The sequence below is a fragment of the Maylandia zebra genome, linkage group LG3 (assembly GCF_041146795.1).
Source record: "Maylandia zebra isolate NMK-2024a linkage group LG3, Mzebra_GT3a, whole genome shotgun sequence".
Classification (NCBI taxonomy): Eukaryota; Metazoa; Chordata; class Actinopteri; order Cichliformes; family Cichlidae; genus Maylandia; species Maylandia zebra.
The window spans coordinates 22400919-22545097 of NC_135169.1; the positions used below are offsets into that span (position 1 = coordinate 22400919).

General features: G+C 39.4%; 8 protein-coding genes and 5 pseudogenes across 12 annotated transcripts; 4 read left to right on the forward strand and 9 right to left on the reverse strand.

The window, feature by feature from the left end:
• The first annotated feature begins 9468 nt into the window (after nucleotides 1-9468).
• On the forward strand, nucleotides 9469-9876 carry LOC112433542 (putative protein BRICK1 pseudogene; annotated as a pseudogene).
• Nucleotides 9877-20303: 10427 nt separating this feature from the next.
• Nucleotides 20304-20838, reverse strand: LOC106676094 (histone H4-like). The gene is made up of 2 exons (XM_076882162.1): nucleotides 20792-20838; nucleotides 20304-20624 (listed from the first exon to the last, which is right to left on the reverse strand). Exons 1-2 carry the CDS (start codon nucleotides 20836-20838, stop codon nucleotides 20348-20350), a joined length of 324 nt encoding a protein of 107 aa, XP_076738277.1. The 3' UTR covers nucleotides 20304-20347.
• Nucleotides 20839-22071: 1233 nt separating this feature from the next.
• Nucleotides 22072-22706, reverse strand: LOC112430675 (histone H2A-like; annotated as a pseudogene).
• LOC106676528 (phosphopantothenoylcysteine decarboxylase pseudogene) lies at nucleotides 22623-25351 on the reverse strand (annotated as a pseudogene).
• Nucleotides 25352-25494: 143 nt separating this feature from the next.
• Nucleotides 25495-26632, reverse strand: LOC106676529 (acyltransferase PGAP2). The gene has a single exon (XM_014413321.3). It carries the CDS (start codon nucleotides 26554-26556, stop codon nucleotides 25792-25794), a length of 765 nt encoding a protein of 254 aa, XP_014268807.3. The 5' UTR covers nucleotides 26557-26632; the 3' UTR covers nucleotides 25495-25791.
• Nucleotides 26633-37977: 11345 nt separating this feature from the next.
• Nucleotides 37978-38438, reverse strand: LOC112433525 (histone H3). The gene has a single exon (XM_024801698.2). It carries the CDS (start codon nucleotides 38414-38416, stop codon nucleotides 38006-38008), a length of 411 nt encoding a protein of 136 aa, XP_024657466.2. The 5' UTR covers nucleotides 38417-38438; the 3' UTR covers nucleotides 37978-38005.
• Nucleotides 38439-38733: 295 nt separating this feature from the next.
• LOC112433464 (phosphopantothenoylcysteine decarboxylase pseudogene) lies at nucleotides 38734-39403 on the forward strand (annotated as a pseudogene).
• LOC101477538 (histone H2A) lies at nucleotides 39402-40344 on the forward strand (the record flags this gene model as incomplete). Its single annotated transcript, XM_024801710.2, has 1 exon — nucleotides 39402-40344. A coding segment is annotated over one exon (360 nt), but the record flags the coding sequence as incomplete, so codon positions are not given.
• Nucleotides 40345-41464: 1120 nt separating this feature from the next.
• LOC112433502 (uncharacterized) lies at nucleotides 41465-44156 on the reverse strand (annotated as a pseudogene).
• An 8340-nt stretch (nucleotides 44157-52496) lies between these two features.
• LOC143415650 (programmed cell death 1 ligand 1-like) lies at nucleotides 52497-62604 on the reverse strand. Of its 3 annotated transcripts, XM_076880973.1 has the most exons (5): nucleotides 61769-62074; nucleotides 61234-61310; nucleotides 59729-59844; nucleotides 57812-58171; nucleotides 52497-54385 (listed from the first exon to the last, which is right to left on the reverse strand). In XM_076880973.1, exons 3-5 carry the CDS (start codon nucleotides 59736-59738, stop codon nucleotides 54273-54275), a joined length of 483 nt encoding a protein of 160 aa, XP_076737088.1. In that variant the 5' UTR covers nucleotides 59739-59844; nucleotides 61234-61310; nucleotides 61769-62074; the 3' UTR covers nucleotides 52497-54272. The 3 variants fall into 3 exon arrangements, 1 of the variants encoding a protein (XP_076737088.1); XR_013096072.1 differs by lacking the exons at nucleotides 59729-59844; nucleotides 61769-62074 and adding an exon at nucleotides 62485-62604 and having other exon boundaries at nucleotides 52502-54385; XR_013096068.1 differs by lacking the exon at nucleotides 59729-59844 and having other exon boundaries at nucleotides 52502-54385; nucleotides 61769-62069.
• Nucleotides 62605-71083: 8479 nt separating this feature from the next.
• LOC143417034 (uncharacterized) lies at nucleotides 71084-77366 on the reverse strand. The gene is made up of 4 exons (XM_076882671.1): nucleotides 77226-77366; nucleotides 76665-76741; nucleotides 75297-75656; nucleotides 71084-74037 (listed from the first exon to the last, which is right to left on the reverse strand). Exons 2-4 carry the CDS (start codon nucleotides 76726-76728, stop codon nucleotides 73907-73909), a joined length of 555 nt encoding a protein of 184 aa, XP_076738786.1. The 5' UTR covers nucleotides 76729-76741; nucleotides 77226-77366; the 3' UTR covers nucleotides 71084-73906.
• Nucleotides 77367-86354: 8988 nt separating this feature from the next.
• On the forward strand, nucleotides 86355-91355 carry LOC101470381 (uncharacterized). Of its 3 annotated transcripts, none has more exons than XM_076882673.1 (7): nucleotides 86355-86458; nucleotides 88222-88273; nucleotides 88381-88740; nucleotides 89170-89308; nucleotides 89430-89487; nucleotides 90440-90499; nucleotides 91217-91355. In XM_076882673.1, the coding sequence occupies exons 2-6, from the start codon at nucleotides 88225-88227 to the stop codon at nucleotides 90485-90487; spliced, it is 654 nt and encodes a 217-aa protein (XP_076738788.1). In that variant the 5' UTR covers nucleotides 86355-86458; nucleotides 88222-88224; the 3' UTR covers nucleotides 90488-90499; nucleotides 91217-91355. The 3 variants fall into 3 exon arrangements, with proteins under 3 accessions (XP_076738788.1, XP_076738787.1, XP_004570161.3); XM_076882672.1 differs by having other exon boundaries at nucleotides 86358-86458; nucleotides 88225-88273; XM_004570104.4 differs by lacking the exon at nucleotides 86355-86458 and having other exon boundaries at nucleotides 88215-88273.
• Nucleotides 91356-103477: 12122 nt separating this feature from the next.
• LOC112431596 (polymeric immunoglobulin receptor) lies at nucleotides 103478-106629 on the reverse strand. The gene is made up of 5 exons (XM_076882674.1): nucleotides 106526-106629; nucleotides 106066-106401; nucleotides 104921-105241; nucleotides 104124-104389; nucleotides 103478-103909 (listed from the first exon to the last, which is right to left on the reverse strand). The coding sequence occupies exons 1-5, from the start codon at nucleotides 106563-106565 to the stop codon at nucleotides 103808-103810; spliced, it is 1065 nt and encodes a 354-aa protein (XP_076738789.1). The 5' UTR covers nucleotides 106566-106629; the 3' UTR covers nucleotides 103478-103807.
• Nucleotides 106630-144179: the final 37550 nt, after the last annotated feature.

Consider the following 144179-nt stretch of genomic DNA (forward strand, 5'->3'; position numbering starts at 1 on the left):
TTGTTACTGCTAATGCAAATTAGTGCAAATCGAGAATGCAAACCACTATTTATTTAGTTGTGTAGATGTTTTCGTATTCCAGCCGATTCTGCTTCAGAAATTATTTAGTGCGTTTGAAGTCTAATATTGATTTAATTCGGCGGAATGTTGTCGATGTGTTTCTGTTTTTATGCAGCAGCCCGGACCAAAACTAAAAAAATGTGAACAAACATGTCGGACCTATTTCTGATCTGAAGATGAGTGCGGGGAAAATAAGGAGATCGCATAACACTGAATGATGCAACAAACCTCTGCACAAATGTACTTACTATCGTGTCTTTCTTTCCGCAGAACCAACGCGGTATCAAATACAAAAACAAAACTTTGATCTCTCTCCCAAAGGTTTTAACCGGATATCTGCGGTACAATCCACATTCCTGCTTCTCCAGAGCTCAGACTGCACGTCAAGTTGCACATGGCTCCAAACGCGGAAGAAACCAAAAGAACAAAAATACGCGGGTTATGGATGAGAATCGAATGACGCAAAGGACACCGCTTCCTCGTTTCTCTATTGTCAAGTCAAGTCATTTTTATAGCACAGTTAAAAGACATCAAGTGTCGTTCAAAGTGCTGGACAGAGGGATAATATAATAAAAACAATATAGATAAGATGAAAACATTGTAGAAAAATTGTAAGACATCCATATGTGTACATGCAAATATGCACTCTGCCTTCAAAGAGGGAGATAAGGTGGCGCTTAGAAGAGCGAGGGCTGAACTTTCTCGGGCCATCAGAGAGGCGAAGCGCGCACACGCCCAGAGAATCCACAACCACTTTAAGGACAGCGGCGACACACGACGCATGTGGCAGGGCTTACAAGCCATCGCTAACTACAGGACGACACCACCTGCCTGTGACAGTGACGGCTCCCTCCCAGATGTGCTTAACAACTTCTATGCTCGGTTCGACAGGCAGAACGACGTGGCGGCGAGGAAGACCACCCCTCCTCCGAACGACCAGGTCCTGTGTCTCACTACAGCTGAGGTGAGGAAAACTCTACGCAGAGTCAATCCACGTAAAGCTGCTGGACCAGACAACATCCCAGGCAGAGTGCTCAGAGAATGTGCTGATCAGCTGGCAAATGTTCTCACCGACATCTTCAACATCTCTCTGAGCAGTGCCGTTGTCCCCACGTGCTTCAAGGCCACCACCATCGTCCCCGTGCCCAAGAAGTCTTCTGTGTCCTGTCTCAATGACTACCGCCCTATCGCACTTACACCCACCATCATGAAGTGCTTCGAACGGCTCGTCATGAGACACATCAAGACCCTGCTGCCCCCCTCACTGGACCCAATGCAATTTGCATACCGCCATAACCGCTCAACGGACGACGCCATCTCCACTGCACTCCATCTTGCCCTGACACACTTGGACAAGAAGGACTCACACGTCCGAATGCTGTACATAGATTTCAGCTCAGCATTTAACACGATCATCCCCCAACAACTGATCGGAAAGCTGAGCCTGTTAGGCCTGAACACCTCCCTCTGCAACTGGATCCTGGACTTTCTGACCGGAAGGCCTCAGTCAGTACGGATCGGGAACTGCACCTCCAGCACCACCACACTGAGCACTGGGGCCCCACAAGGCTGTGTGCTCAGTCCTCTGCTGTTCACACTGCTGACTCATGACTGTGTAGCAACACACAGTTCAAATCACATCATTAAATTCGCTGATGACACGACCGTGGTGGGTCTCATTAGCAAGAACGACGAGTCAGCGTACAGAGAGGAAGTGCAGAGACTAACGGACTGGTGTAAGGACAACAACCTGTCTCTGAATGTTGACAAGACAAAAGAGATGGTTGTTGACTTTAGGAGGACACGAGGCGACCACTCACCGCTGAGCATCAACGGCTCCTCTGTGGAGATCGTTGACAGCACCAAATTCCTGGGTGTACACCTGGAGAAGGACCTCGGCTGGTCCCTCAACACCAGCTCCCTGCACAAGAAAGCCCAACAGCGTCTCTTCTTTCTGAGAAGACTGAGAAAGGCCCGGCTTCCACCACCGATCCTGACCACCTTCTATAGAGGAACTATTGAGAGCATCCTGAGCGGCTGCATCACTGTCTGGTTTGGGAGCTGTGCCATATCAGACCGCAAGACCCTACAGCGGATAGTGGGAACAGCAGAGAAGATCATCGGGGTCTCTCTACCCTCTATTGAGGACATCTACACCACACGCTGCATTCGCAAAGCCACCAGCATTGTGGCTGATCGGACACACCCCTCTCACACACTCTTTACACTCCTGCCATCTGGAAAAAGGTACCGAAGCATTCGGGCACGCACATCCAGACTGTGCAACAGCTTTTTTCCACAAGCCATCCGTCTCCTCAGCAAAAAGGGACTGACTGATAAACACGCACACACACACATACACTAACATTATCACTCAGCTTAACTCAAATACCTCAAAACATTGAGACTGGACTGACTAACCAACACAAAGCGCAAACACACTGACCTACACCACCAAACCATCGCACACACCAACCTGTAAATGCTCTTTTGCACAATATTATTACTAGATATATTATATATATATATATTTTTTTTTTTTTTTTTGCACTAACTTGTCTTGTAGCACCTTGGTTCCTGGAGGAACGTTGTTTCGCCTCACTGTGTATTTTTAAACTGTATATGGTTGAAGTGACAATAAAGTTGAACTTGGACTTGGACTTGTTATCTTTTGCAAGTAAAGCAACCGTCTCATGAAAACTTTTCGTCGTTGCTTCCTTAAAAAAGGTTTATATTTGTGACAAAAGTGTGCAAAATGCCCAACACACACAATCAAACACGATCTGTACAGCGTGATGAACGTCATCTGTTTTAAATGTATTAACTGAACAATCTGCAACAGAGTTTGACAATATTTTAAATAATTCTTTATTTTTTGAAAAGTGTTTTATGTGCTACATTTCCTGGGAGCTTTGCCGCCAGTAGACTTGCGAGCAGTCTGCTTGGTTCGTGCCATTCTTCCTCACGTTCCTTTCCCTGTGATAAGAGCAGAAAATGTAGCGAACAGAGAAGACTTGTCACTACCCGATCCGTACCGGAAACCCGATCGGTACCCCGCATGCGCGAAAGGTGTCTACTTCCGGTCGAAGCGTTTTACGATAGTTACAGGTCAGAGTATCTGTTAAGATGTTAAGAATAACAAGTATCTCTTAACATGTTTCCGATAATGAAGCATTTCAGTACAATGTAGACAAAAACGAAAAATAAAAAGATAGTTACGGATCAGGACTCCCCGATCCTTACTGCGCATGTGTAAAGTCTGACCGTACAAATCGAGTCTACCCGATCCGTACCGCGCATGTGCACGTTTTCTTCTTCTTCTGTTCTTTTAATGGCAGTGTACTCCCCAGTGTACGAGGATACTGCCACCTGCTGACCGAGCGAATAAACCCTATTATAAACTGAATTAGCGTCATTACAAACGTGTGTTAAATTTGATTTAGCGATAGTCGAGTGTGTTTATGCTTGTCTGTGAGGAGAGGATTGTTGGAATAGTGATGATGATGTGCGCTATCACTGTCAATTGTCAGTAAACACTTCATCTGGCTGATGAATCTACACCTGAGATATTACAAAGTCTGCATTATTAACTCTGTAATTAGGCGCCATTCTCCTTATTTTACGGCGCTGTTGCTCAATCGGGGGACGCTCTCTGTTGAGGAGAAAAGCATGAATTTCTTTGTATACGGATTATCCATTGTTTAAATGTCCCGGGCAGTCGAAAAGGAGGCAGAGCTGTTGAGAAATGCTAGGAGCTAACTGGGCGCTAACTGTATCATTCAAATATATTGAATGTCGCAATATTGGCAACGAGAGGAAGTGACGTAAGATTTGCGCATGCGGGGTACCGATCGGGTTTCCGGTACGGATCGGGTAGTGACAAGACTCTTTTTTTTTTTTTTTTTCCAAAATCTTTATTTAAACATCAGTACAATACAAAATGGAATTAAGCAGTATTACAATAATGGTGATGTACTTACAGAAGAATTGTATGCATAGATAAACAAATACAAGAACAGCATTCAAAAACAACAATAGAAACATGCTAGGGGGAAGTAACTAATCAAGCCAAAGAACAAAGTGATTGAAAGATCTTGATTTTTTCACAAACACCAATAGTTTTTATAGCTTTTGGGTTAGTGGAGTTCTTAATAGAGTTAAGATACTCTACAAGTTCAAAGGAGAATACATAGAAAGAGGGATGTCTTCCTAAATATTTGGACTTGTGAATATGAAATTTAGCCATTAAAAGTAACAAGTTAATCATATATCTGTTATCAAAATTGAATTGTTTTTGATTTTTGTGCAGACCAAACAAAACATATTTCCAAAACAGTACAAATCCTTTAAATATATTTTCTGAAATAAAAACACATAAGCTCTGCCAAAAATCTTTTACAAGGTTACAAAACCAAAAAAGATGTGTAGTAGATTCCTTGGAAGTTTTACAAAAGCTACAGCTTGTATCAATGTCTAATTTGAATTTGCTTTGAAGATAATCTTTAGAAGGATAAATTCTGTGTATTAATTTATAAGAAATATCTTTAATTTTGTTGGTAATTAAAAACTGATTAGGGAGCTTCCAAACTTCGTTCCACATAATACCATCTGACAGCCGGTTCCAGAAAAAAATAACATATGGTAGCGTGGTTATGGTACTCTGAAATAAAGCTCTAATCGATTTATTGTTGTTTTTAGATTGCTTAGAAAAGCAAATCTTGCCAACAAAAGTTTGTATGGGAGATGTCAACGGCCCGTGGAATGAAGTGATATTAGGTTGATTTTTAAACAGCATACAAACCCCTGATGGTATTGAGCCAAATACTTTGGTATAATCATGACGATTTATAGCTAAATTGAAGTGTAAACAAAATTCTTCATAGGAGAAAAGCATACCATTTGAGTCACATAATTGGTTGACTAAAACAATGTCATTCCTAAACCAACTATCTAAGAAGAGAGATTTTCTTTTAAATAAAACATCCTTATTATTCCAGATATAATAACTGTGTGGACTAAAGTTATGCTTGTAAATAAGGGTCCAAGCTAAAAAAGCTTGACGATGAAAAGCAGAGATCTTTAACGGGATTTTATCAATATCAAAATTACAAGTAAGGAAAAATTCAGTGCCACCTAACTTAGAAAACATGAACACAGGTATAGCATTCCAAATGGACGTAGGATTAGTAATTAGATTCTTCAACCAATTTATTTTGAATGTGTTATTTAAAGTGTTAAAATCTAACACATTAAGTCCTCCGTTGACATAGGAGTTCATAAGAACTGTTTTTTTAATGTAGTGTGTCCTATTTTTCCAGATAAAGTTGAAAATTAACTTATCAACCTCTTTTATAAGCTTTTTATCAAGGTGCAATGCCAATGCAGCGTATGTAAGACGAGAGATGCCTTCTGCTTTAGTTATTAATACTCTGCCTTTTAACGACAAATCTCTTAAGAGCCACTGATTAAATCTGTGTTTGAGTTTCTCTAGAATAGGATAAAAATTTTGAGTTATTCTACTTTCCTGGTTCTTGGTTATTATGACACCTAAATAACGAACTTCTTGTTTAAGTGGAATGTTACACAAAGCTGTTTTCGAGCAGTCTTTTATCGCCATAAGTTCACATTTAGGAATATTCAAGTATAATCCAGAAGCTTTGGAAAATATAGAGATTGAGTCAATAGCAATAGAGATTTGATGTTCATCTTTTAGGAATAATGTAGTGTCATCCGCTAACTGTGTTATGAGTAAATCTTTGCCAATTAGCGATATACCTTTTACATTGCTTGATTTCATATGGTTAGACAATAGTTGGGCAATTAACAAAAACAGGTATGGAGAAATGGGACAGCCTTGTCTTATCCCTCTTTGTATGTTAAATCTGGGTGAAGTACCGTTTGTTAATTTAATACTGCTGTTACTGTTATGGTATAATGTTTTAATCGCTGTAGAGAAGTAAGAGCCAAAACCATACTTATCCAGAGCTTGAAATATAAATTCATGCTCCACCGTATCGAAGGCCTTGTAGAAGTCTAAAAATAATATGAAACCATTGCAATCTATGAGGTCAGAATAATCCAGAACATCTAAAACCAATCTGATATTGTTAGTTATGTGTCTTTTGGGCATAAAGCCAGATTGTGTTTCATCAATAACAGAGTCAAGAACCATCTTAAGTCTGTTAGCTATAATTAGAGCAAATACTTTATAGTCATTATTTAGCAAGCTAATCAGTCTCCAATTATCAATCATTAATAGGTCCTTATTAGGCTTCGGGATCAATGTAGTCAAACCTTGATTCATCGTAGTGGGAAGCTGTTGGTTTCCTATGCTTTCTGCAAATACCTCAAGAAGAAAGGGAGACAACTCTTCAGAGAAAGTTTTATATAATTCAGCAGTAAGACCATCCATACCTGGAGATTTATTATTTTTCAATAGCCCAATTGCAACTTTGACTTCTTCTAATGAGATGGGTTGATCACATAATATAGATTCTTCTTGGCTGATAGATTTAACATTCAGCGATCCTAAGAGATGATTTGCATCTTCCTGAGAAAATGTAGAACTATAAAGTTCCTTATAGAAATGACTACAATATTTAGAGATTAATCTGTAATCCTCTGTTATAACTCCATTTATCATTAATTTGCTAATATTATTTATACTTGAGTGTTTCTTTTCTAAACTGAAGAAGTAATGGGAGTTACGCTCACCTTCTTCAAGCCATTTAGATCTTGATCTGATAAAAGCGCCTTTTGCTTTGTCTGTGTATAAACGATCTAATTTATCTTGTAATTTAGCAAGGTTCATTTTATCCTCTTCAGTTAAAGTGTCAATTCGTTTATTAGATAACTGTGTGATTTGAGAAATTATATTTTCTTCCTCCAATCTTTTGGATTTTGCATTAAGGCTGCCAATCTTTCTTAAATATTTGCCAATTTCAAATTTTAATAATTCCCAGTTATTACCATATTTTAAATCTTCTTGAGCTATAGACCAAAAGTTTGAGATCAGTTCTTTAAGATCCTTTTTCACATCGTCTTTTTGTAATAATGAGCTGTTGAGTTTCCAGTATGTAAATTTAACAACAGAAGAATTAGGTAGAGAAGTTAGATTTATTTTAATATATATGGCTTTATGATCTGTTGCTGGAGAAGGCCAAGCACCTACATCTATGCTATTGCTGTCAAAGCTCTCTGAGACTAACCAAAAGTCTATCCTTGAATGTCTCGAGTTAGAATTGTTGCACCAAGTAAACATTTTGGACTGAGGAAATTTGAATCTCCAAATGTCTGTAAGTTTCAGGCGTACCATAACAGCCTTCAATGTGGTATTAATTCTTTTCGAATGTCCTGGAGGAAATTTATCTAATTCAGCATCCATAATACAGTTAAAGTCTCCACCTAGTAATAATTTTGCATTTGGAAATTTATTTAACCAGCTAGATATTTTTTTTTCAATCGTCAAAAATAAATGATCATTTTCTAGCTTCGTGTTAAACCCATATATGTTAGTAACAATTAAGACTAAATCATTATATCTTATGACTTGACATATGTAATGACCTGCAGAATCACATTCTGTATGTAAAACATCCCCATTATATCTGTTTTTTAGGATTGATACCCCAGCTGATCGCTCAGTTCCATGAGATAACCAAATAGAATTTCCCCATTGAGATCGCCAAAAACTAACATCGTCGATAGTAGAGTGAGATTCTTGCAAAAACACAAAGTCAGATTTAAGTTGCTTTGCATAAAGAAAAGTGGCTTTACGTTTTAAGTTGTTACGAAGACCCCTAGCATTAATAGAAACAAAAAACAAAGAACACAAGTTGACAAAGAAAAGATATGTATTAAAAAGTAAATCGAAGATAAACTTTTTAACCTAACACTGAGATCAGCACTAGAATATGAGAATGTTCACAGTATAGAGTAAATATATATATATATAAAAAAAAAAAACTTTAGACGCCTAATAAAAGCATAACAAAAAAGGTTTTACCTATTTAACAGTAATTTGGCTTTTTGCTAACACCAAAGAGCAATTTAGACAGCCAACTATTAATATCTACAAATATCAGGCACATCAATATAAAGAACACCTTGTAAACAAACCTGAGAAGAACTAAGGGTCAGGGAATATTGAAGAGTTTATGTGTGAACTTCAGCACCATTTACAAAGCCTCGACCTCCAATAAAGTAAGCAGACTTCCCTTCTTCACGTGCTTTCTTTATAATGGGCCACAGCTTCAGTCTGTTTTCTTTGTCCTCTCTCGTCAGGTCTTCAGTAAACCTCAGATGATTATTTTGAAGGAAAGTATTATTCTTGGCAGCTTTCCACACCGCATCACGAATTCTTCTTGAGATGAACCGGATGATGATCCCTCTGGGTCTCGGGTCATTTTGTTTTGGTTTCCCCACTCGATGAGCGATGTCTAAGACCTCTGAAAACTTTTCCTTCTCCGCAGGTAGAACCGTTTGGCATATCCCAATCGCCTTTGCGCGCACATCTTCCTTCTCCAACTCCGGTACCCCATACAGTCTCAGATTCCAACGGCGGTTGTAGCGTTCAACTTCAGAGATGCGTTCGTCACATTTCTGTGTAAGCGTTTCGTTTTTCTCAACCCTTTTCTCAATGACCATAATCTTATCACTTATGTCCTTTAAGTCCGTACGAACTGTTCCTACCATTTCTTCAATTGCGTCACTTCTGGTGTTGATCAGATTAATCAAAGTGTTGACCGCATCAGCTTTCAGGGAATCGTCATCAGAGTGACTGGTAGACAGTGTTGGTTTTTTAGCCACTGGAGGCTTGGAAGGCGTAACTGGTAGGGGTGGAAATTCTTCTTCAACCATCTGCTGACACTCCATTTCTCTTATGTAGCTATGGTCGCTAGCTAGCATGCTAGTTGCATGTGGTTTGCCCGAGTTACTCAGCCTTTTCTGAGCAGATTTCGACATGTTGTTGTTGCAGAATTTGGTTTCAGGTTTAGCAGGTTTAGTGTGTTGATCTTCAAAAAAGTCTTGAAAGTTACAAAGACGTCAAATAAGCGTTGTAAAAATGCTTTATATCTTTCTAGTGCTGAGAGCTCGAAAAGACACTCCTCATCACGCCGCCATCTTGCTCGGCCCCCCGGTAGTGACAAGACTCGCTGCTCTCATAGTGTGTGACTGGCTGTGACGCGGTGCCGCTCCGTGATTGGTGACGGGCTCCACGTGGAACATCGCCCCGCCTCGGTGTGTGCTGCTCATTGGAGAAAAGTGCAATTGATGTTGAGCGCTGCCGCAAGCCTCTCTGCGATTGGTGCGTGACGAAGCTGCGCGCGCTCTGCGGAAATATAAGCGAGACTTTGAGCTGATCAGGACACATTTACTCTTAGGTTCTTTTCTTCGTAGCATCGAGACTATCAAAACGAGTGGCCGCGGCATGCTGCAACTCGTCCAACATGGCTGGCCAGGAAGATCAAGTGCAAAGAGAGATTCACCAAGACTGGGCGAATCGAGAGTACATAGAAGTAATTACGAGCAGCATCAAGAAGATCGCCGACTTTCTTAACTCGTTTGACATGTCGTGTCGATCTCGTTTGGCAAAAATCAACGAGAAGCTGACAGCGCTGGAGAGGAGGATTGAATACATTGAGGCAAGGGTGACAAAAGGAGAAACCTTGACCTAGAAGTGGCCATTGAAACTCATATCCAGCTGGCTCGCCGCATCCGCGGAGAGAGAGCTTAAGCTGCACGCTCTCCTACCAACAACGGCTCTTTTCAGAACCACCTCACTCACACCAAGAGCTCGCTCCTTTATTCTTATTGTTAGTAGTGTCTTTAAAATTGAATCTTATGCTCACACTTCAATCTTCATGCTGTTTCTATTCCTGAAATTACAGTTGGCATCAACATGGAATTCACTGACTTCAGTTACGAAATTTATATTTAATAAAGTATTTTTCAAAGAAACCTGTTAGTCACTTGAACTCAAGTTCACTCATAAAATGTGTCCTTCATAATAACGTTATAGGCTATGCTAGGCTTTGGCCCACATCAGTCTGAAATTGTATGTAACCATGAATAACGTGTTTTGGAAACTAACTGCACAACAGGCAGCACTATTAGTTCTCTCAGTCTCCCACAGTAGCATTTCCAATTTTGATTGAAACTGTCAGAGAAAACGGCAGCCTCGAGCAGGCCAGGATATTAGTTTACAGAGGCTGTTAAAAGTATGTGTCTAACGTTAAAATGTTGGTGCCACAATAATTTCATCCTAATGGTACTGACATATTCATAGGGTTAATTTTTGAGACAAAATATCATGAGGTAGTCATGATTTTGCAAATATTCCACCTTGGAGTGCACTTTGCACAAATTGTTTTAATAATGGTGTAGTGGTGGAGTAATGGAGATACAAGAATCACAGGTGAAGTTGGATGATGACTTGGTGGTTCATGACTGTATTTGAAGCACATGTGTGACTGCATGTATGTGGAATGGCTCACTGTTATTCATCAGGTGACAGAGGCAGCTCTGCCATGTTGTAGCTCGGACAGAGGTGATGATGATTTGGTGCGATAGATTAACTAGTATTTATTATCATGACAATTGTTAGGCTGCTGATGTAAATTGCTTCATTAGTGTATATTTGACAAAGAATCTGAATTGACATGTCTCACTTTTTATATGGCACGAATCCATGTGTTATTTTATCAGGTAGCAATATGTCCTAGTGCAGTCAGAGCGGAAGAGCCAGGGCCAAAGGTGAGGCACATCAAGCACACAATAATTTTAATCTGAGGATAAAACGCATGTACTGAGGCTGAAAGAAGCTTCAGTGCTCTCACAAGACTAAAAAGATGGCTAAGGTCAACAATGACTCAAATGAGATTAATTTCCTTTCACTGCTCAGCTCTTGGCTCAGCTGTGCTCCAATCCCTCCATATTGTGGCCAATCACATGCGAGGATATAGGATAATATCATTGTGTGAAAAACAGAGAGGGTGAGAGACGCAACAGTCAAGTGGAGCGTGCGTCTGTCCTCTCAGTAAGTGAGTGAAACAGTAGACAGCAGTGAGGAGGGCTGTGTGAAAGCAAGAACACATAAATATGCCTGAAACCCGTAAACAAAGCAGCATCTGGCTGCAGTTTAAAGACTTTTTTGTCTCGGTGTCATCTCGACTTTGTCTTGGTCTTGGTTTAGGCGGTCTTGACTACAAGTCTACAGTCTATAAGGGGAAAAAGCGAGGAGCAGAAGACTCGTTCCAACTTTCATTCTGCCAGTTTCTTCTCTCATCACATAAATACCTGAGCAGTGACAGAGACCGTGGGTGCAGCGTGTTTCAGAAACACGCTGCACCCACGGTCTAACACTAACACTAACACTGTTTCTCATCATGGCACAAAATACTGAGAAGCATCCAAGCTTTTGTAGGCCTTCAGATCCTATCCAGGATAACTTGAGGCCTTGTTGATAACATAATGATATAAATCATGTGGTGTGAAGTTGGGGAGAGTGCCAGAGTTGCAGGTCATAGAACCAGTAAACACACTGGAGACAATAAGTAAACATCCATATTCAGCCCTCTGTTACACAATTTTTCCAAAACGAGCAATTTACACTGTACACTTGTTTGTTTTCTCATAATTACCATCGTTTATTTCTTTCATTGGATTGGAAAACAAAACTGTGATTTTGGGGTTTGTTTAATTTAATGTTTGGTGTGATAATCACTGTAATATGTTTACATCCTTTGTAAAGTTTTCGTGTATTTCAAGGGTAAAGCTTTCATCCGCATCAATCTTATGTTTCAGGAGAGAGACCTGACTGTTACCCCAACTTTGATTACATGAACTGTCACACACTCACCTTGATTGCTGACCAATCAGAAGAAAACTTCCTGATGGCGTGAACCCCAGTCCTCAGAGCTTGTTTCCCAGCTCTGTGGAGTGATCGATCTTCATGATGAGTCTTAAGCTCCCCATGGTGTTATTTTAACTTTGAAATATTTAATTTATGATTTCACTTTATTTGACTTATTTTTACTTACTTTGTTTATATTTCCAATGTTTACATTTTTTAGCTTTCATAATTCAACCGATCATCTAAAACAGAACTATTTCCCACCTCGGATTAATAAAGTATTCAAGATTCAAGAAGTTTATTGTCATGTACACCGCAAAACACAAATGGTTACGCAGAGCAATGAAATTCTTACTTTGCAGGTTCCCTTCACACGACCAAAAGAAAGTAATAATAAGCAAAAGCAGTGTTTTGTAGATCTTGTAGCTTACATGCGGGTGGAAACTGAATTGAAAGTGCAAGTAGTTATAACACTGTCAACAGTCATTGTCAACACTGTATCTATCCACATATGTATATAACTTCCCCTATATGTGGCTTCATTACCTTGTATATAATTTATTTTCTGGCAATAAAACAGACGTAACAGTAAGAGATGTTTTTCCTTTGTAAAACAAAAATAATGACAGCAGACAAACAGAGCTGCTGCTGTCAGTCCCAGGACCATGTGGACTTTAACTCATGATGTTTATTGCCATGTACAAGATAATACAGTTCTTAACACCTGTCATTCACTTCTTGTTTATTTAAATAAAGATAAAAATAGCAATTATAATCATCTTACCAGTGACATTGAGTTGACATCTTCCAACACTGAAGCCATAATCAGTGTTCACCTCACACAGGTAAAGACCCGAGTCATCAGTCCTGAGCCTGGATTTATCACTGATAAAGAGTTCACAGCGGATGTTGAGAGTTTTGGAGATCTGTCTGGTTTGGTGGTGAACGTCCACTCCAGTGTGATGTTGTGGTTCTCCTCTGCCTGCCTGGAACAAATCTGTTGTTGAGCTTTATTTGGAGTTCATAAAGTGAAGCTGTAAACTAACCAGAGACACATGAGGTGAGGATGATGAGCAGCAGGATCCTGCAGATCATCTTCTCCCTGTGAGAGGAGACAGAGGCGAAGAGTCATCAACACATGAGGTCAAAGGTCAGTCAGTACAGCCAGAAGAAGGAAAATGTCAGTCAGATAATAACACTGACTGATCAAAACTACAAGACCTACAACCACTGCAGTAGAAACAACCAGAGGAAAAACCTGCACTTTAATTTGTTCTGAAAATATTTCACATTTTAAAGTCTTCAGAGCTTCAGAAATGATTTTTATCCACAAGGTGGCGCCATGTTTCAACTCATAAAGAAAATGAAACTATAAAAGTCTTTTTCTCTGGCTTTCAGTCCTTCACTGACTGATGATTAAGTACAGAAAAGATTATCACTTTCACTGATATTAGTCTATATTATCTGAAAATGTTTCAATTTGACCTAAGCAGTGTAACAGCAATACAGAGGGCACCTGATAATTAGAAGCATGACTGTGGCTACAGATAAAATGAGTACTTTCATAATAATCACTTTCAGACATGTATGTAGACTATTTATCCTTTAAAAAACTGCACACAGTTAGGTATTTTTGTTTAAATCATTTTTCTCCAAGCGCTTCTTAAACTGTCTGAATGTGTCAGTGTGACTCTTTTCTGCACAAAGGTATAGTACGCTACCAAAGCTGACAGCAACCACACTTAGTACCTGTCAGTAGGTGTCACTCACTGCACTACAGCCTGAGAGTGAAGATTCTGAATTGAAAACTCCAGAAACATGAGCCACAGCCACAGCTTAAGTTTATATATTTTATATATGTATAAGTTTATATATTTAAAGTAAAAGAAAAGATATGAAAAAAATTAATTTTTTTTGTCATCAACAATTTTTATTTCATTTTAAACTTTGATAGCAGAACTGAAAAATAAATACATAAATAAGTAATTCAAAAACAAACAAACAAACAAACAAACAAACAAACAAACAAACAAACAACAACAAAAAAAACAAAGACAAAGGGAGGTTTCCTATTCTTTCTTCGCACACCAATCCCCACACCACCACTCTGTCCTTACTCCTCTGTTCTTCAAGTTACAGAAAGCCAGCTTCTAAAGGGGGACCAATGAAAGGGAAAAAAACCCAAAAAAATACTTGGACACTGCTAGCACGGGGAGCACAAAGAAACGCAAAGCAGGAGATGAAGCATAGCTGAATATGTTTCCAAACCAACTTCATTCTAAGCCAAAGACTAGAAAATATGGTGAAGCATATCTTCCCTTTGGCTTTACCTGCACAAATGCCAAGGTAGGTCTCCCCTGCGTAATTGCTTTTCCCTTCGTCCGGAGCACGCGCTGGGCTCTTCAAATCACGGACAAACAGTAAGATAAGATAACCTTTATTAGTCCCACACGTGGGAAATTTGTTTTGTCACAGCAGGAAGTGGACAGTGCAAAAGTTATGACGCAAAAATTAGAATACAATAAGAATAAATACAGTACACAGCTGTACAGAATAGAATAAAATAATATACTATATACAGTAGAATAAAATAAAATAAATATATACAATAAGATAAAAATAGAATACGAATGCTATATACAACTGAGTAAAAATACAACGATGCCAGAAAAGATTATTGCACTTAGTGTTATTGCACATGTGTGGATGTGTGTGTTTGTTCAGTTAAAGTATCCCACATTCTTGATTTTTAGTTCACAAACACTTGTTGTAATGACTAACTACTCCTGACATTTTGGAGATGTTAGCTCTTTATACAGTAAAGTTACAGTGGGATACAAATAACATCAGGCTGATCCTGCCACAATTTGTTCCCGGGTTCAAATCACAGACAAACAGTATCCCACAGCTGTTTATGTTTTTGAACCCATTTTGCACAGAGAGGCATTTTTTGAAAAATGTATTGATAGCAATGTTGAATATTATTACACAGGGAAAAAACAACTACATGTAAAATAATCACACTGTGATGCCTCTGCCTTTCTAAATGGAGGGACAGTAACTGCGTGTGTGTATATGTAAGCATGTAAAAACTGCAGATAGTCAGAGTAACAGTAACAGTATTTTGTCTCTATCTGCCATTCTGCAATTCATCTCATGTAAACAATAACGTGGCGCACAGCGTGACGTGAAAAAAGGCACATCCCTTTGATGTTGCGTGATAAACTCTGTATTCATCGTCCATGCATAAACGGTTGGAGGATGCGTTTGTGCGTGTGTGTGCGTGGGGGGGGTTCTTAATGAATTTTGAAGCCTCCTCAGGTGAAGAAAATCTGTGCCTTGCTCCATTATGTTTTATTTCTAGAGTGGCAGGGTAGAGCAGGGAGTATTCCACTCCTCTTTCCCTCAACTCCAACTTGATTTGTTTAAAGGACACACGCCGGTCCATGGTTAGTCGGGAGTAATCTGAAAAAAAACATTATCTTCGCCCCACGCCATAGAATCTGGCCTTTCTCTCTGGCCACCCGAAGAATGCATTCTTAAGCACATAATTACTTCAGTAACTTGAGAGAGCTGATCTAGATACAATATTGATGTCGAGCTTGTAGTTTTGGGGTCCCATGTTGGCTGAGAGAGTCCTGTGCCTCTACCTAGTCCACAAATAGAAAAAAAAATCTCTGGTGTTTGTTCACTGAGTCCTGAAAAATCTGTGGAGGGTCTCGTAGGCTGACAGATGTTGAGGTTTCCTTTTACTATGAAAAATAAACTGAGACCTGCTTTACAGTTAGGGTTTCCAGAGAGGATCTGCACACTCTGATACAGACATGCTCTGTTGAATAAGGGGTGACACCTTGCAGTGTGGTCAGAGTCAAAGACCAGCCATCGGTGATAAATGTCTGCTAACAGAATAGTTCTGGTGACTAACTTTGCTTCTGCAGATTTGTTGTTTGTTTGTATTGTTTGCTGCCCTGATTGGGGAGTCTCTTCTAACTGAGCTGGTCACACACTAAACCAACACATCACATAATGATGGTGACTGTGAAGTTCACCATGCAAGAAACGACAGAGTTTATATGTTCATACACAAATTTGTAGTAACCAAATCAGTTTACAATTAAATGTTTTAATTTTTTCTAACAGAAAATAATTGCAATAAGTTAAAAAGCCATAAATATTTCTTTATTCCACTAATCTGATCAGACACGTTGGTGAAGAATTACAGAATTTCCCCATGTTGTTCTTTACGTGTGAAAACACTGCACTGAAACTGATGGGAAATACAAAAGGTTTCTTCGACCTGATAGTAAAGTGTCAGACACAACAGTGTCTATGAATTCTAACACTGAAATGACATCAGGAGCTCACAAAGCTTTTAAATTAGAGTAACACTTAAGGTCAGTGGATTAGATTGAGGAGAGGAAATAATTCCACTGATCTCTGTTAGTTTCTGATCTTTCTTCTTTTTAAACTTTTTGAAAGTAGATGGTGCAAACAAACTGTATCAGGCCTACCTCATAAGAATAAGAACATGTTACCTAATTATAGCCTTACTAGATCTCGTATTGTCCTTTTAAAGCCACACTTACAAACACAAAGTAAAAGAAGGTGAAGGAATTTATAAAAACAGAATTACAGATAAACTACTTACTGTTTTGGGCTCTTTGTCCTTCCCCTGGATGATAGGTTTGTGGTAGTGAAGCATGCATCTCTCTGGGGACTTTGTGTTTGAGTAAAAATTTGCCTGTTGCTCTTATGAACCCTGTGTCACATGTGTTTAGCTGGTTTCAGCTTCATGTTTGTTTTCTTTTTTGTCCCTGTCAAGTTTGTGCATCTTAGTCTCTGTCTCAGTGTTTGTTTCCTGTTTTATTTCTGTCTTATTTTGGCCCTTTGTGCATTTAAACCCTTAGTTGGGAATAAATGTGGACTTTCTGCTTCAGAAGATAAAGGTCAGTTTTGCGATTTATGAAGTTTGCCCTTTAATCTGGATTTTGGCTCAGCTTCCAGCTACACTGTGACATAACTATGGCAATGATGAGATACAGATCTCCAGTGAAGGTGTCACCATGATGAGCAAAGCAAGGCTTCATGAAAGATTTGAAGTGTTTGTGATTCAAAACAATCTGAAACCATCTCCACAGTGGCACCTGCTGGACAATTTGGCTATTGTCATCTCTTGATCATATTCTCTGAAATGGTGACACAGACAAGTTCTGCACATCCGCATCCGCAGAGAGAGAGCTTAAGCTACACGCTCTCCTACAAACAACGGCTCTTTTCAGAGCCACCTCACTCACTTGCACCAAGAGCTCGCTCCTTTACTGTTTTTATTAGTATTGTTTTTATAATATAAGTCTTATGCTCACACTTAAATCTTCATGCTGTTTCTATACCAGAAGTTACAGTTGGGATCAACGTGGAATTCACTGACTTTATTTTCAGAATTGCCTCATTCACTATGGTCAATGTGATTGGCTGTGCCTTTCAGGGAGCTGTTTACGTCTTGATGCATTCTCAGTCACCCAGGAAAGTAAATCTCCAGAAAGTTGATTCTGTTCATAGATGCAAAACAAACATGTAAACATATCCTGACATATTCATAGGGTTAATTTTTGAGACAAAATATCATGAGGTAGTCATGATTTTGCAAATATTCCACCTTGGAGTGCACTTTGCACAAATTGTTTTAATAATGGTGTAGTGGTGGAGTAATGGTGATACAAGAATCACAGGTGAAGTTGGATGATGACTTGGTGGTTCATGACTGTATTTGAAGCACATGTGTGACTGCATGTATGTGGAATGGCTCACTGTTATTCATCAGGTGACAGAGGCAGCTCTGCCATGTTGTAGCTCGGACAGAGGTGAAGAGGCGAGGTCACAGGTGACTGACTGATGATTTGGTGCTATAGATTAACTAGTATTTATTATCATGACAATTGTTAGGCTGCTGATGTAAATTGTTTCATTAGTGTATATTTGACAAAGAATCTGAATCGACATGTCTCACTTTTTATATGGCACGAATCCATGTGTTATTTTATCAGGTAGCAATATGTCCTAGTGCAGTCAGAGCGGAAGAGCCAGGGCCAAAGCTGAGGCACATCAAGCACACAATAATTTTAATCTGAGGATAAAACGCATGTACTGAGGCTGAAAGAAGCTTCAGTGCTCTCACAAGACTAAAAAGATGGCTAAGGTCAACAATGACTCAAATGAGATTAAACAATCCTGATGTATGCCATGTCCACCAGGAGAGACTGGACAGTATAGATGTAAAACAAATATGCCAGCAGTTTATCTCAGTTAATGAGAGGAGCAGGCATGTGTTTGGCTCCTTCACATGGACATTGAGTTGTTGTGTGGGACACCAGTAGTCCATGTCTTTTGCTGTAACAGTAGTTCATGTTGAGAATAAAACATCCCAGCTCACTGATTTGATCGGGGCAATATCGTGCCTAAAATGTTGCATCGTTTTGCTGAGAGATCTTTTACTTTGTGGTAATCGTAGTTGGACAAAAACCACCAGGTCAATAAGTGTTCCCTTAGTGCTAATGTATAAGAGATGTTGGTGTACTATAACTGAAGTAATGTTATTAAGTCCTTAAAGTCATATTCTTTTATTGTCATGACTGTATTTCAAGCTTCTTTTTTTTTTTTTTTTTGGTATGATACCTGATTTATATGGAATATGACTGAAGCAAACAAAAGTCTAAAATACTTACTCAGTCATTTGTTTAATGGTAATTTAACATTAAGTAATTCACATATAAAACTATGAACTGTAATTTTAAATTGTTTAAACGCATGTAGAATAGCAAATGTAGGCAAGTATATTTCTCCTTTTTTTTTTTTATCAAGAAACAAAGACAAAAGCAGGGCAGGGTTCGGTGGTTGAATCATCCGTCCCCACCACTGCCAAAACACGCCCTTGTCAGGATCATCCCCCACCACCTGCAGCTGGCCGTCCACAACGACGAAGAGCTGAACAAGCTGCTTGGCTGAGTGACGATCGCTCAGGGTGGTGTGCTGCACAACATCCAGGCCAAGAAGACTGAGAAAGCTAAATAAAATCCAGCCACTTTCCTCAACCGACTAACGGCTCTTGTAAGAGCCACTCACCTCTGAGAGTACACTTGGTTAAAGTAATGACACTAAATCTTTAATCCATAGGTGTCAAACTCATGTTCACACTAGAACTGAAGTGGGACAGCCCTGTTAGTCTATCAGTATGTGCAACACATTTAGTTGTTTTAGTACATGAATAAAAATCTGACTGACTTAAATTGTGAAGTTATTACCCAGACTTTTCTTTTTAAAAACTTGCTTTGAAACCAGAGATCTGTGTCGTAAGTGCATACGATAAGATTAGATGACCTTTATTAGTCCCACAGGTGGGAAATTTATTTTGTTACAGCAAAAGTGCAAAGTTATGTAGCGGAAATTAGAAAACATTGGTATGCAATAGAATAAAATAGAATACAAATGCTATATACAACTGAGTAAGAAAATAGAAAAGTACAACTTTGTCAGAAAAAAAGAACTGCACATATAGCAGTCTTATTGCACTTGTGTGGATGTGTGTGTTTGATCAGCTGCAAGTCTTTGTTGTAGAGTCTGACAGCAGTGGGGAGGAAAGACCTGAGTAATCTCTCTGTCCCACATCGTGGGTGCTGCAGCCTGCCACTAAAGGAGCTGCTCAGTGCTGTCAGAGTTTATGCTGTCAGAAGCATAAACATTGTCTCTAACTTCTGAAGTTCAGTTTGTGGTCATGTCAGTTATTGTAACGTTGTGAAGAAAAGCACGCATTACAGCTGAATCTTATAGCAAAACGAAGAGTCAATATAATATTGTAGCGTCCCTCGACAGAAGACAGACGATCAGCGTTCCGGTTACCGGTGTTTATTCAGAATAGTAACACGGGCTACTGTGGGCCGTAGCCAACGCCAAAACAGGGGAAAAAAGTGCGCTCTACAGCAACAGCACAACCACCGACACTCTTCTCTCTTCCGCCAACCACACACACACACACACACACCTGCTCTCCTCCAGACTTTGTCATTGGTAGCTGATCTGATTGACAGGCTAACCGGCCTCTAGACTACTGCACATTCAAGGACACTCAGTAAATCACCATGCTGCGGGTGTGGTCCAACTATGCCATAAGTAATTTGCAATTCTCAACACAGAACACTGATAACACAACAGTCAACTAACTTGTAACCCAGTCCGTTACAATATGTAGGCAATGTCAGTCGGTAATCGTTCGTGAAGTTCTAACACACTACATCAGCAGTCGGTATGGAAATACTGGCAGGTATTTCACTAATATTTTCAAGACTTCAGAAAAAAAAATATAACACCATAACAGAACAGCTCTGAAAGTGAAGTGTGTGGCTCTTAAAAGAGCCGTTTGATGGATTAGGGCGAATGAGTTTAACCGCCGAAGCCGTACAGAGTGCGGCCCTGCCTCTTCAGAGCGTACACCACATCCATGGCGGTCACAGTCTTCCTCTTGGCGTGCTCAGTGTAGGTGACGGCATCACGGATGACGTTCTCCAGGAACACCTTGAGCACACCACGAGTCTCCTCGTAGATCAGGCCGGAGATACGCTTCACTCCGCCACGGCGAGCCAGACGACGGATAGCGGGTTTGGTGATACCCTGGATGTTATCACGGAGAACTTTACGGTGATGCTTGGCGCCTCCTTTACTTTATTTTTTAAACACTTTATTTAAAGTATACAAAATTACATATAAAATGTACACACACATACAATTACATATACAAAACCGTGATCACACACCACTCACCAAAGAAAAAGTCAAACAAGGAGGAAAATCGAGCATCTGAGTCCACAAACCACTTTTAAAACTTACAATTTCAATACATTCCAGGGGAAAACTTTACCAAGTTTCAGGTCCATTGTTCGTCTTCTCCGCAGATCTGTAATGATATGTTTACTCACCACATCACTACTTATCATTTTTTGTTCAAACACTCCTTTGGCACGGGTTTTCCAAATATGTGTGTTTATTACACACATTACTAACCAAAAGAGTCTCCTTTTGTCGTCACACATTTTTTCTTTAAACAAACCATATTTAACTGCTTTAATATTAACATCCACATCATAGCCAATCTCTGTCATTTTCTGCCTGATCTCAGTTGTCCTATAACAATCCAATAGAAGATGTTCTAGGGTCTCATCTTTATCACAGTTGGTCATGGGACATTTCATGGTGGTAACGAAACAACTCCACTGTACCACCGCTCTCACAGGGAGGCGCCCGAGCGAGATGAGCCATACCACGTCTCTCATGCTTTCGGATAATATTTTGTCTTGTATATTTTTAACTATTAATAGATTTTCATCTTGATTTGCATACTTATATTGAATTACACCTTCATTTTTGGTTTCATTAATTTTTTTATAGATATTACAGAGTTACACACCAAAGTTTATAGCTAAACCAACTAATTTGCAACGTCAGAGGTCAGGGTTCAGCAACTTAATGGAATTCTTGAGAGCTTTAAGGTCGCATGATATGCTCTGAGAACACAATGGGATGAATAGCCGCCTTGAGACCAGGAGGCCCAGGTTCGAATCCTGCTCAAACCCACTACTGTCCTTAAAACAGGGGTTAACTAAGCGTAGATGTAAGTGACTTTGCAAAATGTCCCATATTTAGCAGCAGTGGTGCTGAACATGTTGCTAACAGCTCCACATTTTCCTCCCTCTGTACCTGGGTAGTTTCTGCAGCACCAAAGAAGTCCACCTGTCCCTCTCCTCACGTTGTTATGATTTCCTATTGTGTTTGACAAGGTTTGTGATCTTGCCACATGTGTCATGTACCACGTGTTGTCTGTTTCCATGAGCGTAGAAACTGCTTTAATTATCAAGCGAGTGAACCATGATGAGTGTCTACAGTGGTAGTTATGAAGCTAATAATTAGTGACATCCTATTTATTCTAAATTAGTAAGATGAGCAATGAGGTTGAACAAGGCACAAGCCTCAACCACTCAGCAGGAGAGACTGAGAGCTTTTTGCTTTAGTTTTAATTTGACTTTATATTAAGACCCTCTATTCTTGTCTTGTGAATAAAAGAAACACACTGCTTAAGCACTCATGATAGTATATTTTGAAGGTGGATTTCAGTCCCTGACTATGTAAGATGACATGAATGAACATACATTTCAAAATAAATCAAGATACATAATCTACATTTCCCAATACACAAAATGTTACAGACACAGTCACAGCAAGAAGGATGTTTGCTCAGAGAGAATTGTGTGGCTCTTAAAAGAGGCTTTGTTTTTTTGTGAAGCCGAGCGCTTTGCGTTTACTTGGCCTTGGCGGGCTTCTCGGTCTTCTTGGGCAGCAGCACAGCCTGGATGTTGGGCAGCACACCACCCTGAGCGATGGTGACTCCCCCCAGGAGCTTGTTGAGCTCCTCGTCATTGCGCACAGCCAGCTGCAAGTGACGCGGGATGATACGAGTCTTCTTGTTGTCGCGGGCTGCGTTGCCAGCCAGCTCCAGGATCTCAGCGGTCAGGTACTCGAGCACAGCTGCCAGGGGCGCCGGCTCCTACACGCTCGGCATAGTTGCCTTTATGCAGCAGTCTGTGGACACGACCCACGGGGAACTGAAGCCCGGCACGGGATGAGCGGGTCTTGGCCTTAGCTCTGGCTTTGCCTCCAGTCTTGCATATTTTATCATTTATTTTATATACACACACATATGAACAACCAAGCTTACATATACACACCATGGGCATGAATGTCATGGTAATTTTGGGCTTTTTATTATTTTAAAACTTTCCCAGAGTGGAATGATTGTTCACCATTCATCTTCAGTGACTTTAAAAAACAAAAAAAACAAGAATTCATTTTGGATTGTCTCTTATCCACACAGGGTCAAAATATAAATGCAGGCTCAAATATATACATGCACTTACTTACATTTTTTAATAATTGGTGCTGAAGGTTCTACAGTGTCTTAGGTCGACAAAGCCAAGGTCTAATAACTCGTCGTTAGCGACTGATTACAACTTTTAGTGACTGAGAGGTTGCCAACCAAGAAAGAAGCTCCTCCTCCAAAAGCAAACCCTTTAAGCTCGACTGAAATTTGCAGCTGTCCACATGTGAACAAGCCTTCTGGAAAAATGTTTTATGGTCAAAGATGTGACAAAGATTGAGACAATAAAGAGGTATGTTTAGGAGGAGCACAGGTGAGGCTTTCAAATGGAAAAACACTGTAGCAACTGTCAAGCATGGTGGTGGTAGCAGCATGCTCTGGGGCTGTTTTGCTTCCAGCAATACTGGCAGAATATTAAAGGAGGAGGACTACCTCCAAATTCGTCAACTTTTTCTCAAATCAAGAGCTGGACAGGACAACAATCCAAAAACTAAACCTGGTTTTGGAATAGATAAGGCAAGCTTCAGGAATCACCTTCCCCGACCCTAATGAAAATGTGTGGACTATGCTTAAAAGGAAAACAACCAGAGTTAGAAATTCTCATGCACCCAATTCTTGTTTTTTTAAGTCATTAAAGGCACATCCTGTATGTCTGATATGATTGATTATGCTCAATAATCGATCCTGGAAAAAGGACACTTCAAATAACTAATTAAAACCCACAGAAAACCCCAAATTACAACGGCTTTCATGAATCTGATGGGAATACATGACTGAAATTTTAACTTGTTGCACTTTTGTCTCTTTCCCTTTGATAATGACAAAAATTTTAGTTCCTTTAGCAAATAAACAAAATGTATAATCACACATTTTACAGCTTGGAGTATAAATATGGCCTTTTTAACAGGTATATTATTAGATGTTCATTTAGGGTGGTACTTAGCAAACAGTAATGTGGCATGTCGCAGTTTTCATTATCCTTATATCTATATCTGAATACGTCAGCTAACATTAAACAAAAAGAATAAACAAAGGTAAATTCAGAGGAAAGCCTTTCCAGGAAAAACAAGTCGAGCACATCGTAAACAGGCTCAAACTGTCTGTTCAAGTCAGGAAAAAATGTATAATACAAAACGCACTTTCATGTCATCTCTGAGAGATGCAGCTGTTGCTACCTTATCTTTTATGTTACTTGGAATACCAAATAATGTGTTACTATCTAAACAAAATAAATATACAAAAAAAACAACACAAAACTGTTTAAAATGTACCTCAAAAAACTGATGGTGACAGCTAAAAATTAACGTCTCACACTACCAACTTTTTTGTTTTTAACCTCTGGGCTGATCAGGCTCCAGAGGTGATATGATGGGAATTAATGTTGAAAAAGTCAATGCACGTCTTTGAAATGTAAAGCCGCTGTGCCCCAACAGGTTTAACAATACCAAAAGAGGATTTAGAGAGATCTCAGTCATGATGTTCTGGACACACCCACACATTCTAAGAAGTGAATTTATGAAGTAAAACAGGTGAAAGCAAGTAAATGTGTTTACCATGAGTGTGTTGAACCGTGGCAGTTTGACAAATCCAACAACAAGGCATAGTGTTTCTTTTGCTTTGGCCTTTGCTTGGATGTACAATATGACGTTCATGCCTCCAAAGATGACTCATCTGGTTTCTGAAGATACTCTTTGACAAGACTGACAATTGTCGATACTTCTGCCATGGCACCTTTACCTTCATCTCCACACACTAGCTTTTTGGCAACGCAGGGGATTTCCACATATCCAAACTCTTTCAGTCTGGATACCTGCTGGGCTGTAATAGGATGCAGCCACATAGCTGTGTTCATTGCAGGGCAGAAGAGAAGAGGACGACTGGTATCCCAGGCTCTTACCACACACGTCAGCAGATTATCACAAATACCACTAGCAATCTTTCCAAGACTGTTGGCATCAAGAGGGGCAATGACAAGTAGATCTGCCCAACGCCTTAGCTCAATGTGTAGCACAGGGTCAGATCTCTGTTTCCACAGCTCCCATTCATCCTCGTCACTGTAGATTTTGACTGACACCTCAGCAGAATTATAGAAGTGCTTGGCATGCTCTGTAGTGACTACTCGTACATCCACCCCAGAGAGTTCAAGAAGCTGGGAGACCAAAAGAGGCAGTTTCAAGGCTGCAACACTCCCTGTCACTCCAACAAGGACATTAAATGTCCCGGAAGTTTTCAACAAATCAGTTTTTAAACTTGACATGTGGTCGTCTTGCTGCCTGTCAGCAAAAAGAGCAAAAAGAGTCTTGCTTTTTTTTTTTTCTTCTTTAAAGTCTGTGAGCCGCCAACCGGCGCGCAATGTTTCACGTCCTGTGTAACTAAAACGATTTCCTGTGTGCTCTCAGTAACGTGCTGCAGGATTGTTTAAGATACAAACACTGCAGGCCGGCAGCTCCGCCTCCGTCCTCTTCACATGCTCAGACCGTCTGAGCCTCTCTGATTTCTGTCAAAACATTTTGTTCTTTACTCAAAGGTTCATTTGTATTTCTTTACATTTCCAACACTTTCTCCTTCAGCGTTTATTCATCGGCCACTTTGGAAAAGCTTTTCTTGTTTTTAATAAACTAAACGTCTGGTGACGACGAGGATGAAGAACACCACCATGAAATCATCATCACCATCACATTTATTTAGTCTCTGATGGTTTTTATCTGTGTGGAAATAAAACCATTAAAACCCTGATCAGCTGTTTCTGTAAACAAGTGTGACATCATCAATACGCATCATTTCTGATGATTCAACGACACAGGCACACTAGAGAAACAACAACAGAAGAAGAACTCTGGTCCACGTCTCCATCACGCCGTCCTGCTCCGAAGGTCAGGGTGTCGTTGGAATGATGTCATCAGACTCCTCTCTCTGCTCTTGAGTTCAGAAATGGCATTAACGCCCCGCCCCCTCCTGCTCAGTATCGTTTGTCCTCCAGCGGCGTGGCCACGGTCACCTCTTTGCTCCCGAAGTCCCAGAAGGCCGTCATGTGGAAGGCCATGTTGGAGAAGACCACCAGGTACTCGAAGGCGGCGAACAGAGAGTAGATTCCTGCTTCACAGTATTTGTTGTGGCGTCTGAAGAAGTAGGCGGCGATCACACAGCAGCTGATGTTGAACAGGAAGAGACGCAGCTTCCAGTGATATGATGTCATTTCCTCTGAGCTCATGTAGTGTCTCTTGATGACGTACCACAGCCAGCACGTAATGAGCATGTGCACCAGCGAGCTCCCTATGAACGTGATGAACCCGTACTTATGAACACTGTAGGTTTCCGTGGACGACACGTACGTGAGCATCACCAGGCCAGTGTTCTCGGCGAGGCTGCAGAGGAGCGCCAGCCCGCTCAGCAGCAGCTCCGGCAGCCTGTCGGCGAAGCGGCTGCGGTAGAAGCTGAAGTAGGCGAAGGCCACCAGGTACCGCGGCGCCGAGTGGAGCCCGATGCAGCCGCTCCAGATGTAGCGCTCGGGCGCACCGCTGATGGCGGAGCTGATGGACGGGAGGTAGTTGGACACCTTACAGTGCGTGTACGTCGCTTCCTCATAGTGGTACCAGAGGGAGATGAAGATACAGGCGATGAAGCCGGTCACCGGCAGCAGAAACGTCCCCACGGAGAAGCTTTTGAAAGGCAGCCGGATGAGGAGCCGGTCCCGGTCCAGGTTGCTGTACGGCCCCTGAAGCATCCTTCACGGCTCCCGAGGCTAGCTCCGATCAACTCAAAGCCTCGCTTATATTTCCGCAGATCGCGCGCAGCTTCGTCACGCACCAATCGCAGAGAGGCTTGCGGCAGCGCGCAACATCAATGCACTTTTATCCAATGAGCAGCACACACCGAGGCGGGGCGATGCTCCACGTGGAGCCCGTCACCAATCACGAGCCGGAGCGGCACCGCGTCACAGCCAGTCACACACTTTAAGAGCAGCGAGTCTCCTCTGTTCGCTACATTTTATGCTCTTATCACAGGGAAAGGAACGTGAGGAAGAATGGCACGAACCAAGTAGTGTTTCTACAAGGCTTCGGGAAAATGAGTGGACGCATACAAGAGTAGGAAGCACGGGGGGTTTGGGAGCCCCAGACTTAGAGCTTGTTTTGCGAATTCCTTTTATAAAAATTACTCAAAGCGCAAGTTCTCGGGGTGCCCCGTGGGTTCGAGGGAAAGAGCAACTGTGGCAAAAGAAAAGAGGCAGGGCCAGAGCGGGTGTTCCATACCACAGACTTATGTTTGGTGACTTATCAAGTCAATGGGAACATTATGGTTTAAATATTCTCCAAGATAATACGAAAAATATCTATCTCAGCTGACCCTTCTCACCCTGGACACAGTCTGTTTGACCTGCTCCCCTCAGGCAGGAGGCTCCGGTCCATTCGCACCAGAACCTCTCGCCACAAGAACAGTTTCTTCCCCTCTGCTGTTGGACACATGAACAATAACCACATGATTGTCCCCGCCACTAACACATGACCCTACGCTGTGACACTGCATCATTTCATGTTTGGCACTGATCACCACCTGCACTCATGTATATATCTTTCTACGTAGCACTCATAATTCTTATTCTCATGTATATATCTCATGTATATCTCATGCACATATCTTTCCTTCTACATAGCACTTTAATTCTTATTGTCTGCACTGAAGCACCGCAGCAATTTCCTAATGTTGTAAACCTCAACATCTGGCAATAAACCCCATTCTGATTCTGATTCTGATTCTAAAAAAATTAATGAAACCAAAAATAACGGTTTAATTCAATATAAGTATGCAAATCAAGATGAAAATCTATTAATAGTTAAAAATATACAAGACAAACTATTACCCGAAAGCATGAGAGACGTGGTATGGCTCATCTCGCTCGGGCGCCTCCCTGTGAGGGCGGTGGTACAATGGAGTTGCTTTGTTACCACCATGAAATGTCCTATGACAGGCTGTGATGAAGATGTATGTGAATTAAATAAAATGTGGAACACTGCCCATTCAATAATATCGATAGGGGAAGACAGCTCTGACGGAGTGGGTATTTTCTTTAAAAAAGATGCGGTGAATATAATCAAAAGAAGAGACATAATACCGGGACGACTCCTCCTTGTTGATTGCTGTTATTACGGGCAAAGGTTGCGTATTATTAATGTTTATAATGCACCCGAACGAACGAAAAAGATACAATTATTGAAAAAATTGAAGTATTTATTAGAGATTGGTTTTAATATAATTTTGTGTGGAGATTTTAACATCGTTACTGAAGCAACTGACAGAATATCCAAGGTTGAATTTAGAGAACTGCGGGAAAGCAAATTGTTGGTTAAAGTTTGTAAGGAAGCAGCACTCCGTGATTTATACAGGCACTTGCATCCACATACAGTCCATTACACTAGATTTGATTCGTTAACTAAAACAAGGATTGATAGATTCTACATATCACATAATGTTCAAGGTCTGAAATATGACACTCTTTTAACAGACTTTTCTGATCATACGGTGGTTATGGCAACAGTATCGTGTTGCCCCCATGAATTTTTGAACTATTGGAAATTGAATACATCCTTGTTAGCAAACGAGTTACTTAGGTTCGAAGTTAAATCTGAAATTAAGAAAATATTAGATCTTAAGATTTTTACTACTTCTTTCTCGGAACTTTGGGAGCTTCTTAAACGACGTATGTGTCAATTTTTTAAATTTAAAGCGATTTAAAATACGATTTTACGCAAGATTGTGTCAGTGTGTCTGTATCTACCTGGTCGGTGTCGCCGGGTCTGGTCCACCTCGATCGGGCCCCACCACCGTGGGTCGCTTTCTAAGACGTTGGCCAAGACCCGAATTTAACGCTCTTGGTCTTTTTCCACACACCTGGTGTGTGGGCTGTCGACAGGCGAACAACGTGGACTGGTCACGGAGATGGGACACGATGGAGGTGATCCGGCTGTCGAAGGACCAAGAAATGTTGGGGGAAAACTCTGTAAAAAAACCCAGGAGAAATAAAGACACAATGAGACAAAGTTACCTTCTTTATCAAACGTGTACACGGGTGAGCTGCTAAGAACAACTCACACCATGCACAGTGGCTTGGTAATTTTTATAGGAAAGACAGTGAGAACAGGATAAGAAAATACAAAACAAATAAAATAAACAACTCCATATGTGGCGCTAGTCTCGTCAGCAGAGAGCTGGGAGAAGGCTGTGAGAGATAAAACAATCTAAAACAATATGTCCCAAAACAGTATGTCTTTGCTGAGAAAGTCTAAAAAGATAATTCTAAACTAATCTAACCATAGGCAGAGGGCAGACAAAAGGCATCTTTGTACATTTAAAAGAAGGTAAAGAAACATAGAATCATTTTTCCTGTAACATTCCCTCCTGTCTTAACTTATTTTAAATGTATACAACAATTGTCTGTGAAGGTTATTTATTAAGTATCTTAAACAATTTTTAATTTTTCAAAATGGTCAGCATAGCAGAAATGGCAGTCATTTGGTCTAAAGAATAAAACAAAAGAAAATAATAGAAAGAAAAACATAGTAAATGAAAATCATAGTAAATGAAATAACAAGTGGAATAAACAAGAAAAAATAATAAAACTAAAACTACAAAAAATAAAAGATAAAAACCTTATATTTTAAAACGAAAACTACAAAAAATAAAAGGGTGAAAACTAAAATGAAAACTTTGTATTTAAAAATGATGAAAACTTCATATGTAAAATGAAAACCTCAAAAAATACAAGGATGAAAACCTTATACTTAAAATGATGCAAACCTTAAATTGAAAACTTTATATGTAAAATAATGAAAACTTCATATTTAAAATGAAAACTTCAAAAAATAAAGGATGAGAACTTCAAAAAATAAAAGGGTGAAAACCTTATATTGTACCTGCATAAACTACTAATGTGTTAATCAGTGCATGATCACTTGAAAAAGGCAGAAGTCATTTTTAATCACCACGTCATTCATTAGCAGTTATTACAAGTTCTCTTCTAACAGAATTGCAACGGGATGCTGTTCTTCTTTAGGCACGGCAACATAAGCAGTCATTGTAGTTGTTATCATCTTTGAAATCATTACTCTTAGACATGGCGGTGTAGCTGCTCCAGATGTGTGGTCAGTGACATATTTTTGCAGAATGGACAAATTCTGCAAAGTTTCATAAATGTCTCCTCCAGTTTCGTATCCATCAGGGATAAAAGTGCAACATGTTTCCCCGATCAGCTTGCAAACTCCTCCTTGTGATGCTGTTAGCAGGTCTAGTGTCAGTCTGTTCTGCAGCACCATCGTTCTGATGGCCTGCTGTTCTCCTGCTAAGGCGGTTCCAGGGCCTTAGTTAAGTTGATGTGTCGTAGCAGAGCATATCGGTTGATTTCCACATGATCCCGCACCTCGGCAACTCCAATGCCGGGGATCAAGCTCTGTAAGAATTTCACTCCTCCTCAGATGCGAAACTCTGGTTCCTTTGCTGCTTGGTGCCGTCCGTGCACATCCTGTCTGGTAATGAGTCTTTGTTTGTAGTATCATTCGGTAGCTGTAGTTGGAGCGACAGTTGAGGCTCATCAGTGTCGCATTACTGGCACAGGTTTCGTTGAGTGAACAGTCCATACACTTCCTCTCGTTCCTTGGTGGGCAGAAAGTGTATATGTATTTGCATAGCAGTCAGTTTTATTATTCAAGTAAGCTGTAGTGTTCATAAACTGCCACCAGAAATTAGTGGCATAGCCATGGGGAAACTTGGTGTACTTTCCTTTGTCATACAGTGTCTGCCTTTTCTCCATATAACGTGACTTGTTGTCCCTCACGGAAGCAAAGGTGAGGAGCCCGGCCATGGTCAGGGCCGCTGCAGTTGTTAAGAGCCACCACCTCATGACGACGGGACACACCCTCCTGTCGCGAGTAGACCCCCCGGCCAGGAAAGCTGACCCCTCCACCGGGCGAGATCACAACAAGTGGGCGAGCCTGCCGTCAGCTGTGTTTAGATGGCTTCACTTACTGGCTCTGATGGATGCAAGATGGTCGTTCCGCTATTTTGCAAGCTCCAGTTTTTCCTTTGGAGCACTTTGATCAGAACCCAGTCACCGGGCTGTGATCTGCAAGACACTTGATAGACATCATTACATTCTTCGTCATTTACAATCATCTCTTTATTTTCCTACAACTTAGACATACATTTTGCTACTGAAATTGTATCTGCCTTTTTCACTGGGTAGATTTCTGGCCACTTTGAGAATACATCTATAACCACTAGGGTGTATTTTTACCCTTGGCATTCATTTAGCTCAATAAAGTCCATATGGATTGTGTGGTCTCAGGTTTCCCTGAGCATTATATTTTTGACACGTCATGCATGTTCTGACAAATTGTTTTGCTGAGGTTTCAAAATTTACAGTGTAGAATTTACAGTGTAGAAATGAGAGTTGACAATACTGGTCAGTCCCCCCGTTGACAAATGCGTACAGCCATGAGTCACTAATGCCGCCATTTTGTGGAGGAATTTTGGCAACACTGGCTTGCCATAACACATCATTAAGTCGTTTGTCAGAACTGCACCGTGTTTTAGCCATTTTGCCTGCTCTGCTGTGCTTGCTGCTTTTTGTTCATTTTTCAACACATCCAGTGGAATCTGATGTGTGGTTACTGCCATCAATGTGATGTTTGCCTGTTGTGCCGCCTATTTTGCTGCTCTGTCAGCAAAATTGTTGCCTGTAGTAATGAAAGAGTCAGTAGGCGTTGTAAGAGGTTGGCATGGTGAACTGGTTTGCCAGTTGGTGTAATCATTCCTCTGGTTTTCCAGATTTTTTGCAAAATGATGCACAGCAGAGAAAACATACTGGCTGTCTATATAAATGGTTATTTGTTTATCTTTGTGTATTTGACATGCGCAACAATCTCGTGTGAAGTGACCTTCCTCTCCACGGTTCTAGCAGGCGTTGTCTCTATGTTATCTGCTGTTTCTGCGTGGCTGTCTGCGGCCTTGGTGTTTGTGACTTTGCTCGCCTCTCTGTTCCTGATAGCCACCTGCGAATTAGTGTTTTAGTCTGTTGTCAACAGTCAGCCTTATTTTTAAGTTACAGAATGCTTCTCCCTTTTTTTGTTTTTTTGTTTTTTTTGTTTGGGAGAATAGATGCAACTCTACATTTTCACTTAAGGCAGTTTAAGATAATTTCTAGTTCTTCAAACAATGCATGGATCTCACACATTTCAAACTTTCAAGTTAGGGTTGTTTCCCATTTATACAAATATGTATATTTAACTTTGCATTGCTCACAGCTCATAGCTCACAGCTCTAAACCTAGGCATTTTTCAATCATATGCCTAATCACTATGTGTCACTGTGATTCTCAAGTATTGTCACAAGTTTGTTTAAATTCGTTTCCAAAACCAACAAAATAATCAAACAAAACCAAAAAACATAAACGTGTCAGGACACAAAAGAAAAAGAAAAATGCTGCCACCCGAACAAGGCAGAAGTCTGCATATGTTGGCTTGTAATAGCATGCAGCTTGTAACATGGTAGACTAATGTGCCTGTGTTAATTCAGCTCCATATTATTGTGTGAAGTTGCACTGGGTTGGGAGTGGTTTTGGGTGTGTCACATTTTTGGTGAGCCAATGGCTGGAATGGGGTTGGACTAATTAGAGGCAGGTGTACTTGATTGCACTGATACACTGGTCTACATATAGCCCACACTACAAACACTGCTGTGTTGTTTTGTCTCTCTGTGCAGTCCCGGGCCTATTATATGCCACAGCCTAAAGGCAGCAGAGTTCCAGAGGCTTGAGTGACCACTGACTATATGCTTGCAGGGTGGTGGGTCTCCAAGGACAACTTCTAACCCTGTTAAAGGCAACATGTGGGGTGCAACTTGGCCGTGTGGCATAGCTGGCTCTGGCCTTGGGACTGTGTGTTTTTATACAATTCTTAAGTGGGACACTGGACTGTTTTATCTTTTATCTCTTGATATATTTTTTGTCAATAAATTATCTTTTAGAATTTTATTGACTGTCATCTTTTTGCCCACGACTGAGACGGTTGGTCAGACCTAGAGTCTTTCTTTGGGTGTGTTACAGCAGCTTCTGCTCTAAAAGAAACAAATAAATAAAAAGAAAAGAAAATGTGGAACATGCTCATCAGCTTAGCAGTGTCTACATATTTAATTCAGCTTCTCAATCCTGTAGTTTTAGCTGTTGTCTACAGGGTTTTGCTTATTGGTTGTTATTATAGGTGTGCTCTATCTCAGCAATGTGTCATTCTAGAATGATAGGTTTCAAGCTGGTCAAGTGCCTCTATGCACTTCATTAGTTTAGTTATTCTCTGTATTGTCTTCATCTCACATGTCATTACACTGAGTTTTAGCAAACCTTAAGCTTGATGCAGACTACTGCTTAACAATTATCCACCTCACATCATAACCGATTAAGGTGCCTCTTCATATTAATATTGTCATTGTTAATATTATCCTCTTTGTCTTATATAACAGCAATAGCATATTATAATATTTTATCAGTGTGTACCATTATACTACTCCTGAGCCAATTTGTTAGTTAGGATCATCTTATTCAGCAAACAGATAATTTAGAATTCATCCAATCTGCGGTCACATTTGTTCTCTCTGTTGCATGGCGGACCAGGCAGTTCTATTATAATATATTATTTATATTTTATTTTGTATCCATCAAGGGCTTCAGATGACCTGCAGAATCATCCTTTTCCCAGGGTGGAGACAGTTACCTTTTCACACACTGTCCTTGGCTGAACAGTGACACAGCCTTAATATACTTTATTGATGTTATTAAAATATTTTCGTGTGAATTATTTGCTTTATATTCATTTTATACATGCTGGGCATGGTCATCATGCCAACTGTGTTTCATTGTTAATATCACTTTACAGGTTGTTATCCTTGCTATTATTAATTTCAAATACTCTAAAGATAATTTCTACTGTAATTTTCCCTTTGTTCATCTTTATTTCGTACTTTTTATATTTATATCTACTCAGTGGGGTCTGTTTTCAACCCTTTTAAACTACTACAAACTACTTTGATCTCTAGTTTTCACTTAATAAGGGATTATTAAGTTCTTCCTGATATGGGTGGTGCTGCACATGCGGCTGCAGGAATGAGTGATGGCTTTCTAAAAGGGTTGTGGGAACTGCACAGTGTCTCGTCTTCTGGTTTTACTAAACTGGCAGTTGAGTTCTGTTCTTCTGACTGTTTATATTTTGTTTTCTTAAATCTCTCAGTTTACAGACACTGTTTTTGTCCGGCGTCTGGACTTTTCTTTTCTCACCACTGCTCGTCAGCAGGAGTGAGTTTTAATTTCACTTGCTTGATTACCCATCTTATTTATGTATTTACTTATTTTTGTTTAAGTAATATATACACAATACAGCTGCTATCACCTTCGCTGGTATTAGAGACGAGAGTGGTTGCTCACACGCCCTTCTACTTTCGGACTATTTCCAAAAGCGGTGTGAACTTTACGAGACGGAACTCGACCGTTCTCTCAACTCACCAGCACGTCAGTGAATAGCAGTAAAAGAAAAACACAGTAGGAGCAGCTCAGTCTCTTATTGGACCGTGAAAATTCAGCTTGCTCCGTTAATTAAAACAATACACACACACACATACATTCACATTCACACTTATTCGCGCGATCGGAACCCTTATCATAAGGGGAGCTGCCAGTCTTTCTGTAGACGAGCTACTTATTCCCTTGACCCAGCTGGGGGAGCTACCCAGAGCTCCAAACCTAACCCACAAGAGTGGGGAGCTTCCAGTCGACGAGCTCCAAGCTACCAGCCGACGAGCTACTTTAAACCCACAGAAGTGGGGAGCTTCCAGTCTCGACGAGCTACTTTCGCTATTTTAAATTCCCTGAATTTAAAATACGATTTTACGCAAGATTGTGTCAGTGTGTCTGTATCTACCTGGTCGGTGTCGCCGGGTCTGGTCCACCTCGATCGGGCCCCACCACCGTGGGTCGCTTTCTAAGACGTTGGCCAAGACCCGAATTTAACGCTCTTGGTCTTTTTCCACACACCTGGTGTGTGGGCTGTCGACAGGCGAACAACGTGGACTGGTCACGGAGATGGGACACGATGGAGGTGATCCGGCTGTCGAAGGACCAAGAAATGTTGGGGGAAAACTCTGTAAAAAAACCCAGGAGAAATAAAGACACAATGAGACAAAGTTACCTTCTTTATCAAACGTGTACACGGGTGAGCTGCTAAGAACAACTCACACCATGCACAGTGGCTTGGTAATTTTTATAGGAAAGACAGTGAGAACAGGATAAGAAAATACAAAACAAATAAAATAAACAACTCCATATGTGGCGCTAGTCTCGTCAGCAGAGAGCTGGGAGAAGGCTGTGAGAGATAAAACAATCTAAAACAATATGTCCCAAAACAGTATGTCTTTGCTGAGAAAGTCTAAAAAGATAATTCTAAACTAATCTAACCATAGGCAGAGGGCAGACAAAAGGCATCTTTGTACATTTAAAAGAAGGTAAAGAAACATAGAATCATTTTTCCTGTAACAGAATTAAACCATGCAAAGAATGTAAAATATAATGAAGATGTGAGTAGATATATATATTTAAGAAATAAGAAGGAGAAGGAAGAGAAGGAGGAAAATCAAATGATGTCTCTTAAAGAGGACATTGATCGAGTCAATAGAGAAGTTTTATTTAATATGTTGCGACGTACTGACTTTTACGGGAACAGCGATTATATGATTCTTAATAATCAAAAGAAATGTCGAAATGATTTTATCGTCTCAATTAAGGATAAACATGGAAAGTCAGTTTTTAAAGAAGAGGGAAAAAGACAAGTAATTAGAGACTATTGTTCGGAGATGTTTTCATCCATAGCTACAAACAGCGACGCTATTAACAATTTTTTGAGTGAGGTTGAACCATTAGATCCTGTCATTTATGAAACTTTGATTGGAAAAATTAAAAGAGAGGAAGTGGAGTCAGTAATTAACCAACTTAGTACCGATAAAACACCTGGTCTGGATGGACTCCCCTCTGAATTTTACAAAATTGTGAGTAAAGAACTGTCTGAATTGTTAACTCAGTATTTTAATGAAGGAATAGAAAGAGAAACAATGGGTAAATCGTTTTATGAAGGAGTTATGTGTTTATTATATAAGAAAGGTGATAGAGAAGACATTAACAATTATAGGCAACTGACAATAATGAATGTAGATTATAAAAATTTTTTCTAAAATAATTATGTCCAGACTAGAGGATGTATTAGATATTATCATTGAAAAAGAACAAACATGCGCAATTAAGGGACGACTGATGTGGGATAACTTAAGTATGTTAAGAGAAATTATTTATAATGGAAAGGATTCAGAACTCTGCATTTTAGGATTAGATCAAAGGAGAGCTTTTGATTCTGTTTCCCACTCCTATTTATGGAAAGTAATGAAAGCTTATAATTTCCCGGACCAATTTATTTCCATTATTCAATTGAGTTATAAAAAGTCCCTAGTGCAAGTTAAGGTAAATGGAAAGCTCTCACCCCCTTTTAGTGCTGAGTGCGGGGTTAAACAAGGATGTCCTTTGAGTGCTGCGTTATATGTCCTTGCAATTAACCCCTTATTGAAAAGGATAAATGATGATAAACGGATCAAGGGATACGTCCTTGACAAATCCCATAAAATCGCAGCTTTGGCATATGCAGATGATGTGTCGGTGATAATTAGAAATCAAAACGAACTGTCTTCAGTTATGGAGATATTACACCACTACGAACAGGCATCAGGTGCCAAGCTTAACCAAGAAAAAACTGAAGGGGTGTGGCTTGGACATCCGACCAGACAACCTAAAATGATGATCTCTCTTTGTAGGGAGATTAAGATTTTGGGTATATGGATTGATAATACTGACTCTAGTTTACTAAATTGGAATAAGAAAGAAAATGAAATTAAAATGGAAATTATGAAATGGGAAAATAAAGATACAAATTATAAAACGCGTATTAATATTGTAAAAACACACATAATTTCGAAACTCCTGTTCCTTGCCGCAATTTTTCCTCCTCCGAGAACAACTGTAATGAAAATAACTAAGATGTGCATTAAATTTATCTGGGGATCCAATCGAGAAGTGACTAAGAGAAAATTTATGTACAAGACTAGGAAACACGGGGGTTTGGGAGCCCCAGACTTAGAGATTGTTTTGCGAATTCCTTTTATAAAAATTACTCAAAGCGGAATTTCTCGGGGTGCCCCGTGGGTTCGAGGGAAGGAGCAATTGTGGCAAAAGAAAAGGGGCAGGGCCAGAGCGGGTGTTCCATACCACAGACTTATGTTCGGTGACTTATCAAGTCAATGGGAACATTATGGTTTAAATATTCTCCAAGATAATACGAAAAATATCTATAAAAAAATTAATGAAACCAAAAATGAAGGTGTAATTCAATATAAGTATGCAAATGAAGATGAAAACCTTTCAATAGTTAAAAATATACAAGACAAATTATTATCTGAAAGCATGAGAGACGTGGTATGGCTCATCTCGCTCGGGCGCCTCCCTGTGAGGGCGGTGGTACAATGGAGTTGTTTTGTTACCACCATGAAATGTCCTATGACAGGCTGTGATGAAGATGAGACCCTAGAACATCTTCTATTGGATTGTTATAGGACAACTGAGATCAGGCAGAAAATGACAGAAATTGGCTATGATGTGGATGTTAATATTAAAGCAGTTAAATATGGTTTGTTTAAAGAAAAAATGTGTGACGACAAAAGGAGACTCTTTTGGTTAGTAATGTGTGTAATAAACACACATATTTGGAAAACTCGTGCCAAAGGAGTGTTAGAACAAAAGATAAGTAGTGATGTGGTGAGTAAACATATCATTACAGATCTGCGGAGAAGACGAACAATGGACCTGAAACTTGGGAAAGTTTTCCCCTGGAACGAATTAAAACTGTAAGTCTTGTGAGCGTTGTGTGGACTCAAATGCTAGATTTTCCTCCTTGTTTCTCCCTTTTGTATGTGCTCATGGTTTTGTATATGTAATTGTATGTGTATGTGCATTTTATATGTAAACTTGTTTACTTTAAATAAAGTTTAAAAAAAAAAAAAAAAAAAAAAAGAAAAGAGCAGTTGTTGGTAGGAGAGCGTGCAGCTTAAGCTCTCTCTCCGCGGATGCGGCGAGCCAGCTGGATGTCTTTGGGCATGATGGTGACCCTTTTGGCGTGGATGGCGCACAGGTTTGTGTCCTCGAAGAGTCCGACCAGATAAGCCTCGCTGGCCTCCTGCAGAGCCATAACAGCAGAGCTCTGGAAGCGCAGGTCGGTCTTGAAGTCCTGAGCGATATCGCGGACCAGGCGCTGGAAGGGCAGCTTACGGATTAGCAGCTCGGTGGATTTCTGGTAACGGTGGATCTCACGCAGAGCCACGGTACCAGGCCTATAACGGTGGGGCTTCTTGACGCCTCCGGTGGCCGGGGCGCTCTTACGAGCGGCCTTGGTGGCCAGCTGCTTCCTGGGGGCTTTGCCGCCAGTAGACTTGCGAGCGGTCTGCTTGGTTCGTGCCATTCTTCCTCACTTTTCTTTTCTTGTGATACGAGCAGAAAATGTAGCGAACAAAGGAGACTCGCTGCTCTTAAAGTGTGTGACTGGCTGTGACGCGGTGCCGCTCCGGCTCGTGATTGGTGACGGGCTCCACGTGGAGCATCGCCCCGCCTCGGTGTGTGCTGCTCATTGGAGAAAAGTGCATTGATGTTGCGCGCTGCCGCAAGCCTCTCTGCGATTGGTGCGTGACGAATCCGCCCGCGCTCTGCGGAAATATAAGCGAGGCTTTGAGCTGATCGGACCACATTTTCTCTTAGTCTCGATACTACGAAGAAAAGAACCTGTCAAAATGAGTGGACGCGGAAAGACTCTTTTTGCTGACAGGCAGCAAGACGACCACATGTCAAGTTTAAAAACTGATTTGTTGAAAACTTCTGGGACATTTAATGTCCTTGTTGGAGTGACAGGGAGTGTTGCAGCCTTGAAACTGCCTCTTTTGGTCTCCCAGCTTCTTGAACTCTCTGGGGTGGATGTACGAGTAGTCACTACAGAGCATGCCAAGCACTTCTATAATTCTGCTGAGGTGTCAGTCAAAATCTACAGTGACGAGGATGAATGGGAGCTGTGGAAACAGAGATCTGACCCTGTGCTACACATTGAGCTAAGGCGTTGGGCAGATCTACTTGTCATTGCCCCTCTTGATGCCAACAGTCTTGGAAAGATTGCTAGTGGTATTTGTGATAATCTGCTGACGTGTGTGGTAAGAGCCTGGGATACCAGTCGTCCTCTTCTCTTCTGCCCTGCAATGAACACAGCTATGTGGCTGCATCCTATTACAGCCCAGCAGGTATCCAGACTGAAAGAGTTTGGATATGTGGAAATCCCCTGCGTTGCCAAAAAGCTAGTGTGTGGAGATGAAGGTAAAGGTGCCATGGCAGAAGTATCGACAATTGTCAGTCTTGTCAAAGAGTATCTTCAGAAACCAGATGAGTCATCTTTGGAGGCATGAACGTCAGGCAGAGCTAAGGCCAAGACCCGCTCTTCCCGTGCCGGGCTTCAGTTCCCCGTGGGTGGTGTCCACAGACTGCTGCGCAAAGGCAACTATGCTGAGCGTGTGGGAGCCGGTGCCCCTGTTTACCTGGCAGCTGTGCTCAAGTACCTGACCGCTGAGATCCTGGAGCTGGCAGGCAACACAGCCCGCGACAAGAAGACTCGTATCATCCCATGTCACTTGCAGCTGGCTGTGAGCAACGACGAGGAGCTCAACAAGCTCCTGGGGGGAGTCACCATCGCTCAGGGTGGTGTGCTGCCCAACATCCAGGCTGTGCTGCTGCCCAAGAAGACCGAAAAGCCCGCCAAGGCCAAGTAAACGCAAAGCGCTCGGCTTCACCAAAAACAAAGCCTCTTTTAAGAGCCACACACTTCTCTCTGAGCAAACATCCTTCTTGCTGTTATGGTGTTTGTAACAAGTTGTGTACTGGGAAATGTAGATTATGCATCTTGATTTACTTTGAAATGTACGTTCATTCATGTCATCTTACATAATCAGGGACTGAAATCCACTTTCAAAGAAAAACTACTTTCATTAACTCCAAAGCTCTGTGTGTTTAGTTTTATTCACAAAAGAATAGACTAACTTTAGGTCTTGATATAAAACTAAAGCAAAAAGCTCTGCCTCCTGCGTTGTGGTTAGGGGTCGTGTTCAACCTCATTGCTCATCTTACTAATTAAGAGTAAATTGGATGTCACTAATTATTAGCTTCATAACTGACTGTGGACACTCATCATGGTTCACTCGCTTTATAATTAAAACAGTTTCTAAGCTCATGGAAACGGACAACACACAGTTCATGATGTGGCAAGACCACAAACGCAACAGGAAATCATAACACCAAACAGGTGGAGAGGGACAGGTGGACTTGTTTGGTACAGAGGGAGGAAAATGTGCAGCTGTTTGCAATGTGTTCAGCACTGCTGCTGAATTTGGGACATTTTGCAAAGTCACTTACATCTACGCTTAGGTTTTTGTGTCTATTGTGAGTAGAATAAAACTATTACAATAGAGTTTGCTTGGATAATAGGGGGCAGCTGGTGATCAGAAGAACAGGAAATGATTCCTAAGTGTGGCTTTTGTTAGAATGTCTTTGTCAACCCCTGTTTTAAGGACAATAGTGGATTTGTGTTCTCAAAGCATTTCATGCGACCTTAAAGCTCCCAAGAATGACATTAAGTTGCTGACCTCTGACGTGCCAAATCAGTTGGTTCAGCGATAAACTTTGGTGTGTAACTGTATAGTATGAAAAATGCATTGACAGTGGGGGTCTGCCTGTTATAAAGTGAGTGAAAGCGGCCTCAGCCAAGAACAAGAAGCCACAGTTACTAGTCTGGTTAGAGGACAGCCCCCCCAGACTGAACAATAGAATTAGTGGAAAACTGCTGTGGAGGGGGACACAGGGCAGCCCCGGACTCTTCTTCAGCTGGGATATCCAAAGAATCGGTGAGGTCAAGAAGTAAACCTCAAGACTATTTTGAAATAATTTAATTCCCCTCATCCTTCACGCTACAGAGCTCCATGGTAAAAATAAATAGCAGTACGGGCTCAGCTTGGAGTAAAATGTGTCCTTGAAATCACACAATATCAATTCAACTGGACTAGATTTAGTCAGGTAAGGTTGTAGATTAGAGCATTTCAAGTGGATTATATTAGCTAGGTATCATTAAAATATACAGTGTACTTCCAGTACAACAGCCAGTGTAGGCTTTTAAAAAATAGAACTCAGTATTTCATACGTGAATAATAACATGCATCTATGAATGTATTATGTGTTGTTTAATAGAATATTTTAAAATGTAGTTGCTAACTTTTAACAGTTTATGACTTGTATTACGAAGGTGTGATTATAAATATTAAGTCGTTAATATTTGTATTCCTCTGGAGTTGTAGACTTGCTTAAACAGCACTAATGTGCACCATGATAGTAATCCAAGTTGTAATTGTAATGAGGACAATGGAGAAAAAAAAAACCGTGTTTTAATAACATGGACATTATTGTGAATGACAGAGTGGTGAGTGAGTGAGAGGAAGGAGCTCTTGTGTGTTGCTGTGGTGGCTCTGAGAAGAGCCGTTGTTGAGTGTGAGAGCGGTGTCAGCTCACTTCTTCTTGGCTGCTGTGGCCGCCTTCTTGACTTTGGGCTTGGCGGCCTTCTTGGCGGGGGATTTCTTTGGTGCAGGAGCCTTCTTGAGCACCTTCTTGGGGCTCTTTGCCGCCTTCTTGGGGCTTTTGGGCGCTTTCTTGGCCGCCGCTTCTTGGTCTTCTTGGGCGACTTCTTAGCGGCTGCTGCCGGTTTCTTGGCTTTGGCTGCGGCGGGCTTCTTGGCTTTAGGAGCGGCTTTCTTTGCGGGCTTCTTGGCTTTGCTCTCAGTAACCTTCTTGTTCATCTTGAAGGATCCGGAGGCCCCGGTGCCCTTGGTCTGCACCACAGTGCCCTTCGCCACCAGGCTCTTGATGGCGGTCTTTTTTTTTTTTTTTTTTTTTTTTGCCTGTCCCGTTTGGCTCTTTTGCCATCAGAATTGTTGTCTAAAGGCAAAGAAAGATGCCCAACGGATTTACTTTACCAAATTGACCATCCCAGCCTTGCCGTAATGGTCCATTTGATTCACCTTTTATTGTTTATTTTATTTTCACTTGCTGAATACGAGACAGACTTGACTGGAGGAAAGAAGGGGAGAAAGAAAGAGGGAAAGAGAAACAGCTGAGAAGAGGGACGGGGGAGAAGGGCAAAAAACAAAAACCAACAGAATGAGCAGAAAAAAAATGCATATATCAATCACCTGGATCACCTGCTGAGAAAGAAAAAAGAAAACAAGCAGAAGAAAACAAGAGTAATAGAATAAACAACATCACAATGATATATGGGAATATGACAGTAAATACTAAATATTAAACATTATTGTGCAGCACATAAGATCAACAGAACACAGTGTGCTTTGAGGTAGGAGCCAAAAAGGGTGTAGTTTGTGGGTGTGATCACCCGTGTGTACACCTGTGAGCATGGACGCGCTTGTTTTTAAAAGGTTCCTTCATGTAATGATCTGCTAGAGGGTGTGGGGGGGCCACAGCCCCGTCCTCCAGGGCATGAAGCAGGTATGGAGGAGATCAAAACTCCAGACATCCAGAGGCCCCCAGAACACAAGAGACCAAGGAAGACCAACAGAGGGGCAGCCGCGCCACTGTCCCAGAAAGAGCTGAGGAGAGTCCCAGATGAGGGCTCACTCAGCAGCCGCGGAGCAGAAGCCAGGGGGGGTTGCAGTGACGCGCCCGTGAGCTCCGCCGGCAGCCAGCTGTGCCTGAGTGACTGAGCCCCAGGCCGAGAGGTCGGGGGCACCCCACCTCCGAAGTGGCCCGAGCGAGCCCCAGGCTCCAGGCCCCGATAAGCGGCCGCCAAGGAGTGAGCCGGTGTGTACCTGGACGCCCACCCCCAGACACAAAGAACCACCAACGCACCGATGTCTGAGGGAGTCCGCCACTGGCAGGGGAAGTGGTGGTGGTGGTGGGGGAGATAGGCCTCCAAACCTTGGAGGGCCTGAGATGTCCCCAGAGAGGTGGCGTCTGATACCCAACCTGACATATAGACACAGACATACAGGCACACACAGATACAAACATCCATTCCCACCCTCATGCTCTCATATGCACTTATTCCACACTCAACCAATGTGGAGACAAACATAAAGAGACGCTGTGTACACACGATCACACTCGTTGATGGCGGTTTTAACGCGGGCCTTGTTCTTGTCCACATCGTAGCCTCCGGCAGCCAGAGCCTTCTTGAGTGCGGCTGCGGACACGCCGCTGCGCTCCTTGGAAGCGGCCACGGCTTTCACAATCAGCTCGCCCATGCTGGGGCCGGCCTTCTTGGGCTTGGAAGTCGTTGTCTTCTTCCTGTTGGCCGCCTTGGGACGGCAGCAGGTGCGGGAGCTTCCTCGGACATTTTCCTCTTTCGCGTCTGATCGAGATTCACGGTACAGCGATGGCAAGTCGGAAGCGCCACGCTGCACTTAAACGCATCATGAGAACCGTTGAGAGTGAAGGCAGCGCGCGCAGCTCTCGCGCGTGCCTCGCAATGCTTCATTTTGTGTTTCGTGTCTCGGGATCAAAGAGCTTAAAGTGAGTGTGTGAGCAGCACTGCAGGTCGACAGTGGAGCCGTCCACAGCGGGCTTGTGTCTCCTCGTACAGGCCTCGTGTCGGACTCTCGTGCTCTCGGTTCGTGGCGCTAACCCAAAGCTCAGTGACTCGGTGCGGAGCTCAGCGCTGCTCGGCGGCTTCTTTGACTCTTTTCTCTGCTAAAACCGGTGGAGCCGCAGCAGAGCTCCGTAAAAAGCCTTTTCCAGCTGATACACATGTTTGTTCACACACTCAGAGTTAAAAGCAGCATCTGGTGAGCGCAGCTTTGGGACAAAGTGACGCTGCGAGCTCCCAGCAAACACACCGATGCTGCTGGAGGCCCACGGAGCAGCGAGACTTGTGTGACAGCTGCTCGCTTCTAACCAAAGCACAGTTTCACTCACATTGTTGTACATCAGAAGCTTCATTAGTGACCTTACAGCAGCTCGCTTCCACACTTTGGCTCTGATCTCTTAGTCTGCATTGACTCAGTTTCCTTCTACAGTTACTGACTCTACAATAAACAACAGCAGTGAATGAACACGTGACTACACACATCCACAAACTGATCACTGCGTATCTCAATGTGTAATACTCAATACCTGCTAAACACATCCAGCTTATCTCCCAGTTAAACCTCGTCTTGTTGACTCTACTAGTCAAACATATTTAATCATTTTATTCATAGTAATATTGTTGTAATTGTTTATTTTATCCTGCTCTGCCCATGTTGGTGAATTTCCCAGCTGTGGGACTAATAAAGCTCATCTCATGTCCTGGATAGCGACCTCAGTTTAATCTAGTGTCTTTAGTTATGCCCAGTATATCTCTGCTCTTCTTTCTGGAGGATTCTGTGATTCTTCCACCTACTGAAAAATGTGTAACCACAATTTTCTGTCCAAGATAAGTAAAATGCTGACCAGTCACAGGAGTGAGAGACTGAGAACCAAAATTCACCTCTGAACACCACAGGAAATCATTCCTACCGACATCCTGTACAACTCCTCCATCTTATGCACAGCACTTACTACAATAGTTGCATTATATAAAGGCAGATAAAAAAGGTGGCTATGGAGCCATCAAATTAGGAGTTAGATTGAAGACAGCTTTGATGGAAATTCCTCTTTGGTTATAGCTAGAAAAGCTGGATGTGAAGGACACAGCAGGGCCTGTGGCATAGGCAGTAAAGGCAAATGCTAAAGGTGTCATCCATCCAAGGTTGCCAAGGGGGGATTACAAAAAACAAACTAATACGAATTTCTCTTAGTTTAGATTTTGGCATGTAGTTGCCAATTTTTGCCCGTTGATAGTCCAACAAATCAGCCCTTTATGTATCAAAGTAGTTAGTCTAGTTTTGTTTGTAAGGTTAGTGAGCAAGTGGGTTTGTCATTTCAACCATGTGCAGTGCTACAGTACACAGTGAAGCGAGACAGCATTCCTCCAAAGACCATGGTGCTCCATATAACAGACACATGACCACATAAATGTGCATGTGTGGGAAAAAAAAAACAACAAAAAAAACAAAAAACAACCCTGCAACAAAACAAAGACAGACAACCAAAAACGATACAGACACAAGACCGTGCAATAAAAAGGCGCGAGTGGCAAAGTCATATCAATGCTGGATTTTTAGTGAGTTTCTTTCTACAGTCTAAAAAGTAAGGAAGATGTCGTTGACAAACGAGTTCATGATGCTCATGGCCTTGGAGGAGATCCCGGTGTCGGGGTGGACCTGCTTCAGCACCTTGTACACGTAGATGGCGTAGCTCTCCTTCCTGGTCTTTCTCTTCTTCTTGCCGCCCTTGCCGGCAGTCTTGGTCACAGCTTTCTTGGAGCCCTTCTTGGGAGCGGACTTGGCGGGTTCAGGTATTTTCTCTCTTCGATACTTTGAAGTAACGAATGAGCTCCGTGACTGAGAGCAGTGCTTTTTATACAGGCTGTATGCTAATACCACTGCGCGGGCCCTCGGATCTCATTGGTGGAGCCGCACAGTGGGCCGGACGTTGTGTTGGAGGGAGTTTGTGAACTGTGCTGAAACAGGCGCGCATCTAACAAAGACAGTGGGCTGTGTGATTGTGTCCTCGTTTGCTGAGACAGTCATTTGTTCTAAATGAGCAGTAAATGCAGAGCTCTGTGTGGCAGATATGGATGTGTTAGTATCTGTATTATCTTCAGCCAACAATGAAATCATTTTAATTACAATTCCACCTGGTTTCGTGTCTCTGTGTCCATTTAACCTGGTGATAATCACAGTTTACTGCTCACCAGCACACAGCTTTAAAACCTTGCTGAGTTTTTATTCTCAGTGGAGGTTAAACACTGGGCATTACGGAGCCCCCCAGGGGACATGGGAGAAAAAAAATTAGGGAGGAAAAAAAAAATTAGGGAGGAAAAAAAAAAATTAGGGAGGAAAAAAAAAATTAAGACGGACTTTTGCGAGATCTCGCAAAAGTATTGCGAGCGCTCGCAAAAGTATTGCGAGATCTCGCAATAAGTATTGCGAGCGCTCGCAAAAGTATTGCGAGATCTCGCAAAACTCCAACAATGGCGGCAGCTACTTAGTTGTAATATTACTCCTTCTGGGTCACAAAATACACTTTTAAGATATTTTGAGGCGTGAATGTAGTTGTGTAAACGTCAGATACCTGCTCAGTTTACAAGACATCACATATTTGCAAAAGAGCTCCGACGTTTTTGGAGATCTGACACCCACTAGCTCGAAGCTAACGGGAGGTCGAGACCTACTACAGCCGGGAGGAACACCGCTTTCCCGGCACATCGTGCCTCGACCTCCCGGTCGGCTTCGAGCTGACGGCCACTAGCTCGAAGCTAACGGAAAGTCGAGACCTACTACAGCCGGGAGGAACACCGCTTTCCCGGCACATCGTGCCTCGACCTCCCGGTCGGCTTCGAGCTGGCGGCCTCCGAAGAATGCGGCTAAAACTTTTGCGAGATCTCGCAATACTTTTGCGAGCGCTTGCAATACTTATTGCGAGATCTCGCAAAAGTCCGTCTTAATTTTTTTTTTCCTCCCTAATTTTTTTTTTTTCCTCCGTAATTTTTTTTTCTCCCATGTCCCCTGGGGGGCTCCGTAGGGCATAATTAGCTTCTGTCTGTCAGGTCACGTTTACTGCACTCTTTTATTTACAACTAAGCAAATCGATTTGGCTCAGATTAAAGTTACGTTTCATAACTGCATAGTTTTAGTGAAATTTAATGTCTTACTAGAGAACACATGAGACTGAACCATTCACTTTTTTTAATTACAGGAGTTGGCCTCTCCAGGCCTCGAGAGCCGATGTCCTGCAGGTTTCAGATCTCACCCTGGGTCAACACACCTGAATCAAATGATTACTTCATTACCAGGCCTCTGGAGAACTTCAAGACATGTTGAAGTTGTAATTTAGCCATTTAAATCAGCTGTGTTGGATCAAGGACACATCTAAAACCTGCAGGTCACCGGCTCACGAGGCCTGGAGTTCCCCACTCCTGCTTTATTATCTAGTGTTCATATATATTTTTAACCGTGTATTTTGAATTTAAACTAACATTAAAAGTCTGTTTTATACAAGGATGAAAGAGAAGGTGCATTTCCACCGGGAGGATCAGTGTCTGAAGCAGCTTGTTGTTTGTGTATACTGAAAACTCCAGCCTCCAGAAATGATTACACCATCCAATTTTTTTATATGTATTCACCTCGGGGTGTATATCCAGATTTCCGAGGACACAGCCACATCAGACAATTCTTTTGTAATGAAAAACATAAGCAATCATATCGCCAGTAAGTCATCGCAGTGCCAGCTGTTTAATTCACTGTACCTTCCACAGTAGCTATGGTAACCGCGGCCCTGAGCAGATGGAGACGTAAAGAGTGATTCACAGGCAGAACCTAGTTTATTTCCCACAGTTTCTTTTTTAATCTGCTGCCTTATAAACACTGTCACCAATCTTTGCATTTTATTGTTATCTCATAACACTTGTTTAATCAGCTCCCATCACTCCTATGGACCTTTTACAGTCTACAGCCTCAGATCAACACAGCCCTTCCCCCCAGCACCATCAGCAGCAGGAGCAGCAGCAACTCCTCAACAGTAACATTGTACCCATCAGGTAAAACACAGGCTACGTTTTCTTTGCATTTTCTCCACCTGATGACAGTGATATAGTGTGATACGATATTAGATTCTTGATGAATGTGTGTTGTTGTTCTTCAGCCTGCAGAAAAAAGAAATGTTTACGTCACACGATGGCGCCACTTCATCAGATAAACTAAAGGGAAAACCCTGATGTTGGTTAAACCACATTGTTTTAAAAGCATTTATAACTATTATCATGTTTACAGCGTGTAGAAGATTAGTTAGTTAAAATGCTATGATAATATTTCATAACTTTATTAATATATTAACGTAACAAAACTCTCAGCAACATAAGAATAGATTTCAGAAACCACTCCACATTTGAGCTTCACTCAGATAAAAAACGAGACACTCACAGTCAGTGTTTGTAGGTTTTCAGGCACAGTCTACAGCTTTCAATAAAAATCAGCTCTTCCACTGACTCTGGCAACTGTTCTCACAACTATTATCTTCGAGAGGACAACTAAGCAAAACAACAACATTTATCAAAAAAAGTTATTTTGTTTGTCACTCTCTGCAGGTCACACAGTCTTTAGCATCCTCTAGAACTCTAAAACAGACATAAAAAAACAGCATTAATAATTTGAACTTCATAAATCCCCTCGTGTGGATTCGAACACAAAGGGATCATATCATTAGGCACACTTGTGGATTGATGTGTTTTGTGCCCCCCTCCCTCTTGTTTCATACGCCTTCTTGTATGTCTTCTTTCTGATTCACAACTTTCAATAATCACGAGCTTCAAAGCACGAGGGCGGAAGGAAGCAGTGACACTTCCTTTCACTGCTGGTTTAAGGTGTCCCAATTACAGCTGGGATATTAGCAGAATATATTAATGGTCCTGTCCTTTAGTTATTTTATATTAAAGGTCCTGTTCTTTAGTTATCTTATATTTTATGATATATTGACACCTGCTACATTTGTGTTTCACAACTATGATATTCTGGAATTACATAAATAAACAGACAACAGTCTCTCTCACTGTAGTCTAATGCTGTGCAACTACCAAAGGGAGCTCCCATTTAATGGGAGTACCCTGCACGTTGATTAAATATGTCATCTTTTCATTTGGTTTTCAATTAAATAAAACAACAAAACATCTTCTGTCTGTTTACCTCCTGGATTTTAGTCCAGATTACGTTAGACAACAAGAGAACATCTTCATGTAAGTCTGCATTACAGCTGTTGATATGATAAAAAAAAAAATCAAATTTGAATATGATTCAAAAGTTAAATTTAGGTCTGAGTTTACAAACAACAGTTACCCCTCCAAGCTGCCCCATGCTTCACAGTGAGAACCATGCTTGTAGAGATCTGTTCATCTTTTCTTTGTTTCACAAAGACACGGCGGGTGGAGCCAAAGATCTCAAACATGGACTCATCAGACCAAAGCACAGATTTCCACTGGTCTGATCTTTATTTCTTGTGGGTCTGATCTTTATCCCTTGTGTTTCTTGGTACAAACAAATCTCTTTTGCTTGTTGCTTTGCCTAATAGTGGTTTCTTAGCAGCTATTTGACCATAAAGGCCTGAATCACTCAGTCTCCTCTGGACAGCTGATGTAGAGATGTGTCTGCTACTGAAACTCTGTGTGGCATTTATCTGGGCTCTAATCTGAGGTACTGTTAACCTCTGAGGCTGAGGTGATTTCTGAGGCTGGTGACTCAGATGAATTTATCCTCAGCAGCAGAGGTGACTCTTGGTCTTCCTTTCCTGGGGCGGTCCTCATGTGAGCCAGTTTCATCATAGTGCTTGATGCTTTTTGCAACTGTACATAGGGACACATTCAAAGTTTTAGCAGTTTTCTGAACTGACTATTCTTAAAATAATGATGGACTGCTGTTTAGCTTTACTTAGGTGATTGGTTCTTACAATTATATGGTTTCTAACAGTTGTCAAATAAAGCCGACTTCTGCACAACACAGCTGATAATCCCAACCTCACAAAGAAGCCAAACATTAAAAAGCATTGAATAATCTGTACAATCGTTTCCACCAACAATAGTCTATACAGAAATTGTCTCCTATGTTCTTACGTGTACATATCCTAGATTCTTTTTTTTCTACTACCTTTATATTTGTATTTATTTTTATTTATACCGTGCAGTCTGATGGCAAGTAAATGCACTGAAATTCCGTTCTGATGACAACTAACTGGTGTGTGTTCTGAATTACAATACAGTCTCTATTCTATTCTATTCTATTCTATTCTATTCTAAAAAGCTGATTGTGTCAAAACTGTAAAATAAAAATTGTCAGTCGCATCATTGAAGTTCTACTATCACCCAGTAAAATTGGTAAGGCACACTTTGAACTGTTTGACAAACAATCACATTTTGTATTTCTAACAAAGTTGGAAAGGGTTTTTTGTAGTTATATGTTTGGATTTAGAAATGATTAATGAAAATTGCCACTGTACGCAACGCCTCAGCTCTGAGTAATAATGCAATGAATAATCTGTTGTAAAAAAACAGACAGCCACTGAAAAAGACACATTCATAACTGTATAACTCTGTCAAATAGGTATAAACAGGTGTTTGCTTTGAAGAATGGGCACCTGTTTATTGGATAAAAACTTATTCTGTTTCAGTGCAGAATGAAAACAAATCTGGAACAAGACTCAATCTTGTTTCAGATTATGGAAAACACAGAAAACAACAAATGAGCCTAAAAAAATTCAATTTAAATTATTGTGTGTGTTCATAGTGAATTTGAGATTCATCCGTAATAGAGACACTATTACTCAATTTTACACACAAACAGTTTAAACTTTGTTCCAGTCATGTGATCTGTATTTCTTCTTCAGCTTCCGTGAGAAGACAAAAACGTGGCTGTTGTTCGTCCTTTCTATAAAGATTTGAAAATAACGCGGACTATTAAACTATAATAATATATAACTAATATAATAATAATAATAATAATAATAATAATAATAATAATAATAATAATAATAATATAAGAGCAGTTATAATAATATTTTATAACCTGTCTTCTGTTGCATTGTTTCACTTGGACTCTTGTTACTTCTCATCCCGAAAAGGAGATCTAGACATGTCTCTTTATTTTTATACAGTTTTTATTAGCAGAGTTTTACAGTTGATCATGTACTGTACTTCTACAAACTCCTAAAATCAGTGCCCTTGAGTCTGCCCACTTTGCAGTGCATTCCCCCAATCTCCACATCCCAATAAAGTTGGTGAGAGATCAGCTTTCTCTCAGTAGGTTTGAGGTATTTTATTTTTAAAAAAATAATAAAGACATCTTAGGCTGAGATGTGTTTGAGTAAACCTCCACAAATTGTGGATACTTTCCCATTTAGTGCATTGTTCTCAAACCCTGTCTCCAGTTTTGCTGATAAACAAATAGCTGAAGCTGTGGTATGTGTGAGCGTCGATCTCGTTGTCAACCTCTGCTAATGATGATGGTCCAGTTTCGAAGGTTTATAAAACAGGACACTATGACACTAGAGTTCAAGCAGACATGCCACAGATTAATCTGAATGTTTTACTCAGTGAAACTTTCCTGCTGTTCTGCTGCTTTTCTCTGAAATTTCTGAAAAACAATGTGTCATCATGTTTTTTTTTTAAATCAGTGTTCATTCAGTTGATTACAAAGAGGAGATGGAATAAAGACCTCGAGGATCTAACTCTGGAATTAAGACCAGAGGGATATACTATGGTTCAACAAAATGCTCAGAAAAAGCTAACACCCCAGTCAGAGACCAAAAAAGCTTATTAGAAAGTATAACAGCAACAAATAAGGTGAGAGAGCCTCTCATTGGTTAATCTTATCAGGGCCGTGCAGAGAGGTTTAAAGGGGCGGGTGCTCAAAGTTAAAAAGGGGCACATTGAACCAGGCTGAATAACAACAACACACATTCATCAAGAATCTAATATGGGAAGGGCAGGGCTGTGTTGATCTGAGACTGTAGACATTAAAAAGTCCATAGGAGAGATGGTAGCTGATTAAACAAGGGTCATGAGATAATAACAAAATGCAAAGATTGGTGACAGCGCTTGGAACCATAAGGCAACAAAAAACTGTGAGAAATAATTTAGGCTCTGCCTGTGAATCACTCTTTGCTTCTCTTCTTCCTTTCATCCCATCATTTCATATATCACTCTCCACTTGCTGTCTATCTGAGAACAAGGCACAACTTGTTATTGCAATAAGCTATAATCTAATTATCCACACCTAACAACTCTTGCACTTAATCTATAATAAAATGATGACAGAAAAATGTTATAGCACTGCCTTTAGTAGCCTCACACAGCTCTACTGTTTCCTCCTCATGTCCTTACCAGGCATGTCTGGACAATGTTATATCATGAGTAATATTTTTTTTTAAATCCATATACATAAAACACACACATGCACACACAGTGACATTTTAGACCTTCTTCAGAATACTGTATATACTATGGGCATCATGGTGCTGATCCAGAATCCTTACATTATTATGTATTACTAGAGCTACAATAATAAAGCAATGAGGAGGGGGAAGTAATAAATATGAAATAATGTATTTATGATGATTCCATTTGTTTCACTATCCACTCTGTGCAGGGGCAAAGCTTATTACATTTTTAAACTGTAGAGATACAATAATTTTACTGCTGTAAAATCCAAATTTTGTCTTATTTAAAATATAAATGTAATATAATCTGCTTCTTAATGTATGTTCTTTAAAATACAGCGTGTGTTTTTTAATATATTATAATTATAATTATTATTATGTGGACATGCATATTAGATCGTTTTTTAGTGAAATATAATCCCTCCAGAAAGGCAGGAAAAGCCCTGTAACTTACTTTAAAACGAAATATGTTTCTAAATACTTTAAAACTAAATATGTTCCCTAAAACGGTGACAGAGCTACAGACCCATGACAGCCTTACACAGGTAGCCAGCAGCTATGACCAGCACTACTTGTGCAGTTAATAAAAGGACAGGTAATGTTTGTCGCGCTGTTGCACACACAGCACGCTCGTTTGTTTCAGTTCGTCAGCTGCAACAAGACAACTTACCAACGTGTACGTAATAAGCTAATACTCCTGTGTGCTACACACTACAGTGTACGCTGTACACCTACTTACTGGTTTTGTCGCATCAGTCTGTGTTTCTCCTACAGCTCCGGACCGCAAAAAATGCGCGTGCTCTTTGTGAGCTCGTTCCCGGCTCGTAACCAGCGCGTTCTGCCGTCAAGGGCGATCATTGGTTAAATGTGATCATGTGACTGATGCAAGCCAGAGCCTTTTATTTAGCAAAACTGTGATTAATAGTTAAATATTATTGTTGAGGGGCACAGACAGGACTCCGCACGCACACACACATAAAAATAATAATAATTTTTTTTTTTTTTTAAAGTTGCCTTATCAAAAGGGCACTTTGGGCACCCATCAGGAAAGGGGCGGGTGCTATAGCCCCCCCCCCCTCTGCACGTGCCTGAATCTTATGAATTAATGAAGCTCCCTTTGATAAAACATGAGTTAGAACATATTCCACTAAGTAATTAATCTCACTCATTGCCAACCTCCCTGGTCACACCAACAACTTGAAAAAAATGTCCAGCAGACATTACAGTGTCTGGTGGATGATTCAAATCTGGCCAGGAAATCCCAGTGAATATTAACATTCCATTACAGAAAGAGGTTAACTGAGAGGTAATCTGTAATGGACGACTCCTCTGGACCAATGTAAAGTGGATAATATGAGGTAGAAACGTCAAGGAAATAAAAAAAAAAAAAAAAACATTCATCAAATTACTGATTCCAATCAAGTCTTGAGCTGCTGAGCAAAGCGCATTAAGGTCAACAATGGATAAACACTGATCAGTGAACTTCATAACTCTAGCTTGTGTTAATGACCAACAGCAAACTATTTTGACCATGTTGAGGTTTAAAACGTAGCTGCACGTAAAACTTTATCAAGTCTAAACTGCTCCATAGAAGAAGATGGTTTGCAAACAGAAGCCGATACAAAAACACTTATATGTAAACTGAAGGAGCTCCATTAGGACCAGAGTTAATTAACAGCATATTTTTTAACTCCTTCAGAACTTATAAAGCTGAGGTAGCATTAAAACTGTAAGAACTATAACAAAGCAGCTGCTAACCCTTTTACTTTCAGTTTATGGTTAGCATTTGTGCTAGTCACACATTGTACCAATGAAAAATAAATACATTGTGTGAATAATGACAATGTTGTGATGTGAATAACAATCCAGCTAGGATGAACTAACATGTTTCAGATTTGGGATAAATAGTATTTTTGGGTGAAGTGATGATTAAACTTCTCTTTTCCACATGTTTTAGCCTAAACATATCAACATGGGATGCAGCAGGTCAGAGAGGAAAAAAAAATGGAAAAATCACTGAAAAAACAAACAAACTTGGGAATAAAAGTGCATAAGTTTGTGTTAAATATGGGACAGTGGAGGATGATGTAATTTTGCACTGCTCTGTGGTTCAGCTCTGAGGAATTTTGACAATACTTCAAAAAACTGTCAGCAGCCTCATTACAGTCTCAGGAGTGATCTGTAATGGGCTGCTACTTCACATAAATAGACAGTAGTTATTTACTAAAGGAAAAGTACAAAAATCGCCACTATAAACAAAGCTGGCACTGCATATAGGCTGTTCCTTCCACTCTTCACTGGTGTTGATGTCTCTGCCACAGGTGTTTTGAAGGCAGCTGGGAAGACATTGAACAAGCATGAGTGACAGGATCAATAAATATGAACTTCTGAGAAAACCTAGTCACTAGTTAAAAAAATGGAGAAGCTGGTACAGACTAAGCACTAGGATTACACAACACAACTTCTTTATTACGTTTCCTCGGTGTGTGAAAACAATTTCCAAAAACCACAAACTGGCCATTTCACTCATTACATCTTGCTGCCAGGCTGAACCCTCGTTTGCCTTTAGAGTTGCCTCAGTTCTTCATGGCATAGATTCAACAAGGTCCTGGAAACATTTCTATGAGAATTGGGTCCATTTTGACATTATGACATCACACAGTTATGTTAGCTGCACATAAATTATGTGAATTTTTTTTTTTTTAATCCAACGTGTCTGACCTCACAAATGTGCTTCTGGAAGAATAGTCAAAAATTCCCATAAACACTCTTAAACCTCGTGATAAGCCTTTCCAGAAGAGTTGAAGCTGTTACAGCTGCAAAGGACATCATACATGACATCATATTAAACCCTGTGGTTTAAGAATGGGATGTCATTCAAGTTTATATGTATGTGAAGGCAGATGAGCAAATACTTTTGGCGATATAGTGTACAGCCCACTTTGATCTTGAGTGGGCGGGGCTAGTGAAACTATAAAGTGGTTTAACCAGACATGGCAGGAGTTACCCTCTCCATCAGCAAAGCTTTCATTAATCATGTGCTAAACAAGGTATTAAAAGTTTCTAACATAATACATACTCATGAGTTATGATGATAAATGAAGGTGCTTCTATACTTGCAAATGCTACCTGTTTCCACAATAAGTGCAGACTGATCACTGATCTCAGAGCAGTGAAACTGGAGCCAGCAGTAGCTTGGCTAGTACAGTAATCTCCAGTTGTTTCTCTCTTTGATAGAGATTGCACCTTACCATTGTGCTCTTGTTCTGCCGTGCATTAAAAAAAATGTATGTGCACATCTGTCAGGGTACCTCAGTGTTTGACCTAGTGTTTTCCATTTGGACTTTTGTCACTAAGTTTCCCATGTATGTTTCCAGTTTTATTGTGATAACCTCTTGTCTTTGTGCATTATGTTTAGTTCTACTTTGTCTGGGTCATTAGGGTCACTAGTTAGATTTATTCCAGCTGTGTTCTCACCTATTTCCAACTGTTACGGCTGTGGCCATGAGGACCCTGTGTGGGCTGTTTTCTTTCTATGTTTCTGTACTGTGCTTAAGACTCTTTCCAGGTCCCTCCCCTAATGAAGAGTAGTGAGCGGCTGATTGGACCATGGAGCGGGTGACTACCTTCAAAAAGCCGCTCTGACAGATCCACAGGGAGAGGGAGAGAGAGTGGAGCGAGCGAGTAGCTTGACAGCCGACGCGGCCCTGACCCTGGTTTTCCCAGCCTGTATTTTTATTGTGTATTTGTGTGAGCGTGAATTGTGAAAGCCGCTCCTAGTGCATTAGCTGAGAGCGTAGGCACTCTTGGGCTGAAGCGGAAGGGGTGAGCCGCCTTTTCTTTTGGAACCGTTTTCTCCTGTTTTCCGGGTAGGGAGTGAGGGATAGCTCTGTCATTTGTTTGTTCTGTTTCTTTCCTAGGGTTTAGTTAGTTTTTCTCTGGTGGGACTTAGTTGGTTTTGTTTATTATTTTGGCCTGGGCTCACCCTGGAGCTATGCTTCTTTTCCTTAAATAAAATCACCTTTTTACTCACAACTGGTTTGGATGTTTGGCTTGGGAACCAGGGCGGGGATTTGTCTCTCTCTCCTCCAACCTTATGTGCGTCCCTACACGCCTAGACTAGGGGCGTAACACCAACCCTCCTCATTATCCAGTTCTTTTAAGCCCTCAATGCCCCTGCATTTGGGTCCTCTCTCCATTTTCCACCCACTGAACATGACAGAATGACGAGACCTGTGACTCGAACACGGAATGGACCCAGCGGATTCTGAAAAATATGAGCTGCAGTAGTCAGCGCTTTCCTTTTTGGAAAGGAAACTGAGGTGGAAACCATGGTTCATGCCAGCTTTTCCTCCTTGACATGGCTCAGCAACTCTGCCTCCTGTCTGGGCTCTCCAGAGACTAATCACCCAGTTTCTCTGCTCCCTCCGCCAAGGGGAGGCAAGGCTCCCGCTGCTATTGCTCTTCTCATGCAGAGCACTTCCCTTGGGTGAGTGATGTAGACATCCTCCTGCTCACCCCAAGTCAAAGATTCTGTTCACTCTGCTAAAGCGCTAGTGACTGTTCAGTACTCAGCTACATCCATAAAGACTGTTCCGCCCTCTGAGGCTTTCACGAAGGACATTTACGACTTTGAACCTGATCATTTTTCTCCTCCTGTGGTCACGCCAGAACCTCTCTCACTGCCTGTTTCTGCTTGCAGAGTGGTTCAGACCCAACCTACTACTACTACTTTAGTTTCCTGGCTTATGGTGGCTAGGGCACAGCCAGTCCCTGTCCTGGTTCCTAGAGGGGCTAGGGCTCAGCATGTCTGTGCCAGTTCCTCAGGTGGGGGCAACTAGTGTCCAGCCATCGCCTGCTCCCAGAGCGAGGGCAGCTGAGACACAGTCCACTCCTTCACCCGTACCTGTTCCTCGGGTGGGGAGGGCTGGTGTCCAGGGAGTTCCTACGCCTGTTCCTGCTCCTAGGGTTAGGGAGGCCAGGACCCAAACCATCCCTGCACATTTACCTGTTCCTCATATCGCTGTAATAAAACCTTCTTAGCCAGCCTGGAGTCCTGCATTTGGGTCATCTCTCCATATATTGTGAGTGTAGTTGATGGGCATTAGCCAAGATGGCATGTGAAACTGCTTACTTGTTGAATTCAGTTGTGTAAACCCGCAAAGAGCAGCAGGTCAGCTGAACACATCATGTACACTAAGAAAACCTACTGAAGCTCATATTAATTATGTAAGTTGTGATTATTTTCCCCATGCTGAGACACTACACAGGTCTTAGGGTCCCCCCACCTGCTGAATCCCACTGTAATACCATACTAATTTCTCTTTTTAGGAGTGGAGGTAAAGTTACTCTCTACAATGTAGGTAGCACGAAAAAAAAATCTATAAAATTTACTGTATGTATCCTACATAAGCAGATTCAAACAGAGTACATTCATTGCAATTCTAATATTATATTTTGATAATATAGCATGGGGTTTAGTTACCGTTTCATTCAAGGAGATACCTTTAAAGTATTAAGTAGTATTAAGTTGGCTATGTAGATATTTTAATATACAGTTTGTGAATTTTCCCAACCTGAAATGACACATTTGTTTATTCTTTTTATTCATTTATTTTTTGACTGTGATAAAGCTGGAAAAATGTCCCTTAGTGTAAGAAACACACTAATTGGGTATCCCTTGATTATTCAGGTCAAAATATTTCTTTCCTGTCTAGTTATTGTCCTGGATACCAACAAAGGAGATGGTGATGTCGTCTTACCTTTAACATTGAGGTCACATGTTTTGTAGCTACTTTCTCTGTTAAGGACAATCACACAGTCGTATGTCCCCGTATCGTTGAGCCTCACATCAGTTAAAAGACATTCAAGCCGTCCTTTCCTGGCTAGCCGTGGATTACAATGTAGTCGCCCTCTGTAGTTCTCATCTGGGTACACTTCAGTGTCACTCTCACTGTCATAGAAGAAAATCTGTGTCGTCCTTCTCACATTCATTAGGTCTATTAGCAGGGAGTCAGGAGGCCTGTTCGTGTCAAAATGGAGCAGCCAGATCATCGTGACGTTAGTGTTTTCTTCTGCACGGTAGACCTCCTGTTTTGCACTCACAGTGAATTTAGTCTGACCTTCAGGGGTTAAAAAGAAACCAACACAGAATAATTAGGAGTAATTAAAAAAAATGCTCAAAACTAAATGAGTATATAAGCAAATAGCGGACAAATCAAGCCGTTAGACTGGGCGTTCAAATTCATTAAGCACACTGACAAGCTCAGAAGTTAGACTGCTCTAAAGAAAATAAATCTAAATACATTTTTTTAAAGGTTTAAAGTATGTACATGTCTGTATGTGTACATGTACACACCCTAAAAACAATTCATCAAACCTGTTACCACCACTTGATTAAATGCATGGCTGTAACAGAAAAACTCAAATTTATTATTGAGATACATCTTCTGAGCTTTTGGGTTCTGTTGACTTAATAATTTTGGTAATTACATCAACCTAATATTGCACTACCACATGTAAGTAATGCTACTATTTAGCAATGTTATTTAGCCATTTTGAACTTTAGCATATGAATGGATAAGACTTATATACATATATTATAAATTTTGCTATCTAATTTCAATCACTTTCTTTTTTTTAAACCAGAGTTAGAAGCCTTTAAACTGTGAATACGTCTGTGAGAAGGGGTCCTGTAGAGTTGGTCTGTTTGCCTCACACGTTCTGTCTTTATAAAACTTGCCTAACACATTATATTATATTGTAAACTATTTCGGTTACGCTTGTGATAAAGCTTAACTGAAGTATCGCTCTTGATCTTAAGACCAGTATCTATCACTATTACCTTTCTTGGAATAGTTGCGTTTTTGGAAATACTATGTTAATATGACAATATTAATGATATCAGAATCCTTTATTAATTCCTAACAAAATTATGTAAACAGTTCCCAGGAGTCAAACCCAGGCCGCCTAGGTGGAAACCAGAAGGCTTAACCACCAGACTATATGGGAATATGTTAATAAGCTTTCAGTAGTATGATCCTGGCAAAGACTATGTGACTCTACTTGCCATTAAAACTTTACATAAGCAATGTGTGCTTTGAAAAGAAAATATTTGTGAAGCCTGACATTTTTTTGTAAAAATGGTCGAAGTTTCTCGGGGAAATAACCACTGCAAGCCTTGAATCTACTTTTATGGATAAACTTGACCACTGGACCCCAAAACTGATGGATGTAGTTTCATCAAGGGAAGTGAGAATCGGGCAGATCAATGACATGCGTCTTGAAGTATGATAATTATTAAAACTTTGGCTTCAAAATTCAATTTGTTGGTTTATACTTATTTTAATACTTAGAGTTTTTTCTTAAATGGCACAATCGAAGTACCCACTGAACCTGGAAGAGAACCTTTTCATGGAGTTTGGTGGGCTTGATGGTTATCACTATTGTCTCACATCATGAATGGCCTGGGTTCAATTCCACCAATTTCTGTGTGGGTTTTACATGTTTGTTTGGGTTCTCCCCAGGTACTCCCGCTTCCTCTCACAGTTCAAAGACAGGCAGTTAGTGGTGGGGACAGGTTAATTGGAAACAATAAATTGCCCATAGGAATGAATGTGAGTCACTCTCTCACAACTTTGAAATCATGTTGCAAAACCCATTTATTCAGAACTGCATACCCTTCATCATGATTCCGTCTTAGTCACTTTAGGTCACATCTTGATCAATAATCGCCCCATATCACACACATGTCAGTGGCCCATTCAGCATAGGTGTTGGCCATTGCAAAAGGCTCCTTAAAATTTTTAAATAAGGAAATTAGGGCTTCACTTAATCATTTCAGTGTCTGCATGACAAAATAGAAGTAGAAGTGGAAGAGGGAAACAAATTTAATAACAAACTGGAAATTTCTAATTAATTATTATAACTTGAGTTAGATATATTAACCAAACATCTGCTTTGGGAGGAATATAAAACAAAAAAATAGTGAATCTGTTTTTATTGACTTGTATTATGATATCGTAATTTTAAAAAATAAATAAGAACTAAACTGATGATCTAAATTAATTAAGATTTAGTTAGGATAACAGTGTATGATATAATCCACTAACCTTTTTTTAGATTTTCTTTAACATACTGAAGAGTTTAAGGCTAACCTTGAAAAGCAGGTGTTTAAAAAAATTGGTGTGCTGATTGGTGACCAGTACACGCCCGGATCTGACAATAAGACTACAATCAGTGTGGTGGAGGGAACAAAAATCCTTGAGGGACAGGACATGCCAAGGTGCTGTGCTCTACACATGTGCATAATATCACATAATAGAACTCTGTTACGCATTGCACAATACTGTTAATTATGTTGTTATGAAAACTGAGTCTTGTATGTGTAAAACTGATTTTAAACGTTTTTTACTGCATTATATAAAAGAAAGATGCAAGACTTTAAGAGGTTCAGAGTGCATAGAAAGTTAACATGTATTTAACAATTGGTTGAAGGTAGTCCTTTTGCTAAATGTTTTTTTTGTAAGTGGAGTTACAGATTCAACACATTTGTTACTGTGGCGTTAAACACATAAAGGCTGATTGTGTAAATTTACTTTGATGTTACAAACGATTTACTGAAGGCTAATGTGTTTATACATTTTGGGGAAAAAACATTTCAAGTTTATTTTCAATGTTTAAACATAAAGTGTTGAAATATCTACAGTTACATATAAAATCATTAGTTGCTTAGACAATGTTGACTTAATTTATTTAAGATTAATTTATTTAATAACCTATTACAAATGCAAAAACAAGAAAACGCTAAAATAAATGATGATGAAGAAAATCAGCAAGTTAATTTTTTTAAATGATTAATGATTAACTTTTGTAATGACTGTGATTAACTGCATAACAGATTAAATACTTTTAAATAATGTAGAAAAATTGTTAAGGAACATATTAATTGGTTGACTTAAAAACATTTTAAGGTGTTTACTCAAAAGTAAGTAAGGGTTCATTAGAATGACTTTTGATTGTAGAGACAAAATTCCCTTAACTTTATATAGTTTGTGGGTTCAATATAATTTTGAAATAAATTGTCGTAACTCAAAAAATTAATTTAAACTGACATTTTTTTAGCTTACACATTTATTTTTAGAATGTGTATGCATTAGAAACAGAAACATTAGGAGCTACTCACCGACTACAGCACAGAAGAGAGTCGCTGTTAATGCTGAGAAGAAGAGAGCTGTGCAGCCTGACATTCTTCATTGAGCCCTAAAGAGTGAAACCGCAGAACGAGAACATTTAACTACATCATTATTTACAACATTTATTAAATAACTCATATCACAGCTCCAGTAGACAATCAAGTATTTTATTATATAATGCATCTTAGATTATCAGCTGTTATGTAATACATTTATTCTGACACGTTTTTTTGTTGTTTTGGGGTTGTTGTTTTTTTTTTTTTTTTAAATCTTTTCTGGACATCTGGCAGGATCACAGGCAAGCAACACATGGAAGGAGCAGAAAATAATTTAGGCCCTGTCAATGCAAGGCGGAGAAATGCAAACGACTTTTTTTTTTCAATTAGTTGTGGTGATGTTTTCGTGGGTTTCAATTTCAGGCCACTGTTGTTATAACATTCCATTTTAAAGCATACAGATGTCAGGAAAATCGGGAGATTTCATTACACTGTATGATGCAGCAGGCCTCAACACAAATGTACTTACTGTCGTGTCTTTGTTTCCCGACTCGGACGCAGAAGCAGCCTCAATAAAAAGAAACCCAAACTTTGATCGTTCTCTCAAACGTTCTGCGGTAGAATCCACATTTCTGCTCATCCAGAGCTCCGACTGTTCATCCAGCTGCACATGGCTCCCAACATGGGGAATAAATAAATGACGCAGCTTTTCAAGCAGAAAAAACTTTCAGGACTTCCTCGTTAGTTCAGCCGAAAAGCCCTGCCCACCCTTTCAAATTTGCACACGTCTCAAGCCCGTTTCATAATTACAGCTGTCCAACACAGTCAAACGCGGTCTAGTATAAACTTCATCTTTATTAACCGAACAATCTGTAACAGCGTTTGACAATATTTCAAAATAATCACTGAAATATCCTTTACATTTAAAGCATTCGGTCCCTACAGCTGTCTGTTGTTACATCTGCTTCGCATGTTTTGCTGTGGTTCCCCATTATGTAGCAGGCGCGCGGGGGGTGACTCACGGCATTTCCCTACACACTTGTTAAATAGCGGAGTGGTAGAAGTCTGTTGTCAGAGTATTGTCTGAGCAAATGGTAATGACTCAGTCGTGTTTCGTGTGGAAATCCTCCAGTAATCAAAGTCTTTTTGGGATTATTTTCGCCTGTTTTACTGCCACCTTGCTTCGCTGTCACCCCAGCCGTCCACAACCTGAGGGTCACATCAGCGCTCGCCAGTCTGCATTACCTTTCCTTCGTTTGTCACCTTTGGATGTCAGTCACCCTGCCCGCCTACACTATCATGGCCAACCCCGCCACGAGGTCCACGCACCTCGTCCGAGTCCTCAGTAAATGTGTGACAAGTAAGCGCTCCAATTTTTAGATTGAAAAAAAGAAGACTGACCACCTTCTTGGGTTTATGTGTTTTGAATTTAAGTGTTAATTTGACTCAGTTGTTTAAGTTGCTGCCAAAGTAAAACATCTGTGTGCAACCAATGTCCACCATTGAAGTATCTCACCTTTCCCTGTTTACTAACGCTTGAGTGTCTCCGTGTGCGCGCTCCCTCGCCTCCTTAATGTTTTTGTGTTTTTCATTCTAAATAAATCTGTTTCACTACTACCAAGCGTGTCTGAGTGATCTGCTACCGGGGTCCACTTGTGTTATTTTTAACAACCGTTTGATGCATGGTTACAGGACACATTATTCAAAAATACTTTGTACTCCTCATCCAGCGTGGACGGACAGGAAGTTCATACAGACTGGGAGATGAAATAAATGTAGCTGCAGACAGAGCATAGAAATAACGTAAAGTGACAAAACGTGTTAGTTGTTTGAGGAGTCACATGAGTATATATGTCACTAGTTTAATGTTTAATCAGAATCAGAAATAATAATGATGCTTTACTGCTTTGAATGGTTTCTGTTTTGAGATGTTGGGCCGCAATTTAGCAGAACAAACAACAAACACATAAAACAATATTAAAAGCTCATATTTCACATTTCCTCTTTTACCACAGTGAGAAGGGCCTTGAACTGTGTGGGTTGTGGGGAAGGGGAACTATGTGTTCTAACCAATGACCATAATTTAACTGCAAAGTCTGTCAGTCTTGTCAGACACAAACAGAGTTCAGGGAATTTATCCAAATTCAGTTCATTCAGGTTTTCAAAGACTTGGGTTTACTGTATATTGCCGCTATTATCAGTGCCGGCTTTTGATATGGGCGACATGGGCCGTAGCCCAGGGCTGCATCGTGGTGCATCATGTATTAAAAAGAAAAAAAGGTTGCTTGCACCCTTACTGCCCTGACATCATGCCAGTGCATTCTTGCGATCGCAAAGGCCGTTTTCTATTGCCCATTTGCGTACTGGGTGCCCTCCATCCATGAGGTGCGCCTGCTGCTTGCTGCACAGGGAGGAGAGGGGCGGGACGGCGGGGATGCTCTGGCTGGCTGCGGCATCTAATAACCAACTCGCAATATAAAAAAAAAAAAAAAAAAAAAAAAACTAGGGCTATCAAGGTTAACGCCGTTATCGCTATTAAGGCAATTAAAATTTTTAACACAAGCAACCCATCTGCAGCGCAGAATGGGCAAACTTTGAGGGAGGGAGTGCACCAAAACAGGCTAGGACCAGGGGTGGTCCTAGCCTGTTTTGGTGCTATTATCTACAGCTGACCCGAATTCATCAAATTTTGCAAACACAAAATGTTGTTGTGGCGATTAGGAGGTTGAAGGTTTCACAGTCACGGGGTAAACCCCACAACGCTGCCCTGGGGAATTCCACCCATATTCTCTGGGTGAAATTCCCCAGGGCGGCATCGTGGTGGGGGCGTTTGAAACACTGCAAATTACTAAGAAGGCACCCAGGTCTGCAACACCTGAGACACGGGCGTGGTTCAGAGTGTAAAATAAATAATTTATTAACAGAAATGTAAAACAGACATCAGAAGAGCCAATAATTTATTTGCGTGTGCTGTTAGCTGTTTCAGAGCTGTGGCTTACCAGTGGGCGATGCATAAATAATCACAAACCACGGATGATCTTACCACCAGGGCAAGTAGTCACCTCCACTTTAGGCCTTTAGATCGTGAGTAAAAACATAACTTATTAATAGACTCAAAATCTGAAATCAAATATGTCCTCTGTGATTAACACTACTGCACAAACATATTGGTGACCTGCAGCTAATAAAAGGGCATCATTCCAGTGATTTAGCAAAATTAAGCATTTATAAATCCATCTTTCAGAAACCAAACACTCAAACTACCAAATAAATTTAATCTTCAGTTTAGAGCAGATGACCTATCGATTAGTACTGTGAAGATGTTACAGAAACAAACTTCACTAATTAGATAACTTACATTAAAAAAAAACATTAATAGCTTCCATAGATCCCACATGTGGTTTAAACACTGTTATAAAAAGGAGACTTCAAAACCCAAGTAAAACACACAGATCAAATGTTCTGGGTCACCACAAAAATCTAACACAAAAAGCTGACTCTAAAGCAAATTACTGCCCAGTTACTGAAAGGACAGGAGGAAACCCAAACAAAATGGAAAAAAGGCAGCAAAGGCCAATAGTAAGCTTCTGCAGCACCAACCCTTGAACACAACTCTTAACTTAACTGAGTGCAATGACTGAATGTACAGCACAAAATAAAAACATACTCGTAATCCACGGGGGGAAGACTTCAGAGGAAACAATCCCCAGGTGATCTCTACAAAAGCAATCAACCAAAAATAAGTATAAATAAAATAAAACAAAATAACACCTACTACTGATAGTAGGACCATGTCACATGACTGGCCACTAACCAGTCATTAGCAATTAGCAAATATAATATTCATTCTGCTTTGCATATTTCACCCAGCCCAAAAGTGACATTTACACAGCATACAACAAAGTCAAGTACACTTATTAAGGCAGGATTGTATTACTGCAGCTCGTAATGGGCCAACGTGTTGGTGTCATCTGCAAGCAAAGAAGTCCAAATGTGACTTAATGGCGCTCAAAAATTTAGGCGATACATTTCCACATGGGGCTGAGAGGTCATTCATCAGGGACACATGTGTGAGTCATTGTACTTCAAAACCATGTTTTAAATCAAAGTTGGGGAATGGTACTGCGATGAGGCCCACACAGGGACTATTGTAAGATTGTTCAGGGGTATGAAGGTCATTCATCTCATGCTCCAAGTTTGTTCTCTTCTTTATAACATGGTAGTTAAAAATAAATAAAGAATGTTCTTGTGCCACTGTGATAGCTTTTGATAGGTATTCATGGCTCATTTTCAAAAATGCACTCCTGCACCAAATTTTTGGAAAATTTATGTTTAATTGATATTGGGCATTTTATTTTACATCTTAGTGTTCTGTAACATTTTTGGGGTTGTCCAAAGGATCCAAGGGAGTGGCTGCTTTTTGTCTCATTTTAGTTTTATTCATTTTAGTTTCTTTTGCAAGGACAGGAGGGACACTGGAGTGAAGAAGCAGCCAATGTTTGACTGCCATCATGGAAGGAGATGAGCAACAAGCAATGATCCAATGCATACAGGAGTTGGAGAATGAACTTGGAGACTTGAAAACAGCATCTGTGGGTACTAGGTTTGTCAGCTGTCCCGTTTTAGCTGCGACATAATGAGCAAAATTGGTTCATCCCTTATTCTACCTTAAATGTCACGTATATTGACTGTTACTTACGATATCACATACAGTTCATATTTACACTATGTCCAGCTGGTTGTGCATTGTGCTTCGGCACACCACTTATTTGATAGTTAAAAAGTTGGCAGACCTAATGGGTTCAACAGGAGCTACAGGAAGTGAGTCAGAGACTGAGATACAACCCTGTATGACAACATGCTCACTGACTCTAGATGACTGGATTGAACAGATAAGAGACCTTGTGCACACAAGAGGCCCAACAGAAGAGGAGCAAGCTCAAATTGTTTGTAATGTTTTAGAGGGTAATGCCATGGATTGAGATACAGTGGGGCAAAAAAGTATTTAGTCAGCCACCGATTGTGCCTGTTTAAACTGTTTAACGAACACTCACATTTTATATTTCTAACTAAGTTTTTTTTTTGGACAAATGTTTGGTTTTAGAAATGATTTCAAAAGAATTCATATCTATAAAAGATGAAAAGACTTGGGGAGAAAATTGCCACTTTATGTAACGCCTCAGCTCTGAGTCATAATGGAATGAATGATGTGTTGTCAAAAAACAGACGGCCACTAAAAAAGACTCATAACTGTATAACTCTGTCAAATAGGTACAAATACAGATAGCTGGTGTTTGCTTTGAAGAATTGGCACCCGTTTAGTGGTTAGAAAGTCCCCTCACATTATCGAGTTATGCAGTTTCAGTGCAGAATAAAACAAACCAGCGGAGACTGAATTTTGTTTCAGATTATGCTAAACACAGAAAACAACAAATTATCCTAAAATTTGTTAATGTAAATTATTATGTGCAGTCATAGTGAATTTGAGATTCATCAGTAATAGAAACACATTTAATTAATTTTACACAAAAACAGTTTAAACTTTATTCCAGTCATGTGATCTGTATTTCTTCTTCAGCTCCTGTGAGAAGACAAAAAACATCCAGTGGCTGTTGTTTGTCCTTTCTATAACAATTTGAAAACAGTTCCGAATATTAAAATATAATAACACTAATAATGATTTACTTATAATAAATTATAGCAGTTATAATAATAATATATATCCCCTCTGCTGTTGCCTCATTTTACATGAACTTTTCATCCTGAAAAGGAGACCTAGTCTCTTTATTTTTATACAGCTTTTGTTAGTACAGTTTTGCAGTATTATATTAGTATATACACATATATATAAATATGCAAGGCCACCTGGGTTGGCTGGTAGACTGTTTACTTAGCCTGAAGGGCGAAGGACACTGTCTCAGCTGAACTATGGACACGCACACACATACACTTACACTGATAAGCACTCACACATCCCCCCTCCCCTTCCAATGCCTTCGATGCTTGTTGCCTCCTGGGAACACGAGGCGGGTCTGGGCCCGCGCTGGAGAGTCGGCGCAGTGGCAGGATGGCTGCTGTGTTGCCTGGAATTACTCCTTATCCCCTACCCAACCCTGTTGCTGGTCAAGTGCTCTATAATGTTGTACTGTGGACATTTATGTGCTTTCTGTGTAGAGGAGTTTTTTTTTGTTTCCTGTTCTCATGCTGTCCTCCTGTAGCCCAGCATGAGTAGAGGTCTCTTTTTTTCCCTCTTGTACTTTCCCATTGTACATTTCAGTGGTTTTTGCGTAATGCAACCGTTCTCTGACTTGTATCCCCATGTGATGTCTGTGTTGTGTGTGTAAGGTCGGGGGGCGGGTTCATTCCACTGCAGGGCAACCTGCCACTGCATGTGGTGAATAAAATTTGAACTTGAACTTGAATTGTACTTCTCACATTTATCCTTTTTTTCCCCCCAACTATTATTTGGCATAAATAACATTTCACTTTATTTTGCTGTGTCATTCTGTGCCAGATGTGTCTGATGCAAAACTTAACTTCCTGTGCATGTGGATGAGGAGAAGCTTGCATGCATATCATTATAGGAAGATGGTTATGTTTCAGTTCAGTTTAAAGGTTTGGTCTCTTCATCAGAATACTCTCTTGTTACCATTTTGTCACTTCTCTCTTTTTTACAGACTTATTGTGTCCTGAGTTGTTCTTAATCTTCAGTCAGCATTTTCCGGGTTCACCACAACCACATCGTCACAAACCTCATTGTTTATCTAGCAGTGCTCTCCTGAACTAGTTTCATTCTTGCTAATCTAAATGAGACTGTCACTGCATTATTAAGTGCTGTCAGGCAGCATGCAGTCTTACTAGGTCTAACTAGATGACAGTGTTTCTTTTTAAGTTGCAATCTCTTTGCCTTTTATCCCAGTTTAGTTATGTTTAAAAATAAAATGTAGAGTAGATTTCGATAGATATCAATTTCATCAGTTTCCACACTGACACATTCATATTCCAAGCACTCATTTAAAATGGTGGCTCCTCCCTTTCTGTAACCGTTGACACGATGATTTGTAGTATCAGAGTTTCATTCATGGCTTTCTTTCTCATGCATGAGGTTAACTCAGGGTGAAGACATTCAGAATAGATTAAACCGAACTTGATCACCTTTTCTGAAACCAAAAACATACTGCAGGCCTTTAAGGTGGCTGTAATTTAAAACAAAAAATCTCATCATTAATAGCTTATTATAAGATAATCTTCAACCTTCCTTTTATCTCAAAAATGCTTAAAAGATTAGTTGTAAAACAGCTTATTGATCATCAAATGATCTTCTGATGGCCTCTGACAGTGGACTCATATCTGTGGTCGTCCTATTATATTGTATTGTGTTATATTGTATGTACACGCTTGCAAAATAGTTTTCAGTGTGGACAAATTGCTTTGTATTGTATGGTATTTTATTTATTTATGTAGCACTAAATCACAACAACAGTTGGCTGAAGGTGTGTTATATTGTAAGGTAAAGACCCTACAATAATACAGTCCATGTTTCTAAAGTAGAATCAGAATGGCGATCACTTTAAAATCTCTTTGTGCTGGTATTCATTTTTCTTTGTGTTTATACCTAAATGCTAGTGATGTGTCGGTCGCGAACAAAATGGCTCTTAGAGCCGGGTCTTTGACGTGAATGACGCGAGCCGGCTCCTTATCGCGAGCCCTGGGTTTGTTTTTTCTTTCTCTCACCCTCTCTCTCGCACTTTTGCTTCACTCCGCACGCGAGCCTTGTGCTTTGTGCTGGGAAGAGGGGGGAGGGGCGGTAGTTACACATGCTAGGTAACTACAGGAGGGAGAGAGAGAGAAACAGAGACAGGGACAACAACGTCACATTAGAAAGGTATAGTAATCATCCACAACTATTTTCAGTTGCGGATGATAAAGGATTCAGAAAGTTTATTCATGCAGGTCCATATGACAGAGAATATGCATGTTCTTTTTGTTTTCATATTTTAATTTATATTTAATTGTATTGTGGTTTGCAGTGTTTTGTGTTGTTTCACTTTAAAGATGTTTAAAAGGAAAAAGCTGAAAATTTAAATAGTTAAAAGTTGAACCGCTAATAGTTGGCTTTTGTATTATATGATTTATTTATTACATTTTATGTGGAGTGAATAAATAAAAGTATATTAATAAAAATAAAAATACAAGTCAGCCGCACAGGAGCACCACAGGGAACTGTGAGTACAGCAGGAAAATTCACAAACAATACCGCTCAGCAAATTAATAATGAAACTATTAGTTGGCAGCATTGGTTTTGAAAAACAGTGGGAGACAGTGAGTCAGGTAAAAAATTACTTTTCCAATTTCTCAGACTAAATGTCCCTCCTGCTGAAGCGGCCTTGAAAACCGCATCTCTGCCAGTTTCATGTTTGAATCTGACTAATGTCTTCTCGTCAGTCTCTCCCAGTAGACAGAAAAGCAGTCGCTTTTGTTCAGATGCTTTGAAAATAGGTCAAATTTTTATCTAATGTCATCAAGTGCAATTATAGGTTGTGTTTGGGACATGCACACTTTAGAAATATGTTGTTTTTCTTTGACACTGTTGGATGAGCAGTGTTAAGTTTATTTACAATCAAACTGTTTTCAGTGGTAAAAGAGTAAATTTCCTCTTTTATTTTTTTACTGTACGCATATAATTAAAATGCATTTACATTTATAATATTAAAGCATTAAGCACAAAGTATATAATATTAAAACAATAACAAATGAATAAATCTACACAGAACAGTCATTCAGTTCAGTTCAATTCAGTCAACTCAAGACATTTCACACTATACGGTAAAGACCCTAAAATACTGGAGACAAAACTTCAACAATCAGATGAGCCCCTATGAGCAAGCACTTGGTGACAGTGGGAAGGAAAACTCCTCTTTTAACAGGAAGAAAATTTGGATGGAACCAAGCTCAAGGAGGGGCAACCATCTGCCATGACTGGTTGGGCATGGGGGCAAGAAGAGAACAAAGGAGAGCATAGAGAGACACATTAATGACACGCAGCAGTGGTGAGTAAAGAAAACAAAGAAAAGCGTTAATGATAAGAAATGATCAGTGCATTATGGGAGGTCCCTCAGCATCCTGAGGCTATTACACCAGGACCAAGGCTCAGGGTCAGCTGATCTAATGAAATGTATGTATATAGAACTTCTTCAATCCCTTTGCAGCCAGAATGGAAGAAGAGCAGCTGAGAAAGGTCTGTTCACATCTGATGTAACAGATCAACCAGTTAATCCAAAGACACAAAAGGCACATATGAATTAGTCAGGCATCAGATATTTTGTTTTCTTTATGTTCATCCTCACTGTAAATCTGTTTCACACTTACCAATGCACCAAATTCAACTTTCGGAAACATATTAACTTATTACTTATTATTCTCCCTCACAGTGAACTTGTTAATTATTTTGTGCATATTTTCAGAGTTTTTGATCTCTGATAAAAATAATTATATGCAGAAAAGTAAAAGTTCTTTGAAACAGATATAAATATATACACATTATAAACAGTAGGAAACTCTTCAGAAGGCCAATTTGGGCAGGCAGGTTTGTGTGTGTGTGTGTGTGTGTGTGTGTGTGTGTGTGTGTGTGTGTGTCTGTCTTTGTTGGGGGGAAATGTAAAAATTACACAAACTGTTTTAGAAAATGTAAAACATATTTTTTTAAGAGTTTAAGAGTTGTATTTAGTGCGTTTAAAAACATCTGTGTGGCTTGTTCACTATGTCAGCTTTGTGTGGTTTTAAGGATTTTGTAAAAAACAAAACAAACAACTTTAAAGGAGATGTATTCTGCTCATTTCCAGCTTCATGATGTTAATTTTAATTTCAATTCAATTTTATTTGTATTGCACCAAATCAAAGGTCATTTCAAGGTGCTTTATATTGTAAGGTAATAACCCTACAATACTACAAATAACTGGGTGTTAATGCATGATTTACAATCCAAAATAATCTTTATCTTAGACCAGATCATGGTGCAGCCCCTTAGCTCATCCTGTGTTGGAAACCAGATGTTTTAGGTCCTCCCCTTTGAGTCCAATTTAATTTAAGCAGCTGCCCCTTATAAACAGAACATTTCAACAGTGGGTGGGTGGGTCAGTCTGAAGCCTGTATTTTTGGCTTCTGAAACTTTGGCCAAGTCTAACATGAACGTCAATCACTAGAACATTACATAAGGAAAAGCAGAATAGATCCACTTTAAAACTACAAGATGAAGAACAAACAAAAAAAATTGTTTGAAAGCATACGAGCTAACTACATTAGTTTAATAATCTCAGTGTATCATTATACAAGAAGGAAACTGTTACAAGACAAATGTAAATCAGAGAATAACTCTTCTGTCACACAGACTTTGACCTCTGATATTGATAGTGTTTTTGAAAAGGTATCACAATGGTCAAGTTAGTCTGTAATATTTAACACATAACCATCATTTAAGTTAGTGTCAGTGCTCAGTGCGGACCTTCTCAGTTCACAGATGAAAACAGCACCATGATGAGGTCTACTGACTAACATCTATTTGAGGTAGCTGATATAATTAATTTGTAAAAGCATCCGATTTTTCACATTTAGTGCTTTGTAACATATTCATGAAAATGATATGTGTTAATACGCACCAAAAGAGTTTTTCCCTTCTTCATTAGTAAATAACAGAGTTGCTTCTGGCTGAGATTTTACATTTAGATGGTGACTACATGCATAAGGAGACAGTCTTATCCAACCAAAGTGAAAGGAACCAATTCTCACTATTTGGTAAACAGAATTTATACTGTACTAAAAACTGTTTCCACATAGTTTGAATACAATTTGTATTTTTTTTCTTGGCTCTGAGAAGAGAGAAAAAAAAGTGCAAAAGCCAGCACCAACACAAATATTAATAAAAATCAGTGCCCTCAGAGTTTATCCACTTTACAGTGCACCAACAACATCTCCACACCCCAACAAAATTGGTGACAGAGCAGGTGTCAGTCAGTAACGTTGATGCATTTTATTTAAAAATAATAATAAGGCAAATTAGGCTAAGGTATGTTTGAGTAAACCTCCACAAATTGTGGATTTTTCATTTCCCATGTAGTGCATTGCTGTTAAACCTTGCCTCCAATTTTGCTGGTAAACATACATCAGTGAGTTAATGAGAGGTGATGGAATAAAGGCCTAAAAGTGAAACAACAAACAGATCTAACACTGGAATTAAGACCTGAGCGATATAATATGGACCAGGTTCAACATAGCCTGAATTTCTTTATGTTAGCTTGTTTAACGAAATCTAAAACCCCAGTCAGAGATGAAAATTTTTATTTTAAGTTATTAACGGCAACATTTGAAACATTTAAGAAGAAATTATTTTTCTGATTCAGTGTCCTGAGTAATAACCCACAAAAAGAAGAAGCTGTACTTCCTGTAGGGAAAATGATTTTGTGTTTAACTTAGCTCCCTTTGATAAAACATATTCTACTAACTCAGTCTCACTTCATTGGACCTCTCTGGTCACAAAAAACAACTTAAAAAAACCTTCATTTGACAGAGTCTGGTGTAGCTTTGACTGCTGGCCAGGAAATCCCAGTTAATATTAACACCAGCCTCATTACAGAAAGAGATGAACTGAGAGGTAATCTGTAATGGACGACTGTTTTAAACGAATGTAAACTGAATAATATGAGGTAGAAGGAGGGAAAAAAGAAGAAAAGAATATTCATTAAATTACTGATTCCAATCAAGTCTTTGTCATCAGCTGTGAACAAAGTGCATTCTTCTTAAGGTCAATGATGGATAAATGCTGATCGGTGAACTTTATAACACTAGTTTGCATTAATGACAAACAACAAACTATTTTGATCATATTAAGTCTAAACTGCTCCATAGAAGAAGATGCTTTGGAAACAGAAGCTGATACAAAAACACTTCTATGTAAACTGAAGGAACTCCATTAGCTCCAGAGTTAATTAGAAGCATATTATTAACTCCTTCAGTACAAAACCTCTCCTGAATTTGTTGATATGAAATCCTACAAAATGAATAATTGTTGATTACTAAATAAGAAATGACCAATTAATTGGTCCTCACTTTTCTCTTTTCCATGTGTCTTCAGTCTAAACCTGACAACATGGGATGCAACTGATCAGGGTGGACTGAAGTCATTAAAAAACAAAAAACCTTGGACAAAAAAGTGCAATTTGTGTTTGTACAGCTCTGAGGAATTGTGACAATATTTTAAAAACAGTAAGCAGCCTCACTACAGTCAGAGTTGACCTCAGGAGTGATCTGTAATAAGGCTACTACTTTACATAAATACAAATTATATTAATTATTTACAACACGTTAAAATTATGTGATGGCCTGTATTTGTATAAATGGCCTGTATTTGTATAGCGCTTTACTAGTCCCTAAGGACCCCAAAGCGCTTTACACATCCAGTCATCCACCCATTCACACACTGGTGAAGCTACATTGTAGCCACAGCCACCCTGGGGCGCACTGACAGAGGTGAGGCTGCCGGACACTGGTGCCACCGGGCCCTCTGACCACCACTAGTAGGCAACGGGTGAAGTGTCTTGCCCAAGGACACAACGACCGAGACTGTCCAAGCCGGGGCCGATTACAAGGCGAACTCCAAACTCTTGAGCCACGATCACCCATAATCGTCGTAATGCAGGGAAAGTGCAAAAATCACCACTACAAACAAACCCAGAGCTAAATAGAGACTGATCCTCTCACGGCTCTCTGGTTTCAGTGTTTCTGTCTTCTTCTTTTCAACAGCAGCTGCAAAGATATTGGACAAGTATGAGTGACAGGATCATTAAATGCAAACTTCTGTGGGCAAGAAAGTGTAAGTAATGAAGGTGAAGTGTTTAGTAGCTTAAAATTTTTGGTTTGGAGAAGCTGATGCAGAGCAAGCACTGGAGTTACACAACTCCAAGTGAATTTTAGCTTTACTCTATTTCCTCGTTTTGTGAAAACAATTTTCCAAAACCACCAACTGGTCGCTTTGTTCATTACATCTTGTTACCAGGCTGGACCCTCATTTAGCTTCAGAGCTGCCTTGTTCTGATGGACGAGTCTGGGTTGTCCGGAGAACTGTGCTTGTCTGACTGCATTGACCCAAGAGTCAAGTTTGGTGGAGGGGAGCTTATGGTGTGAGGTTGTTTTTTCAAGATTGCGCTCGGCCCCTTAGTTGCAGTGAACGGGACTTTTAATGCTTCAGACAGACATTTTGGAAAATTTAACGGTCTCAAGTTTGCGGGAATAGTTTGGGGATGGCCCCTTCCTGTTCCAATATGACTGCACACCAGTAAACAGAACAAGGTCCATAAACACATGGATGAGGAAGTTACTGATCTTACGGCCACTGATCTTAAGTGGGCGGGGCGAGCGAAATTACACTTTTACTAAAAAGCCATTTAACCACACAAGGCACGAGTTATCCCTCTCTATCATCAAAGCTTTCATTACTAATGTGTTAAACAAGTTATTAAAAGTTTCTCACATCACACACACTCAACTTTATAAAGATAAATGAAAGTGCTTGTGTACTTGCGAATGCTACCTCTGTTTCCACAGTAAGCACAGACTGAAACTGATCTCAGAGCAGTGAAAGTGGAGCCAGCAGTAGCTTGGCTAGTGCAGTAATCTCCAATTGGCTCTGTCCTTGATAAAGTTTGCACCTTACTTGAATTGACATAATTGTAACTGTAATGTGACTACTAAACGTGCTACACTAATATATTTATGAAAAATAATATCCCAGTATCACGCTACTTTGTGTTTTAGCCAACACTGGATGACTTGATAATACAAGATGGTGACAATTGTAAATTGTCACCAAACTGAACTAAAAAAATGTTGTTTTCTTTGTTGTTGTTTTTTGTCATTTATTTATTTATTTTTTACAGTGATATAGATAGAAAAATGTCCCTGACTGAAAAGACACACACTGATTTAGTATCCCTTAATTATCCAAGACTAAATATTTGTTTACTATTTAGTTATTGTCCAGGATACCAACAGTGATGTCATCTTACCTGTAACAATGAGGTCACAGGTTTTGAAACTAACTTCTTCGTTAAGGACAACGATGCAGTGATACGTCCCCGTGTCGTTGAGCCTGAGATCAGTTAAGAGACATTCAAGCCATCCTTTCCTGGCGAGCTGTGGATCACACTGCAGTCGTCCTCTGTAGTTCTCATCTGGATACACCTCAGTGCCAGTTTTGCTGTTATAGAAGAAAACCCGTGTCTTCTTTTCCACATTTATTATCTCTATTTGTAGGAAGTCAGGAGGCCTGTTGGTGTCGAAACGGAGCAGCCAGGTCAACGTGATGTTACTGTTACCTTCTGCATGATAGACCTCCTGTTCTGCACTCATAGTGAATTTAGTCTGACCTGCAAGAGGAAACAGACACAGAGTAAGTGAGGAACTATAAAAAAAATGCAGAAAGAACTCAAAAAATGAGTAAAGAAACAAATAATGAACAACTTAAGGCAAATTGGTTATTTAAACTTAGAAAGTTTTTTGTTTTTTTTGTCTAATCTTCAGTCTGTGTGAAAGACATGACATCCCTGATAGGGAAATCTCTGACACGCTCATATGAATGTGACCCCCACCCACCTACTCATTGAACACAATGCTATTAGGTTAAGATTAGCATAGAAATTAAGCCTAAATGGAGAAAAGTCACAACTTCTTGCTTCAGACAAACAAATCTTTAGTTTTCTGTGTTCAAAAATATGCAATGGTCTTTTGTCAGTGTTCATCTTTACAAGGTGAGTGGGAGGCCCAGTCCAACACAAATTCAGTTCCAAAAGAAGAAAAATTGGAAATGCAAAAAGCTTAACATAATCTTTCTTTATTTCTCTCTCTCTCTCTCTCTCTCTCTCTCTCTCTCTATATATATATATATATATATATATATATATATATATATATATATATATATATATATATATATATGTGTGTGTGTGTGTGTGTGTGTGTGTGTGTGTGTGTGAAGCTACAATGGAACCACCAGAAGATGCTTCATGGAGAAGGGAAAAGCAGGATGGTAGTTAGCAGCTTACAGAAAAACCCAGTATCAAAAAATACAAATGAAGAGCTGAAAGTCAGAATTGCTCTACTTTCGCTACTCAAGCTGTAATAATTTATTTTAAACATGAAGAATGGTGCAAGAATAAATCCTCTGTAATAAATAAATGAAAGAATATAAGAATTCTTCTAATTATTCTTAGAAGTATAAAAATATTTCTGTTGACATAAAATACAAAATGCACAGTTGTGATATCACATCTCATATTTTCTGTAGAAGCAAACCTTTCAAATTCTGTGTAATTACTGTATTAAATGCCGTTCTTTTAATATATATATTAGAAACAGAAACATTAGCAGCTACTCACCGACTACAGCACAGAAGAGAGTCGCTGTTATTGCTGAGAGGAAGAGAGCTGTGCAGCCTGGCATTCTTCATTGAGCCCTAAAGTGTGAAACCGCAGAACGAGAACATTTAACTACATCATTATTTACAACATTTATTAACTGAGACAATTAATTCATATCACAGCTCCAGTAGATAATCAAGCATTATATTATGTACTGCAGCTCAGATTATCAGCTGTTATCTGATAAATCTGATAAATTAATCATGACAGGTGTATCCTTTGGAGAAACACGATAAATTAAATCCAGTTTCTTTATTCTTTTTTTTAATAGTAACTGCAAATGCAAATAAATGCACAGCGGAGTGAAGTCTAATGTGGATTTAAGACGTTGTGTATTTATGCAGCAGCCCGACTCAAAACTAAATACAGTGAACAAGCATGCCTGACATGTTTATGATCTTAAGAGGAGGGCGCTGTTTTTATAATATTTCATTTAAAGCACACAAATGTCAGGAAAATCAGGAGTCTTCATAACACTGTATGATGCCGGAGGTTTTTGTACAAATGTAGCCTACTCACTGCCGTGTCTTTCTTTCCAGTTTCGGACGCAGAAGCAGCGCATTCTCAACTTAAAAAAAAGCCCAAAAAACGTTGTTTTCTCCGGATATCTTTGGTAGAATCCACATTCCTGCTCATCCAGAGCTCAGACTTTACGTTAAGTTGCACATGGCTCCAAACACGGAAGGAACCCCCCCCCTCAAAAAAAAAAAAAAAAACCGGACGCGGGTTACTGATGAGAATAGAATGCCACTTCCTCGTTTCTCTATTGTTAGCTCAGCTGAACAGCAGTGCCCACGCTTTTACGAGTAAAGCAAACGTACGTTTAAGGAAACAACGAGGAGACATTTCATCGTTGTTTCCTTAAAAATGTTTATATTTGTGACAATATGTGAAAAATGTCCAACACACAAAATCAAACACGATCTTCACAGCTTTATAAACTTTATCTATTTAAACTGTATTAACTGAACAATCTGGAACAGAATTTTTCAAATATTTATTTAAATACGTTTAAGGTGCTACATTTACAGCATCCCTACATCAGCTCACCGTTATGCACTGCTACAGATTAACGGACCAACACATTATTTAAATCACCTTGTTCTCCTCATCCATTTCGCACACTTTCGGTTAAATACCCGGAACAGATGAGCGAACATATTGGAGCTGCAGACAGAGCAGCCCGATAATTTAGAGCAGCGGAGAGAAAAGCGAAATAACAGAAATAAAAGTCAGTTGTTCTAAATTGCTGCAGTAAGATCAGAATTACGTGGAGATCAATTGCTTTCTTTATGCGTTTTTCAAATACGTGGGCTGTATTATTATTATTGTTGTTAATAATAATAATAATAATAATAATAATAATAATAATAATAATAATAATAATAATTGTGTGTGGGTCGCAGGGGGAGGGGTAGCTACTGTTACCTGATTCAGAGCCTGGATTACCAGTGGGCGGAATGCATAAATAATCACGAACCACGGAATATCCCACCACCAGGGCACCTCTACTTTAGGCCTTCAGATTCGTAGTAAAAACATAACTCATTAATAGACTTGAAACGGGAAATCAAATACGTCATCTGTGGTTAACCCTATACTGCACAAACACACCAGTAGCACGAACAGCCTCAATCAACCAAAAATAAATATGAATAAATACAATAAATACAATAAAATAGCGGCTACTGTTAAGCATATAATGTGAATGGCCACAACCAGTGTTAAAATAAAATATTCATTCTGCCTCACAGATTTCACCCGGCCTAAAAGTCACATTTACACAGCATACAGCAGAGTCAAGTACACTTTGTAGCAAAGGCAGGACTGTGGATTTACTGCATAGTGGTAATATTAAACAGCTCAGGGGTAGTTCATAACAGGCCAAAGCGTTGGTGTCATGTGTGTGCTAGTTAAATACTCCAAATGTGACTTACTGGCACTCAAAAGTTTAGGTGCTACGTTTCCCCACTTTGGGCACTGATGTTCAAAGTGTAGAAAAATATTACGCCTCAGGAGTGAGAACGTGCTGGTCTGAGAGGTCATTCATCAGGGACATGTGTGTGAGTCATCATGGTTCAAAATGTTTTTAATCCAAGTTGGGGAATGGCACAGGGATGAGGCCCACACAGGGACACTTGTAAGAATTTTCAGGGATATGAAGCTCATTAATCTGGTGCTGTTCTGGTTGTGTTCTTTATTATAACGTGGTAGTTAAAAATAAATTAAAAAATGTGTAGGCCTAATAGCTTTTGATAGGTATTGGCTTACAGCTCATTTTAAAAAATGCAACGTTGCACCAAGTTCATAAATCACACTTTTATTTCAAAAACGAAAGCCAGGGATAGTATTTAATTCACTTTGAGACCTTTGTATATGTTTGAATTTGGCAGTGGGTGTTGTGAAGCCCACCTTTTGCAACAGCACACTTAGCCTTTCATTTCACTGTGTCAATTCCACTGGAAACGTTGGTGCTTCTCTTTGTCAGAATAACTGTTCAGGCCAACAAGCAGAACAAGTCAAACAAGTTTCTCCTTGTGTGAGAGAGGAGACAGTTTCACTAATAAAATGGGTCATGCTGAGAAAGGATGTTGTTGAAGGAGTCCGTGTGGGATTAAAGGTTTCAGAGGAAGAAAAGAAAAACTCACACAACCTAAGTAACTTTAAGTGTTTTTTTTAAATGTGTGTGTTCACATGATGCTGGTTTATGTTGCTGATTTTCATTTTTGTGTTGGTTTGTAGTTTTGTAGTCAGCCATCAGTGAGGTGTGAGCTGACAGGAGCTGTGTTTGTCACTGTGAGGAAGGGCGAGTCTGCTCTAACTGCTGCAACAGAAGAGTTTTAATAGAAATGCTGTTCTACTCTGAGTCTGAGTCACAGTTTAACTTGAACTGTTGATCAATGAAGTGTCTCTGGTTACAGTCGAGGGCCACCATCAGCCTGCAGGCTGCACTTAGAGAGCTTTAACTGTTAGAAATGTACAAAGAAAAAATAAATGTTGGTTTTAAATTTAGTTTTAAAATGGGTACGACCAATTTATTAAAAGTGCATAACTCAGCATTTTTTTAAATTCTTTTTTTATTAACATTTATTTATTGGTTTTAACCGGTTTTACATGGTGCACCGTGAAAATAGAAAAAATAAAAACAAAGTAATAGTAATAATAATAATAATATTAAGATAGTCCACACGTTTTTTGATTTTTCCAACAGATAGCAATACAGCGCTTGGCTTCCAAAAATCCAATCGTTAACAGAGCTCTATTGTTTGCAACAGGTACAAAATTATCCAGGTATATATTTAAAATACATATTTTAGGATGAAGTGTCACAGGCTGGGTCTCTGACCCAGCGCTCTGAGTTCATGTTTGTATTTGTCTCATTTTGTTATGTGATTTAGTTTGTGTTATTTCCTATCTGCCTTTAGTTTAGGCAGTTATTGTTCCTGGGTTTTCTATGTTTTGGGGTTTTGTATTTATTCATCACATATTAGGTCTGTTAAGTTGTGTTGTCATGTTTTAGTATTTCCTGTTTTATTCTGACAATGTCATGTGTTCTTTGTTTATTGTATTTAGCTTTCCTCTCCTGGTCCTGTCATTAGGTTTATGTCTGTCAGCTGTTTCCCCCATGTGTCTCCACCTCCCCTGATCACCTCATGTATGTATGTATGTATGTATTTAAGCCCTTTGTTTTCTGCATGCCATTGTCAGGTCGTCTGCTCATCCATGTCTCATCCCCAGGTACCCATGTCAGTTCACTATGGTTAAGCTTTTTCATGTTTTGTTATTAGTTCACCCAGTTTAGGTTATTGTTTAGTTTTCACCGATGCCCGATTATTTTTACCCTCATTGCTAGCCTCAATAAACGGCTTGTTTTGTTTATCCACACTACGTTTTGGTCTGCGTTTGAGTCCTCCTCTGCAACACTTACGGTCTGCCCCAGTCAGACCGCGACATGAAGTGGAATCACATCACCAATAATTTGACTCAACAGATTTATTACGTACTGTACCTGAGGAACAAAAAGGGACAAACACTTGCCTTCATTTAAGAAGTACATTCATACAGAGGTAATCTATGGAAACACACTAGTTCACCCTTTGGGAGGAATCAGTTCCTGTGAAACATTTCTGTAAGTCAACGTTGTGGAGAATGAATGAAACGAGTTCTTCAGGTGACTCAGCAGATCCACACCAACAAATGAAACTTCTGTGGTAGAAGAATCTGGAATTTTTTGATTTCCAATCCAGTTAAACTATTAAGGATTAAGCAACAGTGCCCATCTTTGCTCTTCTGAAATCTGTGTTAAACAACAAACATAAATTAGTAACAAAAATACAGCTGAGTAGAGGCTTTACAAACCACCAGCAGCCATAATGCTAAATTTTAATCTTCAAATGTTTCTGAGCCGTCTTCAACCTGCTTTTAACACAGAAAAGTCCCACAATCAATGCAGCCTGACTCAATCCTAGATGTTCAGCACACAGAGACACAGAGGTGCCGTTTAAAGTTTAGTGTTAACCTGAGTCACTGATCATTTACAGTATTACAGAGTCTGGCAGTCTTTGCATGATGTCCACATAACTGTAAGTTTCTAGCTGACTCACAGGTGTGCCAGCAGGAAAGAGTAATAATAACCTGCATCCTGAGGTTTGTCATGCAGGATTAAAGGAGCCAGGCTTTGTTCACACAGCTGGGATTGTATTTTACACTGACCCTGGGTCAGTATAAGTATCATACAGTTTAAACGAAGCACTGAAACTTGCACATATTTATTACAGATGCATTGAAGCTAATCGAGATATTTACTGTCAATCTGTGGCTGCGATTAATCACTTTACTGAAAACTTTATTAACTAGTAACTTCATCAGTCATGACAGAAGCTAATATTTTTGTGCTAACATCGTTTAAACAGTAACAGCTTTGCTAATATAAGCTAACGTTTAAACTGTAGCTTTAAGCTAGCACCATAAAGACAGTAAAACACGTAATAATATCTACAAATGCATCTTAAAGCTGTTATATTAGCACTCGGTGTATTACTAAGATAACCAAGTTAACATTACTGACACTCGCTGACTTTTAATAGTCATTCTATAAATGCTGTCCGTTTAAACGGTCTCACCTGTACACACTGCATATTCACAGGATTCCAGCCAGAGTGGATTCTGGAGTCTTCCACACTCCTGTTAGTGATCCTCCATCTGGATGGATGAGAACAACCTTCTGAACAATCTAGCAGGAGATGGCCCATATCTATGGGACTGATTTGTGCTAATAACGCCCATTGGACTGATAACAGCCGAAGCGGGTGAATAAAGTCACCCAGTCTAGCTGTGCCATACATCACTCCCTCCATAAATGCAATAAACAATACAAAAGTAATAGCCTATAATTAATTTATCTGCTGTATCTGCTGTTTCTCAGGTAGTTGCTTATATTATATAATATATTGTGTTCAGTATACGTCACTACAATGTGATTTTTGGAAATATATAAATATACGGACAACAGGCTCTTCCGCGGAAATCTCTTGTCGTGAATAAACAACATTTAGGGAGCTCTATAGTATTCACTGAGAGGACCCACTACCTCGACGCGAGGGGGGTACCCTGCGTGTCGATAGGTGAAGCAGAGGGAGCCTGACCATGTGTCACACATTTGACGAGTTGGGAGTGAGGACGTGTTGGTCTATCTCTCACAAACATTCTCATACAGTAAGTGAAAAATAATCAGTAGTATATAGAATCATTCCGGCTTTTGATCAGCATCATGATGCATCTGACTGAGGTCGGGGATGGACAAATTTATCGAAGCTCATACTATGAACTCACACCGTCTTCTTCAGCGAGGCTGCAACAAAACAGACTGAGCATTTGCAGAAGTAACATAAAGAAAAGTGTAATGTCTCTAACAAAAAAGTAAAGCCCATTAAATACAGCTCCTCACACACTCACTGATGGCTCACTGTATAACAAGTGGTCCAGCTTCTACAGAGTGCCAGATAAACTACTTACCCACCAAAACTTTCCGGTTTACACCCGGAAACGTCACTGACAGCACTGGTCAAATCCAAAGTTTCTCACTTTCTATTGAAACTAATGAAAGTCTGCACAGTCATTTCTTTTCATGCTGCTTCTTTTCTCTTTATCAAAGACGGAAACCAGGACGGAGACAACTTCCCCTTTTGGTAAACATATTTGGGTTGCGGGTTCTAAGATTACAGAAACACTTGAGCTGCCATGTTAGTGAGTGTTGACTCCCAGGTTTGTCAACACTCACTAGCAGTTGTAAGGTTTCCTACAACTGCTTTGACTGCACAGACTAGTTTGCAAAAACACCTTTGTTTTGTTTTATGTTGTAAGCATTAATTAATGTTGAATTAATGGTGATAATCAAAGATGAGAATTGTTAAAGGTTATACATAGATAATACATCTATATGCATCAGATAATAATTTTACTGCTGGAAAGTTTGAGCTTCACAATAAACACTCTAAAGCTTCATGTGCAACAGTTAAAGCTGGCAAAGTGCAGAAGGTGGTGACCTTCGACTTTAAGGGAAGACATTTCATTTATCAAGAGCTCATGTCAGCTGAGCAGTCTAGGAATTGCTCTGCTCTACTTGTTCATCATCTGTTGATCAGCTTGCCTCTACTTATACTGAGAGCAAACCTTCAGTCTTCACCTGAGCATTGCATGAACTGCTGTACTGAAAACTTTGAGCTGAAAGTCTGCTTCTTTGTTTCTTTCTTCAATTCAAATCGAATCGAATTGTGAATCAGAATCGAATCGATTCTAGAAATCAGTGACAACACCCAGCCCTACAGTGAAAGGTTATGCTCAAGCTAAGGCTTTTCTGCAGGAACACTTTGGAAATTATTGCAGCTGCCTACAAGGAAAAGGCATTGTCATGGGCCCCAGTTAAATCAGAGATTGCCACTTCAGGATTACGGTTTATTTCTTAGAGGACGCTGTAACACTATGAATAAAGTGCAGTACTTATATGATTTGGATACACCAGCTAATATGTTACAATAATTAATAAGTCTTTGCTTAGGCTGCTGCCCCCGCGACCCGGCCTCGGATAAAGCGGATGAAGATGGATGGATGGATGGATGGATGGATGGATGGATAATTAATAAGTTGCTATAAGGGACCAGTGGAGGACTACAACCAGTGAAATAGAGAGATTCAATCAAACATTCAGAATCAGTGACAATGTTCAATTTGTAGAGAGACAAGAAAAGATTCTAGCAGATCATATATTTGGAAGTATCCATCCATCTTCAGTCTCAAATAATAGTGTAAAACTAGCTACTTTGAGGTCTAGAACAAAGCAGTTTTTTTGTCATGGTCTGGGTGTGTAGCTGCAAAATTCCACTGGATGTCTGAGCTTCCCTGGTATCTGCCCATGAGCAGGGCCTACAGCCTCCCTCACCTGGAGCTGATGAAGGCAATTTGGCTGGAGATTTAAGGTCCTCGCTGACACTGCTTCCTCGCCAGTTCATCAACAACCCTATTTGCTCCCAGATATTCCACCGCGCTGACAACTCATCCTGGAAATCTGGTTCAACTGCCTGCTTTTTGGAATTATTTCCTTGCCTCACCTGCCTGCCCTCCTGCCCTCACATTACCACAGAACCTTCAATGCTCAGGACAGCCGACACATGCTACCAAACCCACCTGAACCACACCACCTCTCCTTCAACGGTTCTATCTCCCACCTGCACAGTAAGACAAAGAAATTCATAGCCTCCACTCTCTCCAGAAAACCTCACTGACTACCATTTTAACACCGCTCTCCTCTCTTCTAGTGCGTGCTCCTGTTGCTTTCTTGGACCTGTCACTCTGCTTTTCCTACTCTCTACATGCCCCGTTTATCAAGCCTTAAGTCGAGTGCCATAGTAAATGTTATTCTTATCCTGATTAATAAAATGCTGTTAAAACCTTTCCTTAGCCTCTGCTTTGGGTTCTCTGCACGTGGGTTTTGTTTTGGTACTCTCACTATGACAGTGACAGTTTTGGTATTGATGTAACTGCTGTGTATTGGGCACATCAGCAAGGATTGTAGAAAATGTCTCTCATGCAAAGTGTGTCATTTGACACACTTGAAGCATTCATTTGTATGAATGCTTCATATTCATACAAAGGGGTGAAGAAACATAAATTAAGGGAAAAAATACTGTTCAGGAAATACTGTTCCTGAACGTAGTCATGATGAACAACTTGCTTTGGCCAGAGAAAACCAACATTTTATGAAGGTGGTCACAGATTCAATAACTCTTGTAAAAAGTCACTATCAGGTTGCATTGCCACTGAACAGGAGTCAGCAAAATATGTGAAAGAATCGAAAGATTGTTGAGCAACGTACTCAAAACCTAAAGAGCAGGGTTAAGAAAGATCCTTTATTTCAACAACAGTACACAGACCTTATGAATGAGATAATTTCCAAAGCATTTGCAGAAGTGCCTTTAGAAGAACTCACACATAGTGATGGGAGATCAGGATTTACTCCACACTTTGATGTGTATCACCCTCAGAAGGGTAAGATTTGTGTTGTGTTTGACTGTGAAGCATGATACATAGAATCCTTTGAAAGAGATGATGGTACTTCGAATGGGATTGACAGCCATTACTATGGTAAATTGTATGGATTACATTTGGAAACAGGAGTTGCATATGGAGTTTCTGGAGACCTGGCTCTCACGACTCTTACCTTCTACAACCTGAACAGGAATGGTACTACTGCCAAGGCAGGGGAGCATGGCAGTTGGGCCATACTGTCGACACCAGAAAACCTGCTCTCCCTCAGTCTTACGGGACACAAGGGAGTGAGATTCCACTCCATCCTCCAACCAACAAATTTCATGTGTTCAGATGTTGTATTAACAGTGTCAAAACTATTATTCCTAAATTTTAAAAACCACATTTAAGATCTCACCATTCCCTTTGAAAATCATTAAAACCCATCTTCTAAAGCAGACGACATGTTTTAGGTGAGGAGACTTGCTACCAAGGAGGATCATGTAAGGAGAACAGGAGCTGTCTGATAACTCCTATGTCAAAAATGTGTTCATGATGAAGGGTGGAACATTGGAGATGATGACTTTCTTTGTAGGATTTCCCAGCGAGAGAACAGTAGTTGGAGTGCTCTTAGTCACTACTCACTGAGCTGATGCACCTTATGCTGTTTACAAAGATGTACTAGCATGGTTCACAACCATGCTGGTAGAGGTTAGTTAACCCCCACTTTTAACAGAAACCCTAATACCAAACAGAAAACAGTTTGAAACTATTCATTCATTCATCCACCACAAACGCTCAGACAGAGAGTTTGTGCAAATATTATTGGTCATCGTTGCTGTCATGAAACAGCTGGATGAAGAAAGTCAGTCATCTGCCAACTAAGTAAGAAGAGACAATAGCAGTATGTATTTGATCTTTCTTATATTTTCTCCATTATAAAAATGGGCCATCCACAGAGTTAAAGTCAGCTCTAACATTTCAGACACAGTCTCTGTCTGAAAGTTGTTTGGTAAACACTTCTAGCTGCCCTGTCAGAGGACATGACCTATCTTCTCACTTGAATACCGAGAAAGCCCTGGCATGCCAGTGACTGGGACTTCCTGGAATCACTAAGAGGAGGGACGTGCCACAGAGAAGGTGACTGGGTTTCTACGAGTTTTGAATCAAAATGAAAACCCCTCCGTTTCTAGCCTGATGTCTGCCAGTTAAAAGAAGAAATAACAGCAGTAAGTATTTTAACAGTTTTTATGGCTTACTGCATGCATGTGTTGCTTTGCATTTTTAAGTAAACGGTAAATGGTCTGAGTGTTTTTCAAAATAAAATATATGGCTGAATTATCATTAGCTGTGATATTTTTATTTAATAATTGTACCAGATAATGTTAATGTTCAATCCAGACTGTTGGCTTTGTTTGATTTCAGAGAGATAGTCCTACTCCTTTTCTCTTGTCTTTTTACTGTTATTTTATACAAAGCTGAACAAGTGATTATGTCATTTCTGATTTCACTGGAATGTGAGAACTCAGAGGCACATTTTATGAGTTACACTTTATATTTTGCTGTCACCAATGGAGAAAACTTGTGTTTCCCTTTGTCAGTCTCTGCATCCCTGAAATGAAACTTCTGCAGCAGAAAAGTGGCATGAAAAAAAATTTTTTTTACTCCATTAACAAATCACAAGGTTATTATAACAACTGTACCGTCTGAAGACTTTGTTTACAATACAAAACACCAACACATTAGCATGAAGGAACTGACTGGGGAGCAGCACTCTGTTGAGTTGGTCACCATAAACTCTGTAAACACTCAATGCCCAGAACTAAAAATCTAACTAAATACAAGTTAATGTCCGGTTATTCTTCAAAGACTGTTTTATTCATTGCTCTGTTTAATGATTTGTAAGAAACAAAGGGGTGTCATAGTTTATGGGATGATCTGACCAAGTCCTGATGTGGAGGACCCAAATGAAGACACTTGGAGACAGTTTTATGTTCTTGGAGATAATTTTAAGCATGAAATATAAAAAGAACCACAAACAAAACTGTAAAAGGCACAAGAAGCTTTATAACACTGGGGACATGAGATGGAAAGAAAAAAGACAAAGCAACACTGGCACAATATTTACACAGGAGGGAGATTTAGGGGAGTGGAGACAGCTGGGAAACAGAGCATGAATCAATTAAACATGATGAGACAGGGGAAGGCAAACCAACCATATTCCATGAGACAAAGGGCTATCAAAATAAAACAGTAAGCTATTAACACAGAGAGTAAGTAATAGGCTAAACAGACATGGGCCCAAGACAGAGTGGGAAGAGAAAACGATGAAACAGATGAACATATTGACAGGAAGAGAGACAACACATAGAGCAAGTAGTACAAACATATTAACTTCAATCAGACAGCCACAGAGACAAAATTCAGACAGACTGGACACGAAGGGAGCCAACATAAATAGAAAGGAACAAAGAACCATAAATAAAAAACTCAGGAAACAGACCATAAATCTTCTTATCATTTTACTTTTAAAGAAATATATAAACTCCAATGTCACGGGTTACATGTATCCCACCTAGTTAACTGTACATAAATGTATACTTCTTCCTCTTCCTCTCGCTATGTACAGAAGCCAGATACATATGCTGACTCTGACTATATGTCTATAGCTGGGAATGTGTCTTTTTATGTGTGTGTAGGCATGTGGATTTGGATGTGTTTGTGTGTGTGTTTCTGTTTGAAAAGAAAAGCCTTCAAACACATACAAAAACATCACTGTTTCCCTCTGGTGGACAAACTCTGTAACTACAACATGTTTCTAAAAGACTTCAAGCCTCCATTGATATTTTTGCAGTTCCTCATTATGTCTGTGCGTAGATGCTGTGATGAGCGAATGAAGTCAGACTGTAGATTTTCCTTCTTCTAGCTGTATTGACTGACCTTTGACCTCATGTGTTTATGACTCTTCACCTCTGTCTCCTCTCACATGGAGAAGATGATCTGCAGGATCCTGCTGCTCATCATCCTCACCTCATGTGTCTCTGGTTAGTTTACAGCTTCACTTTATGAACTCCAAATAAAGCTCAACAACAGATTTGTTCCAGTTCTCAGTGTGTCTGCTCCTCTCTTTCCCTCTCTGTCTCCTCAACAGGATCATTTGTAGTCAATGTGACACAGACCTGCTATCAGGCAGAGGAGAACCACAACATCACACTGGAGTGGACGTTCACCACCAAACCTGACAGATCCACCAACATGCTCAACATCTTTTGTGAACTCTTTATCAGTGATGAAGTCTCAGTCCTGTATCATGTTCATGAAGGTGTTGAGGTGTCAGAGTCTCAGAATGAAAAGTTTTCAGGACGAGTCCAGAGTGACAAAGACGCCCTCAGAGAAGGACGAATCAGACTGCAGCTGTGCAGACTCAGGACTGATGACTCGGGTCTGTACCTGTGTGAGGTCAACACTGATTATGGCTTCAGTGTTGGAAGATGTCAACTCAACGTCACTGGTCAGTTATAGAATCCAGATTTTTTTAAGGTATTATTATCACTGTGAGTCTGACAAAATTTCATGGAGTTCAGATCCAGAGAAGGCCATTATTTTTCTGATGATCATTTTCTTTTTGTGTTAGAGTATGTTACAAAACATTTTCTCTGCAAACAATTCGCTTACAAAGTTGATTTACTGTTGTTCTTCCTTTTTGTTCCTGGCTCAAAATTAGTTCCCACGTTAGAGTGTTGTGGTCTCTTTTCTTAAGGTTTTGTTTAGTCTTCCTTCTCCGGCCTTTCACAGTTTATGACTGAAAGTTGTGTTGTATAGCCTGTTACACTATAGCAAGAGAGAGTTTGTGCTCAGAAACTGTTTTATATTTGTTAGTAGTTTAAAAAAAACATAAAGAAAAATGTAAAGTTCAGTTTGAGTTTTGGTCATTTTGCAGGAGCCAAAAATTCAAAGGAAAACTACTGGAAGACAGTTAAAACTGCTTTGGCAGGTGGACAGATTGCAGTTATAATACTTGCTGGTTTGATTGTCGGAATAGGTGAAATAGTTGACCCTAAATTCTTCATTAGCAAAGGGTAAGTTAGTGTTTCCTGTCATTTTAAAAAACAAACTACATTTTTAAAACCCTGTTTTCTGATTTTTGTCATTGTTTTATGTTTATTTTTTTGGTTTACTTTACTTTTGCTTACTCTACAGAGTAAGAGAAGAGACCGCATCAGATGCAGATGAAACAACAGTTCCTCCTCAACTATTGGTGTGAAGTATTTTCTTACACTTTACTGATTACACTGAATAAAACTTGCTGATACTTAAAATTTACTCAAGGAGATCTCCCTCACAATTAGATAACTTTTTCATGTTACTTGTCAAGGAAAATTGTTTTATTTTTATTAAAATGATAGCTTGGTAAAATCAACCAGACCAGTGCACCAATTATCATTCAAGTTCTTCAATCTGATTTTTAAAAGATTTATAAAAGTGTTAAAATAATTTTGGCTTACAGATATGCAAACAAACCATGCTACACATCATGTTTAGTGACTGAGAATGTGATAAGGATTTGTATGAGTTTGGCAAATTGTGTCTAAGTACATGAACAGTGTTAAAAGGTTTGGCCCTAAGAGTGCTTGATTCAAAAACTAAGTTAAAGACACAGAATTTGGCTTAAAAAACTGGAGTTTATTTTTTCAGCAATTTAGAAAAACTCTAACATCCACTCTTTCGAGTAGTAGACTCCTATACTAAATCCAGCTATATTCCACATGCACAGATCTAGAGGAGAGCTGCTGAAACAGGTGTGACTGGTAAGATAAGTTCTGCGAAGCTACTCAGGTCCCCTTGTATTTATCATGCAAAGACTGATCAAATGATCACTGACTTAGGTTAACTAATGTATATATATATATATATATATATATATATATATATATATATATATATATATATATATATATATATATATATATATACACACACATATATATATATACACACACATATATATATATATATATATATATATATATATACATACATATATATATACATTATATTATATTATTATAGTATTATTATAGTATTATATATATATATATATATATATATATATATATATATAATACTATAATAATATAATCAGGTATAATATATAATCAGGTTTTGGATCAGGTTACATTGAGTCTGTGACTTTTCTCTGTTGAAAACAGGCAAACGATGGCTCAGAGGGCTGTGAAGTTACACATTTAGAAGCATAAGGCCTGCTGATGGTGTGTAAAGCCTCTACTTACCTTCTACACTGTTTTGTTACTAATTTATTAATCGGTTTTACATTGTTTGCTGTTGTTTATCAGTGAACACAGATTACAGAGGAGCAAAGAGACACATGTTGCTTCATCGACTTACAGTTGTCACATAATTGTCATTTATATAGTGGTCTTGAACTCGTTAGACATTTTACACAATGATATTTGGCATTTTCATAATGAAATTCATTTATCAGCGTGGGACTGCTGTGTCACCTGAAAAACTCGTTTCATTCATCCTCTAAACCAGTTGTTCTTAACCTTTTTGGAGGTACCGAACCCCACCAGCTTTATATGCGCATTCACTGAACCCCTCTTTAGTGAAAAATAAAATGTGATTTTTTTACTGGTGCACAAAATGAGCCATGCATGTCATGGCGGAGGCTCTGCCGAACCCCTGAGACCGACTCGACCCCTAGGGTTCGATCGAACCCAGGTTAAGAACCACTGCTCTAAACAATGTTCATTTGCACAAATGTTTCAGGGAAACTGATTTCTCTATCAAGGATGAATTAGTATGTTTCCATAGGTTGCCTTTGTATAAATGAAGTGTTTGTCATTTTTTGTTCCTTAAGTACAGTATATGATATTAAAGGCAGGTGCTTAACATTAGAAGAAGACAGGAAGTGTGTTTTCCCATGGTTTCTCCAAAGGTTGCTAATCTGTCATCTCCCCATGCAGTAGCCAGGATGTTCTGCAGCAAGAGGGTTTGTGTGTGAAAGAAAGCCGGTGAGGAGAATCTGGATTTACTAATGGATCAACTTCCCTTAAGGCTCTTTTTAAATAGAGGCAGTAAATCATCCCCTACTTGCAAAGCCTGTAAATAAACTCTCTAAACCTGCTTTACTGAGTCCAGCCTGCCTTTTGACCATGACAGATTTTGATCTCATAAGAAAAGAATACAGTCAATGTTTTTACTTTGCTGTTTCCACTTTTGCTCAGTTGTCATCTTAGTTAATTATATGTAAAAAAAAAAAAACAACAAAAAAAAACTTCTTTTCAATCATACTTCTTTGCAAAAAGACATCTGTAAATTCTACCTAAGAAATCTTGCATTAGTCAATTATTTTATTTTGTTATAATAAATTTAATTTAGATATAAACATGTATCCTTCATTCTGTTAGCACTTTAGCTGGGTATGGAAACAGGGTCATTACTCATTTGGTGTCCAGGTGCCAGAATAAATGAATGTCTCTGTCCACACTCTTTATCCTATGTATTAAAATAAAAAATGTCATGGTCAGTGCTGTGTGGCAGGTAGGGTGTAGGACCCAAACACAGAACACTCAGAGGAATAAACTCAAAACGTAGCTTTAATGCTCAACAAACTTTTCATAATAAAGTAAACTTCACGAAAAGCAAACCAAAAACTAAACCAGGACCACACAGAGAAACCAACAGCACAGTAAGAGTACTGCAGGAGATACAGCTAAGAAAACAAAGGGTTTATATGCACATGGGAGTGATCAGGGAAGGGGAGACAGGAGGGGAACACAGCTGGGATTAATTAGACATAACAAGACAAAGGAAGCAAATAGGAATAAGAACTTAAATAGGAAGTATAACACAGAGACCTGACTGACCGGGGAGACAGAGGGAACAAGGAGACAAGACATGCCACGACGAGGAACATGAGAATAAGCAAAATGAGAGACAGGAGAGTCAGTGTAACAAATTGATCAGTCGTCTTATTGTTTCATGTGATACAACGTACATCATCTTTATTGCACAAGGGTGTAACCATCGGTTTCCTTGCTTCTGTCCATTTTCAGTTATTTCACTTTGTGCAAATCAAGCCAACTCTTACAAGTTTATTTTTTATTTTGTCTGAGATCACGGGGTTGGCAGCCTTAGCAGAGAAACTCAGACCTTTAAAACAAAATAACTGATGAGACTCTGACACTCAAATAAAACTGTGCACAGTTTTGTCAGCTGATACAAGTTTTTCTGAGTGTTGGACGTTTACCTCAAAATTAAAAGTGAAAGAAAAAATGAACCATAAACAAAGAAAGACATGAATGAATCATCCTGTGTGCAGAATATGTTATTGTGTTTTAAAACTGAAGCCAAACACAGCCGTCTGCTAGAGTCGACGTGTTAAAGAGGATAAAAAGCTACCAACTGAAAGAAGAACAGACAACAGCAGTGTGTATTTCTCTTAAAGAAATTTACTTGTTTTATGTGTAGTGTTTATTTGTGAAGCTGAGTGTGAATGGGACTAATGATTAAACACTTTGTATATTGTGTGAGTTATGAGTTATGAGTCTTAACAGACATGTTGAACAGTGAGCTGGCGCTTTTTTTTCATTAAAAATATTCAGGCTGTTGTTTGTTCTTCCAGCTGATTATTAAATCAATCAGACAGTGACACAAAGCTTGCAGCTCTCTCTCCAACAAACAAGTAAGTAGACTTTAACCATCCTGTATGACTCTTTGTGTTGCTGTACTGCAAAAGATGGAATTACAGAAATTACAAGCAGACACCTTTTACGTATTGCAAGGACTCTTTAAAAGCTGAGCGCCACTCAGCCAATAAAATCACTCTGCCTGTAACTTCATGACTGCAGAATGTCAGAGAAAAGATGAGGAAACAACTGTATCTTTAACTCTTTTTTTATGGACTCCTGCGTTCTACCTCTTTACTGTTATTGTCAAGTTACAAGATCTTGCAGCTAACTAAAATTTTCTTTGCATGATGATGTCATTTCTGATATGTTAGAACTCAGAGGCACATCTTATGAGTTACATTTTAGATTTTGCTGTCAGCTTTGAGAAACCTTGTGTTTCTTTCATCAGTCTCTGCATTCCAGATGAGAAGCTTCTTCAGCAGAAAAGCAGCATGACAAAAAAGACAATTTACTCCATAAAAACTAGTTCTTATCACAAGATTATTAAAATACTGGATACCTCAGCATCCTACTACTCCTTAGCATGAGAAAATGAGGTGTTCAGGTGCAGTGGGGCTGTTGGGGACCGTGAACTTTGCAAGAAGTCAGAACCCAGAAGTAAACATGATCATTTCTATGAGTCAAAGGACTATCAAAGAGTTATGTAAGTGTATGTTATCTGATTGTTCAGTCTGACGTCACTAGCCGTGTCTGGGCCTAAACTCCGCTGCAGGTCCATATATCAAACGATCACTATGGCATTACTGAGAGTTGAAAAACTGTCTAAAGTCTTTCATCTTTAATAAAATGATCAGTGTTCTGCTCTACCAGGTGTAACAATTGAGTTTAACATCCAGGCATCCATGAAAACGGAATTTATGACATTTAACGGAGTTAGAAGTTAGCAGGAAGTTAGCTCGCTAGCTTCTATCTAAATACAATATAGCATGTCCTGACTGCGGGGTTTTGGAAACAAAGTAAAACGTACAGCTCTGTTATCACTTCCAACATAAATGAAGACAGAAAACTAAACAGCAGTGACGTTTGTAGGGTTACTGAAGTTTGGCTAGCTGGTATATAATGATGTGCTACGTGACCGCTAGCGACACAGCTATGTGCATAATATAAACAAGCTAACTTTTTTTCCACTCGATAAAAGTTAGCGTGAGTGTTCTCGGTGGTCAGGAACAAATGTAATCGCATGGCAGGATGCTGTAAAAGGACCAAACTTCAGCCAGGAGAACAACTGAGATAATCCATCCACAATACGAGGTTAGTCATTCATATACTGCTGCGTGGGCTGGGCTGTAGTTGCATCCTAAGGTTTTAAAAACTGAGCTTAAATAAATGATTAGCGGTAATAAAAGCCAAGGGAGGTCAACAGTGATCACTGACTGTTTTAGGAGCTTTTTGAGATTAAATAGAAGAAAATACATAACATTAAACATGTTAACAACACAAAAGCCATATTAAACGCAGACTACGTTAGGCCCGGAAGTAGGATTTGTCATGTCATCACTGAACAACCGGATTACATGAAGGGTTTAGGAGTTTCAGCTCCTTAACCTGTGCCACATTTTTTAGAGGGACCAAAAGCATTGCAAAATGTATTCAAAGGCTATTTCCTGGGCAGGTGTGGCAGTCCCTTTTTTATGCCATTATCAATTAAGCAGATAAAAGGCTTGGAGTTGATTTGTGGTGTGGTGCTGGCATTTGGCATGTTTTGCTGTGAAAAGACAACATGGAGATGCAGAAGAAAAAGCCATCGTTAAGTTCTAAAAACAAATAAAACCCATCAAAGAAATTTCTTGATGCATTCTCAATCATCCAGGAAAGTTAATCTCCAAAAAGTTGATTCTGTTCATCTGGACGTAGCGTTTTGTGGGAGAAACGTTTCGTCACGCATCCAAGTGACTTTATCAGTCTCAGCTGACTGCAGGTTTCCCCAATCTTATAAACAGAACATTGTACATGACTGAAACCAGCCCACTGAAGGAACAAAAGGCTGGGAGGTCAGTTCCTTAATCTTAATTATGCAAATTCTCATGACCATTGATCATTAATTATGATACTGTGGAAAAATCAGGTAACATCAAGTTGAACAGTATGGCAAAGCCATGAAGATCCACTTGGAAAAATAAATCTGTTGGACATTTTTCTTGGCCTTCCAACAGCAATTCTGATTGCTACAGTGTCGAAAGGGACAGGCAACCCCCCCCCCCCCAAAAAACAAAAAAAAAAAAAACTGAGATGCAAAACAGATTTTCAATAAGCTCATGAAAAATTGCAGTTTCATGCAAACTGAACTTTAAAAATAAGAAGCACAAAGTTGTTTTTTTTTCCAGAGATAGAATTATTAGGAAAGCTTTCTGTCTGTTATAAAATTTGTTCATCTTATCTTCACTTCCCTCTGGTGGTGAAGATGGTATGGTTAAAGAACTTTGATAATCCCCTCTTTTCACTAAATGTCACTGAGAAAGTCACACTGACAGCATGAATCAACAACACTCACTGAGACCTGCAACAACAGACAGAAAATAAGTGACACAAACTCACCTCCATGTTTGTGTCATTTTCAGTCCAAAGTTCCTCCTTGTCTTACTAATGTAGAAGACCATGAGGAAAACAGCCATCAGCAAAACACCATCCAAGGACGCACGCACAACCAGAAGCCAGGAGGAGTCAGGACAATGTGTAGAGGACAATGCTTCCCTCTGTAGAGTGAAAGCAGGTGGGTTTGAAGACATTTGTGTTGCTGTTTGTAGTGGGGAGGCAGTTGTGTTTGAAGCTGTGAACAATAAACACAAAACATTTAATAATAAATCAATACTAATGCATCATAACAAGAGTACTGTTATACAGGTAAATACAAACATTTATCAAACACAAAATTCATAATTTTGTTCATAACATAAAATATAAAGCACACTAAAATTGTTTACACCTGCCTGCAGTCACAGTGAGTCTGTGTATCTTGTGGGGAAATGGTAGATGAAATCCATTTCAGCCCCGCCATCATAATTGAAAAATAAATGCATTCAGAGAGGAGAAAGCACTTTTAAAACACACACTTGTATTGCTTTTTTAAATTTTTTTTGGCGGCGGCGGCGCGGGGGGCGGGGGGGGGGGGGGGGGGGGGGGGGGTATATAATATGTGCAGTCATTAAAAGGAAACATTAATACATGACAACATCTTCATTTTTTTTAAATTAAAGCATCATAATACGGTTTTGCAGATGAACAGATGATTAAATTTACCTGCACAAAAACAAAATAATACTCTGAGATTGGTCATCCAACCTTTTTTTAAATGTCAAACCTCTATTTCAATTTAGACAGTTTTAGGACAGTTTAATGATGTCTCAGCCAGTGTATCAGCTGATCTCGGGCAGTAACATCAATCTCACTGTGATTGTCTTTAATCTTATACTTATAGTTATAATTAGTTTACTTTATTTTTATTTTTGGTTCCTGTTTGAGTTGTGATCTTAATAATAATAATAATAATGTCTTTACTATTTTGAAAAGAAACTTACCATGAATAACAAGAACATTTAGACTGTAGTATGAATCTACAGTCTAAATGTAGACAGGGGGTTTCCATAACCACAGCTGTACTCTCCTGTGTCTGACTTGGTCAGCTGTGTGATGGTCACATACAGTCCAAATGTAGATACTGGTCTGTATTCAATGCTGTATCTGCTGCTCTCAGCTTTATCATTAGTTGTGTCAATGAGGATTTCCCCTTCATTCTTACACTGATTCTTACAAAAGAACTTCCTGTGTCCATGCACAGTATTGGAACATCCCAATGTGATGTTTTCTCCCTCAGTTTGTGTGCGATAAAAACCAATGTTTCAATCAAGATCTGTGAAATAGAAGAACATTAATTAGTCTGAACTGAAACTGTAAGCTTTTATATCATAATTATATGTCCCGGTTCAAATAAACAAAGTTGTCATCAACTTATGAAAGTACAGTTGTTACATGCTGTATAAAATGTACACCTATATGGTGTATAATGTTAAAGTTACATTTATTAATTAATTACAGCTTGATCTAAACATGGTCTATAATGCTAAATTAGAGCTAGTGAGGGCTCTCCATAGTTTTATTTCAAGGAATTTTAGTACAAACTCACCATTTGAAACTCTGACCTCAAAGTCATAGTTTGAATATGGAACAGAAGGTCTTCCTAAAGCACACCTGTACATTCCTGAGTCAGACTTGATCATGTGTGTGAAGGTCGCAGACACAATTCCTCTTCCTGGAGATCCATCTTTATAATTAATGCTGTATCTCCCACTCTGAGCTGTGCTTCCATCTGTTTTAATGAGGATATCTTCTGCTCGCTCACATTTTTCCTTACAGAAGAACTTTGTGCTTCCAGACAAATATAAGCTGCAGTTAAGCGTGCCATTTAATCCTTCAACTGCAGACAAAATATTGTGTTTTGCCTTGACTAGCACAGCTGGACCTGTCAGATGAAAAGAAATGATAGCAAAATTAAAAACACAAAAAAGATAGATATTCACAACATAAAATAATGTATGAAAATATGTGTATTTTATGAAATGATTCATAAAGATGACTTCCATTTCTTTTTATTAAAGAGAAACATTAAGATCATCAGTCCCCACCTGATAAGAAGCAGAAGAAAAGAAAATGGAGGATTTTCATTCTGACTTCGATCCTGATGCAGAAAAGTTGTTAAACTTCAGAAGAACAGCGTCTGACACTTAACTCTGTCTGTGTCTGTCAGATCATCAGAAAACTGAAGTTACTCAGTAAGTTGTTTCCTTTTTATCACTTCCTTCAATTTTTTTAGATGCATTCATCACATGCTAATGAGGATGATGATGTGATAATGAAACGTATGTGTGTACAAAACATCGTATATCTAACATTATGAATCTGCCTGTTTGCAGATCAGTAGTGTGAAGCTTCTCTGATGTTCTAAATGTGAATAAAAGAGTTTCAGACTAAATTTGACTTTGAAATGCTGACGACAGGTGGTTCAGGCCAGGGGCGGAGCGTGGGGGTGGCTTACGGGGCTTAAGCCCGGGTTGTTTTGTCAGAAGCCCGGGGTATTTTGGAGTGTAATTTTTTCATAGTTAGATGCCTGGCTGACAACTGTATAAAACAAAAAGTACACACAATATGACTTGAAATCCTGATGGCAGGTGGTTCACATGAAACAGATTTTTCCTTTGTTTTGTAGCCATGTAACCATTTTATAATTAATACAATGTTCTTCTTGTCAGTGAGGGCAGCAGCCAATAGTATACCATAAAAATATAAAATTAAAAATATCTGATCAAATCATTTCATGCAGGAATCTTACAAATAAAATTCATAAGTAACAACAACAACCACTCACCAGCTTGGGAGATGGAAGAAATTACATTGAAGGTAAAAATAAATACTTCTGTTGTCTCCTTCCTGGTAGTTTGGGAGTTGTTTTGGACTTCTGTGAAATTTACCAGTTATTAAAGTAGGAACAAGCTGCCAGTTATGCTCGCTTTTAGACAGTTTGTCAACTCCAGAGAAGCATGCACAAAGCCTCTCTTTAGCCCATCATAGTTGGAGGAGGGAGTGGGTTTGTCTTACTGTCACTAACTCACTGTCAGACTTAGTTTACAGTATTGATATAATTAACCTGGTTAAACAGGCGACCCATATACTGAAGGTTTGAGTTCTCAATGCAGGACATGGATTTCCTGTGTGTCATTTCCCCTCTCACCCTCCCCACCCTCCTGTCTCCTATCTGTATGTACATAACTTAAAAACTTAGATCAAACAGATAAGAAACACTTTACTTGGATTGAGACTGTTTTGTGTGGTTTTTGTAGCTTTTACACATCCTCTGCATTTTTGAAATACTAAATATTCATAACAGTCTCATTTAGATAATCAACAGCAGAGCTAGTTCAAATTTACAATTTTGATTTTGTTATTTTTTATGATAAACCAAAGAAGTCTGTACAAGAAAAAGACACTGGACAGTTTCCACTGCCTAGAAAGCTCCATCCCTGAGAGTGATTTTGTAATTTTTAGTAAAACATAAAGCTGTTGTTTTCAGATTAAGAACTCAAATCTATCAGGACTTCACAGCATACCACATTTACTTCTAAACTACGTCAGAGAAATGATAAGATGCTAACAAGATAGTAATTTGCTCAAGACACCAAACATTTTGGGTTTCACTGACACGTAATCTATGATGTTGTGCAACCACGTATTGTATCTTCATACAAGCTGCTTCGTTTACTTGGAAACAGTAAACACGGCTGTTAGAGGCTGTAAGAATAGTCTGGTGGAGAGAAAACAGTCAGTGTTTTGCGTCAGTCAGTATGATACAGGAAAAAATAACCTGAAATGTTTCTTACTCAAAGGTGTGAGTGATGTATGAGTGTTGTGTGGTTAGTTGCTTGTAGTACAGTAATTTCAATCTCAAAGTGACAAAACAATTCTGAAAAAATAAAAAATATTTTACATTAAATTGCAGTTTTGTGTTTTCTGGATTATTCTGTTCTCTGAGGTAATGATGTGATACTAAGTTCTTCAAAATAACATGCTTTTTTTTAATGAACACAGAAGTAGGTTGTCAGATTTGTAACATTAGTTCCACTTTCTGTTTGAGGAATGCAAGAATTTTCCAATTTCTCATTAATACTATAAAACATCACAGTTTGTTTATTGTCAAGGTGCAAATTTATTGCATGAGTTATCTGAGCTTTTGTTTACAACGTGCTCGTGTAAAATTAACTATTTAAAAGAGAAATATGCAGACTGCATTTCAATTCAGTTTAATTCAATTATATTTATATAGCGCCAAATCATAACAACAGTCACCCCCTTTATATTGTAAGCTAGACCCTACTATAATACATACAGAGAAAACCAGATAATCAAATGAGCCCCATGAGCCAAGATGGGCAGTAATGCGTTACAAGTAACACGTTAGTGTAATCCGATTACTATTTTCAAATAATGAGTAAAGTAAGGGATTACTATTGCAAAAAAGTTAATTACATTACTGTTACTTCCCCGTAAGCACGCTGTGTTACTGCGTTACGAAACTGTGATTTTGTTTGCGAGAGTGTCTGATGACAATGATGTAAGCGAGTGCGATGTACACTTCACATGAAGACCAAAATAGTTCCAAAGGCCAGATCTGAATGAGGGTGGGGGAGGTTCAATTTGCCATGTTGCAATGAGAGCTTAACTTCTGTCTTGCTAGCTTGTGCTGCGCTCAGTCGATCTGCGCTCAACAGTGCAGCCTACACGGAATAGTCGAACGCAGATCCACTGAGCTCTCAACACAGAGCACAGACAGCATCGTCAGAAGAAAAGTTGATAAAATAAATAAAAAATGTTGTATTGTTCAATACATATGCATACCGAACCGAAAGCACTGTATCGAATGGTTCAATATCGATACGAGTATCGTTGCAACGATACTCGTATCGATATTGAACCATTCAATATCGATACCCCTAATATATATATAGGGGTATATATACATTAGTATCGAGCAATACAACATTTTTTATTTATTTTATCAACTTTCCTTCTGATGATGCTGTCTGTGTTGAGCACTCAGTGGATCTGCGCTCGACAGTGCAGCCTAGGCAGAGTAGTCGAACGCAGATTCACTGAGCGCAGGGCAAGCTAGCGAGACAGAAGTTAAGTTCTCGTTGCAACATGGCAAATTGAACCTCCCCCACCCTCATTCAGATCTGGCATTTGGAACTATTTTGGTTTTCATGTGATGTATGACCCTGAAGGTAAGCGCGTCATGGACAAAAGTAAAACAGTATGTTGGATGTGCCACGCAATGCTCAATTACATGGGTGGGAACTACTGCGTTAGCGCAGTTTGCTCGTTAACGTGTTGGCCGTCCAGCCCCATGCACGGGGCGATCCGCGGTAGCTCGTTAACGGAGATTTGCTGTGTTGTGGCGTTAACGTCATTTCAACGAGATTAACGCTGACAGCACTAGTGGGAACACAACGAATATGACTGCACATTTACTCCGACATCATCCTAGTGCAAAGACAAGTGGAAGCAGACAAAAACAACAAGCATGCATGCTACAAACTTTACCCGAGTCATTTAGACAGCCGTTAGCACATGATTCTCCTTATGGGGACCTGATATGTTTAATATACTGCTGAGAATATAGCCCAGAAGAAGCGTATAGTATAGCTTTTATTTTGGAAAGAGCCATTTCTCTGTAATAAACTCTCTTTTCCAAAGGTGAGTGATTCCTCAATCAGATATATTTACTTTTTTATTACTTTGTTGTTTCAGCAACATTAAATTTAAAAACTGTACTTTTGAGTTAAAATATATATTTATAATTTTAATAAATGACAAATTAAAAAGGCATGAACATTTTTGTTTGTATCGAAAAAATATCGAACTGTAACACCAAAGTATTGAGCCGAACTGAACCGTGAATTTTGTGTATCGTTGCACCCCTAATATATATATATATAAAAGCATATATTACAGTAGTGAGCTTGAACTCTGGGTCAAAGATTCAAGTTGCAGTTATTTATATTGCCTATCAGCTTAAATCACTTAAAGACAAGTACCTTTGACAGTGTATATACAGATGTATTATACATGAGAGACAAATATTGTCCGTTTAATATGTTGGCATTACATTACATTTGGCTCAATACTCACATATACATGTAAAAACCAAATGTATGAGCAGTGAAAACTGTTTCTGATAGAATGAAGAGTAGACTGATATATGAAATATTCCTTTATTGGGTAATAAAATCAGACCATGTCATAACTGCTTTAAGTCATACAGAATAGATATCAGAGCCTTAAACAGGCTGACTTCTGCTAAATGGGTCAAACTGGGCAGAAAGTCTACAAACACATAACATCCTTATAAAATATGATGTAACACTATAGATCAACTTACCTCAGGATATATAAAGCATATAAACAATTACAGCAATATGATGCAACAAACACAGCAGTACTACTAATCCAAAATACTCAAAGCTTCATAGAACTAAAACAAACATTTATTTTAGCTCCATTCTGCTGCTGATACATACTTTAGGTTTCTGAATGTTAAACTTGTTGCTGCCTTTCATAGTGTGTAACCTGAAGGCCCTGAGTACTTTCTCCCACACTGCAAACACTGGGATGATAAAATTATTTGAACATTACCTAATAAGACTGATTCAGGACAGACAGTTAGTGATTTTAAACTTTTCTAGCAGTCCTTCACAAACAGGGAACAGTCTGTCTATTCTCTCCATCTGTCAGCTGCTGCTGGCTCTTCCTCCTCCTCTTCCTCACACACTGCTGAGTTTGTCCTGGTGGATCATCAGGGGTGCAAAGCCTCACAGATGATGTGCAGCAGTGGGTCCCTCAGTCTGTCCTCACTCTGGACACTTGCAGTTGTTACACATGGAAATCAAATGTGTGATAAGGTGCAGGATTCAAACACAAGTGTAACTTATAAATACATGTTCATACTTTTATTACACAATCAGAGAGAAAGAAACAGAGAGAGTGCAGGACAGACAGACAGGTGACAGTCTCAGGTGTATACACTGCTACAAACAGGAGGATTTAATGTTTGTGTTATTACGAGTGCTAAACAAGAAGAGTTCCCAGATGGTACAGTGGACACATGTGTGACTCCTGTGATTAAAGCATCTTTCTTTCAGCTTAACGAGTGAACCATCAGCTCGTTCAAACACACGTTAAAGTCTGTTTGGCTCGACACCACCGAGCAGAGGCAGCAATATAATATAGTTAACATTAACGGTGCAGTGGATCCTGCTGGTGCCGTGATATTCAGGACTGCAAACCGAGCAGCATCACTGACTTTCAGCTTGTTGTGTTTGTGGATATATGACTGACTTTAATTATCCATAAAATCATCACATTCTCTGTAAGATTAAGCTCAGCTATTGAACGGCGTATATTTTAAAGTAAAGGCTTTAAAACCAAGTTAGTACAAACATCACTAATGTCACATAACTTTGCCGACATGTGGCCAACAGCAATGTTTTAATGTTCTTCATTATTAAACATTCGCACATAAATAAGTGACATCATATTCACTACTTACTTTTGACAGTTCACTCTTCGGCCGCTCCCTTCTGCCATACTTTGCGGCAAAATTATCCACACCCACCGGTGCGCTATGGATTGTGGGATATATGGGACCACGAAGCGTGCACCGGACCACGCTTGATATTTGGGGAAATCGACTGTGCATTTGGAGTATGCATTTGAAGTACACTTCGAATTGGGACAGCCGACGTCGCGTGGCGGTGACGTAATCGCACTCAAAATGCGTACTTCAAGCGTGCGGTCTCTGAATTGGGACACAGCCTCATTATTGTAGAGCACTCTGTATATTTCTAATTCATTTAAGGAAACATCACATTATTTTGCAGATGTTTATTTTTTTTGTATAAGTGATTAAAAGAAAACATGGCTGTGCAACTTAATACGTATGACAATATCTTCATTTTTCTTTGATTGTATATACCTTGTAAGAAAAGCTAGTAGTTTCAAACACATTGCATAAGTAAGCACATAAATTTCTAAATCACAGAGTACACAAATACATAAAGTAAAACCAAATGTGCACAACCTCTCCAAGTTAAAAGTTACAATGTTGCTTGATTACATGATTAGGCAGCCAAGCTTTGAACTTCCTCCAAAGTCTCCTTATTAATTATGCTGATACAGATATAGAACAACAGAACAACAATAAAACATAGTGAAGCAGATTGTATCATCAAATCTCAGAAACATGCTCAAAAACATCAAAACTAAACAGATATGAGAGAGAAGACAACCAAATTTTAAATCATGGGAATTTTTTACTTTTTAGATTTTGGTCTTTAATAATGCAGGTTTGGTCCCGCTGCGTTTGGGCTCTTTATGTTCTGAGGTTGGGTCCAAGCTGTCATGCGCAGCAAATAACTGAAACTAAAACAAACAAATAAAGCAAACAACATAAAACATGAGAAGTACAACAGATTTTCAACAACCATATTACCACATTACCATTTCATGGACATTGAAGTTTAAAAATAAGAAGCACAAAGTGTTTTTTTTTTCAGAGACAGGAAAAAAAATGCTGCAACATTCAAAATATCAAAAGAAGTTCACCAGATGAGTGACACAAGTGACACAAACTCACCTCCATGTTTGTGTCATTTTCTCTGGTGTTCAGTCCAAAGTTCCTCCTTGTCTTATTAATGTAGCAGAGCATGAGGAAAACAGCCATCAGCAAAACACCATCCAAGGACGCACGCACAACCAGAAGCCAGGAGGAGTCAGGACAATGTGTAGAGACTCTTGCAGTGACACTTTCACTCTGTGTTGCTTTCGTCTGTAGAGTGAAAGCAGGTGGGTTTGAAGCCATTTGTGTTGCTGTTTGTAGTGGGGAGGCAGTTGTGTTTAAAGCTGTGAATGATATACAAAAACAATTAATAAAAAATCAATAGTAATACACACTAATACACCATAATAATAATACTGTCATACAGGTAAATACAAACATGTATCAAACACAAAAGAAAATGAATTTTGGAGATATGTGCAGTGATTAAAAGAAAACATGGCTGTGAAACTTAATACGTATGACAATATCTTCATTTTTTTTTAAATTAAAGCATCATAAGAGATATGGTTTTGCAGTTGAACAGATGATTAAATTTACCTGCACAAAAACAAAATAATACTCTGAGATTGGTCATCCAACCTTTTTTTAAATGTCAAACCTCTATTTCAATTTAGACAGTTTTAGGACAGTTTAATGATGTCTCAGCCAGTGTATCAGCTGATCTCGGGCAGTAACATCAATCTCACTGTGATTGTCTTTAATCTTATACTTATAGTTATAATTAGTTTACTTTGTTTTTGTTTTTGGTTCCTGTTTAAGTTGTGATCTTAATAATAATAATAATGTCTTTACTATTTTGAAAAGAAACTTACCATGAATAACAAGAACATTTACACTGCTGTATGAATCTGGAGACAGAGGGTTTCCATAACCACAGCTGTACTCTCCTGTGTCTGACTTGGTCAGCTGTGTGATGGTCGCATACAGTCCAAATGTAGATCCTGCTGTGTATTCAATGCTGTATCTGCCACTCACAGATTTATCATTGCTTGTGTCAATGAGGATCTCCCCTTCATTCTTACACTGATTCTTGCAAAAAAACTTCCTCTGTCCGTACACAGTATTAGAACATCCCAATGTGATGTTGTCTCCCTCAGTTTGTGTGCGATAAAAACCAACCCTTTTGCCCAGATCTGTGAAATACAAGAACATTCAGTTGGATTGGAGTAAGAACTGAAACTGTAAGCTATTATATCATAATTATATTTCCTGGTTAAAATAAACAAAGTTATCTTTTCATATTAGATCAGAAAACAACACATGCTTACCTGATCCTCTCAGAATCAACACTTTTTGTTGTACAGTATTTAATGAAGCCACGCAAAATGTTACCTTCATACTATGAAGTTGAAGGGCAGATATACGGACCCTTGAAGTTATTTTTTTCTTTCATTTGGCTTATTTTGTGAAGCATTTTTCAGGACTTGCAGCTAGAAGATCCTGGTATCAAAACTTATAATAAAAGGTGACTAACTTGTTTTTAGCATGAGACTTTTGGAAGATATTCATCTTTTTTGAGGTTTCTCAAATGACACAAAATTGGCTTCTGTTACTTATAAATAATACATTAATAGAATCTTTCTATTAAAATCATGATACAAGCCATCATACTTACACTCAAAATCAGTCAAATATGTGAACAAGAGACAGATTTGGCTTTAGACTGTGATAGTTTAATTTGTTGTAAAACTGTGTTGGTTTTAGCAGAGCTGAAATTTGACTCCAAAATCATTTTATATTGTTTTGGCTTTACACTGAGGTGCTAGAATTTCAATTCAACTGATGACACTACAGTTTTTACATGCTGTGTAAAATGTACACCTACATAGTATATCACATTAAAGTTACATTTATTGATTAATTAAACACCTTGATATAAACATGCTCTGTATTGCTAAATACGAGTTAGTGGGGTCCTTTACATTTTTTATTTCAGGGAATTTTTGTAAAAACTCACCATTTGAAACTCTGACCTCAAAGTCATAGTTTGAATCTGGAACAGAAGGTCTTCCTAAAGCACACCTGTACATTCCTGAGTCAGACTTGATCATGTGTGTGAAGGTCGCAGACACAATTCCTCTTCCTGGAGATCCATCTTTATAATTAATGCTGTATCTCCCACTCTGAGCTGTGCTTCCATCTGTTTTAATGAGGATATCTTCTGCTCGCTCACATTTTTCCTTACAGAAGAACTTTGTGCTTCCAGATAAAGTTAAGTAGCAGACAAATGATGCATTTCCTCCTTCAGCTGCAGACCAAATATTGTGTTTTGCCTCGACTTGCACAGCTGCACCTGTCAGATGAAAAAAAACTATAAATATCACAAGATGAAAATATGTGTATTTTATGAAATGATTCATAAAGATGACTTCCATTTCTTTTTATTAAAGAGAAACATTAAGATCATCAGCCCTCACCTGATAAGAAGCAGAAGAAAAGAAAATGAAAGATTTTCATTCTGACTTCGATCCTGATGCAGAAAAGTTGTTAAACTTCAGAAGAACAGCGTCTGACTCTTCACTCTGTCTGTGTCTGTCAGATCATCAGAAAACTGAAGTTACTCAGTAAGTTGTTTCCTTTTTATCACTTCCTTCAATTTTTTTAGATGCATTCATCACATGCTAATGAGGATGATGATGTGATAATGAAACGTATGTGTGTACAAAGCATCGTATATCTAACATTATGAATCTGCCTGTTTGCAGATCAGTAGTGTGAAGCTTCTCTGATGTTCTAAATGTGAATAAAAGAGTTTCAGACTAAATTTGACTTTGAAATGCTGACGACAGGTGGTTCAGGCCAGGGGCGGAGCGTGGGGGTGGCTTACGGGGCTTAAGCCCGGGTTGTTTTGTCAGAAGCCCGGGGTATTTTGGAGTGTAATTTTTTCATAGTTAGATGCCTGGCTGACAACTGTATAAAACAAAAAGTACACACAATATTCGAAGCACATAGTGCACACTGTGGGAATTTACGACTGTACGTGAATCCCCCCCTGATATTGGTATGATCCAAGCTCAGGCACTAAGCGACTGAGCGAGGGGGCGGGGCAGCTGCTGCCCGTGAGTGCGCTGTTGGAGAGACGGAGCCAGCCATACTAAGGAGAGCTTAAGTTTGAGCAGGTACCAAAGCAAATCATTCTTACTGTACAAATAATGTAAATATGACGGTGCATCACGAAAGATTGATATGAAACTGATCACTTGACCAATATTATTTTACTTGCTCTTCAAGTGAATCAACAAATGGCGAAATGAAAAGCCGAACAAATGCTATTTTTTAGAGAGTCTTAGCTTATGTGTGTTTATTTCATATTTTCAGTTCTTACCCTCCCCGACTAAATCGGTTTCAGTTATGTACTGAAATATAAGAATGGACATTAGAGGCTTCTTTCAAAGAAAAAACTCAGGTAAATGTTATTTTATATATTATGCTTTGTATGTTGTTCAGTATATTTCTATGCAAAACAAGAGGGATTTCAGTACACAGCAGGATATTCACATTTGTAACCAGATATTTACATACAGTTTAGGGAGAAAACATAAAACATTTTTACTGTACAACATTAATTTAGAGTAAACTTTTGTTTTAGATAAATATTGAAATATCTTTTGAATGAGTTAAATGTCAGAATAAAGAGAGACAGAGCTGTCTATTTTTTATCACTTTGATCAAATTTAGGAGTACATATACACTAAGTTTATTGTTAATTGATAAGAAAACTCCAGACGATTCCATTCTGAGCTGAAGAAGCTTCTGATAGGTTAGTACAGTCCATGTGAGTAAATTGGTGGCACAGCTGTGGATGCATATAAGGCAAAACACAGAGCCTGTTTCTTTGACATGGGAAAATCCAGAGATGTCAACAAAACACCAGGAAAAGAACTGTGGAGCTCCATAAGTGTGGCTCAGTTTGAATACAATTTGGTGCCATTTGCAATTAAGAAATACAGATAGTTTCTCTCTTTACTCTTAAAGTTAACAAATATGTTTTTTATATTTAGCAATCTAAAAAAATAAACATTTAGTCTGATTTGATGTTACAATTAAAAAGTGTTTGTGTTTTGATCTGAAGAGTGTGTAAATATCTGGTTTCAACTGTATATTTGATGATTGTCAGCACAAAGAGGGAGAGAGAGGAACAGAGAGGGAGATGGAGAATGAGGACAGAACAGAGATGAACAAGAGCAGGTGAGACACACATGTTAGTCAAATGGTTGTTTACTAAAAGTATCACCGTATCATAGGTCCTCATGTATCTCGTACCTAGTGTTTCTTTTTAGGTTTGCTATTTTTCAAATTCTATATTTATTAAGTTATGCAGGCTTGTTTGCACAACAAGGCTAAATAATTATATAAACTTTTCTCAATCTAAATAGTGTACTTTGGTAGAATTAAATAAATAAGTGTAGTGCAGGTCTATGATGATTTTTAGTGCTACTATCATCTAGTTCTGATTGTGGTTATGTCTTGGTTAAGTCCTCAGTAGTCCTGATTTTGAACTGTTGTAGTCCTGTTTTAATTCTGGATCAGTTCTGGGTCTGGTTGAATTGGGGTTTAGTCCCTGTGTCTTGATACAGCCCCGACTTCGTTCTGTCTTGCTGCTCAATTAAAAAACTAGTTTAAGGTGTCCTGCATGTGTGATATATATATTTCCCTATATGAAGTCATTCTTTTTTGAACAAAACTCAAAACAGAGCCTATTAATCTTTCAGTCATTTCTACACCCCCCCCCCCCTCAAAAAAAAAAAAAAATCCCACATGCATACTACCCTTTAGGGCTAAGCCCCGGGTGTTTCAAATGTCTGGCTCCTCCTCTGGTTCAGGCTCTTAGAGAAACACATGAAACAGATTTTTTCTTTGTTTTGCAGCCATGTAACCATTTTATAATTAATGCAATGTTCTTGTTGTGAACAGTAAAATGAAATGCAAAAAACATAGGAGTAAGGAAGAATATTAATGTATTTATTTATAAATCACCATGTTCTTTTGATTTTGCATTTTGAAATTATTCAACATCAAATAATTAAAATTAATGGCACAGTGCGCCAAATGGTGCCAAGTGTAAAATGAATTTAAAGAATTTCTTGAATGTGAATCAGTTTGTAATGTCTAACAAGGAAAACACATATCATGTGTGTCATTGTGTTGGGAAGGTTACTTTTAAAATGTATTCCACTACAGATTACAGAATACATGCCACAAAGTGTATTTTGTAACGTATTCCGTTACGTTACTCAATGAGAGTAACATATTTTACAACTACATGAATGTACTATTGCTGTGTGATTTATTACGTTTACTGGAGGTTATTCGCAATACCAATACCAACTAGATGGCTGCAGTGGTTATTATTATATTTGCATGCTTCTGTCTCCAATTTCTGGTTGGTGACAACTCGTACTTTTCGAATCTCCTTTCTCCCAGTCCATTCTCCCTGCAGCACGGACTACACTGTCCATGATGCTACATTCATTAGGGCTATGCCTGTAACTCTCTGCCTGTTGCTTTGATATTAAAAAAGTTTTTGAATAATAACTTTAAAAAATATTTCTTCACATCATTATGCGGCCGCAAGTAGGGGTGACATGGGGCGCAAGATTGAGACATAGACATTAGAGCCTCTTAATGCGTGTTTTGCTTGGGTTTCCACCGGCATGGAATTACCAAAAATAGAGAGGGCATAACCTAATATATGAAACAGGAAAAAAACAAAGTCTAATCCATTTATTTCAACAAAGTAACTGTATTCTAAAAATCACCTTTTTAAACAGTAACTGTAACAGAATACAGTTACTCATATTTTGTATTTTAAATACGTGGTACATGTATTCTTTTACTCCTAAACACTGTCTGTCAGTGAGGGCAGCAGCCAATAGTATACCATAAAAATATAAAATAAAAAATATCTGATCAAATCATTTAATGTAGGATTCTTACAAAACAGGTTCATAAGTAACAACAACAACCACTCACCAGCTTGGAAGATGGAACAAATTACAGTGGAGGTAAAAATAGACGCTTCTGTTGTCTCCTTCCTGGTAGTTTGGGAGTTGTTTTGGACTTCTGTGAAATTTACCAGTTATTAAAGTAGGAACAAGCTGCCAGTTATGCTCGCTTTTGGACAGTTTGTCAACTCCAGAGAAGCATGCACAAAGCCTCTCTTTAGCCCATCATAGTTGGAGGAGGGAGTGGGTTTGTCTTACTGTCACTAACTCACTGTCAGACTTAGTTTACAGTATTGATATAATTAACCTGGTTAAACAGGCGACCCATATACTGAAGGTTTGAGTTCTCAATGCAGGACATGGATTTCCTGTGTGTCATTTCCCCTCTCACCCTCCCCACCCTCCTGTCTCCTATCTGTATGTACATAACTTAAAAACTTAGATCAAACAGATAAGAAACACTTTACTTGGATTGAGACTGTTTTGTGTGGTTTTTGTAGCTTTTACACATCCTCTGCATTTTTGAAATACTAAATATTCATAACAGTCTCATTTAGATAATCAACAGCAGAGCTAGTTCAAATTTACAATCTTGATTTTGTTATTTTTTATGATAAACCAAAGAAGTCTGTACAAGAAAAAGACACTGGACAGTTTCCACTGCCTAGAAAGCTCCATCCCTGAGAGTGATTTTGTAATTTTTAGTAAAACATAAAGCTGTTGTTTTCAGATTAAGAACTCAAATCTATCAGGACTTCACAGCATACCACATTTACTTCTAAACTACGTCAGAGAAATGATAAGATGCTAACAAGATAGTAATTTGCTCAAGACACCAAACATTTTGGGTTTCACTGACACGTAATCTATGATGTTGTGCAACCACATATTGTATCTTCATACAAGCTGCTTCGTTTACTTGGAAACAGTAAACACGGCTGTTAGAGGCTGTAAGAATAGTCTGGTGGAGAGAAAACAGTCAGTGTTTTGCGTCAGTCAGTATGATACAGGAAAAAATAACCTGAAATGTTTCTTACTCAAAGGTGTGAGTGATGTATGAGTGTTGTGTGGTTAGTTGCTTGTAGTACAGTAATTTCAATCTCAAAGTGACAAAACAATTCTGAAAAAATAAAAAATATTTTACATTAAATTGCAGTTTTGTGTTTTCTGGATTATTCTGTTCTCTGAGGTAATGATGTGATACTAAGTTCTTCAAAATAACATGCTTTTTTTTAATGAACACAGAAGTAGGTTGTCAGATTTGTAACATTAGTTCCACTTTCTGTTTGAGGAATGCAAGAATTTTCCAATTTCTCATTAATACTATAAAACATCACAGTTTGTTTATTGTCAAGGTGCAAATTTATTGCATGAGTTATCTGAGCTTTTGTTTACAACGTGCTCGTGTAAAATTAACTATTTAAAAGAGAAATATGCAGACTGCATTTCAATTCAGTTTAATTCAATTATATTTATATAGCGCCAAATCATAACAACAGTCACCCCCTTTATATTGTAAGCTAGACCCTACTATAATACATACAGAGAAAACCAGATAATCAAATGAGCCCCATGAGCCAAGATGGGCAGTAATGCGTTACAAGTAACACGTTAGTGTAATCCGATTACTATTTTCAAATAATGAGTAAAGTAAGGGATTACTATTGCAAAAAAGTTAATTACATTACTGTTACTTCCCCGTAAGCACGCTGTGTTACTGCGTTACGAAACTGTGATTTTGTTTGCGAGAGTGTCTGATGACAATGATGTAAGCGAGTGCGATGTACACTTCACATGAAGACCAAAATAGTTCCAAAGGCCAGATCTGAATGAGGGTGGGGGAGGTTCAATTTGCCATGTTGCAATGAGAGCTTAACTTCTGCCTTGCTAGCTTGTGCTGCGCTCAGTCGATCTGCGCTCAACAGTGCAGTGCAGAAAAAGACACTGGACAGTTTCCACTGCCTAGAAAGCTCCATCCCTGAGAGTGATTTTGTGATTTTTAGTAAAACGTAAAGCTGTTGTTTGCAGATTAAGAACTCGAATCTATCAGGACTTCACAGCATACCATTTATTTCTAAATGCTAACAAGATAGTAATTTGCCCAAGACACCAAACATTTTGGGTTGCACTCACATGCAATCTATGATGTTGTGCAACCACGTATTTTATCTTCATACAAGCTGCTTTGTTTACTTGGGAACAGGAAATTAAGTAAGCACGGCTGTTAGAAGCTGTAAGAAAAGTCTGGTGGAGAGAAAACAGTCAGTGTTTTGCGTCAGTCAGTGTGTTACAGGAAAAAATAACCTGAAATGCTTCTTACTCAAAGGTGTGAGTGATGTATGAGTGTTGTGTGGTTAGTTGCTTGTAGTACAGTAATTTCATTCTCAAAGTGAAAAAAACAATTCTGAAAATATATATATATATATTACGTTGAGATTGACTTGAGTACCCATGGCAGAGCAAAAAGATCTCCAGACCTGAAAGGTGAACTGGGGTCCTTTGTCTGATGTGATTTCTGCAGGGATTCCATGGAGCCGGAAAACATGATCAACCATTAGCTTAGCAGTTTCTGTGGTGGTGGGAAGTTTGTCCAGAGAAATGAAGTGCGCGGCTTACCTTTGCCAAGCACCGGAGCCAGTTCAAGATGTTTCTCATCCTGACTGTATTGCCGGGAGAGGGCGTCGGCCTTTTATTTTCTTAGAGCCTGGACGGAAAGAGATCGAGAATCTGAATCGATCAAAAAACAAGGACCACCTGGCTTGGCAGGCATTCAGTCACTTTGCTGTCCTAAGGTAGGTAAGGTTCTTGTGATTGGTGAAGATAGTGAATGGGTGCTCCACTCCCTCTAATAGGTGGCGCCATTGTTCCAGAGCAAGTTTGATGGCTACCTGACTGTAGTTCCTTATGAAACGCCAATAGAAGAAAGCGTTGTAGCTGCTTGCAAGTCGTGTGTGTGAGCCATTCCTGAACTGCCCGGATCTTGGCTGTATCCGTCTTCACCTGCCCTCCAGCTAGAACTTATCCCAGTAATGTGACAGATTGTGCATGAAAGTCGCACTTCTCGGCCTTAACGTACAGTCTATTTTCCAACAGGCGATGTAGCACGGCCCAAACATGGACCTTGTGTTCCTGGAGGTTCCTGGAAAAGATTAGAATGTCATCTAGGTAGACGTAGACAAAGCGGTTCAGAAAGTCCCAAGCTTTGGAACACGGCTGGAGCGTTGGTTAACCCAAAGGGCATGACCAGGTATTCAAAATGGCCTAGCGGGGTGTTTAAAGCTGTTTTCCATTCATCACCCTCCCTGATGCGGACCAAATGGTAAGCATTGCGGAGATCTAGTTTAGTGAAAATAGTGGCCCCCTGCAGGGGCTCCAATGCAGCACTGATGAGTGGCAGGGGGTATTTATTTTTGACGGTGATAGTGTTGAGACCTCTGAAGTCAATACATGGACGGAGGCTCTTGTCCTTCTTAGCCACAAAAAGAATCCTGCGCCTACAGCAGAGGATGAAGGCCGGATAATCCCTGCCGTCAGAGAATGATGAATGTATTTCTCCATTGCCTCTCTTTCAGGCTTGGAAATGGTGAACAGACGGCTGGAGGGAAGTGGAGCGCCAGGTACGTGGCCAAGAAGAACAAGAACGTGCTGCTCCTCACCACCGCTCCGACCCCAAACCCCGGCCTAGCCGCCGCAGTAGCGACGGCGGCGGAAAACCTCCCTTGGTGCTGCATTACAACCGCACCAAGGGAGGCGTCGACAACCTGGACAAGGTCGTGAGCATGTACAGCTGCAGGAGAAAGACCTGCAGGTGGCCAGTGGCCCTTTTCCACAACATGGTCAACGTGGCAGCCTACAATGCATTCGTGCTGTGGTGGGAAATTCACCCCGACTGGATGGCGGGCAAGCTCAACAAACGACGGCTCTTCCTCAAGCGACTGGGCAAAGTGCTCGTGCGCCCCATGCTCGAAGCCAGGGCGTTAGCGCGAGGACGGGGAGGAGGAGGAGGCCGAGTCGCGGGCCAAGGTACTGCCACCGAGGCCGACGATGCCGATGCTCGTACTACTCGCACCGCCGACGCTACGCCACACGACTCCTCTCCGGTCAAGAGGTGAAGGTGCCGCGTGTGTCCCAGGAGCAAAGACGTAAAGACCAAGATCCTGTGCCACGAGTGCCGAGTGCACATGTGCACCAACTGCGCCATCACGTACTGTCCCAACTGCGCCGCTTCACGCACCTCCGCTTCACGCACCGCCGCTCCACAGATGCCGCCGACGTCGTAATAACACAAGTGCCCCTCGGGGGTCCTAGCGACCCCCACCGTAATCATCATCATAACACAAGCGCCCCTCGGGGGTCCTAGCGACCCCGCCACCCTAATCATCATCATAACACAAGCGCCCCTCGGGGGTCCTAGTGACCCCCCACCCTAATCATCATAACACACACGCCCCGAGGGGGTCCTAGCGACCCCCACCGTAATCATCATCATAACACAAGCGCCCCTCGGGGGTCCTAGCGACCCCGCCACCCTAATCATCATCATAACACAAGCGCCCCTCGGGGGTCCTAGTGACCCCCCACCCTAATCATCATAACACACACGCCCCTTGGGGGTCCTAGCGACCCCCCACCCTAATCATCATAACACACACGCCCCGAGGGGGTCCTAGCGACCCCCCACCCTAATCATCATAACACATATACCCCTCGGGGGTCCTAGCAACCCCCCCACCCTATCATCATCATAACACATATGCCCCTCGGGGGTCCTAGCGACCCCCACCCTAATCATCATAACACATATGCCGCTCGGGGGGTCCTAGCGACCCCCCACCCTATCACTATCATCATCATCATAATAACACACACACCGCTCGGGGGGTCACCACGACCCACGCCCCGAGAACAGGCGGGCGCACAAGGGTTAATTAATTTATTATTAACAATAATATAAAATTATGCACAAAAGGAATTACTAACGTAAAAAGTGGTTTTATTTATATATCCTTATATATAAATATATGCGGTGGCCCGAGAGACAAAACACGTACAAACTCCAAAACACATTTCTAGCGTTAACTGAACTTCCAAAACAGAGCTACCTAGATCACTTAAATTACAGAATTGAAAGTATATGTGTATTGTTTGTGTATTTATATACAAGCACTCATATATATTCAAATAATTTTTAAAAAGTTCATTTACCTGTTACTACCACACACCAAATCCGGTCGTTGGTACTTGCTGGCTTGTGTAGCCACTAGGTAACAAAAGCTCAACACCGCGCCGAGCATCCTGGAGCACTTCTGTTGTCTTTTGTACGTGTTTTGAGTTTTTATGTGCTTCTGAGTTTTTACGTGTTTTGGAGTTTGTACGTGTTAAGTCTAATTGTTGAATGTTGTCATTGTGCTTCTTAAATTTGTAAACTCTTAGTTCAATCTATAGGATCAAGACATCCCTTTGTCTCTGACCACCTCTCCAGCCACTCTGTGCTGGGGGAGGATTATTGTAGACACATCCCTTGTGAAGATTCTGTTTGATGTTTGGTAAGCTTCCTGCCCTTTGTATGGCTTCACTGTGTTGTGCATGGTGAAACAATACAGGAATTGAACCATATATTGGGTGTGGGGGAGATTACCATTTTATGACTAAGGTTGTTGTTAGAAACAGTTGGAAGTCACGCACACAGAGAGACACACATTCTCACACACTCAAACACATTATTATTATTATTATATCTAGAAAGGCTGCTCAGCTCCACCTATCTCTATAAGTTATGAAGGCATTAGACAACCATGAAGTCAGACTAGTTGGTCTTTGTGCCTTTTCTTGAGTGCAGTGATGAATATGTTTACTGAAATGTTGTGTAACATGTCAAACCAAATTCTCCACACAACTTCTTAACAGACTGTATTGAGACCAGAAGGAGGTAATGTTTTTGATATGACACTTTTAATGTTACAAATAATTGTTATTCTTTTAAATCAACACTGCCTTGTTCTATGATTGGGGTATATTTTTACCAATATTTATAAGGACACAAAAGCAGACACACATGAACGGTTTTGATGAAAACTTTGATTGCACAGCAAATAAAGAAATTGATTTTGCAAAGTTCACTTAGTGAAAAAGTCCAAACTAAATCTTCTCTTAATGGTTTGCAGATAACATCTTGCAGACTTAACTCACACAAACGCTCTCTAGCTGGAAAGGCAACTTGCAAAAAATCTAAACAGTAATAAGTGAAAGCCCGAGTGACACTCTTGACTATAACCGTCTGGTGAAATATGATGAGGAGAGGTCCAGGATGCTCACATAACAATCAAAGAGTGGATACATTGCCCAGACTTTGAACTTTATGCTTTCAGACTTAGATTTTAGGCCTATTTTATGCTACTATTAATATGATCTGCCCATCATTAGTTCTTCTGCCCTCTCCCCACTGGGTAGGTCAGGTCACAACCTGATTCACCCCCTGCTGTGTGCCCATTGTGAAGAGGAAGCCCGTGACTACCAGGAGTATCAGGAGGTGGTTGGAGGAGGCCTTAGTGGAACTACAAGGCTGTTTTCAGGTGAAAGTGAATATAAAGAGGAGAGTTGAGCCACTGACTCATGGCAAACCTATGAATCAGTCATGATTCTCATATAAAGCCATGGTGGGCGTTATCAGAATCAGTTTTATGAAATTTGAATGTAATATAATTCTTGGGTGATCATTTCTGTTGGACCCAACATTATGTCTGTACTTGTAGATACATTTGAGGAACCAAAAAGAAGCCTTAAAAGGTATCTGAGTGAACTAAATGAAATACTTCAGATGGCAGATCAATCAAAAAAGAGAATCAAAGTAAGACTGTCTTATTCCCTGTCTTACATACAAATTTTTATATAAATAATATATACATAGAGTGATATCACAAACATGAATGGTTCAAACATGTGGAATCATTCAAATATCATGTAACTTATTTTTTTACTTTAAGTTTAAAAAGAAATTAAAAAATGAAGTCAATACAATTTGTCATTTTAGACCACAAGGCAAACCTTGTGGTCTAATATAGAAATTACTGTCTGACTTATTTAAAAAGACTACATAGAAATTGTGACTTTTACATACTGGGGGGGGAATACAGTAAAATAACCTGCCCAGAATATACTTTATTAGCACACATCTAAAGTCCTGACTGACAGTGAGGATGATGGCATTCATGAGTGTGATAAAGTGGCTAAGACTGAATTCATTTACGATTTGTCACTTGTATATATTGTTATTATGTTATCTGTTATCAATCAGTGTTTTAATGTAGACACTGCACATCTAACCTTGCCTCTGCATACTATCCCGGGTTTGTTTGTGGTAGCATTGTTTATATTCATTACATCTGTGTAAATATTGTTAAAGCAAAATGTCACTTCATCATTAGTTGATTTGAATCTTTCATTTATTTATGTAGTTTGGTTATACTTATCATTGTGTGTTCCTTTGTGCAGGTCCTATATGTGAAACAGGTATATGGGAAGGGCTGCCCCAGGACTTCCTGTTCTTATAGGTTATGACGTCATTGATCATGTCAATTGGGTGTAACCAAATGAAGGGGTGTTTCTTTTGTGTAAAATTGTTTATTTCCGTTAAAATAACCTAATGAGTCAGATTTTGTGAAGAGATTGACTTTTCAAACCATTTGCCGGTAGATCACTGACTTCCTGACGGACAGGAAGCAGCATGTGAGGCTGGGAAAGAATGTCTCGGACTCCCGGACCATCAGCACCGGCTCCCCTCAGGGCTGTGTTTTTTCTCCTCTGCTCTTCTCCCTGTACACCAACTGCTGCACCTCCACCCACCAGTCTGTCAAGCTAATCAAGTTTGCAGATGACACCACCGTTATTGGACTCATCTCGGACGGGAATGGGTCTGCCTACAGGAGGGAGGTTGAACGTCTGGTGTCCTGGTGCAGCCACAACAACCTGGTGCTGAATGCCCAGAAGACAGTGGAGATTATTGTGGACTTCAGGAAGCACACAGCCCCACTCCCCCCCATCATCCTGACTGACACCCCCATCACCTCTGTGGACTCATTCCGCTTCCTGGGTACCACCATCACCCAGGACCTGAAGTGGGAGCCCACCATCACCTCCGTCATTAAGAAAGCCCAGCAGGGGATGTACTTCCTGAGGCAGCTGAAGAAATTCAACCTGCCAACACAGACGATGATGCAATTCTACACTGCAATCATCGAGTCCATCCTCACCTCCTCCATCACCGTGTGGTACGCTGGAGCCACTATCAGGGACAAACAGAGACTGCAGCGTGTTGTGCGCTCTGCTGAGAAGGTGATTGGCTGTAGACTCCCATCTCTGCAGGACCTGTACACCTCCAGGACACTGGGGCATGCAGCTCGGATCTCAGCTGACCCTTCTCACCCTGGACACAGTCTGTTTGACCTGCTCCCCTCAGGCAGGAGGCTCCGGTCCATTCGCACCAGAACCTCTCGCCATAAGAACAGTTTCTCCCCCTCTGCTGTTGAACACATGAACAATAACCGTATGACTGTCCCCACCACTAACACATGACCCTACGCTGTGTTCACTGCATCATTCCATGTTTGGCACTGATCACCACCTGCACTCTCATTTTTATTTTCATGTCTATTTAAGCTTAATTTATAACAGTATTTATAACAGTGTGTTTGCACTGAAGCACCGCAGCAATTTCCTAATGTTGTAAACCCGCTCAACATTTGGCAATAAAACCCTTTCTGATTCTGATTCTGATTCTGATTTAGTTGGGGTAATGAGTTTAAGTGGAAAAATGATTTTATCCCTGTTTCTTTGCCTAGACTGTGTTATTTACTCTAACCTGTTTTCTCAAAGATAGAGGTTAATGAGGTTCAGATGTGAATGGAATTCGGTGTAAGATTTTGACTGCAAGGTCTTATGTTTGGTGAAACAATTGTTGAAAGGTGACGCCAGAAAATAAAGAACACTTAAAAGAAACTTGAACAGTCTGCAGATGCTGTCTTCCTTTCCTTTCCATGCTGCTTTTGTTATGCTACGTCACATTGAGGAGGTAAAACTTATTACTTTCATGTGTGGAGAAAAAAGAAATAAACCTGTCAGGAGAAACTAGAGCAAGAGCTGTCTGTCTGTATGTACAGTGGGGCAAAAAAGTATTTAGTCAGCCACCGATTGTGCAAGTTCCCCCACCTAAAATGATGACAGAGGTCAGTAATTTGCACCAGAGGTACACTTCAACTGTGAGAGACAGAATGTGAAAAAAAAAGAAAAAAAAAAAAAAGAAAAATCCATGAAATCACATGGTAGGATTTGTAAGGAATTTATTCGTAAATCAGGGTGGAAAATAAGTATTTGGTCAATAACAAAAATACAACTCAATACTTTGTAACATAACCTTTGTTGGCAATAACAGAGGTCAAATGTTTACTATAGGTCTTTACCAGGTTTGCACACACAGTAGCTGGTATTTTGGCCCATTCCTCCATGCAGATCTTCTCGAGAGCAGTGATGTTTTGGGGCTGTCGCCGAGCAACACGGACTTTCAACTCCCGCCACAGATTTTCTATGGGGTTGAGGTCTGGAGACTGGCTAGGCCACTCCAGGACTTTCAAATGCTTCTTACAGAGCCACTCCTTTGTTGCCCGGCCGGTGTGTTTTGGATCATTGTCATGTTGGAAGACCCAGCCTCATTTCATCTTCAAGGTTCTCACTGATGGAAGGAGGTTTTGGCTCAAAATCTCACGATACATGGCCCCATTCATTCTGTCCTTAACACGGATCAGTCGTCCTGTCCCCTTGGCAGAAAAACAGCCCCATAGCATGATGTTTCCACCCCCATGCTTCACAGTAGGTATGGTGTTCTTGGGATGCAACTCAGTATTCTTCGTCCTCCAAACACGACGAGTTGAGTTTATACCAAAAAATTCTACTTTGGTTTCATCTGACCACATGACATTCTCCCAATCCTCTGCTGTATCATCCATGTGCTCTCTGGCAAACTTCAGACGGGCCTGGACATGCACTGGCTTCAGCAGCGGAACACGTCTGGCACTGCGGGATTTGATTCCCTGCCGTTGTAGTGTGTTACTGATGGTGACCTTTGTTACTTTGGTCCCAGCTCTCTGCAGGTCATTCACCAGGTCCCCCAGTGTGGTTCTGGGATCTTTGCTCACCGTTCTCATGATCATTTTGACCCCACGGGATGAGATCTTGCGTGGAGCCCCAGATCGAGGGAGATTATCAGTGGTCTTGTATGTCTTCCATTTTCTGATGATTGCTCCCACAGTTGATTTTTTCACACCAAGCTGCTTGCCTATTGTAGATTCACTCTTCCCAGTCTGGTGCAGGTCTGCAATACTTTTCCTGGTGTCCTTCGACAGCTCTTTGGTCTTGGCCATGGCGGAGTTTGGAGTCTGACTGTTTGAGGCTGTGGACAGGTGTCTTTTATACAGATGATGAGTTCAAACAGGTGCCATTCATACAGGTAACGAGTGGGGGACAGAAAAGCTTCTTACAGAAGACGTTACAGGTCTGTGAGAGCCAGAGATTTTCCTTGTTTGAGGTGACCAAATACTTATTTTCCACCCTGATTTACGAATAAATTCTTTACAAATCCTACCATGTGGATTCATGGATTTTTTTTTCACATTCTGTCTCTCACAGTTGAAGTGTACCTCTGGTGCAAATTACTGACCTCTGTCATCATTTTAGGTGGGGGAACTTGCACAATCGGTGGCTGACTAAATACTTTTTTGCCCCACTGTATTTCCTGAGTCTGTCTGTATTGGAGCCTCACTTTCCTGTTCTTAGTTGACAGAAGGGGCACCTGGTGTCGTCTTCTGCTGCTGTAGCCCATCTGTAAATCCTATAGATGGTTGTGTTGGATGTCAAAATTGGCCTTCCCATGCTTAACTGTGAGGTTGTAGAATCACGTGGATTCCTCCTAGCCAATCAGCAAAGAACTGATTGTGACAAATAGCATTTATTATGCCTACATGAGGCACAGTTTATGATTCTAATGTTAGAGATCCTGCAACGGGCGTTTGGGCTGTGCAGAGGTCTCTCTCTTCCGGAAGATGATTGAATAAAAGAAATCGAAATGTTTTAACACACTATGAGTCGGTTTTCTCCGTTCTATCATGGGGACAAAAGAATCAGGGTTAATACCAATCAGCAGTGGTAGAAAATTTCTGTCTTCAGCGTTCTTCCAAAATCTGGGAAATTGAGTCTTGCCCCTACCTGCTCCCACACCTGTTGCCATAATACTGAAACCAGACACTAGTTCAATAGTTGTTCTAAACAATGAGACTGGTGTTGTTCTGGAAATTATAGACATTAGCTTCATAAAAATGGTAGTGCTATATGTGATTATACACCCTGTTTACCTAAAACTGGCAAAAGTGATGATACATTTATAACATTACAGATTTATTTGAAATTTTGTTCAAATTTAGACATATACCACATGTATGTAGTGAGTCATCCTTGTTTTATATCTAAAAACAAAATACTACCACAGTGGTAGTAAACAATATATTGGATATTACCACCATATAGCAATCCAGAAAGAAATGTCACATACTTGCTTAAATTTTGAGTCAACAAATGGTGAAATATATGATTTTGTTTAATGACCTTATAGCAGTTTTATTTTGATTTTCATTTAATTACATACATTGCTTTCTTCTACTGCTAAATTTGTTTATTAATTCAATGTTTTTGTTTGAATATATAATAAAATTACATTTAAGAAAAAAACAAAAACAAATGGGTACCACTAGCAGTTGTAATGCTATTCTTTACATCATTTTTTCTTTTCAGTAGATTTGATATTTATTGGTGCTTTTGTCTTTCACAGCTGGCTTCAAACATGTACTCTTTTTTATTTTTGAGCATCTACTCAACTCTTTCATAGAAGCCAGCCCACAAAGTACATTGCCATAGAATAGTACATTCTATATTTGGATGTATATACATGTTCAATTCAGTGAATGAGCCTAAATCTTTGAAGGCAAATATAAATGTTAAGTCACAGTATCTTATTTGAGATTATTACCACCTTACAGAGTTGCCAGCAAGCTCATTTTGTTCATCTGGACATTGCAGTTTCAGTCTTGGAACTCAAGAAGTCACATGCATGAGTGAAGCACTTCTCCCACTGAAGACACAATGGCCCAATCTACAGAATCATCTTTCTGGGACTTGGATGATCAGCATGCATCAGGAAACCTCCATTAAGCATTATGAAGAAGATGTCTCTGACTAGACTTTGATGTGTGTGTTAAATTTGTGGGAAGTGACAGTGTCAGTCAAGAAAATATTAATAAGAAGTATTCATTTATTCATTTAAGGTTATACATGCTTTCACCTACATTTTTATATACACAATTTTTAATGTTTATTCTAAAAGCGGGGGGGGGGGGGGGGGGGGGGGGGCAGCTATGTTCACTTCACTGACCTTCATTTGTAAGATAAAAATTAAACATTGCGAAAAAAAAAGTCAAAAACAAACAAACAAAAAGTTTTGATGCATGCTCAATCAACCAGGTAAGTCCCAAATGGTTGATTCTGTTTATCTGGACATAATGCAATAGAGAAAAGCTTTACCTTTCATTTTTATATAATTTAAAACAGATGTTTAACAGATTCATGGCTGTAAATCATGAATCTGTTAAACCTTGATAGAAATTAGGACTAACAGCATCACAGTTCTTCCACAGTTCTTCCACATCTCATCCACTTTTACAAAAAATCACCCAAAAAACACAGACAATAAGAGCCACGGCACTTGCTGCGGGTATCCCAATTAGCGGTAACACTGCAGCAGAAAAGGTGATGCTTCTCCGTCTCTCTGGTCGAGGAGTCAAAAGACGTTGATCAGCTGCTATTTCAAAAGACCCAAACACACTTTTTGACAATCATTTACTGCCATTGAAAACACATCATACTGTATGTTTCGGTTATAAATGACAATCAAGAAAATAATGTGCTTCTGAACAGTGAAATCATATTTAAATAACAAAAAAGAAAATAGACTCGTCTTAATAACATACCTGTGACGTTGAGGTGACAGCTCTTATATCCATAACCATGATCAGTGTTCACCTCACACAGGCACAGACCCGAGTCCTCAGTCCTGAGTCTGGACAGTTGAAGTCTGATTCGTCCTTCACCCAGGGCGTCTTTGTCACTAGACAGTCTTCCTGTAAAGTCATTGTCCCTAGAATCTGTGACCTCTACACCATGATCCACATGATACAAGGTTTTGTTCGGGGTTAAAATTTCTGGGATTACAAGGTCCGGTAATATTTCATGCAATTTGTGAGACAAGCTACAAAGGATAAAAAGACTTTTGCTTGATCTGTCAGGTTTGGTGGTGAACGTCCACTCCAGTGTGATGTTGTGGTTCTCCTCTGCATGATAGGAGGTCTGTGTCACATTGACTACAAATGATCCTGTTGAGGAGACAGAGAGGGAAAGAGAGGAGCAGACACACTGAGAAACTGCATTTACTGAGGTTTCATGAGGCTCCCAGCCAACAGAGGATGTATTCTTAAAACAAAAAGTAATAAATAGACCTTTCAAAAAAAAGGAGGTGAGGTCATGAGGTGATCATACTTTTAAAGTTGCAGTTACTAAACTTTGGAAAATACATCGTCAGCCAACTGTGAAGATGAATTTATAGTTGATTTGAGAAACTTGGTCTCAAAGGCATTTTTTTTAAATGCTGTGTACTTGTTTGGTTATTTTGCTTATGTGGCATTTAAAGTTGACCATTTGTGGACCTTACAAGACAAATAAAATTGTTAACGTTTTAATAAACACAATTCCAGCACCAGTTTTATTTAGGATGCCTCAAAGTGCTAAAATTGCCAAAATAAATCATTATAAATAAATGATTAATATGAAATGGTCTTAATGTTCCAATAAATACACCAAAAATAAATGCAGCTGTTAATTACCTTGTTCTTCTTGCTTAATTGTACCAATTTTTGTGCTAATCTTTAGTTTCCAAATGTGTTTAGCGGTTACATATGTTTGATCTGCACCTCAGGAAATAGCAGTGCATTGAAACGCAGCAAATGGAGACCTTTATAAATAAATTAGTGGACAGTTGAAGTACTTATTAATGAAGTGTAAAGCATGCTGCTTAATTGCTGTTTTCATAATCAGTTCGATAATTATTTAACACCTATATTGTTTTGTATTACTTCAGGAATTGTATGCAATTGATGTGCATTTAATAGCAATATAATTTATTAACAGTTACATTTTTTAATTCGACAACTTGCTCTGACAGTCAAATTTTCTCTTGGAATTGAAGCTGTAAACTAACCAGAGACACATGAGGTGAGAATGGTGAGCAGCAGGATCCTGCAGATCATCTTCTCCCTGTGAGAGGAGACAGAGCAAAACAAGTAAAGAAAAGGAGATGAGGTGGACGGTATGAGAGCATGACAAAACTTGTAAATGTAAATAAAAGATCTATGATTTTACATCTAAAACAATATTGATTAAGAAATTAAGGCTGTATTTAATAGCAGTTTGTATCACGAGATGGTGCAGAATGATGTGGTGTTAAAAAAATTTTTTAACCAGGTATTCAAAAACAGAATCACACACCTCAAAATATTTTGTACAATGTCAGTCTTAATTTTACAGTTTTAAACTATTTTTCCTTTTCTTCATTTTTTTAATCATTGGTGTAAATATAAAAGTTTTTAGTGACGACAGTAGCATGGATTGTATGCAAATAATGAGCTAATGAGCTGCAATAATGCCTTTAGGTTTCATGTTGGAGTCGAAGCTGACTGGATGCTGCAGTGCTTAGAATAAATCGATCAATCTGTCTATGTAAAATGGTTCGAGTCAGGTTGATTTGATCGGTTAAATGTGCTCTAAACTCATGAATGCAGCTGAAGCACATTAGACACTGATGTGATCTTAATGCATCCTCACATCCATTACATTAATCCGATTGCTGTCCACCACTGATGATGATTGGAGTTGGCAATTTCTTTCTAAGGAAAGCCAGTGTGACTTCATCTTGTACTGGACCAGCACGCCTACCTATGGCTTTAGTTCAAAGAACAGACAAGAACAATTCTACAGTTGATGCAACTTCTAGTCTTTTTTCAAAGAAATCCATAAAGCAAATTTCTTATTCTACAATCTGCAACTTTTTTTCCTTTAATGGGGATGTGCAAATAAATACAAATAAAACTGAAATTGGATTAAACAGACCAGCTGGTCCTTCAAATTTAAAAACTGTGTCTCTGGCTCAGTTTCAATAGGGCTGTGGAAGCCTTCGGTATAAAACATAACATTTATCAATAGTATACAAAGAGTACAAAGCTGTAGAGCTTCAATAAAATACATAGTTCAGTCATCTTCACTAAAGAATATGACTAAACATCTCATGGAAATTAAACATTATTGTGGCTTAAAGCTGCAGCACAGTGATGGAGCTGTTGGCTTTAAACTTCTGTCTGAGGTGCTACTCATAACAAAAAAATAAAAATAAAAAAAACCTACAAAAAACCTAAACCAACCAAACAAATAAAAAACATATACTTACAGCAAGAAGATACTGTCTTCGTCTGCCTCTTTGGTGCCGCTGCAACCACAAGTACTTCCCACACAAACAACTGGTGTCCAGTTTAAAACTCACTGAGAGCTCCAGAGACACAGTGGGCAGAGTCAGCTACCAGCACAGCCTAATGATGTCATATATATATATATATATATATATATATATATATATATATATATATATATATATATATATATATATATATATATACATACATAGGCTTACTGTGGATTAATTTTATTTAATCACTATTAAATATTTTTCATTTTTATGTTAATCTATGTTAATCACATTTCATTTTGCACAAGCAAACAGACTTCAGAAAAAAGGGAAAATATGTGCACTTAACATGTTTATTGAACACCTTGCACGTTCTTGTTAACAAAAAACTCTGTATAAAGATTTATCCACTCTCTCTGTCACTCTTGGGGAGCACTTCAAGTCCTTGAAACGAGGAACCAAAGCTATGTAAAGTGCATGCTCTCAATGATATTAATAGGTCTGCAGTTTGTTGCAATCCACTTGGCATTGTGTCAGTCAATATGTCCAAGGTAGACTTACTGAGTCCCCGATGCACCATGAGTTGTTTGTCACAAGCTGGGTGACGCGTTAGCGAAAGTGCTAGCAGCATCCCCGGCTAACGTATATTTTGTCTCAATGTGATATTTTAAGCTGGAAGTGCTTTGGTGAAAAGAAAATTCCTTCATGCACAATGTGTGTAACACTTTATGTCAGTCACTGTTCTGTCTTGTTATTTTTTTTAATACTCAAATTTCCCATCAAGAGGGCCAAAGCATGTTTATCATCTTCCAGATTGAGTTGATTGGTTCAGCTGCCCGCCACTACCAGATCAACTGCCCCTTTGCGCGGGTGCAAAGGTAACTACTAGAGATGGACCGATCGGATATTACGTATCGGTATCGGTCCGATACTGACCTAAATTACTGGATCGGATATCGGAGAAAAATAAAAAATGTAATCCGATCCATTAAATATCACGAAAGCACCTCACAAAACTTGCAACACGCCGTAACTTACCTCAGAACGTTAGCACGTCGCAGCAGTATGCATCACATGATAGAGCGGCTGTGGCATGCAGGACCTGTGGTGGTCTGGATAGCATGTGGAGCTTCGCTAGCAACCTGGCATTTCATCTCCGACAAAGTTATCCCGAGAGAAGTAAAGCAAGTGTGTAAGTTCATCTCTGAATGCTTGTAAAGCATTCCTGCATTAAGCTTAACAACTGATATATGGAGCGACTGCCTCTTCTTGCTGCTACTTCAATCATGAAACTGCTTAATGATCAGCTGATCGGCTTGTCTGTCGCGAGTCCGTCTCTCTTGTTTGTTTTTGGCCCACTTTGCATCAGAAATTAGGAAACCAGCGGATAAACAACAGCAGAACGTTTAAGCTTGCTAAGCTGTTGTTAGAATTTATTTAATATTACTTTCTACACCAGGATCTTTTTTTACGCAGCTGACGGCTGTAACTGTGCAGGGGCGGATCTAGCAAAGTTTAGCCAGGGGGGCCGATAGGGTATTAACAGGGAAAAGGGGGCACAAAGACATACTTTTCTTTCTTATTCTCATTTAAAATGTCTGGCTGTTATTAAATAATTATCTGAATCTTACACCCAAAGTTTTAATCTGATGTAAAATGTATAGAAGTTAATTACTGTATATAGTAACTGTTAAGTCTAATATATATACCCTAGTAAGCTATAGTACATTTTCCTTTGGGAAGTGTTAGATTATAATATTATTTTATGCCATGTTATACCCCTAACTAAAGATTGTGAATTATTATGTAGTTCTCCTGAATTAGAAGAAGCTGATAACTATGGCATTCGTTGAACTGATTTGCATTACATTAGACTGCTGATTTATTGTGGATGAATGATATTGTTTTATGATGTTATAAGAAATACTGTTTGCAGAAAGTCATCGCCTTATTTGTCTGATTAGAAGAGAACAGAATATGCTGGAGTTTTCTGCCCCAACTCAGCAGGAGCAGATAAACGGGGAGCCAAGGTCGTAGCTTAGGCGCCGTGTGAGAGAAAAGCATGTGAATGTTTAGGCTTTTATGATAAGGTGGGAGAACCAGAGGCTATAAGTGTTTGAGCAGTGCTCCACCATTTTGAGATCTGAGGCTGTCTGCATACATTGTCCATCTCCCACGCGTGTGACTATTAAAATCATCGTTTGACTCAACCCGGCCGGACCAGTGTTGTTATTGTGGTTTTTCTCTTGTCTCCATCCCCAATATTTTGAACCTTAACAGAAGGTACCATCTGTGCAGTCTGCAATTTTGTTGAAGAAAGATGTTGAATCTATTTAATATTTCTTGAAAAATAATTGATTTCTGTGCATTTTTTTCCACACTGCATCAAATTAAGGTTGATTACGTCGATTAAGCATCATGAGGTGGAGGGTGGGTGGTTCCCTATTTTTTATTTATTTATTTTTGTTGTTGCTGGGAGTTGGAACCCTGTTAGTTAGGTTGCTTAATATTTACGCTAAGTACTCTTTAAAATACCAGAATAGGGAGGATGGTGTAGGTTTAAGTTTATTAGATTGATCAGTATTGCTGAACTATGAAATTTTTTTTTTTTGCATACAGGTATAACAGAATAGCCTGAGTGTAGTTGTTGTTTTAAACTTGAGTATGAACTTATACAAAATGCAGCAAGATATTTAAAAAAACAGTTTTTTTGATTAAAAAACACTATATCGGATTCATATCGGTATCGGCAGATATCCAAATTTATGATATCGGTATCGGACATAAAAAAGTGGTATCGTGCCATCTCTAGTAATTACTAGGACAAACTGCCTGAAATGCACTGACAGAAACATTTCAGGGATTTGGAGTCAATCTGCACTCCAGATGCGTTAATATCGTTAAATTTTTTGTCGTGATAATCGTGATGACGGCTTAATCTGCGTTAACGTGTTCATTTTGACAGCACTAATATATATGTGGCTTGCAAAAGTATTCGTCCCCCTTGAACTTTTCCACATTTTGTCACATTACGGCCACAAACATGAATCAATTTTATTGGAATTCCACATGAAGCATGAAAGACCAATACAAAGTGGTGTACACGTGAGAAGTGGAACGAAAATCATACATGATTCCAAACATTTTTTACAAACAAATAACTGAAAAGTGGGGTGTGCGTAATTATTCAGCCCCCTTTGGTCTGAGTGCAGTCAGTTGCCCATAGACATTGCCTGATGAGTGCTAATGACTAAATAGAGTGCACCTGTGTGTAATCTAATGTCAGTACAAATACAGCTGCTCTGTGACGGCCTCAGAGGTTGTCTAAGAGAATATTGGGAGAAACAACGCCATGAAGTCCAAAGAACACAGCAGACAGGTCAGGGATAAAGTTATTGAGAAATTTAAAGCAGACTTAGGCTACAAAAAGATTTCCCAAGCCTTGAACATCCAACGGAGCACTGTTCAAGCGATCATTCAGAAATGGAAGGAGTATGGTACAACTGTAAACCTACCAAGACAAGGCCGTCCACCTAAACTCACAGGCTGAACAAGGAGAGCGCTGATCAGAAATGCTGCCAAGAGGCCCATGGAGACTCTGGACGAGCTGCAGAGATCTACAGCTCAGGTGGGGGAATCTGTCCATAGGACAACTATTAGTCGTGCACTGCACTTAGTTGGCCTTTATGGAAGAGTGGCAAGAAGAAAGTTGTTAACAGAAAACCATAAGAAGTCCTGTTCGCAGTTTGCCACAAGCCATGTGGGGGACACAGCAAACATGTGGAAGAAAGTGCTCTGATCAGATGAGACCAAAATGGAACTTTTTGGCCAAAATGCAAAAGACTGTGTGGCAGAAAACTAACACTGCACATCACTCTGAACACACCATCCCCACTGTCAAATATGGTGGTAGCAGCATCATTCTCTGGGGGTGCTTCTCTTCAGCAGGGACAGGGAAGCTGGTCAGAGTTGATGGGAAGATGTATGGAGCCAAATACAGGGCAATCTTGGAAGAAAACCTCTTGGAGTCTGCAAAAGACTTGAGACTGGGGCAGAGGTTCACCTTCCAGCAGGACAACGACCCTAAACATAAAGCCAGGGCAACAATGGAATGGTTTAAAACAAAACATATCCATGTGTTAGAATGGCCCAGTCAAAGTCCAGATCTAAAGCCAATCGAGAATCTGTGGCAAGATCTGAAAACTGCTGTTCACAGACGCTGTCCATCTAATCTGACTGAGCTGGAGTTGTTTTGCAAAGGAGAATGGGCAAGAATTTCAGTCTGTAGATGTGCAAAGCTGGTAGAGACATACCCTAAAAGACTGGCAGCTGTAATTGCAGCAAAAGGTGGTTCTACAAAGTATTGACTCAGGGGGCTGAATAATTATGCAAACCCCACTTTTCAGTTATTTATTTGTAAAAAATGTTTGGAATCATGTATGATTTTCGTTCCACTTCTCACGTGTACACCACTTGGTCTTTCATGTTTCATGTGGAATTCCAATAAAATTGATTCATGTTTGTGGCTGTAATGTGACAAAATGTGGAAAAGTTCAAGGGGGACGAATACTTTTGCAATCCACTGTATATAGATGTATAGATATACACAGTGAGCAGACTGTCGAACGACAGCGATATCAACAACAGGCAAGCACATAGAGAGTTGGACCTGACTAAGGACTCTTCATTTATAAACAGATTATTTGTCAAAATCACTGTTGTACGGTGTACATTTTAGGACATCGTCAGGTCTCAAGAAAAAATGTTGTCAGGTATCAGACAAAAAAATTGTCAGGTCTCAGTTCTCAAGAAAAAAGTTGTCAGGTATCAGACAAAAAATTGTCAGGTCAGGACAAGCCAGCCTCCTACTTTCTTCCCTCACTTGTCTTTCTCTACTTCCTTACTCCATGCAGACAGAGAAGTGGGATGAAGTTTCTCCTGGGCCTGCATTGACTACCATTCACACCTATTGTGAATCTCCTTATTATCCTAAGTTTTTAGAGGCTGAAAGGATGGCAGATATCCTGCATATCTACACTCAACAAAAATATAAACGCAACACCTTTGTTACTGCTCCCATTCCCCATGGGATGGACGTAGAGACCTAGAATTCATTCCAGATACACAATATAACCATCCCTCCCAAACAGTGGTCACAAATCAGTCCAAATGTGTGGTAGTGGGCACATCTGCTATATTGAGATAATCCATCCCACCTCACAGGTGTGCCACATCAGGATGCTGATCTGACATCATGAGTAGTGCACAGGTGTACCTCAGACTGCCCACAACAAAAGGCCACCCTGGAATGTGCAGTTTTGTCTCACAGCAAAATGCCACAGATGCCACAGCAATGAGGGAGCGTGCAATTGGCATGCTGACAGCAGGAATGTCAACCAGATCTGTCGCCCGTGCATTGAATGTTCATTTCTCAACCATAAGCCGTCTCCACAGGCGTTTTAAGAGAATATGGCAGCACATCCAACCGGCCTCACAACCGCAGACCTCGTGTAACCACACCAGCCCAGGACCTCCACATCCAGCAGGTTCACCTCCAAGATCGTCTGAGACCAGCCACCCAGACAGCTGCTGGAACAATTGGTTTGCACAACCAAACAATTTCTGCACAAACTGTCAGAAACCGTCTCAGGGACGCTCAACTGCATGCCCGTCGTCCTCATCGGGGTCTTGACCTGACTCCAGCTCGTCGCCGTAACAGACTTGTGTGGGCAAATGCTCACATTCGATGGCGTCTGGCACGTTGGAGAGGTGTGCGCTTCATGGATGAATCATGGTTCACATTGTTCAGGGCAGATGGCAGCTGAGAATGTCCCAGTTCTTGCATGGCTAGCATACTCACCGGACATGTCACCCATTGAGCATGTTCGGGATGTGCTTGACCGGCGTATACGACAGCGTGTACCAGTTCCCACGAATATCCAACAGCCTCGCACAGCCATTGAAGTGGAGTGGACCAACATTCCACAGGCCACAATTGACAATCTGATAGACTCCATGCGACGATGTGTTGCACTGCATGAGGCAAATGGTGGTCACACCAGATACTGACTGGTTCTGGGTCCCCAGACCCCCAATAGCGCAAAAAACTGCACATTCCAGGGTGGCCTTTTGTTGTGGGCAGTCTGAGGTACACCTGTGCACTACTCATGATGTCAGATCAGCATCCTGATGTGGCACACCTGTGAGGTGGGATGGATTATCTCAATATAGCAGATGTGCCCACTACCACACATTTGGACTGATTTGTGACCACTTTTTGGGAGGGATGGTTATATTGTGTATCTGGAATGAATTTTAGGTCTCTACGTCCATCCCATGGGGAATGGGAGCAGTAACAAAGGTGTTGCGTTTATATTTTTGTTGAGTGTATATGGCTGCCTACCGGACCCCCACTTCCTCACAATTCATACCAGGGAGTAAGATAACATCCTGCATTCTTTTAAGTGCTGGAATACCATTAAGTACTTTGCCTGCATTAACCCCACCCCTCCTGAGCCACTCTCCAGTCCCCTGTGCAACTGCAGCCAGTTCAATAAACATTTGAAAACTGCCATCAGTGTATCATCTCTGACCATGGAGACTGGCCTCTGTGTAAATTATGAAGAAACCTCTGATGAAACAGTCAGTAATAGGAAACTGTGGAGATTTACTAACAGACTGTAAAGAACATTCATGTTTGCACACTATGTCAGTTAAAGTTCACTCATACGTTTCCTCCGCTTCCTAACGTCAGTGACTCAGTTTATACATAGTTTATGGCTGCTCTATTAGTTAACAGCAATCACCAACAATAGCTTTCCATTAGTTTAGCTACATTGTAATGAAAAAAGGAAAAACATTCCATAAAAAGACAAACATTAGTATGTTTTTTGTTTGTTTGTTTCTGCATTTATTTTTAAATTTTTTTGACAGAAGTTTCTGTCAGTGTTAAATGGTTATATTTCAGTGTGTTTAAAAACATTTAAAACACATAATAAATTCCTTATGTTAAAGTAAAAGTCTTACTGAAGGTTTATACTAAAGGTTTCACAGATTTATTTTTTTTTATTTTTTTTTATTATGGGTGGATGGAGGGTTTTTTTTTAATTATCTGTAGCTACTATACATGCAGCTATTAAAATGTGCCATTTGGTTATAGAGTTGTTGGAACTCATGCAGGATAGTAAACATTTACATAAATATTCAATAACGTGTGGTAGCTATTTCCTAAAATAATTTAGCAAATCAATGTATTATTTATTAATTGATTTGCTCAAATGCAAAAAAAAAAAAAAAAGATTATGGATTATTAAACAGATGGTGTTTAAAAATTGGTTGTTGGTGTTGTTTACCTTGAAAAATATGTGCCTTAAATAGTTTTTTAAAAAAAAAAAGAGGTTGTAGTGTAATGGAAGCGAACTATTTAACTCATTCAGTCATAGCACCAAACAGTTATGGTTCCCAAACCTGTTAGTTAAAGGAATAGTCTAGCTTCATTTGTTTTTGTATCAATTCAGTAGCAAAGCTTGTCAGACCACATTCTTAAAAATCCCACACTCTATTATTAGACTTAAAGGCTTAATAAGGGTGTTAGTAATACTATTATTTTTGTTCTTTCCACACCCACAGAAAACCAGTATGGAATCATCAGACCTGTCACGGCCCAGCAGACCAGCCTGAAGATTACTCAGCTTTCAACAAGGCTTTGCTGTTGTTTTGCTTTCTCTCTCTCTCTCTCGCCTGGGGGAACTCTTTATGGGTTCCTGCCTCCTGCGTCTCATTATCCTGCCACTACTTATGTGGAAGAAGCGAGGCTACTCATCGCTGGATTGTTGTGTGAATCGTGTCAGTGTAGCCCCGGCTCTGAGATTGTTCATAGCTCTTGTGGGGTTTTTCCTTCGTTCTAATCTGCATTCTCTTTGCACGTAGACTCCCTGGTCCTGTTTCTGTTTACTTGTGGGGATTTTTTTGTGACGAGTGGAGAGTGACTGGCGGAGTGCAGTGTGTGGCAGAAGAGGAGTGAGAGTGATTTTCCCCGTTTCCTTCCCTTGGATTCCTTGGAACTAATTTTTTTAGTTCCAAGTACCCAAATCATATTTCATTTATTTAAGGTGTTCAAAAAATTAAATATCTTGTTATTTTGCTGTAAATTAAAAATGGTAAATAAATGGTAAATGGCCTGTATTTGTATAGCGCTTTACTAGTCCCTAAAGACCCCAAAGCGCTTTACACATCCAGTCATCCACCCATTCACACACTTAATATAAATCATCAGAAGTGTAAAAAAAAATGCCATGAGTGGTTTTACATCTTAGATCACAAAATACAGCTGCAGCTAGATCATAATATAACAGTGTTTATATCCACTGGGACTTTGTAGAGCTGAGTTTCTACATCTGATGACGTAGAAACTTTTGTCGCTGGACTGTGAAGAAATGTGTAGCTTATTTGAGAGTTTAGAAATGTGTTAGGTAGGATGTAGAATTATTGTAGAGACACTGGCACTGCCCTGGATGCAATAAAGGCCTGAGTGTGTCATGAATTTAGGAGTAGATTTTTAGGAGATCCTCTCCCACTTGAACTGCGAAAGTAAGACAAAGAGAAGTTAATGCTGAGTGGAAATTCCCCAAGGGAGACCTGGATGGGGGTCTCAGTGTTTGTAATATATTAACTCTGTTTTCTCTGTTGTTTAGAGGAATTTGGTGTAGCTTGGGTGAGGAGATTACTTTTATGACCGGCAGGAAGTCACGTACACAGAGACACACACACACAGTGCTTAACAAACAAAGGAGTGCAAGATTTGCAGAGGGACACCGGCCTTGCACATCTCCCCTTCTAGAAGATGCATGCTTAAATGAAGATGAATTAAGATGAATAAAGGTTTTTGTGAAAATGACTGAGTCTCTGGATGCCCGAGGAATAAAAGAACCGGGGTGAAACTGATTTCGTAACAACTGTAGATGGCAACAGAGTTGCTATCAGGTCACAGTAGGGGCTGATCTTTTTCTCCACTTTCTGTGTTTGTACTTTGTCTATCTCTCTGCTGAAGAAACTCCTGAGCCTTTCACAAGTCTTCCTCATCACTGCTCACAGCTTTAGGACCTCTTTCATATAAAACTTTGATCTTTACCCGGATTTAGGATTTAGAACTTTAAAATCTTTAGAAAAAAACATTTCAAGTCTGGACAGTTGAAGTCTGATTCGTCCTTCTTTGAGGGCGTCTTTGTCACTCTGGGCTCATCCTGAAAACTTTTCATCCTGAGACTCTGACACCTCAACACCTTCATGAACATGATACAGGACCGAGAGTTTATCCTCAGTTATCAGGTTACAGATGATGAAGATGTAGGTCCAGGATCTGTCAGGTTTGGTGGTGAACGTCCACTCCAGTGTGATGTTGTGGTTCTCCTCTGCCTGATAGCAGGTCTGTGTCACATTGATGACAAATGATCCTGTTGAGGAGACAGAGAGGGAAAGAGAGGAGCAGACACACTGAGAACTGGAACAAATCTGTTGTTGAGCTTTATTTGGAGTTCATAAAGTGAAGCTGTAAACGAACCAGAGACACATGAGGTGAGGATGATGAGCAGCAGGATCCTGCAGATCATCTTCTCCCTGTGAGAGGAGACAGAGGTGAAGAGTCATCAACACATGAGGTCAAAGGTCAGTCAGTACAGCTAGAAGAAGGAAAATCTACAGGTCTGTGTCACATTGACTACAAATGATCCTGTGGGCTGAGCAGTTGATGAAAAATGACACACAGGACACACTAAATTCTCTGAAAGTCTGAATTTAAACAGATATATGATTTAGTAGAAAGAAATTGTATTGAGTACATTGTGATTCATAAAGTTTTAAAGAGGAAAACATCTGAATTTAAAAGGGTTTATGTTAAATCGTCTTCTGACAATATGTTAAACTGTCCAAAAACTGTCCAAATATGAATTGAAGGTTAATCATTTTTGACTGAATCGTCAAATGTGATGGAAGTTCTATGTTAAGAGAAATGATGTGACTAAAATGAAATAACCTTAGGTTTAGTTTAAAGTGGGTGAAAGGTCAGACATGGAGAGAACAATATTGTGTGGCTAGATATCGGTGGATTATATGTGAACACAGCGAATGATTGTTTTAGGTGAAGAGGAGGAGTAGGCCATTAACAGAGAATAAATTGGAGTGCCTGGAGACATACTTGGTCAGTTCCTGGGAGTCCTGTGATATGAGTGTTCAAAAGACTGGATATCAGAAGTTCACTGCTGGAAATCCCAGTAGTGACACCAAAGGGATCAAACCAATTGGCATTGTGGACTTGGATTTGCCTCTTTCTCTGCTCATCTTCACCTTTGCCATGTTGGATTATAATTCTGAGAAGAATTTGCACTTCATTTGTTTTAGTTTTATCTTTAACTTTAGCTTTTAACAATTTACTTGCAGACACAAAGCAACAGCTAAAGATAAAATACCTGCTGTTGCTATCTCATTTTTTTTTTATCCCATTACGTTCTGCAGAGCTGCAGGAAAACCCAAAGGCGTAAATGGTGAACTAATGATGGGCAAAGCAAGGTTTCATAAAACACTGAAACATTCAAAGCATTTGTATCAAGACTTTGAAACAATCTGAAACCCTTGCCACAGTGACACCTGCTGACCATTTTGGCTATGACTGCATCTTGATGATGCTGTTCTGTGAAGCAGTGACATAGACAAGCGTATGGGTCTGTTTTCGCAACTTCAGGTTTTTAGGTGTTCGTGTCATCAGGTTTGTTCTACACACTGTTAATCAAAGCTCGAAGCTGGCATAGCATTAGGTTTTATTTTGATTTTATTTAAAATATATCTGTTTAAAGAACTAAATTCCTTCTTCATGAAAAGGTAACATTTATCACATTTTCAAGAACTAACTCTGACCAATTGTAACAGTCCACTATATCCAGGCAAACCAGTGCATTTATCTCTGTTTTCTCGGTGCATCTCATCTATATGACAGCAATCATTCAAAATAGGTATATATATATATATATATATATATATATATATATATATATATATATATATATATATATATATATATAATTCATAAAGCTATAAAACATCTGATTACTTGATTGCACTTTTGATTTCAGTGTTTAAGGCCTTAGATAATCCATATTGGTCTTTACAATCCAAAGGAACAATAATAATGAGAGATGGAGTATTGTTTTCTTTTACACATGCGCATGTCATAAATAGAGGTAATAGGATCAAAAAGATTAATTTGGTTTTTACAAATATCTCTAGTCGTGGAAGTTTTAAAAGAAACTGTTAACACTTAATGAGCGTCTTTTGATTTGGTTTAATCACATGAGAGAGCGCTCTGGTCAAACACCAAAGTGATCTCTAACGATGGCTGCCTCATATCTTATATACACTCACAGAAACACAGAAACAAATAAAATTCTGCAGCACATCATGTAGTTCTATACCTCGAAGTTCAATTCATCCTTGAAACCTTTCCTTCAAAGTGAGAGAGACCCCTTTGTTTTTCACTTAGCCATCACCTAGAGATTTACCTCTCAGATCCTCCCTCCTTTGCCTCCCTGAAAAAGGAAGGAGTCTCACCATCTGTTTAACGTCTCTGACAGCCAGAAATATCAAATATGAAAGGGTTTATAATCATTAAGCCATTAGTACCAGAACAGGACATCAGTCCACTTGTTCTTATTGTTTAATTATGAAGAATTATCATATAAAAATAAAAAACTAAAGTTGTGTCTTAATTGATGCTATTTGAACACATATCTTGTCATTCAATATCTATATTTCAATAAAAACATTCGAAAATCAAACTTTCCCTCATTCACAGTACAGCTACACAGTACACACTGCAAATTTTGGTATTGAGCCAATTCCAAGTAAATACAGATATCAGTACCAATAATTTGAAGTTATTCAAGCAGCTATTTGGGGGAGAGTAGTGTGCCATGACTTGGAAGATGAATTCTCAATTTGCAAATTCTGGACACATTTTAATCGCCACTATATCACTGTGATTGTTACTTTCCACATTAATCAGTTAACACAACAAAACACACCTTTCAGCTTTTCATGTGTTTTGAAACTGGGGTTTTGGAGACCTGAAATGTAAAATTTTCAGTCTCTAAAACACAGAAAAATGTTCGGACGTTTTTCATAGTGCATGTTTTAGGTTTATTTTTCCAAAGAAATAATTAACGATCGATCCAATAGTGTAGATAACCTGCTGTCAGTTTGGTATTTTGTCCTAATCTGCTTGCTGTACCTCCGTGTAGGTCTGTATATGTTTTGAGTGGTGTATGTGCATTCGGTTATTGAATCCAAGCATGTAAGTTCTGTGCTGCTCTGCTGGTTAATAAAACCACGTTAACTGAATCTACTGCTTCATCATTATCATACTGGTGTACATAGAACAAATAGCATTACTAGTATTGGTTTGGATCAATCTGCCCACTTCTACTGGCAGCCACCTGGCTTCTCCTTGTCTCCTCTACACCCAACAAAGAGGCAGCTAGTTGTTTGTACTTCTGAGCATTTATGTGAGAATCATGAGCTGCAGTCTTTTTGAAAAGTGTGAGCTATTTTTAATTAAGATGTATTTGTGTTGCGCTAAGACATTTTTATACATAGTTGTTGTAAATGTTCCTTGTAAATTATATTGAGCACTGCAGCAGTTCAGTAGGAGTGAGAAGCCCTCTTTGTTGAAACCCTTTATCTCATGTTTTTTTGGTAGAAGTTTAGGTTAGAAAATTGTCTTTTGTTTGCTTTTACTTTCTGATAGGGAAGAATAGTCTTTGGGTCTGCCTTAAATGAGTCTTTTTTAGTTTCCTTTCTAAGTATATTTTGCTGCATGTGCATCTGCTCTGGGAGGGAGGGTGTAAGCTGCTGATGTGGAAAGAACTTGATTAGGAACCACCATGTTTTTATATAAAACTGAGCTCAGGAAGCACATGTATTGTTTACTGACAGATGGCTGACTTTTGTTGAATTCCGGTGTTGCTGCCTAAAGACACCTTCAAAAAAACATGTGTGCCTAGTCTTTGCTGTCTTCGGCCTTTGCCACTTAGCTTGTACAGTTAATCGCAAATGCTCAAGTAATACCAAAACATATGTATGTCACCCTGGGCCCTAACTGAAACAGAAGGTGGTGTAGTCCTTTTCAAAGACTCCCCTTAATCTGTAACTATCCAAAATACCTCATCATTTTTGACTACCCAACTGTATTTATTTCATTTTTTATGTTATTTTCTGTGTTTATAATCATTTCTTGACCTAAGAAATTGTGAGTTAAAACTGGATTATTGTCATCCTGATCTACTCTGATCAGTCAAGCCCATATATATTTAAATACTGACACAAGGTTTGTTTTTTTTCCATGTTTATTGAAAGATATTACAATTATAGTTAAATAATGGCCTTTAATTTGAGGGTATCCACATTCGAATTGGATGAAGGGTTTAGTAGTTTCAGCTCCTTAACATGTGCCACACTTTTTTTTTTTAAGAGGGACCTAAAGTAATTGGACATTGATTAAAAGGGTATTTCATGGGCAGGTGTGTGCAGTTCCTTCCTTATGTCATTATCAATTAAGCAAATAAAATGGCTGGAGTTGACCTGAGGTGTGGTGGTTGCATTTGGAAGTTTGCTGTGAACAGACAACTTGGAGTTCTCCATGCAGGTGAAACAAGATCTCCTTAAGCTGTGAAAACAGAAAAAAAAAACCCACCCGAGAAATTTCTGCAAGATCAGGAGCGGTAAAATCTACTGCGAAAACTTAAGTACTGGAAGCTCAATTGCTAACAGGTGTGGACTTCCTGTAGGAATGCACCGACTCTGCCCAGAAGTGGACCCACTGGCTCTATGGAAAAAACTCTGCACTCACCCTAACAATGACAGTTTCTTGGATCTAAATAATTATTAATAATTTTACACTTTTAGAAAATCTGGTACAGATTTTCTAAAAGTTAGGAAACTCTGCTTAGTTTGAAAACTCTGCTTACATCAAGGTCACGTCTTTTTTGTTGAAAATAATGTTTGACTCTGTTTTGAATAAATATTACCCAATATTTAAACCCAAACAATTTTCCCTAAACATATCATATTTGATTGAAAGTGAAAATGAAAGGGTAATAGTCAGAAAGAGAAGAATGTTGGAACTCACAGGAAAGATAAGAAGCTGATCACATCTTGACAGGCTGACTTCTCTATGAAGTCTTCATCCTCCCTGTGAGTTTTCTTTATTTTATCAATATTCATTTATTTATTAATTTCTTACACAGCATATTGTCATGTAGTGTAGGTCGGTTAGTGTAATAATCAGGATCATGAACAGGATCACATGTTGTAATGAGTAAATGAAGTCAGACTGTAGATTTTTCTTCTTCTAGCTGTACTGACTGACCTTTGACCTCATGTGTTGATGACTCTTCACCTCTGTCTCCTCTCACAGGGAGAAGATGATCTGCAGGATCCTGCTGCTCATCATCCTCACCTCATGTGTCTCTGGTTAGTTTACAGCTTCACTTTATGAACTCCAAATAAAGCTCAACAACAGATTTGTTGCAGTTCTCAGTGTGTCTGCTCCTCTCTTTCCCTCTCTGTCTCCTCAACAGGATCATTTGTAGTCAATGTGACACAGACCTGCTATCAGGCAGAGGAGAACCACAACATCACACTGGAGTGGACGTTCACCACCAAACCTGATGGATCCACCAAAACTCTCAACGTCCTCTGTGAACTCTTCATTAGTGATAAATCGTCAGTCCTGTATCACGTTCATGAAGGTGTTGAGGTGTCAGAGTCTCAGGATGCAAAGTTTTCAGGACGAGTCCAGAGTGACAAAGACGCCCTCAGAGAAGGACGAATCAGACTTCAACTGTCCAGACTCAGGACTGATGACTCGGGTCTGTACCTGTGTGAGGTCAACACTGATTATGGCTTCAGTGTTGGAAGATGTGGACTCAACGTAACTGGTATCTTTATTTAGTTAAAATATTGCATTTTTTAAAAATAATTGGTTTGTCATGTTTATGTCTGGAATGATGTATGAAAACCTGCAGATTATTATTCAAACTTTGATGGACCAGTTAAACACAAAACTCTTTTATGTATTCGTCTAAACATTGAAGGCTAGATCTGAACTCAAACTGAATAAAACAGGAGCTTCATTTTATAAATTATGGAAGGAGGATTATCCCCTTCAATTTCTGTTTTATTTTACACATAAAAGTTATTATTTTTTGGAGATCATTATTATTTTATTGTGATCCGTAACTCAAACACTGTGAGCTGAACTGTTATCATTTTGATTCTGATCATTAACGTTAGTGTCTCCATGTTCTTACAGCAGCTGCTGATCAGCTCCAACCTCACAGACCAACAACAAAAACGACAACAGAAATTGGAGGAATGACCGGTTTCTACATTTTAATGGGAGTGTTGGCAGCTCTGCTGGCACTGTTTGCAATACTTTTAGTTGTTTTCAGAAATGAAGAGAGGATACAAAATCCTATAGCAGATGTACAGATGCTGAGCTTCTTATGGTAAAAACCCATCAGTACTGACAGGAACCTACAGTCCAAGAACAACTATTATAAAGAAGCTTGACAAAACATAAAGCCGCAGCTGCAAATTTGCTCTGCTGTTAACCATTATAACCAGCAGATGGAAATGTTGGATTGCATTCAATCATGTAGTAACAGCAGTAGGTGTTAGTTGGTTTAACACCAGGTTTCTCCTGGTTTTAGCAGGCTGTTGTATAAACCCATGTAATCTGTAATATTAATATGAATGTTGCTTATTGTTGTGTATTATTTCTACACAAAGCATACAAAGTGTTCATTCCTGTGCTGTGGGAATACCTGTACAAACTGAATAAATGACTGGACTCCATCTGATCAACTGCTGTATCTTCTCAGAGACAACGCAGGAAGATACCCATTACAAAGAGCTACACTATATCCAGTCTTACTAGTAACTATTAGGATCTCAGGGTTTCTGCCTTGTACTTTTTAATATTGTGGATTTGTGATTTGTTTCTGGAGTTGTATGTGATACTTTTTATTTTCCTTAGACCTCTGATGTTTAGTATTTTTCCCAAGTGCCTGGTCTAGTGATCTAGGTGTTTCGTTTTTAATTCCTTGTTTAGTTTAATCAGTTCCCTTTCATTTCTTTTCTTGGCCTGTCTCTGTGTCTCCTCCCTGCATTCAGTCAGTCTTGTCTCCATTATTGCTAACCGCAAATCCAGAAACATCAAAGTCCAAGACTGCAAAACAATCAGTGACACAGACCTGCTATCAGGCAGAGGAGAACCACAACATCACACTGGAGTGGACGTTCACCACCAAACCTGACAGATCCACCCAAACTCTCAACATCCTCTGTGAACTCTTCATCAGTGATAAACTCTCAGTCCTGTATCAGGTTCACGAAGGTGTTGAGGTGTCAGAGTCTCAGGATGAAGAGTTTTCAGGACGAGTCCAGAGTGACAAAGACGCCCTCAGAGAAGGACGAATCAGACTTCAGCTGTCCAGACTCAGGACTGATGACTCGGGTCTGTACCTGTGTGAGGTCAACACTGATTATGGCTTCGGTGTTGGAAGATGTCGACTCAACGTAACTGGTAAGTTTATCATGATTAATATTAATATTATTATTACCATTATTTATTTACTAATTTATTTCTATATCACTGAGAGACTTGAATGAGTCTCTCAGTGAAACTCAACGTCACTGGTGAGATGATTCAGGAGAGCAATTTAAACATGTCTAGTTTGGCACTTCTTTGGACGAATAAGATCCTTCTTAGAGATGTGAGTTATTTAATGTGGTATTAGTGTAATATTTATTTATAAGTGACTCAGATGTTTGTGTCTCTACAGCAGTGAGGGATTTTCCTGAATCTGCGAGAAAACCTAAGGCATCAAACACAGAGAGTCGAGGTGGGATCGGCCTCTACTGTGGACTGACAGCAGCTCTGCTGCTTTTCATTTATTTACTGTCTAAATAACAGGATTTCTACACAGAGTCGAGGGTTGGATGTCGGAAAACTTTGAGCTTATCAGATGAATAAGTGGAAACAGTTTGATCAACAATGTAAATGAAACTGTTAGAGGATTTGGTGGAAAGAGAATAATGAGCCACAATCTAGAGCTGATCCACAAAACAGTGTAGGAAACTCCTCTTCATGTTTATATTCTTCATTACTTCAACAGTAAACTTTTATCACACTGTCACTTATGGGAAAGGTAAGTGTTCTGCTTATTTGTTTTATTATCTCTTAAAAACTGTCAGACTGCAGTTGTGAGTTCAGGATGTTTAGGATTCTTTTTTTTTTTAACTTTTGCACACTGAACTTTAATGTTTTTAATTATCATCCTGCAAACAATAATAAACTTTATCCATATGTTTGTATATATATCTTTTATGCCTATACAACATAGTGATTTTTTAACTAATATAGATTTATACAGCTAAAATGAATTATAGTTGTATAAATTATAATAGATTTATAACGTTAAATATTGTGTCACGGTGTTTATCATTCTGTATAGAATTATATGAACATTCAGAAAATAATCAAAAGCAGAAATATGGTTTGTTTCCACCATAAACCAACAGGTGGCACTTCTTTGTCTTTTCTCTCTTTTAGAGTGTTGGATTTAAGGTAGAAAATTGAGCAGCTTCAGGTTTTTGAGCTGTCAGCATGCTTATATGTCAGTGAGTTACTTTGTTTTCTTGTGTTTACCTTTGTCGCCTTCATGTGTGGACATGTAATTGAATCAGCCAGTGGGGACGTTGAATTGTTGACCGATCAGTGGAACTACTGATGATGGACAAATTGCAGAAGTTTTCACTGAAAGCATCTCACCAATACAGAGACTGAGACACAAAAGCACAAGTGTGACTGACTTTACCACTTTCTCGAAGTAAAAGAAAATGGCTTGGGATAAAATAGAAAATGCTTCTTGTTGATGATAGAGAGCTCACAATATTCTGGATTTGAGTATAAAAATTCATTTTAGTTGTAACAATTTTTTTTTAGTATATGCTGATTTTTTTTCTTCTGTTTGTTTATGATTAACTGATTCTGATACTGTGACATGATGGAGTAGGAAGCTGGGACTATTTTGCAGAAGGCTGAAATCAGTGAGGCCAATATAAAGACATACAGGTGAGGTCTGTGAAATGTGAGCAGTGAACATTGAGCATAACTTTGTTCTGTCACTTCAAAAATAAAATAAACATTTGGCTCACTTTGAGGGAAAACAACATCTTTAATATGTTTCAGTCATTTTAGGTTCAGCAGAATCAGTGAGAGAGAGATTTGTCATGGACTGAAGAGACATGTCCCCACCAATGTCCACCGATTATTGAATTGTCCCCACCAATAATTAGATCTCTTCGAGTAAAGAAAAACGAAAAAAAACAAAAACAAAAACCATCTGTCAACGTCTCATTCACCCAGTGGTGCAGAAAGAGTTCAATTACGTTCTCTACTGGAGTCCT

Excerpts from the sequence above, each read along its gene's own strand:
- LOC106676094 (XM_076882162.1), bottom strand. The coding sequence starts at position 20,838 with ATGGACCTGAAACTTGGTAAAGTTTTCCCCTGGAATGTATTGAAATT. Across the intron at positions 20,625-20,791 it reads CCCTGGAATGTATTGAAATT|TAAAGGAGGCGCCAAGCATC; the intron begins GTAAGTTTTAAA and ends TAAAAAATAAAG.
- LOC106676529 (XM_014413321.3), bottom strand. The coding sequence starts at position 26,556 with ATGCTTCAGGGGCCGTACAGCAACCTGGACCGGGACCGGCTCCTCATC.
- LOC112433525 (XM_024801698.2), bottom strand. The coding sequence starts at position 38,416 with ATGGCACGAACCAAGCAGACCGCTCGCAAGTCTACTGGCGGCAAAGCC.
- LOC143415650 (XM_076880973.1), bottom strand. Across the intron at positions 54,386-57,811 it reads ATGTGACCTCAATGTTAAAG|CTGCCTTCAAAACACCTGTG; the intron begins GTAAGACGACAT and ends ATGTCTTCCCAG.
- LOC143417034 (XM_076882671.1), bottom strand. The coding sequence starts at position 76,728 with ATGCCAGGCTGCACAGCTCTCTTCCTCTCAGCAATAACAGCGACTCTC. Across the intron at positions 75,657-76,664 it reads TCTCTTCTGTGCTGTAGTCG|GTCAGACTAAATTCACTATG; the intron begins GTGAGTAGCTGC and ends TTCCTCTTGCAG. Across the intron at positions 74,038-75,296 it reads CTGTGACCTCATTGTTACAG|CTGCTGTTGAAAAGAAGAAG; the intron begins GTAAGATGACAT and ends ATATCTTTGCAG.
- LOC101470381 (XM_004570104.4), top strand. The coding sequence starts at position 88,216 with ATGGAGAAGATGATCTGCAGGATCCTGCTGCTCATCATCCTCACCTCA. Across the intron at positions 88,274-88,380 it reads CCTCACCTCATGTGTCTCTG|GATCATTTGTAGTCAATGTG; the intron begins GTTAGTTTACAG and ends TCTCCTCAACAG. Across the intron at positions 89,309-89,429 it reads AAATTCTTCATTAGCAAAGG|AGTAAGAGAAGAGACCGCAT; the intron begins GTAAGTTAGTGT and ends CTTACTCTACAG.
- LOC112431596 (XM_076882674.1), bottom strand. The coding sequence starts at position 106,565 with ATGAAAATCTTTCATTTTCTTTTCTTCTGCTTCTTATCAG. Across the intron at positions 106,402-106,525 it reads TTTCTTCTGCTTCTTATCAG|GTGCAGCTGTGCAAGTCGAG; the intron begins GTGAGGGCTGAT and ends TTCATCTGACAG. Across the intron at positions 104,390-104,920 it reads AAATGTTCTTGTTATTCATG|CTTTAAACACAACTGCCTCC; the intron begins GTAAGTTTCTTT and ends TATCATTCACAG.